Here is a 144,179-nt window from a genome sequence, read left to right on the forward strand (position 1 = left end):
AAACAGCATGACTAGCTTTTGTGAAAGGCCTGTTTGCATTTAAAAAGAAGGTATTTAATAACTTAATAGTATGCTAATTTTGTTAGTCAACTTTTCATCTTTTCAATCATTTTAAGTTAATCTCGATTTTTATCTGCCATACCTAACAATTTTAAGCATAGTAAGTTAAAGTTTCTCACCGTATTTGGAGGTTTACTTATTGAATTTTGTGTTTTTATTTTCTTTTTTTGTGTGTGTCATAACTACTCATTCTCATGATCCAGTTTCTATCAAATGTGTGTCTGGACATGAGCAGTGTGTCTTTATTTTCCTTCAAACTTTCCTTCCTAGGAAAAATCCTCAGCTTGGGCTTCTAGCACACTCACTGGCTCTCCAGCATTTCCATTCTGCTTTCCAAGTTGTCACTTGAACTTTTAGTTCAACAACATTTTTAACTTCCGGCATCCTTAATAATTTTAGTTATGCTTAGTTTAATATCCCGTTCTTTCTGCTTTTGATTAATCTAATTTTTCTGGAGTCTGTGCAAATGAATTCATTGAGACTTGTGCATTTCTTTCATAGTTTTGCTTTCATCCGATGTGGTGTGACTTTTTGTTATACATTCTCTGTATGTGTAACTTCTAACACCAAAGATTGATGTAGAATCATAGAAGTGCCCAGATAATGCATGCATCCTTGTCTGGCTGTTGGAGAGGTGTGGCAGCCCCCCAGGCTTGCCTCTGATCCAGGGTTTGGATTCCTGACTATCACACTGGAGCCTCTACTGGTGGACTAGCTTCCAGGGACACTGACTTTCCTTCTGTACGAGAGCTTTGTCTGCAACTGTCCCTCATTCACTTCCCTTCGCCTCTTGCTCCTCTCTCGGTTCAGTTCTCCAGGCCTCTTTGTTTATGTGTATTAAAAAGAAGTCCTTCCTTAGGCATCAGTCACCCACCTTCTGGCCCTATTTTCAGATCCTGCCTGGAACTAATTCCAAAAAGCCCATAGCTTTGTCCTTACACAGCATGAAACAGCCAGAATAGAGACCTCACCCACATGGTATGGAAAAGGAATGGATTAACAGTATACATACTGTAACAGTACAGACAGAAACCATATTTATTCTGAAGGTATAGAAATACAGAAATGTCCAGAACAACCACTAAGCTGATTATTTTCGAGGAATAGAATTTTGATATGAACTGATGAATTGGAAGTTTTAGATTTTGCCTTAACTCCCAATCTTAAAAAAAAAATTATTCTTATTTTCAGTTATGTTTAAATATATGAGGTAGGTGTGTGCACAGGTGAGTGTAGGTTACTATGGAGTCCAGAAGATGGCGCCAAATCTCCAGGAGATGGAGTCACAGGTGGTTGTGAGACTAAAGCTTCCTCCTGTCCTCATGTTTAGTTGAACTGGATTATCTAGAAAGAAGCAGCAGGTCCTGCTTCAGCAGGTCCAGGTCCAGATCCAGACAAAATTTCAAGAAGTAAAAGAGGAAGTGCTCTGCAGAAAGACCCCACGCAACCCAGGTGTCCCCTGCCTGTCGTTTTACTGTGTCCCTTTGTGTCCCATAAAAGCCCTTCACGTTCACTGAGCCTTTTCAAGATGGTTTGAGATGGAGAGATCACCTTCATCATCTTTAGGACTGTGCTTGAACAGTCTTTCCTTCTACCAACTTCTATCTCAGTTATTTGGTGGACCAGCAAGCAGTGTGGACCACGGGTTCTGTTAATACGTCCTCTCTGGCTAAGCCCACACTTCACCTTCTGTAGCGTGTCTTCTGCCTTGAAGGTTAGGGAGCTGCACACTACTGTGCCAGGTAAATGGCCCACTGGAGACTCTAGTGAGCCACTCTATCTGCTGGCCAACAGTCCCTCTGCCTCCTCTGGGGGCCTGAGAGCCAAACTTTCCTTTCTAACAGTTCTGTCCATGTCCCTGCTTCTGTCCACTTCTGTCTACATCTGCCTGGGTTTCATAGTTTTGAACGCATCAACAGCACTTCTTACTTTCCCTCAGCATCCCCATACCCTACGTAAAGAAGTCTGTCTGCGGCATGTGCTCAGACAGACTGCTTGACTAGGATACTAAAAATTAACCTTAAGTTGCTGACCAGTTGTTTCCCGCAAACTGACCTTCCCTGGGCAGTGCGTACATGTCCTTAGAATAATAAAAGAAAGATAAGTTATGGGATTGGTGCTGGACAAAGGATGGAGGGATCAGACTCTCACAAATTTTGACCCACACCCTTAGCATGAATACTTGCACTTACCAGAATACTGATGTTAGGTACTCATGCCCCCCCCCCCCCGTAGCTCATAGTCTTTCCGTGTTGGTCCCAGCCATGGATACATTTACCTGTGATTTATTGATGATAATCGCAGCAAAGCCATTTGTAATCAAACACTAAACAAAGACGCTCTCTCGCTGAGAGGGAGTGATAACGCACCATTTAGTAATTTTTGTGCGGATGGTAATTTGGAGAATGAATGATAATTTCTGAGCCTTGAAAAAGCGACGTTGACAATGCCTGGTTTTATTCACCTAGTGAATAAAAGACACCTTCCTCTCCATGTCCTGTGATAAATTTCTTTTATTAGGTCCACTTACGCGGGACTTTATCTTAATGGTCTCTCATATGGGATAGTTGTGCTTGAGCCATAAGGCTGTTTTTCATCACACCTTAAACACGGGCCTCTGAGGGAATAAATAGCAACTGTGGTGCTAAGGGTGCCCTAGGCAGCTCGGCTGCAAAACTTCAGCAGGGAACTCACAGAAGGAACGGGCCCCTGGATTCCTAGGAGGATGGTGAAGGTTCCCAGCTCCCTCACCATTTCTCTCTCCATTTTCCTGCCTCTGACCCCATCTCAGTGACCATAACGTGTCCTTCTTTCTCTTTGTCCCTGTTCATAATAAGTCTTCTCAAATACGCCTTTTCTGTGTTTATTTTATCAGTATCCCTCCTGGTGTGTACGGAAGTGGCTACACATCCAACAACAGAATTGATATTCTACCAGCCCCCTGCGTGGTGTTCTTTGTAACTCGCCCTGTCTTCACTCCCAGAAAAATGCTTGTAGGTAGTCAGAGAAACTCTGGGAGGAAAAGCATCTGCCAGCTCTAGACACTAGCAGGCACCCTCATGGTGGCCTCGGCGGGGATACACCACTGTTTTATTTCAGTTACATGCTGTGCATCCCATCGCATTCTAAAGTCTTGGGTGACAAAATCCTGAGTGCTTTCTTGGAGAGTCAGGATACCACTGAGTGATTTCCTCTGAGTACTGTTTCTGGCTGAGGCAGGCTGCCCCCAGGATGGCTTTCACAGGCCCAGGTTCTCCCTGTGGGCACCCTCCATCAGGTACGAAAGAACATGTATGGAATCCCATCCTTCTCGCATTCTATCTATCCCACAGGCCCTCAGTTCCTAACCTCTCCTTCAATCCTTCGCCTCCAATTGAGTCACAGCCCCCAGAAGGTGCCAGAAAAGTCCCTTTCCATTTCACCTGCCAAGTAGGAGGATGGGAGAGAAGAACAGAAGGAGGCTATTCAAGTGTGGCCAGTGACATCTCTACGACACCTTAAGCTGTTGAAAACCTGCCTCAGCCTATCTCCACATCACACCTAAGTCACCGAGGAACCCTTACCTCACTTCCACCGTCTGGCATGCAGTCCACATTTAATCTATACTATCTACTCTACCAAGACCTTTGCGCCCCGTATTTTACAAAGGCAGCATCCTTAGGATACAGCAACCATTACTATCATTCTCACTTTACTGGTGGAGGAAACGAAGCTGATGGTAACTGTATTAAGTAACCGGAGTCTCAAACTAGCCTGTGCCAGGGCAGGAATTTGAACCAAGGTCTTAAAACTTACAAAGCACTGCCTTCCTTTCTGCTGGCCCAATAGCAACAATCTGCACAGCCACACTCCGAGTTCCTATAAGAAGAAGTTAACACCCTGCCCTCCGAGTAAAGAGAGGAAGCATGCAGGAACTGACCCGTTGCTTCCCTTAATGCCGTGTCGTCGTGTGGCTATGAGGTAATGGTAGAGTACCCAGCACCCTCAGCGAGAAGCTGCTATCCGCTTCCCTCAGGAGATCAAGCATAAGCAAGCTAACTTCTGCTTCTCACCAAGACTTTCCTCCCTGGAGAAGAACTAGCTGTATCCCAGCTGTATTCTTCTGGATGTTGCTCCACCAAGGGGAAGCTGCCATCCACCTGCTCAAGGAGTCGCTGCTTCCCTCTTCCAAAGAGCAGACAGTCTGTGATAAAGAAAATGACGGGTGACACACAGCTGTTGTGGTCTACTAAAATCTACAGGGAACAAACTTCGAGAAGTTGGATAAAAGCCATCAGGAGAGGCAGGTGACAGCAGAAAGTCTCTAGTCCAACGAACAAAAGCAAACAGGAAGCTTTACGAAGAGGAAGTCCAAGATGACCAGAGTTTATCACGGAGGGATTGTTGGGATCTGGGGAGCCTCCCAGTGAGAGGGGAGTAGCCTAAACTGCTGAGCAGAGCACAGGAACCCTCGGAAAATCAGCACTGTACTTACAGAGACTTGAAAGAGGAAAAACTAGATCCCTATCTCTCACCCTGCATAAAAAAATCCACTCCAGACAAGACAAAGACCCTAATGCAAGACATGAATTCTGAAAAAGTAAGAGAGAGAGACTTCAAGATATAGACATGGTCAATGGTAGAAATGCAAACTAGTCCAATCGGTTTGGAAACCGAGGTGTGGAGGGTCCTCAAAAACTCATATGTAATCCCATCAGGTGCGGAGCTGTTCCTGGGCAGTTACCTGAAGGACAACATCACAAACATACAGGTACATTCATGTTTACTGCAATGATGTTCACACACATACAGACACAGACACACACACACACACACACACACACACACACACACACACACAAATAAATCACAATTAACTCTGTTCTAAAACAGAAGAATGGGTAAAGAAAAGATAATGAATGAGGCATGGGCCTCAAGTTGGACCTAGGTTGCCTCATCCAGATTTGATATGAGGATTTATGCCTAGCCTTATAGTAAATGTTTATGCCGTGTTCGGTTCATATCCCTGGGAGGCTGCATTTTTTTTTCTGAAGGAATAGGGAGAAGAGGCTCTGGAGGTGGGTGGAGGGAGGATGGGCATGGCTGGCGGGAGTGGGGGAGAAAAGACAATATATAGAATGGAATTCTTCTCAGCACAGAGAAGAACAAAGTTAAATGTATGACATCATGCGTGTTGATGTTATGAAGCAGATATGGAAGTGTCTAGTGGAACAAAGAGCAACAGGGAGTGAGGGGCGGGAAGAACTGCAGGATTCAAGGACAAGTATGGACACTATACACGTCTATGCCAATATCCTTGCGGACACGTTACCATGTACAAGGAATATAAACAACAGAAATTTTTATAAACTGAAGAAAACTAAGAACAATTAATCCTGTAGCTACCGCCACTTTCTGTGTATCTCTCCTGTGTCGTGGAGGGCCTGGATCAACCCTGTCTATGGTTTCGGAGGCAACAGACCGCAGGAGGGCAGGTCTGTCCCAGGGGCTCTCCAGTGGACAAAAGATTGTGATGTTGCTAGACCTTGACCAGTTCCTCATCCCACTCTTCCCAGTCTCTGGTTGTCACATTAACTATCCTGACCCCCAGCCTAGGACACCCTCAGATGGTGGGTCTCTTTCAGCAGCAAATGGACAAATTCTATCCTGTTTGGTCTGCTGTCCCTACTGTAGAACAGTCAGGTCACACTGGGTTTTCTTTCTTTCTTTTTTCTTTTTTCCCCCTGTAGTGCCGTGCTGAAGTACCAGTATGTTGAGCCCCAACTTTGGCTTCTACCTCTACCCCCTTGTCTGCTCCAAATCAGAGGTCAGTAGAAGGTCAGGGCTGATGCCAAAACACCATGATGCGCAAACACATCAGAGGTGGCATCCTCGTTCTTGCCATCAGAAACATGAATTCTTCTATCACACAAGAGCTCAGTGATCCTTTTGGAAGACGGCACAGAAAGAGTTTAAGATCTGGGATCAATTGATGACTATAATCAAACAGTGTTTTCTAGACACAGCAGGGCAGATGCACATGTAAACTCACAGCAGGCCAGACCAAATCCCAGCAGGCAGAGAGGAGCTGGGCATGGAGTCTCACCTGTTGCTAAGGAGCTATCAGCAACAGTTAGCTGCTGGAAGAGGAAGGGGTGGTTTTCTTTAAGACTGTAGCCCCCTAACAATTCCATCACACACATCCAATAATATTTGGGCAGCACAGTGTGTCACTGATGGGGAAAAGTAAAGGAACAAAGCTGGATGGGAAAGGAAGTGGGGAGAATATGGTGAATCTGGGAAGACTTGAGGGTGGGAGGGTGAATGTGATTAAAGCACGCGGTGTGAAATTCTCAAAGAACTATTAAAAATTTTTAAAAGAAATTGGTCCCTTGCCACATCTCCCAGCAGGATTTCGGGATCGCTACACACCTGCTTCCACGGTGTCTCCCAATTATCCTCTCACTGAATGACAGTTTGTGTGTGGTTACCCCCATTTTCATTCTGCCATTGTTTTTATAGAAAAGAACAATTATGTGTTTTTAGCTCACGGGTCCCTGAATGAAGAGGCGAGTTTTTAACCAGTTGGCAGAGCATAATCATTTGTTTTCACCTTGATTCTAGGAGCAGCCTTCAAACTCAGTGGCCATTGCATTAAATGCTCATCATACTTAATTGCCTCCTCCTCTATAAGATTTTACCCTATTATTTTGCCCATCAAAATCCACTATTTAGAATGGCAGTGATATTCATAATATTGATTGCTTAAGGTTTTAAAGTTATATGCTAAGAGTCTATGGTCAGAACACAGATTTGCTTATGATTGCCGGACAAAATATAGATGTTAGCAACCGTGGCAGTGAAAAAGAGAGAGTTGATGGAAGGAGGCAGAATTGGAAGCAAGTGTTTAAAAAAAAGTGTAGAGTTATTGTCCTTATGTTATCAAGTAGAAAATAAAACGATCGTGTCAAGTATCAGCAGATATGATGTGACATTTTATGTATATCATTTAAGAATCATTATTAAAAATAAGAATGAAACTAAAAATTATTGGGAGGTATAAAGGATGAAGTTGCATATGTGATTCAAATCTTTTATTCATAGTGAAAAATCTATATAGCTTATTTAAAGTATATTTATCAAGAAATCAAAGCATAAACGTTATTTAGAATTATAGCAGAAGGATTAAAGGAAGAAATTGTTGGGCAGTTCAAATATGGTGATTGGTATTAAAAATAAGAAGGTGGTGAGACAAGAGACTGATTCATCAGAAGTTTTTATGACCCATTGTAACCATTTCCATATGAATATATTTAATGTGAACCTAACAGCCACTTGTCAATTTTATGGGGAGTCTTTAAAAGTTTCTACTGGAGTAAACCAAACACACTTCAAGGGCACAGGCTCAAGTGCACATCTCACAACCAAGACATGGAGCCTTCCCATCTCTCTCCTAGAGACTTCCTGGGGTCCTACTTCAGCAAATAGCTCAAAGATTCTACTCTCAACTCCACTACCTCAGATTAGTCTCACTTGATCTGAAGATCACAGAACTGAAAACACACAGTGGGTGCTTTTAAATTCTCTGGGCATTTTAGTCCTGCTACAGCTATGAGATTAATCCATGTCCCATGCATAGCTGTAATCAGGAGGTATTCCACCCGACAGACCAGTGGTTCTCAACCTGTAGGTCATGACCCCAACAGGGGTCATATACCAGATATCCTGCATATCAGTATTTTCATTATGATTTATAAAAGTGGCAAAATTAGAGTTATGAAGTATCAACAAAATAATTTTCCAGTTGGGGTCACCATAACATGAGGAACTGTTTTTAAAAAGTCACAACATTAGGAAGATTGAAAAACTCAAGTGACAGCATATGCTAACAAGGATGTGGAGAAAGGGAAACACTCCTCCATTGCTGGTGGGAGTGCAAACTTGTACAACCACTTTGGAAATCAATCTGGCGCTTTCTCAGAAAACTGGGAATAGTGCTACCTCAAGACCCAGCCATACCACTCCTGGGCATATACCCAAAAGATGCTCCACCATACAGCAAAGGCATTTGCTCAACTATGTTCATAGCAGCTTTATAGTGTAATAGCCAGAATCTGGAAACAACCTAGATGCCCTTCAACCAGAGAATGGATAAAGAAACTGTGGTACATTTACACAATGGAATACTACTCAGTTATTAAAAACAAGGAAGTCATGAAATTTGCAGACAAGTGGATGGAACTTGAAAATATCCTGACTGAGGTAACCCAGACTCAGAAAGACACACATGTATGTACTTACTTAGAAGCAGAATTTAGCCATTTAGTATAGGATAATCATACTACACAGATCCAAAGAAGATAAGCTACAAGGAAGAACCAAAGGAGGATGCTTAAATCTCACTCAGAAGGGGAAATAGAATAGACAGAGGGAGTGGTTGAAAAGAGGGAACAAAGTAGGAGAGGGAGCACAGAGAGAAATAAGAGTAGAAGTAGGCTGGGTGTCGCCCGGAATTAACTGGTCTTGTTGTCAAAGAATCTTTAGAATAATAAAAACACCTTTAAATGCCATATTCTGTAGGTCTCCGAGGCTTTTGCAAACCTTATTTAACTATTTTACCTTATATATCTGTAGAATCATATCTATCTGTTAGACCTACTATATACATTCTTGTGATAAAATTAGACTTAGTATTTGATGGCCATGATTTGTTCAATTAACAATTAGCTTGTATTACTTAATTATCCTAAATAGGCAGCAGCACCACTGTCAAGGTATTGGAAATAAACCTTGTATTATAATTGAGTTGTAGGGTACAATACCTCATATTAGAGTATATATATATATACATATATATATACATATATATGTATATATGTAGTGTGTGTGAAGAATAATCTTAGATTTGAATTCAATACCAATGTATTAGAATTACATTTATTTTGCATCAATATACAAAATTCTATACCAGTTAATTAAAAATAACCTTATTTGTGATTAACAATTAAGGTCTTGATTTGAGGAGTAGATTTAATAATCTATCTTTTGTTCTATCCTCCCTCTATATTTCTATATCATCCTTTCTTTCTTTTCAGCTCCCATCTCCTTATCTACGAAAGAAAGATAAAGGAAAAGAGAGACATCCCTGCATCCAACTTAGTTTTCTCTCTGTATAAGACCAATAATAACTTATAACCAACTCCCGATGAAAATAAACATCTGTAGACCAAGAAAGCAAACAGGAACCTACACAACACCCCCTTAGAGGAAATGGGACATCGTTCTCTTAAGATTTCTTCAGGCTGATTTAGGGATAAAAATACCTTCCAAGACCTCCTGGCAAAAAAATTGGGGAAAATGGTAAAGCAAGCCAGAGATAGCAAAGAAGATGGTGAGCATCAAAGAACCTCCTTATGGAGTTGACTTCAAATGTAGCAAACCAGCCACTGGGCAAAAACTCCTCGTTTCTGCCACTGACAGAATTCTGACTAAAAATGGGCAAGTTTGGATGCAGGCAAAGTCAACAGCTGAACTCTGCCAAGACAGCGTAAGCAAGTCCTCAGTAGTTCCCGCCTCGCAAATATGTCTGTCAAATATATTGGGCCAGAAGGCTGAAGATGATGCTCCAATGTTACAGAGTGTTGGGTGACTGCTCAGGCAGTAAACTGTCTCAGTCATTTCATCATTTTGCAAGCTCCTAACCTGCACTTCTCGTTCACTCACGTAATTAAGTTTTATTCCTTCTCAAGTCTCTGATGGGGTTGAAGACGAGATAATTTAGTCTTACAATTAAGCTTAATTGGTTCGGGGTTAAGATGTTTTTAGATCAAGATAGATGTTTTAAGTTACTAGAGATGAGCTATAATAGATATTGATTTTCATTCAGAAATTTAGACCCAACAAGATAGGAAAGAGGTTTACTCCAGGTTTGCCAAAGACAAACGGCCAAATCACTATGAATGTAACACTTATATAATTCCTGATTGTCTTGTGGTTCTTCCTGCTGTGTGTAGTTTCTTTTATTCATGTGTAGTAATACAAATGTATATGTTTAAAAAAGAAACATAATAAAATAAATAAATAAATAGAGTAGAGGACGGAGGCCTGCAGAGAGAAGAGAAACTATGGGTGAGGGCATCTCTGCGACAAGCTGGAGACCTAAGTCAGAATAGGCCTCTGGGAGAAAATGATAGGACGCCAGCTGAGACTCCTAGTAGCAAGGGCCTGGAGACTGAAGGGGACACCCTCTGACAAGACTCCTATTGGAGGGGGCGGGGGGGCAGAGAACACCAACCCACGCACAAACCTTTGCTTCAAAACTTACTCTGCGTACAAGACATGCAGGGCTAAAGATACAACAGATAGAGCAGAGATTGAAGAAATGTGCCAAGCAATGCCTTGCCCAACCCAAGACCCACCTCACGGAAGAGAGCCAACCCCTGACATTACTAAAGATACTCTGCTATGCTTGCAGACTGGAGCCAATCACAGTTGTCCTCTGAGAGGCTCCTCCCAGCAGCAGTTCAAAACAGATGCTGAGACTCACAGCCAAACATTGGGCAAAGGATAGGGATCTAGTGGAAAGCGAGGGGAGGACCTAGACGTAACAAGCGCTCCACAGAAAGACCAACAGAGCCAACTAACCAGGGCCCAGAGGGGCCTGTGGGGTCTGAAGCACCAACCAAGGACCATGCATGGACTGGACCTAGATCCTCTACGTAGAGGTAGCCTGTGGGCAGCTCAGGCTTCATGTGGGTCCACTAGGAAGGGGAGCAGGGGCTGTCTCTGACATGGACTAGGTTGCCTGCATTTCTATCACTTCTCCCTGATGGGATTGCCTTGCCAGGCCATAGGGGAGGAGGGTGAACTCAGCCCTGATGCGACTTGATCAGCTGGGGGTGAGTGGGTAGAGCAGCTGTCCTTTGCTGAGAAATAGGGGAGAGGAAGGGGGAGGGAGGTTGGGACTGGGAGGAGAGGAGGGAGGGGGCTATGATTGGGATGTAAAATGAATAAATGAAAGAGAGGAAGGAAGGAAGGAAGGAAGGAAGGAAGGAAGGAAGGAAGGAAGGAAGGAAGGAAGAAAGCCACGCTATAGACCAAAACTCATTCTTCAGATTTGTTGACACCAAGCTCCCCATTTGGGAGCTAACGTGAATAAGGCACCTATGGCTCTCGTGTTAATCGAAGGACATCTACACACACTGGCAGGGTCTCCAAGAGTAAAGTGCTGAATTACAGGATGTGGCTGTATGTTCGTAGGTTCTGCCAATGTATCTTGCAACACAGAGATAAAGATCCCATGAGCAACGCATAAATGTTCCAGGCCTCGGCATCCTTGCAGCACTTACTTCCCACGGTCTGTGTCACCTTAGCCTTTCTAGTTTGAATAGTGCGGCGTCTCCCTGTGGCTTGAGCTGGCGTGCCTCTGATGACCAACACGGCTGAACGCTCTTTTATACGCTATTGTTATGGGCCACTCAGTTGTCCTCCTTTGTGAATTACCTGATCAATCTTTGTCCATTCAAAAACTTAGTTATCATGTCTTCTCTATATGTGTGTGCGCCATGTACACACACTATTTATGCACAATATTTTTTTTAATGTTCTCATTATATGTGGCAGTACCTCACTTCTACAATGCAGCTGATCTTTTTAGTTTTATAATGTCGCCCAGGCAACAGATGTTCCTGCTTTTATTGAAGTATTGCTTATCAAATCTATCTCATGATTCCTACTGTATCCTCTTTAGAAGATCTATCTCATGGTCATGAAGATGCCTTTAAGTTTGTCTTCTAAGAAGCATACTGCTGGATTGGAGAGATGCCTTGGTGGGTGGAGACACTTGCTCTAAGTCTGAGGAGTTTAGTTCAGTCCCAAGGACCAACATGGTAGAAGGAGGGAACAGGCTTCCAAAAATGTCTTCTGATCTCCTTCCATACACACATGCTATGGCATACACATGCACGTTCATGTACACACAGATGGATGAATAAATGATAAGCAAGCAAATACATAAATAAAATACCTGTCTTGCCCCCCTCCTCTCTCCCTCCCCAATTCTTTATTTTTCTTGATTTGTATTAGCGTGTATTACATACACAGAACAATGAGTTTCCTTTTGGATTTTTACAAAATGTGCCTTTACACAGCCTTCCTATGGCACAAATCCAAAGATAGGAGACAGACTCCAAGTGAAGGAAATTTCTGTCCTGGCTTGTCTGCAGCTGCCTGGGCAACCTCAGACAAGTATCCGATGGCTCCCCCTGAGCTGAGTTGCTAGTAAGAGTCAAAGGCACAGTAGGGCCCTACAGGAGCCAAATGTCCAGAGATACAAGGCTGAGTTTCCAGTGAGGGCAAGGCAGTGGCAGGGAGGTAGCTGGCTACGGGCAGTGGTGTCAACGGTGTGGATAGCAGGCGACACTGTGACCTTGATTGCCAATTCTTCAGATGTAGCTCTCCAGCCTTACTCCAAACTCTATGATCTACCCAATGTCTTTCCAATAAATTCCTTTTATTTTCTCAAGTGAGCCCAGATCTTATATGAAATCAAGAACTCTGATAGGAGTAACCAATTCAAAAAACCCCTGGATGCCACAGTCAGGAAAACTACTGTCCTTCAAATCTAGGAAGTTGCACATATCCTCCCTTAACCTGAGATGAGGCATTCCAATATATTTCCCTGAGCTTCCCTGGGACCTGAGGAGTCTAAGAGGTAGCCATTGGAGCTACGCCATCACCTCGGCACATCAGCCCAAGGGGGCCTAGCAGAATGTGAACAGATGTTCCACTTGGAAACAGCCCCAAAGTCTACCCAGTGTCCCATCCATCGCTGCTACCACTCACTGCATCTAGACCTCCTGAAGAGGAATCAGCAAAGTAAATTCCCTTCAATGATAAACTACATTTTAAGTTAGCAGAAAATCCCAAATGGTGTGGAAAGCATGCCCTAATTGGAAGAGCACTTTCAAACTTCACTCTGTGATAGAGTATTCCGAGCCACTGACGTCCCACAGGGGGCGGGAGGGAACCTGAGGGTATGAAGCAAACACCCCTAGATTGGGGCCTTCCTTTTTCTTTTGCTAAGAACTTGTCTGCAACCTGAGGCATTGTATAAGCAGAGGACATTGTTTACATATGGCTGTATTATTTTTCCTTCTCTCCTACATAAAGCCTTACCCTACGCTGACAGTTTCATAAGAAAAAGGTTTGAACCTCTTCTAGAGACACTTCCTTCTCTGATCTAGCAGCCACACCTTTCCTCTCATTCTCTCTCTCTCTCTCTCTCTCTCTCTCTCTCTCTCTCTCTCTCTCTCTCTCTCTCTGAGCGTGTGTCTTGTATCTCTCTGTCTGTCTGTCTCTCTCTCCTCTCTGTTTCTCTCTCTCTCCTCTATCCCCTTTCTCTCCTTATCCCTTTCTGTCGCTCCTTCCCTCCCTCCATCCCTTCCCTCTCCCTCTGCATTTAAAAAAAATTATTTATATATTCACCTTACATCCCATTCATATCCCCCTCCCTCCTCTTCTCCTGGGAAAGGAGACAACTGCCCTACCAACCCACCCAGGCCCATCCAGTCACATCAGGACTGCGCACATCCTCTTCCACTGAGGCCGAACAAAGCAGCCCAGCCAGGGCAAAGTAATCTAAAATCGGACACCCGAGTCCATGTCAGAGACAACCCTCGCTCCTCTTGCTAGGGGACCCACATGAAGACCAAGCTACATCAGTTACATATGTGTTGGGGCCTAGGGCCAGTCCATGCCTGCTCTTTGGTTGGTTCTTCAGTCTCTGTAAGCCCCATAGGCCTAGATTAGTTGACTCTGTTGGTCTTCTTGGGCCCTCTGGGTCCTTCCGTCTTTCCCCCTCTGCTCTTCCAGAAGACTCTGTGAGCTCCGCATAATGTTTGTCTCAGCATCTGTTTTGATCCATTGCTGGATCTCCCTCTGCAGTCTTATGTCATGGTGGATTCACAGATGTGAATCCCACAGGTGGTCCTGTTCTGTGTCACTGACTCATACCCTAACTTTTCTGGAACGAGAATCCATACTGTCCAGGATCGACTCTCAGGATTTGTCCCAGAAGAAATATTTGTTGAGCACATGAATCAAGAAGTAACTGGAGGGCTGCTCCAGCCCTCTGTGCTCAAACACCAGCACTAACTACGGTGCTCTCAGGACTTATCTTCCTAAACCGTGAGCTCATCTAGCGTGAAATGGTTCTTACTGAACAGGACCCTGGGACAACGTGAGGTGTGGTGAATAATCTGAGGCACAAAGCTGAACTGGCTGCTTCCTACTAGGTCACAAAGTCAGAAGATTAGACAGCATAGATTCAAATGAGTTTGATAAACTTGTGAAGCCTACATGCCTAACTATGATAGGGAGGTCCCAGGAAGGGAAAGAAATGGCCCAAGAAGAAGGAAGTGTTCAACACTGTCCAATGCTCTGAGAAGCGAACAGAGCCTGGAGAGAAGGCGTTGTGACTGACAAGGCTACACCTGGCATCGCTTATTAATGGACGGAAAATGAGAACAGAAATTCAATAAAAATAACCACATAGTTATAACTTCATAAAGCACAAAATGTTTTAAAATATATGTGTATTTATATACACAAGTATAATTCTTTAGTTGAATTGTCTAATCCAGTGGTAGAGCTATTTGTGAACAATACTTAATTCTTTTTAACCTAGCATGTACAAAAAATAAAAATAAAAAAAGATAAAATGCAGGTTCTGAAATCCAGGGGGCAGGAACCATGTCCTCTTCATCATAGTTTTCTGGACTTAGCATCATCCAAATGTCCAATATGTGAGAAATTAATAAATGAAAAATGATGATGGCTGAAGAGATGGCTCAGAACTTAGTAGAGGGTAGTGCTCAGGTGCTGTTCCCAGAACCTACATGGTAGCTCACATCTGTCTATAAATCAAGTTTCAGAGGATGTGGTACTTTCTTCTGATCTCCCCAGGCACCAGACATGCATATGAGGTGCACAGATACATGCAGGAAAGCATTCATACACATAAAAATTTTAAAAATAGAAATGAATGTCTCTTCGGAAACTAAATACATGCAGAACAAATAAAGGCATGAACAATGTCAGAGCAAGAGGCAAGGCTTGCGCTCACACATGGCTCACAATCTACGCGTAGCATGTACTGTCATCACTCTCACTTACTCAAAGATCAAGAACTATTTTGTAAGTTTTCTTAGGGTTCCCTAACTTGTTCCAGTGAATACAGTGTTTAATTTTTTTTTTCATTTTTGCCTCTAGATCCTTTTCCTTATTTCAGTAGACTACATTCAGTAGAGATTGTTTCCCCCAAATCTGGATTCTCTTTTGCTGTCTCTCAGGCTAAACTTTATTTTGTTTCCCACCTTTGATTGTAGGCCCCTACATATTCACAGTCACCTTTTTACCCATCAACGCATCTGTTTCGAAATACTTTCAAAATGCAGTAAGAGTAAACTAAGGGTCCTAGGAGCTGCAGTGGTGAGCTGTACTGAGTCACCTTCCCCGACCGTTGAGACAGGGAACACTCGTCTTCCTGTGCTGAGCACTTAAAAAGGAGAAGGCACAGAAGGGACATGAATCTGGTGGCAGGTCCCAAGAGAGGCCCATAAAGGGTCTCAGGTACTCTCCCGGTAACGATGTGTGTGAGGAAAGTGACAGGCGTCCTCTCTTGCTGAGATAGCAGTGCCCCCAGATCAGTACGAGGGCAACAGGAATTAACAGCCAAACGATAAAGAGCAGATCACCAAGGAATCCAGGTTTTGAAAAAAATAATCTCTAGGGAAGCCCATCTGTCGAAATATACTCAGTGGATCTATTTTTCTTATGAATAAATAATCCACTATATTTTATGCTAACCATATATACCATATCTGTAATCTTCAACCTGCCAGCCAAGCCTTGTCCAACAACATTCTTTTTATTGTTTGAGAGACACACATGCACCTAGTATATTTGAACCAAAATGCACCCCCATTCTCTTCTATCCAATTCCTCCATTATCCCCTACCACTTTTCCTTCCCAGCATCATGGGCTCTTTTTTAAACATCACCTGAATCCACTTATTTCTGCCTATATGTGCATGGGTGTAGGGCGACCTATTGGAGAATGAGTGTGTGAGTAACTATATCATGGATGAAAACTGACTTCCCTTCCCAGCAGGCCCTAATTACCAAAAACTCCTCAGTTACAGGCAGGATGTCATGGGTCCCTTCCCCTTCCACACTGGAATTTGGAGTGTGCTGATCTTGTGAAAGTTGTATGCGTACAGTCAGAGCTACTGTAAGTTTGTGCGTACAATGGTCCTGTCATGTCCAGTAAATACCATTTCATGGCTCTGGTTCTTACAGTCTTCCCCATTCCCTCTTCCACAGTAACCCCCTGAGCCTTAAGAGAGAGGATGTGTGATATATGGCCCATTTATAATTCAGCTCTACACACTATCTTAGTCTCTGCATTAATGCCTATCTACTGCAGAAAGACGTTTCCCCAATGAGAGATGAGAGATGCACCAATGAATGGGTGTGAAAATAAGAACTTATGGCACAGTTTCTTAGTGTCCATTTATCAGAGTAATGGTAATAGGTTCTCCCCTAGGGCCTATGACATAGACAGTCAGGGGATTTGGAAGCAGTTAACAGTACCAGGCATGAGTTCCACCTTGTAGGGCAGGTTTTAAATCCAAGCAGAAAATCGTTGGCTATTCCAATGAGACTCATGCAACTACTGTCCCAGTGGGCATATCTTGCAAGCCGGTCATTATAATATCTAACTTGGTTCATAGCTGGGTCAAGCTGTCCATTAACTTTTCTGGTCCAGTAGCATGTATAGAACCTTCTAGAACTATGAAAGTTAACTAGTAGGGATGAAGCTTCCAGATCAGAACCATTTTGATTTAACCATGTTCTATGACTCAAATATGAGTCATATATGTCTTCAATAATAGTCTTCCCACCAAGTTCTGGAGGGTAACCAAGACCAATGACAATAGCCTGTAATGTTCTAAGGTCCATAGGACCCCACTGACTAACTGTGAAAATAGGTAAGCCACACCTGACACTGGTTTGTTGGTTTGTTTGATAGCCTCTGTTCTCTGGGAGAGGCATTGTTCTGCCATTATAGGGTAACTACACATGCATGTAGCACATATGTTTGTGTGTGTGTGTGTGTGTGTGTGTGATGTGTACATGTATATGTAGCTTCTACAACAGTTGATTTTCATATGGCTTTTAAAAACACTTTTGGTATTTGTTATCCCTCTGTATATTCCATCCTCTGCCCTCTCATCCTCTGCCCTCTTCTCCTCCACCCCATTAAAACCTCCCTCCTCCATTAATTCTCTTTCCACTTCATACTATCTACAACAATAAGAGAATTTTTACTCCCTGTGATTTTACAATTCTCCATGATAAACATGTATAAAAATTATTAATAAAATACTTGAAAACAAAATGTAAGAACATAAAAGAAAAATTATTTGCCAAGATCAAGTTGGCTCCATTGAGAAATGGTTCAACACACATAAGTCAATAAATGTAATCCACCATATAGACAGACTCAAAGAAATCACATTATCATCTTATTAGAAGCAAAAAGTGCCTTTGGCAAAATCCAACATCTGTTTATTCTAAAAGTCCTAGAGAAGCTAGGGATACAGGGGAAATAGCTCAACATTATAAAGGTAATATACAATATGCCCACTGCCAACATCATGGTAAATGGAGAAAATATGATTTTCACTAAGTAGCATTTTCACTAAAATTACCAACAAGAGAAGGATGTCCACTCTCTCCATTCCAATACAGTGTTTGAAGTCTTAACTAGACCAATAATACAACTACAGTAGATCAAAGAAATACAAGAAAGGAATGGAGAAGGCAAAGTATCCTTCTTTGAAGATGATGTGATTCTATACATAAATGATTGTAAAAATACTACTGAAAACTTTTGGAGTTGGCTAAATGCATTCAGAAAAGTAGCATAATATAAAACTAACACATTAAAAATCAGTGTACCTATAAGCCAGTAACAAACATACTGAAAAAAGAGTCAAAGAAACAATTCATTCACAATAGCCTCAAAAATTATGTTGGAATGAATATACCTAGGGAAATAAAAGACTTACACAATGGAAATGTTAGTACATTGAAGAAAGAAATTGAAGCAGATACTAGAAACTGCAAAGATCTTACATGCTCATGGATTGGTAGGGTTTATATTGTGAAAATGGCCATCCTACCAAAAAACAACCTACAAACTCAATTCAATTTCCATTACCATCCCACAGCAGTTCTTCATATAAACTGAAAAACTAATATTAAATTTCAAATGGAAACACACACACACACACACACACACACACACACACACACACACACACAAACAAACACACCAGGGTAAACAGAACAATTCTAAACAATAAAAAATATTTCTGGAGGTATCATTATCCCAGATTTTAATTTATATTATAAAGTGCACACAAAGCATGGTACTGGCATAAAAATAGATGTGTTGATCAGGGGAATCGAACCAAGGACTCAGCTATAAAGCCAGACTCCTACAGCTGTAGCCAAACTTTTTGGCTACTTTATTGCATTCTTTTTCCTACCTCTCTACACTGCTCCTCTCCCTTTCAAACGCTCAACACTGGGTAGGAGAGAAAAAAGTTTGAGAGGAACAGATAATTGATATTGTTAGACTAGTTCCTTATGGTTAGGGGCATTGAGTTCCTTGGGGCAAGTTTGGATTGTCAGGATATCTCCAACCAGCAATATAGCAACCAGCAACCAGCAACCAGCAACCAGCAACCAGCAACCAGCAACCAGCAACCAGCAACAGCAGCAGGAACAGCAGAGACAACAGCAACTGCTTCCTGCCTCTCTCAAGGCTCTGGAATTATACAACCTCTGAAGAATGCCCAAAATTCCAAATGCAAACTATCTTTGACTAGAAAAAAAACCATGCCCCCTACTAGAGCAGGAGGCAAATCGTACTCAGCTCCTGTGGTCAATCTGAAGCAGCTCTATATCCCACACCTGTATTATTCATGTCCCTTGAAGCAGATACTAGAAACTGCAAAGATCTTACATGCTCATGGGTTGGTAGGGTTAATATTGTGAAAATGGCCATCCTACCAAAAAACAACCTACAAACTCAATTCAATTTGAGTTTCCAAGCACCTTGAACTCTAAGCGGCACGTCAGGGTCTCTCTCAAACCACTTCCATTAGAAGCACAAAAACTGAACGAGGGATCTCCCCTCACGCTCTTCAACCCCAAACTCTCCAAGTCATCCTTCGGCTTCTTACAACTTGCCTGGATTGAAATTTACCTTGCATACTCTCTGCATTTAAAGTCCCCCGCAAGTGCCAGGCATTCACCATGTTTTGGTCTTGTAGGTTGTCACAGGCAGCTACGTGTGGTAGTTTGAATTAAAAATGGCCTCTAGAAGCCCATAGGGAATAGCACTATGAAGAGGTGGGATCTTGTTGGAGGAAGTACATCCCTGGAGATGGGCTTTGAGCTTTCAGAAGCTCTAGCCAGGCCTAGTGCCTTTTCTCTTCCTTCTGATCCAGATGTCGAACTCTCAGCTACCTCATCAGCACCATGTCTGCCTGCGTGACACCATGCTTCCCGACATGATGACAAGGGATTAAAACTCCGAACTATAAGCCAGCCCCAATTAAATGCTTTCCTTTATAAGAATTGCCATGGTCTACCCAGATCTAGCCAATGGACAGGACATTCCCCACAGTTGAGTGGAGAGTGGGGTCTGACTTTCACACGAACTCCGGTGCCCCATATTTTATCACGTCCCCTGGATGGGGAGGCCTGGTGGCACTCAGAGGAAGGATAGCAGGCTACCAAGAAGAGACTTGATACCCTATGATCATATACAGGGGGAGGAAGTCCCCCTCAGTCACAGTCATAGGGGAGGGGAGTAGGGGGGAAATGGGAGGGAGGGAGGAATAGGAGGATACAAGGGATGGGATAACAATTGAGATGTAATATGAATAAATTAATAAAATATATTTTTTAAAAAAGAATTGCTGTGGTCATAGTGTCTCCTCACTGCAATGGAAACCCCCAACTCAGAGAGACAACAGTTTTAGTGTCTCTTAACAGTCCTAACAGAACACTCTTTCAATGGATCTCATTTCTCCACGTCTGTCATCCAGGTCAAAAGAAAATGTCTGGCTCTACCTCCTGAGTCTCTGTATCATTTCCAATCCTTTCCACTCAAAATAAGATGCCTGTTTCTCATAGGTAAGGAAGCACGCTCAGAGGCTTGTCCAAGACCGTTCCATCTACAATTAGTGGGTCTTGGATTCAAACCTGAAATTCCTAGCCCTTAAAGCCCACATCCTTCGCATTCAGCCTCAAAATGTTCTGGCTTACAGAATAAATCAATCAAAAAGCTTGGATTTTTTTTATTATTTTTCTCAAAATAAAAACTATTAAATATTCACCCAATTTGCTGCACAGAGCTGCTTTGAGTCCTATTGTTAGAGAGATATAGCACCCACAGTCAAACTGTCAAAACTGCTGGAATAAAAACAAACAAACAAAATACTATCTGCCAAGGAGTACAGCAGCAGATGAAGGGCTGTCATTTCTGTTCTTTTCACGGAGTCTGCGGGAGCAAGATATTGAGAATATTAACCTTCATCATGCAAGGCTCCATCTGAAAAGTTGCCTTGTTTTCACCTTGGGTTTCTGTCTCTGCCTCCCATAAACCTGTCTGATTATGTGTTGGGCTTTAGAAAGAAGCCTTCCCCCAGGAGCCAGGAAGTGATAACCATTTGGGTGTCTATTGCAGGGTTTGGGAAGGAGGAACATCTCATGAAAAAAAAACCAGTATTATCTTGTCCTACAAACTCAGTAGTCTGGCCACTCCACCACTATACTCTCCTTGTGCATTAATTCCAAACCACCCATCAAGAGTTGGCCTTTAGACTCCCCAATAAAACCAGATATCTTTCACTCCCAAATGGGTCTTATGTTGTCACTGTAAGTGAAGAGCACCCCAGAACTGCCTACATGATTTTCGGGGATTGGTTCAAAATAAAAAATGTAGGGCACTGTATCCCTAAAATGGCTCGGGATTCAAGATCCCAATAGCAGAGTGTTAAACTGACTGTGGGGTCCTGCGAGGTTTTAATAAAAGCTCTTTAGGTTCTGTATTGGAATTTATCGTTTTCTCACCAACGCTTACTGTGACCAACTTGAGAACAGAAAATGGTAATCAATGCTGAGTCCTGGTGATAACTCGAGCCATCTGTGAATAAGTGAATGAATAAATGAGCAAGAGCACGCCTGTCTTCTAGAGTTCTGACACTCCAAGTTTACTCTGCCTTCTGAGAAACAGACAGAGCAGAGCTGTCATTCCTGGAAGTTTGCTGAGGTAGGGGTGCCTATTAGCTGCACCCATAAAACTGCCTCTGGTGCTACTTGCCACTAGTCACTGTAGCCAGAAAGCCAATTTCTCAGCGGCCCCCATCTGCCCCCTTCCTGTCACTGTGTCCATTCTAACGCCCTAAGAAGCACACGGATCTGCTCCTTTCTTTCTGTCTTCATTGCCACTAATGAACCTCAAGCCTAAACCATTTTCCCTTGATGTATTAGAGAGAGCAAATAGACTGAGCTACAACAGAAGAGTAAACGATGCAGGGGCCAGACTGTGAAACCAGGCATGCCTCGTTGCAAACTTCAAGTCCTTAAGCTATGCTGATGTTTTCGATGCAGTTAAAGAATTTCCTAAAAGTATAAGTTGGGAGATCTTCTGCATACTTTTAGATGAAAGTCTTTTAAAAAATCAACTTTTGTTTTACTTTTAGGGGTGGGAAATGAGTGTATTGGTTACCATAACTAAAGAATCCAGAGAACAACTCTCTCTTCAACACAGCTAGACCCGGCAAGCCGAGTCTTGACTCTGCTGTCCTTCATTTGCTGGCCTCGTCTCTTCTGTGGCAAATGGCTCTGTAGGCAACAAGGGAAGAGGAAGTCTGTAGCCTCAACTCACAAGACCACAGGCTTGCTTTTCAGCTTTGCAGAAATGGAAGCGTTGATCTGACCTGACCAGAAACTGATGAGACTCAGAGAAGCCAGCATCTGACAAGGGCACGGCCTTCATGGAAACAACAGGATGCCATTGTGCTAATTTCCACCTAAGCAGCTCAGCTCAGTGCCTGTGGTCTTGAGGCACATGCCTGACAACAATCTGTGCGCCTCTTTGACTGAACAGTGTTTCCTTCAAGCTTCCCCACAGGGGTGAGCAGGCTTCCACATATTTTTGGCAGACCCAATCCTTAACAGTCTTCTAGATGGGTGATTGTTCCTTCCTTCTTTGAAGGGCAAAGTGAGCTTGAAGTGTCAGAGCTCTTTCTTCTCTTCTTCATTTGATGATTATAGAAAGCCAGGCGGAGCTGGTACCGGGACACAGAATTAATAAAGGCGAATTCTCTGCCCTCCAGGTTGTTTACAGTGTGTGCGTAGGGAATGTGATAATGACTGATGAAATAACAGTAAACTCCACTGAGCCGCCAAAAGTCTTGTCGAGTACAGGATGCAGTAGGGAACATCCAACAAGATCGGCCCTGGCCTGCTCTACACATTGCCATACTGAGTTCTGTGTCACCATACGTTCACTTGTCTGTTTCCTTTTGAGAATGAGAACTTTATAATGAAATAGTCTATGTCCCACTTTTATTGGGACCTCCAGCACTTAATACACAGTACACAAATTGTGTTCCATACATGCAGAAGAAATCTTTGCAACAGTTATGAGACGCTCACTAACACTGAATATCCACGGATGGATCTTCTGTCCAGAATAGTGTGTTCTTGGAAAGCCACCTGAGACTTCTCATGAATTTGACTGTTGTGGCAAAAGCCAAAAAGCTCCTCCTCCTTTCGTCTAGAATTGAGCCTGAGCAAGTAAACTCATTGCCTTCCCAACAATCGTACAGGCAGATGAGTCATTAGTGAGTCATGATGCTCTAATCAGAGTCATTTCCATACAAGAGTGTGTATTGAGTTTTTTTTTTCCCATTTGTAACATGTTTGAAATTCAGCCGCACTTGCACTTATTAATAGTCATTAGTGGGCTCTCGAAAACAAGCAGTCCTCTAGGTACAGAAGCCAAGCTATGAGCTTGTTTGAGATGTAAACAGGCTGTTCATGAATTTGCTAATTATAATTCCCTGTTTGGCCTTTGGCCAACAACCTTCATTCCCAGGAAGTAGCCACTGATAGAAATGTCATGTCATGTCATGCCATAATGAGTCCTGGCTGGCAGGTCACACCGTCGAGGATCTGAGGGTTTACAATCCAGAAGTCCTCAAACTTCTGTTCACTTATTTACATAACTGTTTTTTACTGATTCCTGCAAGGCTTGGGGGCAAGAGAAGTATGGATGTTGCACCCAGCTGCACAAGTCAAAATTGAATGCCACTATTCGATGTGCCCCTGAATATGGGCAATATGCCCCATAGGGCTGGGAGCAGCTGGGAAGGATATTCTGAGCAGAAGAAAAGTGAGATCCACTAGAGTATTACACTGAACATCAAAATATCCCAACTTCTAGAACTAGGGTGCTTGTACACAAACACCCACACTCTAGTATCTCTGGTGACGTAGGGCCCCTACACCATGAGTTCACCCTCCCCATCAACACTGCAAAAAAACACTTCCCGTCCTCACACCCTTGACACTTATCACTTGGTTTCCCTTGTGATAGTCTTTCTGGTGGAGGTGAAATGGAATCTCAAAGTGGCTTTAATTTCCAGGTCCTTGGTAGCTAAAAATGGCAACAACTTTTTAAAAAAAAAAAAAAAACAACATTGGCCGATCACTGGCACTTTTCTTTGAAAGACTTCTCCTTGAGTTCACTTTTTGGATTTGTTTGTGTGTTGTTTCCTCACTTTGTGGTTTTGAGGTCTTTGCATATTCTAAATATTAATCCTCTGTCTGATGTATAATTATCAAATAGTCTCTCCTCCCATTATATAGGCCTCTTCTCCACTTAACCATTTCTTTTTCCTGTGCATAAGGCCCCATTTATTGATTGTTGGCCGTGTTTCCCAACCAATGGCAGACCCGCTCAGGAAGTCCTTTCCTCTGCCTCTGTGTTAAAGTGTTTTCCTACTTTTCTTTTCAGTAGTTTGAGTTTCAGATTCTATGTCATGGCTTTTGATCCATTGGGAGTTGATTTTGTGTAAGGAGACTAGTAACTTACTGTCTTTTTTTTTTTTTTCAAAATGACCTTCCATACTAAATAAAAAATAGTGTTTGACAGTGTTTCTAAGTAGATGTAGAACATAGCAGACAGTAGACAAGCCCAGGAGAAGAGCTAGAGACTAGACAGTACCAAACACATCTATGGACAGAGTGAGCCACGGGACAACAATTTGTATCAGAATTATCAACTTAAGGATAATTGTCTCTTGAAATTATTTCTAATGGATTTATACTGAGTTATTAAGTGTGTGATTAAATATTGTTTATTTACTTATTCAGTTATGTATATGGGTGTTCTGTCTGTGTACCTCGTGCATACCTGGTGCCGGAGGAGGCCAGAGGAAGACATCAGACTCCCTGGGATGAGGCACAAATGGTTGTGAACCACCATGGGTGCCAGGAACTGAATCTGTATCTGTGGTACAGCAGCCACTGCTCTAAGCCATCTCTCTCGCCCCAAGTATGTGTTTATATCACCTTATTAATACACATGTTATTTGAAAGATTGATTCACTGTCAGGAACAGACAATGTCACATGCACACACTTAAAGCCTGGATTTAGTGGTGAGAAAGGTTCATTCGACAATACAAATCGACTAAATCCTCATTGCTTCTCTGCCCCACCTCCTTGTAGCCATCCTCTTTGGTTCTGTATGTCCATTCCTTCCCTGGTTTTTGGCTTTGTTTTCCTTTGAACTATATATTTCTATGCTGATTGTTAAGCATTTTTGCTAATAGATTGCTAATAGATTGTTTTCTTAACTGACTTTTCTCAAGATTCAGAATTCGGAGGAATATATGTATTTTTTTTTTCTAAGAAGTGCTGGCATCCCATGTGACAGAGTAGCTGAGCTTGAGTGTCTTCCGTCCCCTTGTTCTTTAGGGACATTTGGGACATGTAATGTCTAATGTGCCAGAAACCACAACAGTCTTGCATTCTCCCTTTTAAACTGAGGCCTAGGACTGGATACCATTAACAGCTTCACTTCATTTATAAAATCTGTTCGGCTTCTGACAGTATTTCTATACCCTTTCTGGGTTTGGGGGACAGTGGCCAGAGACATTTAAAAGGACACTAGAAGAGGAGCAACTAGTTTGGATGAGGTAACTTGGGATCATAGTCAAATATGGCCAGATCACGCTTAACCAATGGGAACTCACTCAAGGCTTTAAAGAAATGTGACCGTAGCAAGGAAAGGTGAGTCTGATGACTTGTGACGCAGAATCCGAGGCCCCTGGCAGGATGCAGGAGGTACAATGAAGCGTGCTGAAGGAGGGAGGAAGAGCGTAACACAAGTCACATGTGTGGACACTGCGGACAAAAAGATGGGTACCAGGTCTACTACCGAGGGCTCCTGTACACTTAGCCACTCCTTGGAGCGGAGTGCAAGATGCGGGTGGGGATGTGCTCTGAGGTTTTGAGTCATCCAGATTCCTCAAGAACAAGGACACCACATAAAGGGTGACAAAGACTGGCAGAGGCCCAAGAGGCCCACTCAGATGTGTGTGGGGGCTAACAGATAAGTAAGATGTTGCGGACGCCTTCCATACCACCGCCATCCTCTCTACCTTCGTATCTATCTTGGTATCTACCGCCCACACGATTGGAGGCGATCTTCGGTTCAAAGAAAACATCTTACATATGCAGTAAGTTAGAATGCTCCCCCAGTGCCGGGGGTGGCTCAGGCCTGGCTTTTGTATAAAACTTCAATAGCCGTGTTTCTCTCCGGAACACATCACTCAGTCTCCTCGCACAGCACACCTGCTCCCAGCCCTAAGCATAGCGCATCAATCATCCCCACCCCCCACAAGCCCTTCCCCAGCCCTCCCTGTCTACCCCACCTTCTCTCTGCCCTGAGCAATTCTGGTCCTCCTGCGCCCAAGCTGCAACTGCCCATTACCTGGGAGAGTTAATAAGAAATTCACCTTCCCTCCCCGGCACAAATGAATTCCAGGCAGTTCATTCTCACAGGAAATACATTTTTAAAATGGAAATTAAACAAAACAATTGCTAGCAAAGGTAATAATGGGTCGTCCCTGAATTCTGCCTCTGAGAGGAATATATTACCATTCCCAAGGCCACAGCAGCCTGAGAGAAGCCCCACTGGCCCCAAAGCTTGATGGCGCTTGGGACACACAAGCCTATGGCTCTGGCATCCAATGCCTGGTGCCCTATCAGGGTGTTGAACTGGTTTCAGGACCACATGGCTCCTGCATTTGCAGTTGAATTCTCCATGACCTGGAGGTGAGATGCCTTACGTCCCTAGATCTATTTCTAACACCAATAAAGACTTCGGGGACCATAACAGTGATTAAGAGACAGACTGGAAGTAGGTAGTCTCTTCCGTGCTCTACCTATGTGACCTTGGGCAAATTACTTAAACTCTCAAGGCTTTGGCTTCTTATCTGTTAAATAAGATTTTTTTGAAAAAAAAAAAACTTACCTCTTAGGATTACTGTGAAAGCAAATAAATTAATGCTTGCAAAGCCAGTGCCTCGCAGATCGTAAGTGCTCAATAAATGCCAGCTTTTATTATTATCCAATTTTTTAAAGGTCTCCAGGAGCAAAGGTGGATATTCTGCAACCTTAAACAGGCCCCACATCGTTCATTGTGTGTATTGTGTTACTATGTATGTTGTGTCTAAATGTTTAACGTGTTCTCTAAAAGGCATTTATATCCTTAAACCAAACTGACAGCTTTAAAAGTCTGAGTCAGGCGAGAAAGGCTTGTTGAACTTTTTAGGTGTCATTTGGCCAGGAAATTGAGATATTATTACAGGTGTTTGTGACACACACACACACACACACACACACACACACACACACACACACACCACACAGGTCAGATACTTTTCTTCTGCTGAAGAAAAAGACATAAGACCATGCCTATGAAAAGAGAAAATGCAAACAGTCAAGTAGCTACCAGGACTTAGAGACAACTGCACTCCACAACAATCAGGTAATGAGAGAATGTTAAAATTAAGAACAAAGACCCATATAAGGGACTTTCATTCAAAACACCAGTCTTAAAGATATTTTGATACCATGAGGGAAAGCTCCTTGTGGGTTAAACTTGCTTTTCTATTTAATACTGGCATAAAGAATTGGAGTTGATGTTTAGAAGATAGTTTCAAAGAAAAGATGACAATCTTGAAGTCTGGTGTGTGTGGAATTCCCGCTTGTGAGAGAACGTTACGCAACCAGTAAAAATGGTGTCAAGATTGTTGGCGGAGATGAGCATTCAACGTATGTGGAGGGCAGTGTACATTTACAATTCTGGTTTTATTAAGGAGTTTAGAGTTCTTTACTAAAGAACTCCGCCTTCATTTAATTTTGAGAATTGAATTCTGACAGTGGACAAAAAGAACACTGCAGTGACACTGAGAATATTTATCATTATGCTGCTCATAATAACTAAAAACTGTATCCAAGTCAGACAATGAACAGTGAAACCGTTTCGACGTGCTTGGGTCTCTGTAGATGCGTTTTATTGATGTTATTTGCTAAAGTTTTTTCTCCACTAATAATCTTTCTTCGTGCTTGACCTTGCTCAATCTACTGTCCATCAAGTGAGGTGCCATGTTGAACAGCAGTTAAGTGCTGGCTCTCTGGGGTCAGGGGGAAATGGGTTTAAAATCCTGCTGTTGCCATTGCGTTAAATGATTATGTACACCCGTGCTTCTTAATTTCCACATTTACAGTTTCCTCATCTACAAAATGGGACTGATGGCAATGTTTACCTAGTAATGTAGTCATGATGAAGGAATTTAAACAAATTACTCTTACATCAGTTATGTGCATTAGAGCCTAATATTTAGCATGATCTAATGAATATTAACAACTATCATCGTTATGCCCGCGTTTCCAGCATCGTCGCCACACCATGTACATTTGAGCCTCAAATCTCATGTGCCCCTTTAACACTTAGGCAGAGCACTCATGGACTCATTAGGAGTGACAGGAAGGCTGGAGCTGTAGCCCTCAAATGTAACCCCGTTTCTTCCTGGTTTACACTGCCGATTTGGAATGGGTGGCCCTGGCAAGCCGGGCAGCTTTGCGTCCCTCTGTCCCCAATACATTCCACGTTACAGACTCAACATTCTAAACACACGGGGCATTTTCTGTCCCAAATATCCAAGCCCGTCGTTTACAAACTAAAAGAAAGCGAAGGTTAGTAAGGAACCATTTGCTAAACTGAATTCTGGAACCGAGCACCCTTAGTGCAGTAAGTAACCCAACACTGAAGCCCTAGACAGAATTTGTGCTTCCGTCTAGCCCACATTGTGTTTAAATTTTTTTTTCCAAGTTGTTTGTCAACAATTGATTGGCAGGCGTCACACTGAAATTTCAGGTTTCTATAGTAGATAGTTGGCCACCCCACCCACATTCCCGAAGGCAAGGATCTTTGGAAGTTGGGTAGCAGCTGCCCCCTTCAGGTAGGGTATGGGACCATGGGATGCCATGGTCCACATCTCACCTGCTTCTCTTGTAATCTTACACTTACTTGCCTAGCCCGGAAGATGGTGGATTTTCTGACCCTGATCCAAACCATGTGTCTGGTGATACGAGTATCACCAGAGAGTATTTGCTGGGAATCTCTTAGGGTCCAGGAATGGTTTTTAAAGACAGAAGCAGCTTTGGCAGTAGCAATGGAAACGCTATTAGGTAAGCAGACGACTAGAGTGACGGTTTTTCTGGCGGCTGTTCGCAGGCTGTCTGTGTGGGCCCTCCCCGCCCCCCCCCCGCAACGTAGTAGTTCCGTGGGGCTGGCTAAAAGTCACAGAATTCTTGCGCTACTGTCCCTTGTCAGCAAAGTGCTGAGGCAACAAACTTAACGCCTCCGTCCAGTGCGAGCCTATCAGCCGTGGCTATTAAATCCCACAAAAGGGAGAAGAGGAGAAGTGAATAGAGCTGAACGAAAAAGCACTTTCCCCATTTGGATAGCTGTGCAGAACGGGAGCTTCTGGAGAATGCCGTGGAGTGTAATTGCTGGCCTGAAAGAAAAAGAAAAACTATAAAAGGAAAGTGGGGGGGGGAGGATTGATAATGAACAATTTATCCTCAGAGCTAACAGTTAATTAATTCTGAAAATATCTGTCAGGCTAATAGAAATGGGGGGGGGGGCTATGCCACATACACAATTAATAAAATAATAATAACAAAAAGGAAAGAAAAAGATTTTTTTAAAGGTGTTACTATCTTCTTACAGGCTGGGCCCTGGGCTTCCCAATGTCATTTTCAACACATTTTTCCCCCTCCGTCTCTTTTCAGAAATTGTTCTCATGAATGATTTATATATGTCTAGTTATCTGAAGTGATTTCTATGGACCCCGGCGCATTGCTGCATAATTGTTAATTTTAACGCCATAATAGCTTCAGATGGAGGAAGAGATTAGGCATTTATTGCACAATTAAATGAAACATACTTGAGAATCACAAAGGGTTCCGTAATTATTTCAGACCATTAATAAAATGGGCATTAAATTATATGGGACACAAAAGGGAAAGGAAATAGATTTTCATTACAGCAATAGAAGCCGAGAGTAGTAATAGATCCTCGTTGAATTATCTTTCTCTCTCTCTCTCTCTGAAATTAATTGTTGCCTAGCTTATTTCAAAGCAAAATAAAGGAGTGAAAAAAAAAGTGTTTTAAAGAACCGCTGATGAAAGGGCTTTGTTTGATGGGGACAATAGCCAGTGATACACTCCAAAAAACAAGGTAATCTTTGATTCTGGCTTCCTGCCTTTGCTTCCAACGACTTTCAAGGCAGCTCTTTCAGCAGCTTGGGGTTTCCCCTGCACCTATTCCAACTCCCAGCACAACTTGGAGATTCAAGAAAGGCAGGGGAAGGGAGGGGGAGTCACGGGAGGATACGTGAGTGGCTTCTCTCTCCAGCTGTTCCTCAGGGAGCAATCTGGATGGTTGAACACAAACTCATGGAGTTTGACAACAGTAAGACTTATCAGGCTTGGCCTTCCTGAGGGCGAATGAGGATGGAAGGTTCTCTCATTCACTCTCGCATTCAATGACTGTGCATGAGCTTCAAAATACTGTGTAGGCCCATTGTACAGATGACAAAACCAAGGCTTGGAACATTAAGAAATGCCCAAGGTTCTACAACAGCTAATCCGGGCACCGAGTTTTAGAAGACGAAGAAAATAACATTCCTTCTCTTGGAGCATTCCTGTTCTAGTAGAAGGAGATTGATACCAAGGGGGATTGGGAGTCAGTGAGGTGGCCCTGCAGGTGATGGTGTTTGCCACCAAGCCTGATGACCTGAGTTTTATTCCTTGGACCCACATGGTGAATAGAAAGAACCAACTTCCATAAGTTGTCTTCTGATCTCTGCCTGTGTGCTAATACACACACAGAGGGGGTGGGGGGGAACTAATGAAATAAAAATGTGAGCCGGGTGTGGTGGCGTATGCCTTTAATCCCAGCACTTGCGAGGCAGAGGCAAGTGGATCACTATGAGTTCAAGGCCAGCCTGGTCTACAAGGTGAGTCAAGGACAGCCAAGGCTACATAAAAACCCTGTCTCAAAAAACAAAAACAAAAACAAAACAAAACAAAACAAAAAATATGAAAAAAAGAAAAATGTAATAAAAAATTTTAAAAGATGCATGTTTCTTTTTTTTTAACTCTTGTGTCATGTCTGCCCAACAGAATTCAAGCCCATGTCCACCCCACCCTCCACCCACCCGACCCCCCATGACTAGCAAGACTTATCTTTGGTGGCTCAGGGACAAAAGGAAGCCAGGCTCCCTGGACAGCCTGATCTTCACTTTCAAGTCAAACTATATATGTGGCCAACTTGGCCACTGCATTAGACTAGAGAGAAAAAGAAGCTGAGAGCCTTCAACTTAATGCCACCACAGGCCACAAGCTTCCAAGAGGGTCCTGCTATCACCATCCCCTCAGGATGCAGGAGTCACTTGGTGTGCAGCCACCTCTGTGGCTGCCTACACCTGAAGTCTGGTATGAGTCAGAGTCTAGGACTCACACCAGACTTGTGTGTTTTGCCTCTACAACCCAGCATCGCAGGGTCTGCCCCAGGCTGTCCATGGATGATATTTTTACCACCACCCCAAAGTTTCAACAGCCACATCCCACTTCCAGGATCTTGTAACCCTGAACAAAAGCCACAATGTGCAGGCCCCATGACTCCATGGGGAAAATGGAAAGATCGCCAGGCCATCAGATCAGCAAAGAAACTCTAAGAAAGCAGAGTAGAAAGTGCAGTAGGAAACAGGCTAGAGGGAGCCTAGCAGTGGAGAGACCAGCATAGGTAGAGCAGAGGTTAGGGAGCCTTAGATAGCTCCCAAACCAGTCACATGTCAGACCACACATACAAGGGACCTAGTTAAGAATCTTAGAGTTGCAGACACAAGACATAAGTCACAGCTTAAGGATTTCTCTTAGTGACAAGATGAGCCTCTCATGCTTAGACTTCCCTTGACAATTCCTTCACAATTTGTGTTTTAGTAAGATATCTCTCTTCTCTATAAAAAAAAGATTGGTGTTCAAGAAAGTAATAAAAATTTTCCATATTTGTTTTTGGAGGCAGGGTCTCTCCATGTAGCCCTGGGTGTCCTGTAACTCTGTGTGGACCAAGCTGGTCTCGAACTCACAGTTATCCACCTCCATCTGCCTCTTAGGGTTGGGATTAAAGGCGTGTATCACTATACCTGATCCCAAGTGTAATGAATGAAGAAAGAAGCAGATAATATGAAAGCCTTCCAGACTCTAACAAATAAGTGAGGAGGCCAAAGAGAACAGAAGCTCTCACACAGCCGTAGCTGGCAGTGTTTGTGGAATCATGTAGAATAGTAGGATTAGCAAGAGATTGGATATGAACCAGTTTTAATTTTAAAAATGGCTTTAATTTACTAAAATTTTATATTCTGAAGGTTGGAAGTCACAAACTTTAAAATGATTTTTCTTTGCACCTCATACTTACACGATAATTCTATTGCTATTTAGCGTCAACAAAGGAATTGGTAATCAAGACATGGTTTGTTAAATGAAAAGGTCTAAATTTAAGGCCCTCCCTCTTGGCAGCCTTGCTGACTAGAAAGCTTCAGATACCCTGTCCTAACCTGAGTGGGGCCTGCTATGTGACAGTGCTTAAATGTGTAAATAGGGGGAAGTCCCTTCCAAAGACGAAATGAAGCACAAATTTTTTTAAAGTTCACAAAATAAAAATACGTGACATGGCAGAATGACTAATTAGTTTTATTTAGTCATTTAACGGTGTGTACATACATATAGCATCATGTTACATCTCATTAATTGGTACAGGTGTTGTTTTCCAGTTAAAGATAAAATTTGAGCATTAAAAAAATTAACTATGCAAGTGATAGCTATGAGAAGTATCTGGTGAAAACCAAAAGGCAAAAGTCAATCGAGGGACTCAAAGCCTGGGAGAGGAAACACAGAGAAACAGAAGTTATCTTAAGCACAAGAAAAATGAGGAAAATTGCCTGAAACGCACATCATAACAAATTCTCAAATGGCACCAGTGCGTTAAAATTGCCTACCTTCCAGAGAAATGAGCTGAAGAAGTCTACTGTGCTGTGGCTCTGTCCAGAAAACAAATACCAGCAACAACAACTGTTCTTGATCAACAGGAGTCTTTACCTTAGGCCTGCTTACACTTGCATTTATGATCTTCCTGAGCCCATGATATAATGTCTAGAAATCAAAGTAGCTCAAGATTAGCAAAACCCATGCCCCCAAATCAGAGGGAAGCACTCCTCCTTCAGAACACCTCCCCATATTTCAGAATAATTGATTCATCAGACCCCCATTCCTCAGGATTCCCCATCTCTCAGGACCCACCATGCCTAAAGATTCCCCATCTCTCAGGACTCACCATGCCTAAAGAGTCCCCATCTCTCAGGACTCACCATCCCTAAAGAGTCCCCATCTCTCAGGACTCACCATCCCTAAAGATTCCCCATCTCTCAGGACTCACCATCCCTAAAGAGTCCCCATCTCTCAGGACTCACCATCCCTAAAGAGTCCCCATCTCTCAGGACTCACCATCCCTAAAGATTCCCCATCTCTCAGGACTCACCATCCCTAAAGAGTCCCCATCTCTCAGGACTCACCATCCCTAAAGATTCCCCATCTCTCAGGACTCACCATCCCTAAAGATTCCCCATCTCTCAGGACTCACCATCCCTAAAGAGTCCCCATCTCTCAGGACTCACCATCCCTAAAGATTCCCCATCTCTCAGGACTCACCATCCCTAAAGAGTCCCCATCTCTCAGGACTCACCATCCCTAAAGATTCCCCATCTCTCAGGACTCACCATCCCTAAAGAGTCCCCATCTCTCAGGACTCACCATCCCTAAAGATTCCCCATCTCTCAGGACTCACCATCCCTAAAGAGTCCCCATCTCTCAGGACTCACCATCCCTAAAGATTCCCCATCTCTCAGGACTCACCATCCCTAAAGAGTCCCCATCTCTCAGGACTCACCATCCCTAAAGATTCCCCATCTCTCAGGACTCACCATCCCTAAAGAGTCCCCATCTCTCAGGACTCACCATCCCTAAAGATTCCCCATCTCTCAGGACTCACCATCCCTAAAGAGTCCCCATCTCTCAGGACTCACCATCCCTAAGGGCTCATCATTTGTCAGGACCCATTATCCCTCAGGACTCTTCATCTCTCTGGGCCCCACTGACTGAGTTGGACCAATGAAGTCACACACACACACACACACACACACACACACACACACACACACACACAGAAAAATTTAGAAACATCCCCAGACAACGAGCCATCACAGAAGGATCATCACAAGCCACAGCCTTAGACATCTTCCTATATGAAGTACTTTAGTTGTTGAAACTTTATGTACAGTTATAAAATATCCCCCTAGAGGGAATATCTTTAAAGAGAGACAGACATTTTACGGCCAGATAATAAAAAGTATTAAAAAAAATGATTTGATAACTGAATCAAGTAAAATTTACATTTTGTCCACATTAATACTATAAAACTTGACTGGGTTTTTTTTTTTTAAGATCAGAAACTACTGAAAGTAAAAATGAAAGGAAAGATGGATATAAAGAGATTAAGCAGAATACCACAAATAAAAAAAACAAAGAAGATAAAGCATGTACATGCAGGGATAAGAGTGTGATGGATAAAATGTGCTAATAAGCAACTGGAGATGCTAACAAGCTAGCCTATGCGTGAACTGTTCAAATCTCCCTTGAAGACAGAACTACAGCAAGGTATGCAGATAACTGACCTAATCCACCTTCAGAGCTCCAAACGCTGACTCAGGACCAGCTCTCCTGCAAATGGCTCAGAATTAATAACCTACCACTACAGACGTGCTGGGCCTGGGCAGCTCCTTCCAGCACAGAGCTCTTACATCACCAAAAGTAATTTACAGATTCAGTACAAGCTCCACAATGTTAATGATGTTTGTTCTTCACGGAATTAGAAAATATTCTTCAAACATATACAAAAATATAAAAGAGCTTGAATATCTAAAACAGTTCTTAGCAGAAAGAGCAATGCTGGGCAAAGCTTGATCTCAAATTATATTGCAGAAGCCACAGTAAATGAAGCAGTATGGTGTTGGCATGGTTGTGCAGGCTGGTGAAATAAAATAGAATACTCATAAAGAGACGTACAGTTTTATCCATCGAATTTTTCAAAACTGTCATAAGCATACATTGGGGTAAATACCGTTTCTTCAGCAAGCGGTTCTGAGAAATTTTATTCTCACATGAAGAAGAATGAGATATATATCTTTTAGCATGCACCAAAATCAATTTAAAGTTAATCAAAGACTTTAACATATGAAAATGTAGAAGTTCTAGAGAAAAGCATTATAAAACATTTTAAAGTATAGACACAGTCAAAGATACTTTGAACAGGACTTCAATACACAGAAAATAATTCTAAGATTTGACAAATAGGACTGGGTAAAATTAGGATGGTTGTGAACAGAAAAAGAAATAGTCATGAAAGCAACAAGTCCATCTTCGGCATGTATAGAAATCTTTACTGGCTATACATTAGAAGGGGATTGGAAACAGAGATATATAAGTAACTAAAAAAAATTAAAATCAGAAAAATCATCTTTTTTAATAAATGAGTTAAATGAACTGAATCTATCTCAAAAGAAGAAATAAGAGTAACTAATTAATATTTTAAAATGTTTTCAATATCCTTAGTCATCAGGGAAATGCAAATTAAAACTACTTTGAGATTCAATCTCACCCTACAAATAGTACATGTGGACTAGAATGTGAAGTAAGAAGAATGTAAAATTGTGAAGCCATTATGAAAAGCAGTGTGGAAATGTCTCAGAGACCTGAAAATAGGGCACATAATACACACCCACTCCCTGAATCAGAGGCCACATCCCTGTTGACTTATGGCACCAGACAAAACCCTACCCACTCCCTAGGTCAGAACCACACCCCACTAGCCCTAGCACCCCAACGTCCTCCCTGCCATCTCACACAGAGCACACACTACTTGACTGAACTGGATCAGCATGGTGACACCAGTACTCAGTGTCACCACAAGTGATCCCAAGTATCACCTAGCCAGTTTTAAAGCAGGTAGGCTGAAGTAACAGCAAGCATGGACCCAACTATGTAGTCAATACAAGTGAGACAGAAGCTCATGTTAAAAGTCTCAGACAGTCAACTAACTCCAGATGTGCAACTCGCAACACAAAAACACAAGCAGGGGGGGCGGGGAAGAGGAGGAGAGATAGAGAACTCATCTATGCATTATTATTCCCATAGTAGTGATAACCAATGAAAGCGTTTAGTAGAAATGTAACAAAAAAATAATTAAAAAGATCTCTCTCTCTCTCTCTCTCTCTCTCTCTCTCTCTCTCTCTCTCTCTCTCTCTCTCCCCCCCCCGTGTGTGTGTGTGTGTGTGTGTGTGTGTGTGTGTGTAGAATTCAAAGAGGACAGGAATTAAATGTAATGGGGTAAGAGATTGCCCAGAGGGTAAAAGGGTTTGCCACTAATCCAGATGACCTGAGTTTAATTCCCAGGGCCCACATGGTAAAAGGAGAGAACTGATCCCACATGTGTCCTCTAACCTTCATACATACCCACATATATGCACAAAGAAGAAAAGACAGAAAGATTATGAAAATGTCTAGATGGTTTTAAAGAGCATAAAAACCAGCTTCCAAGAGAATGCAAACAACAGAACAAGGTAAAGTCAATTCTGAATATGAAATTAGAATTCATTACAGAGACAAGAATACTAAGGAAAACGCAAACTGAAATGAAAATTTCAATAAGCTCAATTAAACAGCACAGGTGGAAAGCCTAAACAAGGAAAGGAATCATGTAGACACCAGAATGCCAGGTCTATGAAGAAAAGTAGAGGAATAACTTAAAAGCCCACAAGATGGAATATGGCAGATCTTTGAAACACCATGGCCAAATCCACAAATCACTGGGATAGAAGAATTTCATATCAAAGGCATAGAAAATATTTTCAATAAAATCATAATTTCCCAAACACAGGGAAAGGCATGGCCCCAATTACAAGAGGAATGTAGGACATCCAATACACAGGACAAGAAAAGAAGGCCCCCACATTGTATTATAGTTCAAACACTAAAAACATAAAATAAAAGTGTATTTAAAGCTTCAAGAGAACAATTAATTTTTTGATAGAAACTTTAAAAGCCAAAGGATTTGTAATGATATTTCTAATGTTCTGAAATACTGCAGATACCAATTCAAACTAAAATACTTAGAAAACTGTCATAGTTAGAAGGAAAAAGAAAGCTTTCCATAATAAAGCCAGGACAAAAAAAAATTTATGATCATTAAGTCATCCCTACAGAGGACACTAGAAAGAGTACTCAAACTGAAGAGAAGAGTGAGCATAGCTAAGAGGCTATAGGGGGAAATCTAAAGAACCAAAGAATCAAATACAAAATAAACAAAAAGGAGGAATTGATACATACCTTTAATAATATACACTAAGTATTCATGGTCTTAATTCTCTAATTAAAAGACACAGATTCTCCTGCTGGATTTAAAAACTGGATCCAGCTGCCCACTGCTCCAAGGCACAGGCAGGCAAGAGACATCCAGGGGCTCACCCATCACCTCACAGAGCATGCCCCCTTCTGATGAGCAGGTGTCTGGTGGACAGATGGAAGAGAAGGAGACTTAGGGAAGCAGAACTGGAGACATGAGGGTAGTGAGAAACAGCCTGATGTGAGGGGCCTGCACTGCTCCGTGAAGCCATGGTGATGTGCAGCCCATGCTGCCATTGAGGGCCATGCCGGGGTCCATGGCCTTATAGCAGCAGGGGTCTATGTCCCTAAGGCTGTGCCCTATGCTACCACCAAAGGCCATGCAGACCTTCATAGTCTGGGCTGCTGCTTGAAACCATGTTGATGCCCAAGGGCCACACTAAGCTGGCCTTGTTCCTCACCACCCACTGCATGGTGTTGCCAGTGGTAACGCGGGCACAGGAGAGTTGCCACGGCCCTTCTCCTGGGCAGCTTGAAAGAGGTGGCCGTGGTGCCATGGGCCCAGGAAAGCTGGTGGGCTGACCAACTATCACCTAAGCCCAGATCCGGGTCTTTGAGTTGTCCCAACCCAACACCTACTCCATCTATAAGCTGCTGGAGCACATGAAGGGGCCTGTCCTGCAGACTCAAAGCTCAGGATCTCCATGACTCAGGGCTGTTGTGGAAGTTTTGGGTTATATGTAAACATGGTTTTGTTTTAATCCCAGGTGTGGGATATGGGGGCTGCTCCAGGTTGTCCACAGCTGGTGACTGCCTCATGAGAAGGCGTGTGATCTTTGTCATCTGGGATCTGCCTCATGCCTGAGCGTGGTCTTTGCCAGTGGGAATAAATAAGTGCCAGGCCCAGAGAGAGACTGGGGGCTCTGAAGAGGAAGAAGGATGCTGGTGCTTCCCCCTGCGGCTCCTGGTTGCTGCTGATGCAGTTTAACAAGAAGAAGTTGGAGATGCCCTGAAGCAGGGATTGGACTTTCACCTCATGACCCTAAACAACAGGAAGTAGCTAAGGAAAACTATGCCACTTCTTCCCACTGATCTTCTTTCCCCCCTACCTGGTGTTGGGGTGTTATAAGGGATTGGAGTGGAGAATGGAGAAAGAGATTTAAGAAACCTAAAATAAAAATAGATTTTAAAAGTATACCAACCCCGGAGATTCCAAGATGGCGTCGACCAGTAGGCACCATAGCTGATCTTCTCCGAGGAGACCAGGGACTTGAATGGAACCACAGACTACTGGATTTTGAGAACTGTAGGTGAGTGGGGCCCCAAACTCCGCAGACCACCAGGGGGTCCAACCCCGGGACAAGCGACAGCCCCGAGGGCTAAACGCACTCCCCAAACTCTGAAAAGGAATCCACAATCAAGCTGTAGCCAGCACAAAAAACCCAAATTCGCCATTTGGGGAGGAGATTTTCCGGAGCCCCAAGCCTGAGGAGTCTCAGCGAATAGGGTGAAACTACCATTGATCCTCTACATCCACACCACGCCAAACTGCGGAGGGCTCCTGCCTAACCCGGGTGGAAACACAGGTGGCGAGTCTCACCAAAAACAACTAGAAATGGCGTATAACTCACGGACCGCGGCCGCGTCCTGCGCTCAAGCTGAAGCCAGACACAAAGGATTGACCCTGCAAGCTGGGGCAGTTAGGAACCGGCGTGGTCTGCTCCCACACCCCAGTGGGTCCGCCCACGGTATAGGGAGCCGAGGGTCACGCTTGCAGGGACTAACTACTGCCCTAAAGGGAACTGGCAGTAATCCGGCAGGAGATTCATGCCAGCGGTCTGAACCGCCTTTGGCGCCAGCTGCGTGGCCCGGCTGCCGGCAATCCCCAAACAACTGAACTAACTGGGTCCATCTCTGTGGGCCCGCGACAGATCTACCCAGGTTATCGGGAGCCGTGGGTCTTACTGGCAGGGAATAACTGCTGCCCTAAGGCAACGGACTCTACCTTTCTCTAGCAGAAAGGGAAAATACAGGAGATTTGTCGCCAGCCGAGGGGACGAGCTGCTGGCTCTGACTGGGCTTTCCCCGAACAACAGACCTAGCAGGGGGCATTCTTGCGCACCCTCCTTAGGACCGCCCACGTTATCCGGAGCTGTGGGCCTTGCCGGCAGGGAATAACTGCTGCCTTAAAGCGTCTGGGAGCGGTCTAAGTGGCTTATGTCGCCAGCCACGGGGACGATCTGCTGGCTCTGACTGGGCTCTCCCTAGCTGTATCCCACAATATAGGGAGCTGTGGCTCATGCGTGCAGGGTATAACTGCTAATTTATAGCAAGCTGGGAGTGGCCTGGCATACAGGGGCGTGGAAACTGCTACCTCCTCAATCACTGCCAGTGGTCTGAAACCGTATGGTTACAGGCACAGATCCTGTAATCTCCAACAGGCAGATCCTAGCTGTGTCAGCTCCTGCAGACCCAGCAAGAACTCCCAAATTCATGGGAAAGGCTGGACGCTCCTACAGAGTGTAGAGGCAGAGCTAAAAGACAGCTACAACCCAGAAGATCTGATCCACCTGGGGTCTTGGCTACAAAGCAACAGGAAAGGCAGACAGCTGGGATCAACCTACACAACCAGAGAGCTTGTGTGCTGACCTTACTCTAGATCCCAATACTGCTGACTTGAGATACAGCAGTAAGGGGAAAAGGCCCAAACAGAAACCTACTTCGCATGACTCAGCCTGGAGCCTAAGGTGTTGAGAAAAATCTACAGGAGTAGAATCTGAATCACCAGCCTGGTCCAGGGAAGTACTCCCTGTTCCCCACAGGTAAGGGCACCCTACCTATAATCAGACATCAACTATCCACTCCCAAACAGGGAAGGTCACTACAAACCACCTCCCAACATTAGAGTCACCAAAATGACAAGGGGACAACGAAAGAATGCTAACAAAAACCAAAACAGGATGGCATCTCCAGATCCCAGCAATCCTAATGAAAACAACCTGGAGAACCCAACAGCAATGGATATACATGAAAACCACTTCAAATCCTTAGTAGGTAAGATGATATTGGAAGAAACAAATAAATTTTGTAAACAAATGCAGGAGGAAGCAAACAAGAGGGCTGATGACTTAAAAGAGTCATATAAAGAGGCATTTGAAGAATTTCAGAAAAACACAAATAACCAGATGAAGGAAATTATTAAAACAGTTCAAGACCTGAAGATAAAAATGGAAGATATCATAAAAGAACGTACGGAAGAAAAACGTGATCGAGAAGCATCAGAAAAGAAAGCAAACATCTCAGAGGTGGCCTTATCTAACAGATTGCAAGAAATGGAAGAACGAATATCAGGACTTGAAGATACAATCGCACAATTGGAAACAATCATCCAGGATAATGCTAAATCTGAAAAGTTCCTGACACAAAGCGTTCATGAAATAAAAGACAACATGAAAAGACGAAACTTGAGAATAATAGGGATAGAGGAAAGAGAAGGCAACCGACTCCACAGCCCAGAAAATATCTTTAACCGAATAATAGAAGAAAATTTCCCCAATTTGAAGAAGGAGATGCATACGAACATACAAGAGGCCTACAGAACACCAAATAGAATAGACCCAAAAAGAAAATCTTCCCGCCACATAATAATAACAACACAAAATATACAGAACAAGGAAAAAATATTAAAAGCGGCAAGAGAAAAAGGACGAGTAACATATGAAGGCAAACCTATCAGAATCACTCCTGACTTCTCAGCAGAGACCATGAAAGCCAGAAGGGCCTGGACAGAGGTTCTGCAAACGCTAAGAGAACACAGATACCAGGCAAGACTACTATATCCAGCAAAATTATCAATAACCATTGGAGGTGAAGACAAGATATTCCATGACAAAAACAAATTCACACAGTACCTAGCAACAAATCTGGCTTTACAGAAGTTACTAGAAGGAAAACTCCACCCCAATGGGTCAAACTACAACCAAAAATACATAAGAAATAAATAACTACACCATTGCAAAATCACAACCTCACAAAAACTCGATTGTTACAAATACCAAAAATGAAGGGACTTACCAATCACTGGTCATTAATATCTCTCAACATTAATGGTCTCAACTCTCCAATAAAAAGACACAGACTAACAGAGTGGATGCATAAACACGACCCAACATTCTTCTGCATTCAAGAAACACATCTCAACCACAAGGACAGACATTGCCTCAGAGTAAAAGGTTGGGGAAAAATATTCCAAGCAAATGGTCACAAGAAACAAGCTGGGGTAGCTATTCTAATATCTAATAAAATAGACTTTCAACCAAAATTAGTCAAAAGAGACAAGGATGGTCACTTCATACTTGTCAAAGGTAAAGTCAACCAGGAAGACATCACGATTTTGAACATCTATGCTCCGAATACAAGGGCTCCGACATTTGTAAAAGAGTTATTAACAAAGCTTGCCCCATTCATCGATACCCACACATTAATAGTGGGAGACTTCAACACCCCACTTTCACTCAAGGATAGGACTTTGATTTCAAAACTAAGCCGGGAAATAACTTCATTAACCAATGTCATGAATGAAATGGATCTAACAGATATCTACAGAACTTTCCACCCAAACGCAAAGGAGTATACCTTTTTCTCAGCACCCCATGGAACGTTCTCTAAAATTGATCACATAGTTGGTCACGAAGCAAACCTCAACAGATACAAAAAGATTGAAATAATACCTTGTATCTTATCAGATCACCATGGTCTAAGGCTGGACTTCAACAACAATAGAAATAACAAAAAGCATACCAACACGTGGAAACTAAACAACTTTCTACTTAATGACACATGGGTCACGGAAGAAATAAGGGAAGAAATAAAAGACTTCCTGAAATTCAATGAAAATGATGGAACAACATACCCAAATTTGTGGGACACATTGAAAGCAGTGCTAAGAGGAAAATTCATAGCACTAAGTGCCTTTAAAAAGAAAATGGAATCATCCCACATAAACAACCTAACAACACATCTGGAAGCCCTAGAAAAAAAAGAAGCAGAAACACCCAAGAGGAGTAGACGCCTGGAAATAATCAAACTCAGGGCTGAAATCAATAAATTAGAAACAAAGAGAACAATCCAAAGAATCAACAAAACCAAGAGCTGGTTCTTTGAGAAAATTAACAAGATAGACAAACCGTTAGCCAATCTAACTAAAAGACAAAGAAAAGCTATCCAAATTAACAAAATCAGAAATGAAAAGGGAGACATAACAACAGACACTGAAGAAATACAAAGAATCGTAAGGACCTATTTCAAAGACATTTATGCCACAAAATTTGAAAATTTAAGGGAAATGGACAAATTTCTCGACCGATTCCATTTACCAAAATTGAACCAAGACCAGATAAAAAAATTAAATAGCCCTATTTCGCCTATAGAAATAGAAGCAACCATTGATAGTCTTCCAACCAAAAAAAGCCCAGGGCCAGATGGTTTCAGCGCAGAATTCTACCAGTCCTTCAAAGAGGAGCTAATACCGATACTATTCAAGCTATTCCGAAAGATAGAAATGGACGGAATATTACCAAACTCCTTCTATGAGGCCACAGTCACATTGATACCTAAACCCCACAAAGACCCAACAAAAAAAGAGAATTTCAGACCAATTTCTCTTATGAACATTGATGCAAAAATACTCAACAAAATACTCGCAAAGCGAATACAACAGCATATCAAAGACATCATTCACCATGACCAGGTAGGCTTCATTCCAGAAATGCAGGGATGGTTTAACATACGGAAATCCATCAATGTAATCCACCATATAAACAAACTGAAAGAGAAAAACCATATGATCATCTCTTTAGATGCAGAAAAAGCATTTGACAAAATCCAACACCCATTTATGTTTAAAGTTCTGGAGAGATCGGGAATACAAGGCACTTTTCTAAACACAATAAAGGCTATATACAGCAAACCAATAGCCAACATTAAATTAAATGGAGAGATACTCAAGGAAATCCCTCTAAAATCAGGGACCAGACAAGGCTGCCCACTTTCCCCATATCTCTTTAATATAGTTCTTGAAGTTCTAGCCAGAGCAATAAGACATCAAAAGGAGATCAAGGGGATCCAAATGGGAAAGGAAGAAGTAAAATTATCCCTATTTGCAGATGATATGATAGTGTATATAAGTGACCCCCAAAATTCCACCAGAGAACTCCTACAGCTGATAAACACCTTCAGCAAATTGGCAGGATACAAAATAAACTCAAAAAAGTCAGTAGCTTTCCTATATACAAATGACAAACAGGCAGAGGAAGAAATTAGAAAAATTACTCCCTTCACGATAGCCACAAGCAATATAAAATATCTAGGAATAACCCTAACCAAGCAAGTGAAGGATTTATTTGAAAAAAACTTTAAACCTCTGAAGAAAGAGATTGAAAATGACATCAGAAGATGGCGGGATCTACCTTGTTCGTGGATTGGAAGAATCAACATAGTAAAAATGGCCATCTTACCAAAAGCAATTTACAGATTCAATGCAATCCCTATCAGAATACCTACTAAATATTTTGAAGATATTGAAAGAACAATTCTCAACTTCATATGGAGAAACAAAAAGCCCAGAATAGCAAAATCAATCCTATACAATAAAAGATCCGCTGGAGGAATCTCCATACCTGATCTCAAGTTGTACTATAGAGCAACAGTAATTAAAACAGCATGGTACTGGCACAGCAATAGGCTAGTGGATCAATGGAATCGAACTGAAGACCCAGAGATGAATCCACACACGTTTGCTCACCTGATTTTCGACAAAGAAGCCAAATCCATTCAATGGAAAAACGACAGCATCTTCAACAAATGGTGCTGGTCTAACTGGATGTCTACATGTAGAAAAATGAAATTAGACCCATATTTGTCACCATGCACAAAACTCAAGTCCAAGTGGATTAAAGACCTCAACCTAAAACCACAGACATTAACCCAATTAGAGGAAAAAGTGGGGAAGAGTCTGGAACTCATAGGCACAGGAGACAACTTCCTGAACAGAACACCAACAGCCCAGGCCTTAACATCAACAATTAATAAATGGGACCTCATGAGGCTGAGAAGCTTCTGTAAGGCAGGTGACACTGTCAAGAGAACAAAGCGACAGCCTACAGACTGGGAAAAGATCTTCACCGACTCTTCATCTGACAAAGGTCTAATATCCAAAATATATAAAGAACTTAAGAAATTAAACACCACCAAACCAAATAACCCAATAGAGAAATGGGGCGCAGAGCTAAACAGAGAATTCTCAACAGAGGAATATCAAATGGCTGAGAAACACTTAAAGAAATGCTCGACCTCCTTAGTCATCAGAGAAATGCAAATCAAAACGACACTGAGATTCCATCTTACACCCATCAGAATGGCTAAGATCAATAACTCAACTGACACCTCATGCTGGCGAGGGTGTGGAGAAAGAGGAACACTCCTGCATTGCTGGTGGGAATGCAAACTAGTACAACCACTTTGGAAAGCTATCTGGTGCTTTCTCAGAAAAATGGGAATAGGGCTTCCTCAAGACCCAGCTATTCCACTCCTTGGAATATACCCAGAGGATGTACTACTACACAACAGGGACATATGCTCAACCATGTTCATAGCTGCCTTATTCATAATAGCCAGAACTTGGAAACAACCTACGTGTCCCTCTATAGAAGAATGGATAAAGAAACTGTGGTACATTTACACTATGGAATACTACTCAGCTATTAAAAACAAGGAATTTCCAAAATTTGTGGACAAATGGATTGAACTAGAAATTGTCATAATGAGTGAGTTCACACAGAAGCAAAAAGAGCTAAATGGTATATACTCACTTATATCGAGACACTAGTCCAAGGTGTACGTCCCCATGAAAAACTGTACCTACCAGAATAGTGGGTAAGAGGGGAGGACATCCTATTGAAACTTTAGGTGTGAGAAGCCTGGGAGAAAGAGGAAATGGAAGGACCCAGTGGGTCCTGGAAAACTACAGGCGAGTCTGGGCCCTGGGGCCCTCCGCAAACTGTGGCAACAGCCAAGGAAAAAATAGGCAGTAAAAACCTTGAACCCCTACCCGGACTAGCCGATGGACATTCTCCACTGTTGAGTGGAGAAGGAGATCTAACTTTCACACAAACTCTGGTGCCCCATATTTGAACATGTCCCTTGGACGGAGATGCCTGGTGGCACTCAGAGGAAAGATAATAGGTCACCAAGGAGAGACTTGATACCGTATGAGCATATTCAGGGGGAGGAGGTCCCCCTCAGACACAGACTTAGGGGAGGGGAGGGGAGTAGGGGGGAAGTGGGAGGAAGGGAGGAGTGGGAGGATACATGGGATGGGCTAACAACTGAGATGTAATATGTATAAATTAATAAAAATGTATTTAAAAAAAATAAAAATAAAAAAAAAATAAAAGTATACCAACCCCGGGCAATTGCAGGATATCTAAAGGAGTCCTGATGAGGATCCAGTATTGATGGTACAGCAAAAGGCAGAGGCTTCAAACCAGACAAATGATTGACTGCAGTAAACACTTGCAAGTAAAGCTATTTGGGCAAAAGGTATACCGTGTGACGCACCATAACATAGTGCGATTTCTATGGAGAGATGGTTTTTATTTTTTTATTTTTCATTTTCTTGGGGGTGATATTACAGAGGTGGAGGGTAGATATGGAAGGACTGGGAAATAGTTCGTGGTGTGAAATTATCAAAGAATCTATTTAAAAATATGGTTAAAAAAAAAAAGAAAAAGAAAGCCAGATACAGAAGGATGGAGTGAGAAGAGGGATAACTAAAATTAACAATGATTTTCTTAAATACCTAAATACATTAGTTGTATTGGATTTACCCTATACAGAGGATTATGCTCCCCTGAAAAACCATAGGTTGTCAAAATAAATAAATAAATAAGCCCAGTGCCAGGTATAGGACACCTCCCACTTGAGTTTTTTGTTGCCCACTAGATCTAATAATAAGACTTTATTGCTGTGACCACACACATTGGTCGCGGGACATAAAAAAAAAAAAAAAAAAGTAAACCCAGGCCTGGTCAGAAAGCTTTCTTCCTATTGGCTAGCTTTCACCGTACCAGAGGTTTTCTGTGCACTACTGTGGGTGGTAGAATTATGATATTCTTACACAGCAGTGAAACTTGTAAATTACAACAATGACCCGGCGTGGCAAGGTGTGCCTACGAGTGCAATAGTGACACAAATGTCATGGGGGTAACTAACTGCTTTTATGTAATCAGCTTTAAGTCCTGTCTGGTCCACAGAATGCGACACACGCCTGGAACTGTCAATCTGGACAAACCTAGTAGCTGTGTTTCTCACAGGCCTCAGGGGTAAGTTTACTGCTATGATTCTGCTAGATGGACATAAAAACCAAACTAACCTCCTCCAAGTTTCTGTTTCTTCGCACATAGATTAGTGCTCCTCTCGGGCCTCACCAGAGAAGCCTCTGTGTGCAGGGGGCTACAGTTCACTCAGAAACACACAGGTGGTCAAAGTGTACAGAGTAAATGTGAATGGATAGTTCAGCCACCCCCAAGGCTCGGAGTCCGTCACAGAAGGGAAAGAAAGATTGTAAGGTTATAACGGTCAGAGAGGACCGTAGTGAAGCAGTTCTAGACAGGACATCACTGCACTTGTGGACTCACTGCGGTTGTGGTTACTGCATAAGATCTGTGTAAGACCAAGCCAGTCGGCATGCTAGCACCACGGGAGGTGTGCATGAGTTCCCATTTCTGAGTAACTATAGACGTCTAGTGCCTTATAGGAAAGAGAGAATTGCTTTTTCTTTCAGCGTGTGGCTCCTGGTAGGTGGATGGCCCCACTCCTGAAAGTATATGAGCAGCCCAAATTGGAATTAGTTATTAAAACAAAACAGGGCACAAAGCTACAGGGTTTGGTGGGTAGAGTCTGGGAGGAGTCGGGTTGGGAGGTTTGGTGCCCGTGCTACCACGGTACCGAGTCGAGGGCGAGGGACTGCGGATTTTACTAATACACACACACACACACACACACACACACACACACACAGACACGCACGCGCACACACACACAATAACACAGCGGGTCCTTCGTGCTAAGAGAGCAGCAGCTGCGGCAGCGGCTTATTCTTCTTCTCCTGGAGTTCCAAAGAGCCTTCTTATAGGCAGCCAAACAGGAATCCTCCTCCCAGGTGAAATCCCTCAAGAGGTGATCGCACACAGGAGGAAAAGTCTCGAGGAAGGGAGGGGCGCGTTCTCAGAGCAGTTAACACGACTAGCTAACCAAGATAAACACAGACGTGGAAGCTGCTAGAAACAGGACATGAAACAGCATGACAGGCAGGCAGCCCAGTCAGGCCTGGTTCCTACAGGGAGGTTGGAAGGGAAGATGAAGCCTAAACACCCCAAATAAAGTACAGTTTTTTAAAAAGAGCACTACACTCCTGCCTACAAGTATAACAGAATATCATTAGAAATCATTTTATCATCTTATTTATTTGTTTGGTTTGGTTTGCGGGGTGTGTTTGGTGCTATCCAGGGTCTCTGGGCTATCTGGCCTCTGCTTCCTGGCCCTTCAGGCAGTGTCAGGAGGCATTACCCCCCCTGGCATGGGTCTCAAGCTGTCCCAGTCATTGGTTGGTCAGTCCCACAAGTTCTGTGTCACCTTTACGCCAGCACACCTCATAGGCAAGACAAACTGTAGGCTGTAGGCTTTGTGGCAGGGCGTAATTCTAATAGTTCTGCCTTTATATGTTGCATGCTTTTTCCCCTCGCAGCTTTTAGCATTCTTTCTGTGTCCTTTACATTTAGTGTTTTGATTATTATGTGGCAAGGGGACACATTTCTTTTCACATCTCATCTATTTGCTGTTCTGTAAGCTTCTTGCAGCTTTATAGGCATCTCCTCTTTAGGTTAGGAAATTTTTCTTTTATGATTTTGTTGAAAATATTTTCTGGACATTTGAGCTGGGACTCTTCTCCTTCTTCTATTCCTGTTATTCTTAAGTTTGGCTTTTTTCATAGTATCCCAGGTTTCCTGAATATTTTGTATCAGGAACTTTTTACATTTAACATTTTCTTTAACCGATTTATCAATTTCTTCTAGCATATCCTCTACCCCTGAGATTCTTCCGTCTATTGTATTGTCAGTGATGTTTGCACACGTTGTTCCTGTTCCCTTACCTAAATTTTTTATTTCCAGAATTCCCTCAGTTTGTGTCTTCTTTATTGCTTCTATTTCCAGTCAGATTTGAACTGTTTAATTTGTTTCCTTCAACCATTTGTTTGTTTGTTCGTTTGTTTGTTTTTTTCTCTTGGCTTTCTTTAATTAAGGGATGTATTCATTTCCTCCAATTGTTTGTTCTTGTCTTCCTTAATTTCTTTAAGAGATCTATTCATTTCCTCTTTACGGGTTTCCATAACCTTCATAAAGTTGGTTTTAAGGTATTTTTCTTGTGCTTCTGTTGTGTTGAAATATTCAGGGGTTGCTGTAGTACAATAGCTGGGTTGTGGTGGTGACACTGCCCTGGCTGTTGTTGATTGTATTCTTGCTCTGGCCTCTGGGCATCTGAGTTTGGGGTAATTACAGTTCTAGGTACCAAACTTCTTTGGTTGTCTTTCTTGGATGGGTGTTTTATTCCTCAGTTTCTGTTTCCTTTCTGGTCTTCTGGTATCTGTGTGGCTTGGGCTTCTCAAAGCCTGTGTGGTCTATGGTAAAACAGGGAGTCTTGGCCCCAGTTGGGAGCTGGGGTTTAGCGAATAGGCAGGTGGGGGCCTGGGGATAGGGTGAGAGAAGACTGAGAGAGTTGGGGAGTTTGGCAGCTGGGCAGCCCACCAGACCTCTCACAGTCTGTGTGATCTCGGGTAGAGTGGGAAATCTCTACCCCAATTGGAGGCTGGGGCACAGCAAGTAGGAGGAGGCCAGTTTTTGCTGCTTCAGTCTCATTGCTAATTATAAAATCTAGGTAGGTTAATTGTAACTCACTAGCTCAATCTTGGTAGGTTTTCTGTGTTTAGAAATACTTGCATTTCTTCTAGATTTTTGCACTCTATTTTAATGTGTGCTCTAAAATATTATTTAGTTATTATTTAGATCTCTTCATTACCTGTAGTGATACCACCTTTTTTACCTCCAATTTTATTAATTTGTGTCTTATTTCTCTTTGTTTTTATTAGTTTGATTAAGGATTTGTCAGTCTGTTCAAAGAGCAAACTCTCCATTTATTCTTTGTATTGTTCTTTGGGTTTCTATTTTGTTCATCTCTACCCTAATTTTAATTATTTCTTTGCATTTACTAATTTGTAGTTTGAATTATTTTTACTTTTCTATGATTTTGGGGTACATCAATGTTATTTATTTGATATCTCATTTTGGTATAGTTCTTCATAATTATGAGATTTCTTAGAACAGATTTTTTTTCTGTATCAAAGAGGTTCTGATAAACTGTAATTTTATTTTCCTTTGCGTCTAGGAACTTTTAGTATTACCCACCTAATTTATTCAATGACCTACTGACCAGCTAGCAGTATATTGGTGCTGGAGTCACTTTTATAGTCTCTTTTAGTGTTGATTTATAGTTATATTTCAGTATTATCTGATAAAGTGAGGGCAATCATTTCAATTTTTAAAAATATTTAAGACATACTTTCTAGCTTAAATATAATCTATTTTGGAAAAGGTTCTATAGGCTGACTAGAAGAATATGTATTTTGTAGCTACTAGATGTAATACTTTACAGCTATCTAAGTCTACTTGACCTATATTTGCAGTTTAACTCTGTTAAATCAGAAGCTAAAATGTCTCCCATAAGCTCCTGTTTTGAGTGCTTAGTCTTTGGGTGATAGTGCTATTTGACAGGTTCTGGGGGGGCTGGGGAAGTGAGGAAGAGTCAATGTGGGGAGATTGCTGGAGATGGTTACGCATCCATTGCCACTGTGAGTTGCTCCCTGAACCTCTTGGTCTGCCGTGATGTGGACATATTCTGTTTCACATTTCTACAGAGCTCTGTGAACCAAGTGGCCACCCTTCCAGACCACAGTGTACTAGAGGCCTCTAAAACCTGAGCCAAAATGACCCTTTCTTTCCTTAAGTTGTTTCTGTTGGGTATTATAGTCAGAGTGAAGCAAAAGTAACCAACACATTACCCCTAAATATGTGGAACTAACATTGGAGCCGCTTCTTATAGTATGGAACTACACAACAATATTTTTCACTTATCCCCATATGTGGCCATTATTAACTTATTTAACTATATATGCTATAAATGCAATAATAATTTTCTCTAAGTAGTTGCATATTTTGATTTACTCTATTTAATAATTATTACATGTAAAATTATATACAGACCTATATTGTATAACATATATATTTATATAGACTTCATACGAGTAAAACATATATAATTATAACAAATTTCATAATATATACATATGCCAAATGCAGTTGTACCCTCTCATACATTTTTTCTTCATTATTTTCTACAGATTTGGTATCACTGCCTTCAGCTTGAAGAATATTCATTCATGTATCTAATAGGACAGGCTTTCTGGTAAGTCATTCTTTGAGTGTTTGTTTATAAGGAAACATCCTCACTTTACTCACAGTTTGAAAGGATGGTGTCATGGGATGCCGTCTTTGGTTGACAGGAATTTTCCTTCTTGTTCTCTGACCTGTCATTCTAATGTCATCTTGCTGCCACTGTCCCTGATGAGAATCCAGCTCTCTCTATTATGTCATTGTTCTCTTTCAAGAATGTGTCATTTATTTTTACTGTCAGGCAATTTTTCTTTTATCTTTGTAGTCTAATTGTGATGTACCAAGGCATAGTTTTATTTTATTACTTTTTTTTTTTTAGTAGTTCGCTGGGACTGGTTTTCTTTGTACATCTTGCTGACCATGAGCGGCTTATGCGTATAAAATGTTATTTTTTAATTAAATGTGGAGATGTTTTACATAATTTTTGTCTTCTTCTCCTCTTTCCCTATGGGACTGCAATGACATGCATTGAAACTCTTCATATTATTCCATCATCTCTAGAACTCTGTTTACTTTTCCTTAATAACTTTTACTCTCATCTTAAGAATATTTAACTTAAATTTACTTGTCTCCAACTTCACTGATTGTTTTTTCTTTTCCACTTCCAGTTTTTCCTGTTGAATCCATCTGTTATATTTCTCATTTTCGTAGCTCTGTTTTCAGCTAAGTTATTTGAATATGAAGTGTCCCTAAAAAGTCCAGAGGAAGCAGATAAAGTCCTGAGTGACTGTGTAATATTGACATGAACATAGCTCTATCAAGGACCCCTAGTGCCTCAAACCATGAGAATAGCAAGAACTCTCCCAGGCCAGGCTCAAGGGAATGTCAAATTCGTCCCCTAGTCCAAGTAAAAAATGTTGATGAGTGGTTGATCTTTAGCTAAAACCAGTGTGTGAATTTAAAGCATCAACTGCGGTTTCCTCGTCCCTAATGTTGACATTGAATACAGATACTATCAGCACAGCTCCCCCTCCCAGATGAGTACAGACTGTTCTCCTACCTAGTCCTCTTTCCCAGATTAGCTAACCTGAGTTTCCAGAATGCTGTTGGTGTATTTTGGTCAGAACACACCCCTTACCCAGTCCCAGGATTTCCGTATGTGTGTCTGCCACATCTCCATCCCCTGTTGGCCCAGTTAGGTCAGTCTCTAAGCTTTGAAGGTCATGGCAAAGGCCCATGTGCTGAGGGTTTGGTTCCCAGCTAGTGGTACTGTTGAAAGATGATGGAGCCATGAGGTCACTGTGTCCAACGGAGTAATCTAAGGAAAAGACGTGCGGTCAGTTCTGAGTGAGCACGTATGTATGTGCCTGTGTGGGAAGGCATGTGCAGGCATCTGTTTGTACAGCAGTGTGCACGGAGATCCAAGTCACTTCTCTCCTTTCACCATGTGAGTCCCAGAGACTGAATTTAAGATCGCCAGGCTTGGCAACAAGTGCTCCTACCCTGGTCGCCATCTCCCCAGAGTATGCTCATTTTTAGATTTGCTCGGCAACCCTGATATTTAAGCAATGGGTCTAAAAGGTAATTGATGGACCGAAGAGGAACTGGGGATAGACTCCGTAGAGGCAGTGGGACTGCTGAGGCAACCGCCCACTTTCCTTCCCACAGGCACCTCATCTTGCTATAGTCAGCCTCCGCCGCACTTTTTTTCCAGTTCTATCATTGGTCCCTGGAAACATTTGCACAAAATTCGGACTGTGTCCAACTCCCTCATTAGTTAACTAGGAAATTCCTAATAGATGCATTATCGTCCAGAAGTGCTATTGTCTTCCTGGCAACTCTCATCCAGTTGTAGATCAATTCTACTTCTTTAGGTGTCTGAAACAGTCCCCTGGCGACTCTACCCCATCCATCAAATGTCATCATGAAGCCCTGATGATAAAGACCTATAGTCTCTATGTCACTAGCCAAAAGAATCCTTCCGCTCAATTCTGTGTGGACTTCCCTTCATAGCTTCTTCCTTTGAGAATCTCTTTCATGGGTTCCCAGAGACCTGCTCCACTAAGGGAGATGGTACACGCAGGGAAGGATTCGTCAGCCAGAAATCTTTGCAGTTCTCAGGAATCTGAAAATGGAGACCTGTCACTTTAACAGATATATGCCTGCGCACACAAAAACCAGCACATTGAAAGAGAGAGTAGGGTCAGTGTAGATTTGCACAATCTTTATGGGTGTGTAATTCTTTTTGCACTGGTAATTTCAAGTTGTGGAAATATCCAAACCAAAAAGAGATATCATCTTCTTCTTTTAAAAATCCCATTATTAAATAACAATGATGGACCAGAGCCTGGGACATGTTTGTTTTTAAATAGAAGTCATAACTTACAACCAAGGAGGAATGCTTAGGTAAATATTTGAATGATCCTGGGTTGAAGACTGGAGAAGAAAGTTTGAAAGAGGAGAGTCGTACTGTTGAAGGGTAAAGTTGTAGAGACTGGAGATAGAGAAGCAGATAGACACAGGCAATGATAGAATTATAGAGGGACTAGGACTTTTATGAAAAGAGAGATGATTCTGTGTCTTCCCCAGCTCATGATGGTAGGGAGCCCTGCCTCAGCCAATGTTAGTGCTTGGTCCAAGAAGGAAGAACTCCATGTGCAGTTGCTAGATGAAGGAATATATTAGGTAGGCTACTCATGTCATTTAGGAGGAAAAAAGAAATCAAGTCACACTGGAAGAGAGAGTCAGAAATTGCTGCATTGTTTCTCCAGGACAACACACTAGGTTGCTGGGATCTGAATTAGAAAGGACAGATGCCTTTGTTCAATATGCATTCATACTGTTCACATTTTCTCTGTGCATATATTTTACGTGAATCTAGTAAATAATAACTCATGAAGACTCAGTGTGAGATCCTGCATTTTTATCTCAGATTAATTTTCTAAACTTAGATGAGATAGGCCAAGACCCCTGCCCCCCCTTTCACCTACTCCCTTGCCTCAGTAGACTCAGACACACTCGTAACCTTGGCAATATCTTTTCTAGCCATCTCCGCAGAAGCTTTTTTGTGGGTTTTTGTTTGCTTGCTTGCTTGTTTGCTTTTGTATTTGATTTCAATGACCACACAGCCACTGTCATGGAGCTCTGATGATAAAATGTCCCCCTCCTTTGTCCCCTAGGCCAGCTTTCCAGTTTCCTGAATCCCACCCTCAGCATTCTTGGTCCTGTCTGCCGTTTTGCAAAAACTCACTGTCCGTCAGACGTCCATCCAGCGGCTGCTCTGAAGTGGTGAACTGTGATGTGAAGGCAAACTAAATAAAGTTTGACTTACCCCAACGTGTGTGTGATACAAGTGTATATGAACATGTGTGTGGGGTGCACCACACCCTTGGTTGTGCACAGGGAGGTCTGAAAGTGGGGCAGGTTTCTTCCTCTGTTGCTCTCTGCCTTATTTTTAGGGTCTCTTAATGAACCCGGGAGCTCACCCGATTGACTAAGCTTGTGAGACAGGAAGCCCCGCCCCACCGCCCCTCCCACTGTCTCATTCCCTCACTCTACCCCAGATATCCTCTCTACCTCCAAGGACTGGAATTACAGGCACAAGCTGCCACCGCCAGCCATGCTGGATACCTGAACTCCTGACCTCCAGCTTGTGCAGCCAGCGCTTTACCACCAAGCCGTCGGCTCCCCCCTCACCCTTATCTTCGGAGTTTTAAGGATCCAAACAATTATCGATCTTTAGATTAGAATATACTTTATCCTGGTCTTTTAGCTCAGGTTCCATTTGTCAAGAAGGAGAATCCCACTGAACCTTTCAAATAATTTATTTCTCTTCCAAGTCGTTTTTAGGAGTCTTTGTTCCTAGTATTTTACTTTTATGACAATATAATTTGACCTAAGCCTTCTCTTTCCTATACTACAGTAATGCCACCCACATTTAAACCTGGACATTTACACCTCAAAGTTTTTAATTATTTCATCATTTCTCTGGTTATTTCCTTACGCCCATTTTTTTTTCTATTCTCCTTCAAGCAAGAACATTCTTAGGATATTTCTAATATACTGAAGATAGACCTAACTTTCTAATTTTTAAAAAGTGCTTTATCTTCTTTAAAAATATTTTCTTCTCTATTCTCTAACCTTTCACCCGTTTGTGCTCTCATACCTTCCCAAACTCCTAGTGAATTTTTATTTCTGTGTCAAATTTTAACCACTAAGAACTTTCCCCCCTGTGTTAATGCTTAATTTTTGTTATTTTTCTGTTCTTTTGTATCTCCCTAAGAATATCTAGCCATATGACTTTATTGTTTTAATCCTATTTCAGTTTCTCTTGAGCCGGTGTGCATTGAGTGTCCTTTGCTGCTCCCCCCCCCCTTTTGTTTTGGTCTTCATGTTTCACATGGGTCGTATTTCTTCTGTGTTGGGTAAGTTTTATCTACATTCTCCGAGTCAAGAGTGAGGCACTAAAAAGTGGAAGCCCTGTGTGTATGGCAGAACTCCCATTTTTCAATGCCTCTGAATCTTTTTTCTTTCTTTCTTTCTTTCTTTCTTTCTTTCTTTCTTTCTTTTTTTAATAAAGAAAGGTTATTCTAAAATCTCTTGGCTGCCAGTGTTCTTGAAGCTGGTGTCAGAAGTTTAGTGCCTCAGCGACCGACACACTTCTCCCTGCCCTATCATCACTTGCCTCATGTCCCAGCATCCAGAGCCCTGATGTTTCCGTTTCCTGTCAATGTGGGTCCAAAAAAATTAGAGCTTCTAATTTCTTAAAGATCTAGATCTATTTTAAAATCTAGCAGCATCCCTCCCTCAGAATCCAAATTCTTGGAGTCCCCAGTGTCCCGTAGAGTGATCAGAATCACTTGCCGCCATTGAGACCTTTTTCCCCACTGAGTCAGTTACCAGTTGTGTATGTACTTTTCAGACTTCCAGTTCGGGTCCAGCAGCTTACTGTGCCACCTTTGTCTTTATGCCAATTTGCACCCCTTAACTGTCACACCATTGCAGGATACTTGACCCTACTGTGGACCCCCAGATTGTGAACTGTAAAAACCTATTTTCTAGTTGTGGAGTGGCTCAGCCCCTAGAAGACATCTTTAATCCAAGAACTTTTTCTCATTTATAAACAGGTGGTTATGGTGTGGCTCAGCCTTAACACACACCTTTACTCCAAGAGCTTTCTGTACACAGGATTAAATAAAGTTAACCCTAGGGCAAGAGGCGGAGCAAGTAGCCAGCTGACAGGATTAAACAGAAAGGCAGGACGTTGAGAGAAGGGCGTTTAAGACAGCGTGGAGAGGAAGAAAGAGCTTTTGACTTTTTCCTCTGAGATGTGAGCTGAGTAGGAAGGTCAGCTGGGTGCTTTCTCTGCCTCTCTGAGCTAGTAGGCTTCACCTCAGCATCGAGCTCCTTAGACTTTATTAGTAAAACTGAACAATTTGGGGTTTTCTGTTTTATAGCAGCATCGCACAGCATTCCTGAAGCTCCTCTGTCTTTTGAGTCACACACAGATTCCCTGTGCATGTCGGGTGTACCAAGTACCTCTTCTCCAAAGTGCACCCGCCTTTTCTCCAGGCCTACCTCCAACTTTTACCTTTCTGCACCCTAGCTTCTGCCTTAATCCTTTGTGCTCTATTCTAAACCTACCTGGTCCATTTTTCAAGGGAGGCCCTAATTGATTTTTTTTTTTGATTGCCAAAAACAGTGAATTTTCTTTTACTACAATGCCTTCAATAAATTTGAGTTTTCCACAGTAGAATAAAAGCAATGTGTCAAAGATATCTTCTTGAGGGGACTTTCTAATCAGAAGGAAGCCACAGTCTAGTGTTTCTGCTAGAGGCATGCATGTGCAGGCACACGCATGTGTGCACATGCACGCACGTGCACAAACACACACACACACACACACACACACACACACACACACACACCAGGAAAGCAAGTGCAAGGGAAAATAAATTTTTGTGGGACCAAAGTCTCAAACAAACCATTCACACTATCAGCTGTTTAACCCTTGCTTGGAGTTTTTCAGCTGTCCTCCTCCGAAAATATCAAATGAAGCGGAGAGTCTGGGTACACAGCTAACACCTAAGTCCATGTGCGCAGCTAATGGGGGATCCATATGCCTCTCACAGGGAGCCCATGGGAACTGACCTAAGATGCTCAGCCCTGAGAAGAGGTTCCTCAGTGCTAAGTCAATGTGGGCTGAGTCAGAGGTACTGAGCTCAGCTGTGTCCTTGTGACTCACTCCCCAGGCCAAGTGACCCATCACTCGTCCAGAGCGAACTCTTCCTGGCCAGTCCGAGTGGCCTACAGTGCAGAATAACTGGACAGTAGGCGAAGCACAAAAACTAATTCTCCAACATTGAAGCAAGAATAGCAGCAGTTAATTCTGTAAGTGAGACTGAGTAGACATAGTTAAAGGAATGCGAGCTATAGGAACAAATTAGGAAGGAGGCCAGCAAGATGGCTCAGTCACTTAGTGGGTAAAGCCTTAGTGGGTAAAGACCTTTCACAAAAGATGACAACCTCCGTTCAATGCCTGAAACTTACACGGAGGGAAGGAAAGAATCAGCTCCCCAAAAATGTTGTCCTCTGATACCTCTCTTCCACCCCCAAACACAAAAAAGTAAATGAGAAGGGGAAAAAAATCAGAAAATATTTTCTAAAGCTAGACTTAAGGTCTCAACTAAGACTGTGTTGGCACGGCACTGAAAACACGGCCCGTCAACTTCTTCAAATATTTGTATCCACGGGGAATTTCATTTTTCTAAGTCAAGCCTGGCACGTGTGAGGCTCTCACGGTCTCTGATCCCTGCCCTCTCTGAGTTTGCCACTGACCTCTGGGTAAGCTTGCCCTCTGTGTGTCTACCACTCAACAGCACAAGGGCAAAGTTCAAAGAAACCAGGTGACACTCTGAGAAACATTGCCTTCCAAGATGGGTTCTCCATTTTGCACCTATTTTTTTTCCCCTTGGAAGAACATGTCGGTGGGAAAAAAAAAATCACAAGAGAGAGGGGCAAATGCCAGAGAATAGTGAGGAAGGCATGGGTCTTTTTGTTGTTACAGCCATGCAATAAACAACCCTCTCGAAGGGACTTCAAGTATATAACACAGATTCTAAAGAAAAGACTTTTCAAACAAAAAAAAATGTCCAAGGTTTTCAGCCTGGCTGTTAAAAGGGTGAGTTGTCTGGGCTTTCTGTCATTATTTAGATGTGGTTGTTAACAGAGTCCCTGATTTAATGCCTCTGCCTGTGTGTCGCTGAATCTGGTGGCTTGGATATAATTCTTATCACCTTCTTTAGGACTTTAGGGATCGTCTCAAGGACCTGAGTGCCACAAAGCTACCTCAAGCCCTCCCTTGAGGGAGAGGAGGATGACTCTCAAGCAGCTATGCAGATGAGTAATAGCCACCTCGCTAGCTACCAAGTGGATGTGAAGGGTTGAGGCAGGCAGCTCCTCCTGTAGCGGAAGTATTGTCAGGTGTCAAGCCAGAATCTTGAGTGTCAATGGCTATCGCTTACCAACGTTGTGAAAACTGATTTGTAAGGCATTGGAGGTGGGATGCACACCGCTCCCTTACGTCCCACAGTTCTGAGCTTTACAATGCCTACTGTTTCCCAGGAAATCGTTTGAGTGTTTTACTACCACTTTGAACTCTAGACTAACTCTGCCTACAAGTACTGCTTTGCCATGGTGGAAATGGCCATGTTTGCCCAATTAAGTAGTCTCGACCCACATGAGGCTACATGAAAGTAACAAGAGTTAAGACTATGTTCCCAGTTGTGCTAGCCCTATGTCCAGTGCTGGATACCTACATGGAGCAAGTGACCACTTTACTGGACTCTGGAGAGACAGAATGTTTTTTATTGTCACTATTAGACAGCATTCTTCATCAAAGCCATCAAAAGTACTTTAAAAATTCCAATAATACATCATTTTATCTAAAAAAAAAACTTCCAATGTTAATTATAACTTTTTCAAATGTGTTTGTTTGTATGTACGCACGTACATATGTATGTATGTGTGTGTGTGTGTATGTATGTATGTATGTATGTATGTATGTATGTATGTATGATGGGCCAGGAACCTGAAACAGGGACAAGATGGGCACATTTGTAGGACTTGCTTTCCAAGTCTGGTAGTCTCATAGGCTTGAATTTATTTTCTTTCCTTAATCTCATTCTTCCTTTTCTCACCTCCCACCATATTTAATTCATAGGAGTACACCATTTTTCCCCAGATTCCTTTCCTGTGTAGTAGAGTTAATCCCTGTTTCCACTGTCCCCAAGTTGTTCAGTTGTTCAAATCATTCTCAAATTCTCTCTCTCTCCCTCTCTCTCTCCCTCCCTCCCTCCCTCTCTCTCTCCCTCTCTCTCTCCCTCCCTTCCTCTCTCTCTCTCTCTCTCTCTCTTTCTCTGTGTCTCCCCATTCTCTCTCTTCCCCTTCCCCTCCTCCCCTCCCCCTTCCCTCCCTCCCCCTCTCCCCCCTCTCTCCCTTCTTCCTTACCTCCCTCCCTCCCCCTCCCTCTCCCCCTCTCCCTCCTCTCTCCCTTCTTCCTTACCTCCCTCCCTCCCCCTCCCTCTCCCGCTCTCCCTCCCTTCTTCCTTACCTTCCTCCCTCCCCACCTGCTACCTTCATTCATTTCGGCCCATGAGTTTTGAAGGTTGACATAAATGTTGGCTACTTTCTTTCTCATAATCTTCTCTAGTTGACCTCAAAGGTCTCTTCCACATACACATACACAGAGGCTGGTGCAGGTGCGTAAGCATGCCCCTCAGAGCACAGAGTGGCAGTTATTCTAAACACTGTTCTTCTAGATCTTGCTAATTCCTGTTGACAACTATTTGCTAAGTGCGGAGCATGTTTTAAGCCGTATTTTTGGATCAAGCAAAGTCCCAGTCATTGCAAAGCTTATAGTGTAGCAAGGGAAACACGGTAAAGAAATTTATCTGCCAAGAGGTAAAATATGTAAGTTATACAGTGCAAGTGGATCTGTAACGTGCTTTTTTCCCCACTTTACTGTAGATTAAGGTCATCTCTCCTTGTCCATACATACTGACAGCAGTGGTTTCTGTAACCTCCATGGAGACCTAAAACAACAGGCGGCAGTATCCTTGTCCTCGCTCCATCATGCCCCTTTCTGGCAGAAAGCTCAGGGTCTGTCTTTGACACTACACACAATTGCTTGGCTTTCCTTTGACCCCATGTTGCATCTTGAGCCACTTGTAAAGCATAAATATTTGTTTTCCTACCCAAGCCATGGTCCTTGGGGGATTCAGTTGTCAGCAAGCCTTGTATTTTCTGTCCTCAATTCCTAACACACATCAATCAGCCACTACCCAAAGGGACCATATAATGACTTAGATTATTTTCTAGACACATCCAAGCAACCCACACTCCTCATGTCTCTATCTCAGATGTCCAGTATGTGCTCAAACCTTTCTCTTTCCCTTCCCCCTTCTCACCCCCAGTAATACTTCCTGGGGACAATCTAATTTCCCTTGTAAGATAAATGATGCTCCTAATGGTTTAGAAGTTAAATCAAAGACCTATAATAGGCTTTCTTTGTTCTTCATAAATGACAAGCCATTAGAGGTTATAACCTAGAACTCACTATCCTGAGCTTCAGGTGACTCAAACTCCATGATACAAACATTTACTCCTCAGTCAGACTGAGTCAAATTCTTATGAGGGGCTCCACAACCTCCAACTCTGTGACCCACGCCATCAATCAGCCACTACCCAAAGGGGCCACATAATGACTTGTATTACTCTATATAATGACTGTATCGATTACTTTTTTGTTGCTGTGATAAGACAATAGCACCAGAAGCAACCTACAGAAGAGACTTCACTTTGGTTGATGGCTCCAGAAGGCAAACTCATCATTGCAGGGGAACCATGACAGCAGATGGCTAGAGCAGGGAGCCAAGCGATCACATCTTTATCCACTAGCAGGCAACAGAAATAGTGAACTAAAAATGAAGAGGAGCTACAAACTCTCAAAACCCAAGCCAACCCACCCCCAGTGATGTACTTCCTCCAGTAAGGCTGTACCCCTAAACCTCTCCAAACACTGCCAGCATCTGGGGGCCCAACATTCAAATATATAAGACTATGGGAGACAGTTCTCATTCAGATCAAACCATGGTTTCCTGGACACAGTGGACCACCTCACTATCTTTATCATTGTGGTTTATCATTGAGGTTCTGTTTATGTCTCTTCATTTTGTTTTGTTTTATAGCTGTATAGCCAATCATGGCTCTCCATTGCCACAATAAAAGACTCCTCTGTCACCCACTATGCCCAACACTGGCCCCACACAACCATTGATGTATTTTTTATCTCTATAGACTTTCTTCTTCTGAATATTTCATATAAATGGAACCATAGGATATATGATCCTTTGTCCTACTTTCTTTTCCTTAGCATAATGCCTTTGAGGTTCATCTATCCATGAGTTCATCAGAACTCTATTCTTTATTATTGATAAAAATGGATTATTTCCAGATTGGGGCTTTTGAGAGTAATGCTGCATCCATGTCTTTATGTGAGCATATACTAGGTCGAATCATTATTTCTACCTGTTTTCTTGTAGTAAGATAATATTTCTGCAGTCCTTGCATGCAACCTTCTACTGTGGGCAGAATGCACTCTCTGGTTCATCAGAGTTAAGCTTGGCCATGTGTATTATTTAAACCAATAGGTTATCAACAAATGGTGGTAGGAAATTTTGGAGATGAAGTCTTGGGTGGCATGACAGATTTTCCTAAGATGGTCAAGTCATCTCTTTTGACTTCATTTATTTTAATTCTTGATGCCTCTGTCAACCAAGTTAAGAATTCTCATTTATTCACACATAAATTTCTCTGAGTAAGACTGTACTTTGTGTGTGTGTGTGGGTGGGTGGGTGGGTGTGCATGTGTAGGTGGGTGTGTGTTCAAAGTTCTTGGATGTTTTTGAGGCTTTCGCCTTTAATCCATTCTTCTTCTTTTATCTGAAATTTCCTTTTCTAAAACTACACCTATAACATCCTGTGACCCTGTAGACAAGTAATTTCAATAGCAGAAGAAAAAAAACTCAAGGCTGTGTTTCCATTGCTTGTTTGAGACTTCCAAAGATTCATAAATCCTGAAGTAAGTTTACCTTTACAAAAATTGAGTCAGTAAAGAGAAGAGTTCAAATTCAATTTACCTCTAGCTATAGTTATTTTTGGAATAAGGTTATGTTTATGTTAAGATTCAAATAAATCATAACTACAACAAAATATGTTAAGATTCACCTTTTTGAACTAAGAAGGAAAAATCATGTGGTTAATTTCATTTTTAAGGCAATCTCTACTACTCATTTCCACTTCTGTATTTTCAAATTTTGTTCTTTTATCCATTCAAATATATTTATTGACACATATTGTGAATTATATATTAGAAAAATGGAGCTGGAGAGATGGCTCAGAGGTTAAGAGCTTTAACTGTTCTTCCAGAGGTCCTGAGTTCAATTCCCAGCTACATGGTGGCTCACAACCATCTGTAATGTGATCTGATGCCCTCTTCTGGCCTGCAAGCATACATGCAGGCATAATACATAAATAAATGAATAAATCTTAAAAAAAAAAAAATCTAACAACTCCAAACTCCAGCAACTTCTCAGCAATACTTAGTTCCAAAGATAATTCCACATTTAACCAAGAAGAGACTAGATACCCTATGAGCATATACAGGGGGAGATAATCCCCCTCAGGAATAAGGGGAAAAGAGGAGGGAGGGAAGAATGGGAGGATACAAGGGATGGGATAACCATTGAGATGTAACAAGAATAAATTAATAAAGGAAAAAATGTGGAAAAAAAGAAAAATGGAATTCAAATAATATCTGGGGAATCTGAGTTGCTTAAGGAACAAGAATACAAACAGTATGATGACAGCATGACTTCTTGAACTTAAAGCCTGGAATAGTTTCACAGGGTCTCATTTATAATTGTTGATTTTAGATCCTGAGTTATTGACATTCTGTTCAAGGAGTCTCCTGTGCCAATGAGCTTAAGGCTCTTCCCCGCCTTTTTTTCTAACCGATTTGTTTGTCTAGTTTTATGTTGAGGACTTTAATCCACTTGGACTTAAGTTTTGTGATAAGTAAGGGTTTTTTTTTTTTTTTTTTTGCATTTTTCTACACATAAACATCCAGTTAAACCAGCACCATTTGATGAAGATGGTGGGGTTTTTTTTCCATTGTATGGTTTTGGCTTCTTTGTCAAAAATCAAGTGTCCGTAGGTGTGTGGGCTTAGTTGTGGGTCTTTGATTCCACTGATGCACCTATCTGTTTCTAGGCCAGTACCATGGAGGTTTTTTTTTTTATTACTGTTGCTCTATAGTACAGCTTGAGATTAGGGATGGAGATTCCTCCAGAAGATCTTTTATTGCATGGGATTGTCTTAGCTATTTAAGGTTTTTTGTCTTTCCATATGAAGTTGAGAATTGTTCATTCAAGGAATTGTGCTGGCATTTCGTTGGGAATTGCACTGAATCTGTAGATTGCTTTTGGTAAGATGGCCACTTTTACTATGTTAATCCTCCCGATCCATGAGCACGTGAGGTCTTTCCATCTTCTGATATCTTCTTCAATTTCTTTCTTCAAAGACTTGAAGTTTTTTTCATATAAGTCTTTCACTTGCTTGGTTAGAGTTACACTAAGATACTTTATGTTTTCTGTGGTTATTGTGAAGGGTGTTGTATCCCTAATTTCTGTCTCAGCCTGTTTGTCGTTTGTATAAAGGAAGGCTACTGATTTTTTTAGTTGACTTTTGTATCCAGCCACTTTGCTGAAGGTGTTTTTTTTTTCAGCTGTAGGAGTTCCTTAGTAGTTGTCCCTCAACCAAAGATGGATACATTCACACAGTGGAACACTACTCAGCTATTAAAGACAAGGAAATCTTGAAATTTGCAGACAAATAGAAGGACCTAGAAATGATCATCCTCAGTAGGAAACCCAGACCCAGAAAGGCACACATGGTATATACACGTATAAGTGGATATTAGCCACATAATACAGGATAACCTCACTACAGTACACAGACCTAAAGAAGCTAAATAACAAGGACGGCCCTAAGGAGAATGCTTAATTCTCATTCAGAAGGGCAAATATAATAGATACTGGAAGCAGTTGAAGAGAAGGGACAGGACAGGACCCAACGTAGAGGTCCTCTGAAAGACTCCACCGAGTGGGGGATTGAAGCAGATGCTGAGACTCACAACCAAACTTCGGGGTGGAGCACAGAGAGTCTTATCAAAGCGTTGGGTGATAGAAGGACCAGCAGGGGTCAGGAGCTCCACTAGGAGACCAATGGAGCAAACAAATCCAGGCCAGGGTAGTGGGGGTGGGGGGGGAGGTGGAAGGGATGGTGGAGAGGTGGGGGATGGGGGTGGAAGAGGGTTGGTGGATGGGGGACAGGGGGTAGGAGGGTGCTGCAGAGATGGTGGGCCAACCAAGTATCACGCAAGATGGGGACCTAGACCCTCTGCTCAGATGTAGTAGGTCGGCAGCACAGTCTCTTTGTGAGTCCCATAATACGGAGAGTAGGGGCTTCCTCTGACATAGAGTCTGGTGTCCACTTGTTTGTCGCTTCCCCCTGGCAGGACAGACTTGCCAGGCCACAGAAAAAGAAGATGTAGGCAGTCCAGATGAGACTTGATAGGCTGAGGTCAGATGATAGGGGTAGAAGGCTCCCCCTTTCTGAGGACTAGGGGAAGAGGATGAAGAAGAGAAGGTAGGACCTGGAGGTGAGGAGGGAGAGGGCTACAGTCAGGATGTGAAGTGAACAAATTAAAAATAAAAATCATTTTAAAAACCTAAAAACACCTGGAATATAAAATTGACATTAATATTTTAATCGATAAATTAATAAATATATCCTCAATAAATTAATTAAATAATAATAATCAACCATTTTTAATAATAAATCAATAATTTGTTGGTGAATTAATAGCTTATCGTTAATTGATTAATAAATACTTTATTAGGGAGATAATAAATAAGCTAAATATTTATTGTGAATGCATATGCAATTTAAGTGTTCTTTATTTTTTTTAAAGATTTATTTATTTGTTTATTATCATGTATACAGTGCTCTGCTTGCATGTACTCCTGCAAGCCAGAAGAGGGTGCCATATCACATTACAGATGGTTATGAGCCACCCTGTGGTTGCTGGGAATTGAACTCAGGACCTTTGGAAGAGCAGGCGGCGCTCTTAACCACTGAGCCATCTCTCTAGCCCCAAGTGTTCTTACTTTAAAGACAAGAAATGTGGAAATATTAAGCACTTAGGAATACATTGGGTGAAATCAAACCCAAGTAATAATGACTTAAATAAAAAGAAACTTGCTTTTCTCATATGAAAATATGAGATTTCTGGAAGAAAAATGATAGGCAAACAATTTCATGTCCTACATTTTTGTGGTCTTTTTTTTTCTTTTTTTCTTCCTTGTAGCTTCAATCATAACATACCTGCTTATGATATATTCAGTATACACCCAAGACAAAAAAGAAAAAGGAAAGGAACATGTTCTGGCCATTTCTGAACCTTTTACTGGAGAAAAATGAGATTTTTTTTTGTCATACTCAATGCTCTAGGTTTATTAAATCATTTAGACTCGTTGTCTCCTACAAGTATCTTCTCTTAAAAGTTCTTTTGGTGAGAATATGTGGTAGCAGAATATTGAAGTTTAATAAGCGTGAACATTTACATAACTGAAGTATAATGGGCTGGGTATAAAAATGAACTTGGCATTATTTCTAATCAAGGTTTCATATATCCATTGTCTTTTGTGTTTAGTGTTGTTAAATTTAAGTCTGGTGTCATCCAGATATTGCTCCACTGTAGTTAGTCTGCCTGTTACACTTTAAATTTCTTTTTTTTTTTCCCCTTGATGTTCTGATGTATAATTAAGATATGTCTCAGTCTGAGTTCACTATTATTTACCTTGTTCTGAACTTGGTGGTTCTATAAATCTAAAGGTTTCTAAACTTTCCATAGTTTTAGAAGTTTTCCTTTAATTTTTTTCAAATATCGTCTCTCTTGTATATCTTTATTTTTTTTTTTCTGGAATTCATAGGAATATTTGAAGCTCTTTGTTTCTATTTCTCATTATTTTTTCAGTTTTGTTAATAGCCAAATTGAAATGCTCTTGGCTAAGAAAATCAAACATATACAGATTGTCTGTGAACAAATGCAATATGGTGTGTACAAAATTTTTTTTAAAAAAAAGCACGTTTTTGCAGAAAGTTGAGACTGTCTTAAATATTTGCTTGATGTTTGGATATTCTGGAACAGACTAGAATAGGAAGCTTGCACAGATTGCTCATGGTTTTTCCACTGGCAGCTTCACGCACGATGAGCATGAGACACTCACCTGCTCTTGGTGGCTGCTGCTTTTCTGTTCATTCCCCCACTTCCATGTGCAAGGATTCCTTGTTGACTTCTTATCTGTTTGTACAATATCCTGACAGACTCCCTCAGCTCAGCTGCTCAGCTCATGACTTACTTTCCAACCAGTTCAATGTACTAATCACAGCACAATCGGAGGGTTCTTAATTTCAATAGCTACATTCCAATGCTGGTGTTTGTTGTCAGCCAAGATCTTAACCTAGTATGAGAACCAGAGTGCTCTGGTTTTTTTTTTTTCCCCCAATGTGGACATAAGTTATTGAAGTGCATGTGTCCCAGTAGAGAGTAGTTTAGCTCCCAAAGCAACTATCTCAAAAGATTCATGAGGAAGGCATGCAGCTTTTATGACTTAGCCTTGAGAATAGCATCAGGCAACTCCTGCCATGGCCCTAAAAGTACACAAACCTAAGAGTGGGACTATACATTCAACCTCTTAGTGGAAAAAAAAAAATATCAAAGTCATGCCATAAGAGGGAGTTGACATAGGGGCTGGAACCGAGGACACTTAGTAAAATACAGTTTGTCTTATTCTATCTTTCTTTTGACAGTAGCCTTCCTAAGACTCCTAGCTGCTTTAGTGTCCCTCCCAATGGGGCAGTCTCACGGCAGGGGTGGTCCCTTCCCCCCCAACCCCACTTCCCATCCCCCACCCCCCCACCCCCCACCCCCCCCCACCCCCCCCCGCGCCAGCAGCCAGTGCAGCAGCACAGTGGCCTCCAGTTACTGCTCTGGCTCCTGCTCTGGTTTTTTTCCCCTTTAGAAGGTTTTTCAGTGCCCAGTAAATACACAGCCTTCTTTGTTGTTTTAAAGTTTGGCCATGTATTTCTTTTTATTATCATTTTGGTGCTTGGCATATGACTGGAAGGTTTTAGTGTCTCCTCGACCCGTCATACTGAACATAATTTCCCCCAGCCTAGAACTTTTACTGTCCACATTTTGCAGTTAAAGAATCCGAGGCTTTAGAAAGGTGAAGTGACTTCCTAAAGCTTGAGAAATTGAAACCAGTTGACTCCAAAGTTATAGGTCTCTACTCCGGCTCTCTTAGCAGCTCTTGCCCGTGTCCCCAATATTCCTAGGAATAAATGAGGCAGATTTCATCAGCCACACATATAAATCAACTTCCACTCCCTTGTAATCAAATCTCATATATGAGGAATTTTAGTATCATCAATAGATATGGCTTATGAAACTTTTGATATCTCGAATCTTGCAGCTTCTTATCCTATCATTTCAAAAGATATATGTCACCATTTTAGATGGAGAATTCTTTACAAGGAAAGAAATATGATTGTATAACTTGTAACTGGTACTTAATAGGCAGAAGAACTATACATTAACTTTCAAATAATATTGTATAATAACCTAAAAAATGCGTGCTTAAAAGAGCAACAATTAAGCTTACTGTAAACTTCTCTTTCAATATGTTTTTTTAAATAGTTTTTGAAATATGTCGTTCAAAGGAGTCTGTGACCTTTATTTAAGCTGGTGTGCACAGGCAGGCCTCAAGGAACTGAACCATCACCCCTACCCTGAAATAGGGAGCCTCACTTTATCGTCGTTCTTTATGGAGTAGTAACTTGCCTACACTGTGCTGATTTAATGAAAATTTATTTCAAATTTATGTAGAGGATCCTCATTGGACATTGCTTCACTACCACCTCCTCCCAGTGAACATTTGGCCCTCTCTCCCTCTGGATTTCAGTGTCTTACAACTGAACCTGAAACTCTTGATCAAGCTCTCAGTGTGCTCCAAGGCAACACTGATACTCCTATATGTGGCACAGTATGACTGCAGAAAGATCACATGAAAAAAATCATGAGAATAGTTAAAAATGCATGGAGCTAACATAAAATTGTTAACCTAGTTATATTTCCAAGTACATTAAAACTTTTTAAAAAATAACTAACATTTTCTGATTTATCAAAACCAAAGATATGTTTACGTTTAAAGACAGGAGACAATCTAATGTTATACTTTAGTTTGTACTCTTTTACAGACAAATAGAATATATGCATTTACAATTAATTTTAAAAAGACATATTTGGAAACAAGCAAGAAAAGATATGTGGGAGGGCTTGGAAGGAGGAAAGAGAAGAACGAAATGATACAATTATATATATTTTTCTTTTGGTGTTTCAAGACAGGGTTTCTCTGTGTCGCCTTGGCTGTCCTGGAACTAGCTCTGTAGAACAGGCTGGTCTTAAACTCACCTGCCTCAGCCTCCCATGTACTGCAAGTAAAGGCATGTGCCACCATGGCGCAGCTGCAACTATAACATTAAAATGAAATATTACATGTACTTATCACAAACATGTTTGGAAATATGTATACATTGAAGAAGAGAGAAAGCAAGTACGTGAACATAAGCATCACTTCACAGTTGTTGTTTTGGGTTATAAGATCGTGGAAAACTGGTAGCAACTTTGACAAACGTCAAGACTCTGCTAGGCTCTTGTCAGAGGGCTGAAGCTGCAGTCGGTTGGTAGAGCTCCTGTGTAGCACGTGACAAGCTCTGGCCTCGCTCCAGCACCTCACCATCTGCAGTGAAGAGGGAAGAGCTTACGTTCATCTTTCCATACTGTTCCAAGTAAATGGGAAATGAGCACAGAGTATTGAAGAGTTGAAGATAAGAGGGAGCTTTGGCCAAGGCTCCTGTCACACACCTGTAATTCTAGCTCTGGGGAGGTGAAGGCAGGAGATCAGAAGCTCAAGGTCACCCTCAGCTACGTAGTGAGCTTGAGCTTGGCTACTGAAAACACGTATCCTTTGACTTACCTCTTCCCAACCTCCCCTGTCCCAGCAACCTCTAGCTATGCTCTGCGACTGGGAGTTCAAATTTTGGTCAGGTTTCATATGCAAGTATGATCCTGTTGTGTTTGTATTTCCATACCTAGTTACATCTAACATAATACTCCCCCGTGTCCACCCGTGTTGTCATGAATGATTATGGGATGTACATACGCGTGGGTGTGTTCATGTGCATTGTGTTCCCTCAGCAACACCATCCCATCTCTTTTGAGACAGGATCTTACATTGGCTTAGAGGTCATAGGCTAGATTGGCAGTGGCAGGAATCCTCCTGTCTCTGTCTCTCCAGCACTATGATTACAAGCCCATGTCGTCACATGTCCAACACAAGAGTTTGACTTACTCATCAGTTGATGGATGTGCAAGTTGATTCTCTGTCTTGCTGGTGGCCCCAGCAGCCTCCAGAGTGGCACTATGGGGACAGTCTTAAGGTATCCTCTGATGGGCAGGCACCGTGCAGTATGTGGCAGTACCAGGCCTCCTACAGTTTGTCCAGGAAGTTGTCCAGTGCCAGGATACCCTCCTTCAGGCCTTTGCACTTGCAGGTCTCAGCCACAACTTGGCTGGGGAGGCTCCTTTTGTTAAATGGGTCCCCAGGCAGGATCTGTCACTCTGGAGGCTGCTGGGGCCACCCTGCCATCGCTCAGCACTAACACTTGATGCCAACTCTGTTTATTTTGGAATTACAAGGCAGCAGGATGATTCCTACTAGTGGGCTGGACTGGCAGGACATGGGGCAGGTGGGACATGGCTCTTTATCATTTTCAGAGGGAAACACACAGTTGTCCAAAAGTCTAAATAAATGCATCCAGAGGTTTATGGGGACCATGACCTTGTGGAGTTCCCCCAAGAGGCAGGTGCCTCCTGAAGGCAGGGAGCCAGCATTAGCCTGCCTGTGCAAGCCATTGGAGTAATAAACTCTATTGTGGTTGACCTAAGAAGAAAGAAAGAAAGAAAGAAAGAAAGAAAGAAAGAAAGAAAGAAGAAAAAAAGAAGAATAAAAGTGGGGCTGGAGAGATAGTTCAACTCCCAGCACCTACATCAGGTGGCTCAGAACTTCCTGTAACTCCAGCTGTAGGTTGGGAGGGAGATCCTACTCCCTCTTATGGCATCCACCATCACCAACACAAACACACACGCGTGCGCGCGCGCATACACACACACACACACACACGCACACGCACATGGCATATACACGTAAATAATAAAATAAATATTCATTAAAAATTTTGGCCCAGCACCCAGGAGGCAGAGGCAGGCCAGCCTGATCTACAGAGCAAGTTCTAAGACAGCCATGGCTACACAGAAAAATCCCATCTTGAAAAACAATATTTGTTTTTTGTTTTTTGATTTTGGTTGGTTGGTTGGTTGGTTTTCTCCGAGACAGGGTTTCTCTGTGTAGCCTTTGCTGTCCTTGACTCACATTGTAGACCAGGCTGATCTCGATCTTATAGAGATTCTCCTGTCTCTGCTTCCCAAGTACTGGGATTATTCTTAAATGTGTGTGTGTGTGTGTGTGTGTGTGTGTGTGTGTGTGTGTGATTTGAAGGGTTTGGTTTGGTTGGATGATTTTATTACTTTGTGGCATTTATTTATTTTATCACATCACAAATCACGGATTGTGTCACAGTTGTAAGTGGTTAAATTTTACACCTCCAAAAAAATTTTTTTTACATCTCCTTAGAAAACCTTAGCACTATGGAGTGACCGTGGCATCCTGTGGAGGACTTCCATCTTTGGTTGTGGTGGTTAGAGTTTTGATTTTTTTGTGTGTGTGTTTTGTTTTTTTTGTTTTTTTGTAGTCCTATACTGTTATGAGTTGAGTAGTTATACAATTAATCAAGAATCCATTTATTTATCCCACAAGCCTATTATTAAGGTTTGGGAACAGGCTCACTTGTGTTTGTCCACATAGTTAAGGATTCCAACAGTAGTCACAAAATCGCCAAAGCAAGGGGGCATTGGGCTTCAAATGTGTTCTAGAATCACCACCATTCCTAATATCAATAGGTCACAGGACTCTATGATGGGATGTGTCTTGAGAACCTGTATCTGGCCGTGAACAGAGGTTGAGATTAGATTGGAGCAGAACAGGTTTATTTCTTGAGCTAAGAGTGGAGTTGGCATTTTCCAGGCATGCGGCTGCATGTGAAAGGGCTGCATGCTTGGAAGTAAAGATGTGGCCTTTGTTACACAGACAAGACAAAACAAATACACATTAAATAAGCAAAATAATAATTCTCACTACACCTTTTAAGCGAATTTCTACTTTACTAACATGATTTGAAAAGTCATGGTTTATATATGTGTGTGTATGTGTGTGTGTGTGTGTGTGTATAAAGGCAGATTTGTGGATGTTATGCTGTCAATATATGTTCAACTTCAAATTTTATGATAGCCAGCCAAAATCAGTTTAGATAACTCCATTTATTTTTCTCACACAACAGAAATGCCTGCGGCAGGTGAGTCCAACAAGATTGGCCCAATGGTTTGCTGCTGTGAGGCTTCTAGATCAGCTTCGAAGTGATTCCCCCTTATTATCTCTGATGGTCACAAATTGGCCACTGTTGTTCCACTAAAGGAGTAAAGGGGAGTGGATGGGGGAGGGAAGGGAAGAGAGAACGCCCCAGCCGCTCTCTAGCCTGACTTTTCTTCATGTAGAACCTAAGACAAAGCATTCCACACAGGCGGATGTAACAGAATAAAAGCTCTGGGGCATGATCAATGAAACAGAAAGGGAAGCAAAGCCAGTTACAGAACGCATTGCTGATGTGGCCAATACTGTAGGATACTAGTGTCCCATCCCCTGGGACTTTCAGAGGTGCTGCATGAAAAGCCTGTACATTTCACTCAGGGCAGAGGGGAATTGTCACCTCAGACCAGGCAGCAGGCAGCAGTCAAGGTGTCTCAGAAGCGATGCTCCCCACAGCCCCAGCTTATGCCTGAAGAAGTGCCGACTCTGGCGGCCACAGCCTTCCGAGGCTGAGGATTCAGAGAAGCCACAGGCAGGAGTGAGAAGCACAGCTCTGGGCCCCTTGGAGGCCTCCTCACACAGCCCACCCCACCCCACACACACACTGGCACAGGCTTACACAGAGACGGTTGCCTTGCGAGAGGGGGCGCTGAAGACTTGAGGTGATGTGTGAGAGACAGCAATAAAATGTCATTATTCCAGGAGAGGACTGCTTCCGAAGCCTTCAGTTAGAGGTTCTCTTATGAAGTCTCCTGGTCTCATTTCCACAGCCAGGTGACATGTTCACCCACGGATGCCAAGGAGCCTATGTTTGCTACTTACAGATTACGGTGTAAGCAACGCGTAAGAATAAGACCGTATCCCCCTTCATCAGTGTAAGGAGTGTCTTAGCTATTTTCTGGTCGCTTTGGGAAAACTGTCTGATAGCACATTTTAAATGGAGGATTCTGTCTTGGCCCTAGCCTGGGTTCTTTGGGGCATTCCCCTTTGCCAACAGCTCAATTAGATGTGACCTATTCCAGGCTTCATTTGGTGACAAGAGGTAGCCAGTTGAGACTCTTGTCTCCTCCAGTATTTGGTGATTTTATTTAGCCCACCATCATATATGGACATATTTTAAGAAACTTCTACTGTACTAGGTTTCCATGCTATGCTTCGAATGGCCCTTAATTTTAATTAAGGTCCTCTTAGTATTCCCTTACTTATCCCCGTCTCCCTTCCCCCTCCCTACTTGATCTTCCTATCCAGCCTTCACCATCCATTCATAACTTATCTATTCTATTTCCCTTTCCTAACAAAATCTATCTGTACGCTTTAGTCCTTTACTCTCTACCTGCCCTCTGTCTTTCCATCGATTGCAGCTTGGTTATCATTGACTTAATAGTCAATATCCACATATAAGTGAATACATACCGTATTTATTTTTTCTGCATCTGGGATACCTTACTCAGTATGATTTTTTTTTCTAGTTCCATCCATTTACCGGAAAACTTCATAATGTCATCTTTTTAACAGCTGAGTAACAATCGGCTGTGTACATTTACCACATTTTTAAATCCATTCTTCTGTTGGCAGACATTTAGGCTAAGGCTGCTCTCCACAAACTGACAGCAGGGGCCCATTGCTGAAGACAACACCAACAGCACTCGGTGAACGTGGGACGCCAAGCTGGTGACTACATAGACCCTTCACCCCTACACTCTAGTGTCTTTGGTGCAGGAAGGTACTCTGCATGCCACCAAAAGAGAAACATAAACACCAAGCCAACCACAAACCCTCTGATCCAATGGTTATCCTGCCTGCAAGATATGCTAGGCACAAAAGCTTGTGGGATAGACAAAGCTTGTGGGATAGACAAAGCTTGTGGGATAGACAAAGCTTGTGTGAGTAACCAACCAATAGCTCATCTCATTTCAGGCCCATTTCACAAGATGCAACCTATACCTAAGACTGCTTTGGTACCCAAGCTACAAAATGTTTGGGGTATTACCTAGCTGCTTAGACAAAGACTGAAATTGCTTAAGTGTGATATGGGTCTGAATATCCACATTAAATATGTATAGTGTCAGGGAAAGTATTAGAAGTCTCTGGGAAGGAAGAGAACAAGGAAATAGCAATTCTTTACCTTGTGTTTTCTTTGTCCCAAGGCAAGTGTGTTGCCTGAATGGTGTTCCCTTTTTATCATCATTTCAACCTCCTGGGAAGGCATCACTTTCTCCATGTTATGACCTCAGAAACTAATATTGACTCTTCCTAGCACGACTATTCCCCTGAGTGACTGTCCCTGCATTTCAGGATGCTGTCCCTTCCCTCCCTGTCACAGGTGTCCTTAGGTCCTTTCCTACTTTCTAGGCACTTGGTCGCAATAGCTGTTCATTTAGGCAGCAACAAAAAGCAAGTGCCTAAAAGTGAAAGATTCATGATTAAAGGACATTTTTGTCCAAAGAGGTTTTTCTGTCCCCGGAGTCAAGGTTAGACCTAGGGAAGTAAAGGGAGGAGGAGGAGGAGGTGGAAGAGGAGGAGGAGGAGGAGGAGGAAGTGGACAAATGAGACACTTGGGAAGGTGGTGACAGTCAATTATATCTGGGGGGAAATTGTTGAGCAACCAGTGCTAGGAGCAAGTTAAACTGTGTCAGGTCCCTTTCCAGCCCTCTCATCTGCTAAAAAAAAAAAACATAAGCTAACATCCAGGTGCCTGGGGAAGGGCATCCCCATGAGGAACATGGTCTATAACAACCGTGCTTTCTGGTTCAGAGGAGGGAGTTTATTCAGCACGTACCAAGCAAAAGTAAGAGTGAAATCAAGAACAAAAGAGACAGAAGCGACAGCTCAACAGGAAACCATTGTCGGACCAGGCACTTAAAACGTCCAGCAGGAATGAGTAGGGAGCCCCTGCCAAAGAGCAGTGTGCTGGCTTTCCTGACCGAGAGATGCACAGGCAACATCTCTTCTCTGTGGATGAGCTTCCAACTTTCCATCCTAACTGCAGGCGTGGCACAGCATGTGAAGCGACAGCAGCCTAGGTTGGAAATGGCTCATCTTTGATCTTGTCTCAAGGGCACAGTGTTTTCAAACTTGTACTTGTTTGTGGTTTTCATTTCCCACTGTCGGAGTGAGTTAAGGGTTCAGTTTGCCCCTGGATGGGGGAGCTTTTGGAGGACATTTTGAATGAACATGCTGGAGTCTGGAAGCAAAGTGGCCTAATCACTCCCAGTCCAGTTTCAACAAGCTTAAAGAGCACGTGACAATAATGCACATCACAGGGGAGGGAGGGGAGGTCAGGCGCATAGAAATAAAAGTCCTTCATCCAACCAAAGGGACACCGGCAAAAACAGCTGGACATTGCTCTGTGAGCAGAGCAAGCAACGGACGCCTTGCCCATGTAAAAAACAAACAAACAAACAAACAACAACAACAATAAAACAATATCCTCACAGTAAACAATGTGAACAAAAGAGTGTTGAGTCTGGTTTTGAAATAGACATCCGGCCATTGCAGAATGGCTAGCAATGAAGCATAGGTATCACGTGATAAATGCCTTGGATAAGAAAGCAGCAAGGGCGAGGATGTGGGGAGAGAGGAACACTCCTTCATTGCTGGTGGGAATGCAGACTAGTACAGCCACTTTGGAAATCTATCTGGTGCTATCTCAGAAAAATGGGAATAGGGCTTCCTCAAGATCCAGCTATTCCACTCCTTGGAATATGCCCAGAAGATGCTCCAGCACACAACAAGAAAATTTGCTCAACCATGTTCATAGCAGCCTTATTCATAATAGCCAGAACATGGAAACAGCCTAAGTGTCCATCAATAGAAGAATGGATAAAGAAACTGTGGTACATATACACTATGGAATACTATTAAAAACAAGGAATTCCCGAAATTTGTGGATAAATGGATTGAACTAGAAATGATCATAATGAGTGAGTTAACCCAGAAGCAGAAAGACTCAAATGGTATATACTCACTTATATCTGCACATTAGCCCAAGGGGCATGTCCCATGAAAGCCTTCAAGTACCAGGAAACTGGGACAGTAGGGAGGACATCCTATTGGGACTCAAGATGAGACAAGCATGGGAGAATGGCAAAGTAGAAGGATCCAGAGGGTCCTCGAAACCTACAAGTAGAACATTATGATAGGCAGATTTGGGCCCAGGGGTCTCGCTCAAACTAAGGCACCAGCCAAGGACAATACAGGCAGTAAACTTTAAACCCCTACCCAGACCTAGCCAATGGTCAGAACATTCTCCACAGTAGAGTGGAGAGTGGGATATGACTTTCTCACGTACCCTGGTGCCTCATATTTGACCATTTTCCCTGGAGGGGGGGACCTGGTGGCACTCAGAGGAAGGACAGCAGGTTACCAAGAAGAGACTTGATACCCTATGAGCATATACAGGGGGAGGGAATCCCCCTCAGGAACAGTCATAGGGGAGGGGAATAAGGGGAAAATGGGAGGGAGGGAGGAATGGGAGGATACAAGGGATGGGATAACCATTGAGATGTAACAAGAACAAATTAATAAAATATATATATATATATATATATATATATATATATATATATATATATATATATATATCTTGGGAAAAAAAGAAAGAAAGCAGCAAGGAGGATAAGTAAGTGGCAACTAAAAATGATTAAATATGGCTTATGGTTGGCAACATATAAAGGGGGGGAAGGGAAGGATGACTGTCGCTACAGACTGGGACACAGAAGGAAAAAGCATGGAGATGCAGTGTGGAAGCAAAGCAACTTGCGCTTCGCATGGAAGGATTAAAAAGCCATGTTCAGTCCTCTATCTGGAAGTACCCTCTGTGCGCAGAAACAAGGCTGCAGTTAGGAAAAGAGTTTGGAGCAGAAGACAAACCTTGGGCAATGCAGAAGACATCCACTGAGCTACCAGCCTCAAGCCCCTGAGGAGTGTTTGATGCGAAGAACAGCATTTTGAGGAGGAAGTAGAGGATTTTCAACTAGGAAAGCCCAACTGCCTTTGCCAGTTCACAAGAGGAGGAGAGACTGGATGCCGGACACTGGGGCTGGAGGTGCAGGGACGACACAAAAGCAAGGGCTTTCCATTTGAGCTGTCTGGAGCTGTACCTGCCATTTCACCATCATCACAGGGACCACTGTAGCTCCTGAGATGCAAATTTCAAGGAATTGTTTTAAAAGGAGAAGGGGACCACGGGATGATGGCTTGCAGAACTAGCTTAGTCCGCTTTTGCCCCAAATAAGATAAACCAGCATCTCTCTGTATGGTAAAACCTCCATGGGAGATATGTTAAATCCTAAGGAGCCCATGACCTAGAACAAGAAAAAGGAGTGATGCAGTGGTAGAGATGAGGGTGGAGGAAAGTTGGCCAAGTTTGGGTGTGAAAAGCCTAACAGAGATCTGCCAGTGGGACGGCTGGATTCTAGGGCATGTTCCTTGTAGCCACAGGAAAGGGTGTGCAGGCAGAACAAGCAAGAGGAAAGACTGCTGAGCAGCTCCAGGGAGCCCAAAGGACTGCCAACAGCAGCAGGATTGTGTCAGTCCTGCAGCCCCAGGAGAGAAGAGGGAGATACAGCCCCCCACCCCACTGGAGATCACATGTTTCTCTAGAAGCTGTAAAGGCTGGAGCAGTACCTGCTGTCCCAGCATCACCATGGGAAGGAACTAAACACAGGCCACTCCTATTCCTTCTAGTTTGCTGTTTATACAGGAAGCAGATGCCAACCCAAATAAACTGCTCAGTAAAAATAATTACAATTTTACTATGCTCCAAGTATGTGAAGATACAGTGTGGCGGAGCAGAAAATCCATAAAAAGAAGATCCAGATGTGCATACCAAAGGGGCTTCCGCTTTCACACGTGCCAAGTAAAGCCATGGTTGTATAAACTCAGCTAAGTCCAACACCAGGCAAAGAAAAAACCTTGGGTAATAAAGATGGAAGGTCGGCTTCATTATCACAGGAGTTGGCCTTGCCCAAAAAGAAAACCCCGGGAAGTTCTTAGGTGGCGTGAAAAACGTGTTCTCTCGCACAAAAGGATGTTTTGAAGTTTGGCTCAGAAACTGGTTGATTTGGTGACTCTAGATGCTCCCCCTTTTGCCATTGCTCCCCCCCCCCTCTCATCTCATTGACATGATCTCTCTCCCCCCCAGGAGTGGTGACAACATGCTGACAAGAACACCCTCAAATGGGACAATTGGTTATGATCTTCTTACGTACATCTGTTGCATGGAGAAAACCCTCCCAAAAGCCCCGGTCCTGAGCAGAGCTCCCTTTAGCCAGAACAGATCACCTGCCTGATTTCAAAGTAATGTCAGGTATTAGGGTCATCAAGGAGCTCCAGGAAGTGGGGGGGGGGGGGGAATCAATACCAAATAATAAGGAAATATGAAGGAAATGGATTGACTGTGCATTACTTTGTGTTAGTAAGTGTACTGGCTAGTTTTCCGTCAATTTGGCACAAGTTAGAGACATCAGAGAGGAAGGAGCCTCAGCTGAGGAAATGCCTCCATGAGATCCAGCTGTGAGGCATTTTCTCAACTAGTGACTGGTTTTGGAGGGCCCAGCCCGGTCCTGGGTCCTGGACCGGTGGTCCTGGCTTCTCTAAGTAGGCATAGCAAGCCAAGGAAAGCACCCCTCCGTGGCCTCTGCATCCGTCCCTGCCCCCAGATTCCTGCCCTGTTTGAGTTCCTGTCCTGACTTCCTTCAGTGATGGACACCGACGTGGAAGTGTAAGCCTAATAAATGCTTCCCTCCCCAACTTGCTTTTCGGTCGTGGTTGTTTCACTGCAGCAATAGAAACCCTGAGAAAGTAAGAATCATAAAGAGATGGGAATTTTATGCCATACACTGGAACCACAAAAGAACTGCCAGGGATTTAACCTGCTTACTCAACTCAAAACCATCTTTCCATGTAGAGTACCTTTGACCTCCTTTTTACACATCTTTCGAGGAGTATTTCAGTCTTACGCTGTGGTGGAGCAGGCTTAAGTTGCAATCCTGGCCACAGGCATGCGCATGCATAAGAGACTGAGCCGTTCTAGGGCGACGTCTTTCTAGCAGCATTTTGCGTCTACTATAAAAGTTCATTTTTAAAAAAACTTTTCATTGTACGTGCAATGAAGTAGGAGGGTTGAGATTACCCCCTATATTATAATCCACGAAACATGAAAGGGCTGCCCTGATTTGCAGCCCAGGCTAATCACTACTAAACTTATCCTACAGATTCCGTGTCACGCACAGGTGAATGTGAGAATCAATCCATTCTTGTGTCCTAAGTAACAAACCTAAAAATCGTGGTAGCCAAAAGGTGCAAAGATACAGCTGGCTAAAAACTATAACAGCTGCCAAAATAAGTCCTCATCAGCAGACCAGACTCCTCTTCTTGGGGGGGAAAAACGGGTAAGAATTTGGGAAGGTTTATCAATATAAACATTGTATCAACAGCACATCTTGCTCCTAATAAGTAAGGACAGCTAAAACTAAGTTGTTTCATTTTCTTCTCGTCTCCACTTTTATTAGTATCAGACTCTCTGGGTGTCATATATCTCACTTGGAATTTTTCTCTTTATACTCTAATGTGCTATTTTGGTTCCTACCTGGCATGTTGTCCTTTATTCTGGAATCCATGAACCATCCATCTCCATCGGAGTCTGGTTTACCTCACCATTTGCCTTTGCCCAATTTCTGTGTCCTTTCCCTCGTCTTTCCAGTCCCCCACCTGAAATGCTTCCTCCCCTCCTTCAGTCTAAATGATCTTCCTCTGTTTTCATAAAGAAAGAGGGTCTAGGCCCCTGCTGGTAGAAGCCTTCTGTGAGGTCTCTCCTCGGCTGCCTGTCTAGCTTAGGTACCGCCCACTCCCACAGAGGGTCCTACAACCGTCCAACCAGGACGGACAGAGCGCAACTACAGCGGAGTGAAGCCCTGACCCCCTGCTCTCTTGACCAGTACCTTTTAGACCCATCCTGCCTGTCCATTTTCCTTATCTTCAGACAGGAAAAAAATGGCAGCTCTTCCTTCCCGGGCTTGTTACAGATTAAGTAAAGCAACACGTACACAGTATCTACACACACGTCAGTGGAACGCGGTGAGCAGACGGAGGTTAGAACTGCAGCTGGTACCTACTATGGTGTCTTGTAAATTGTTCTCAAATTTCAGTCTTGCCTCATTAATCCAACTTAAATCCCTGTGGACAAGGCCAGTATAGTCAGATCCCTCCCTTTCCGTCACCTCCTGGTAGGCTCTCTCCAGGTAGACAGACAGGCATAGCTGGCTTGGATCAAAGTTAAACTTGTGCCCAGGTCCGAGCTCACATTCTCTCCAATAACCTCCAGGGGACACCAGGTCCTCCAGGCCTGTAAGCAGGCTTCATTAGACACAGCTGGTCTCCGTAACTTTAGGAGAGGGGTCAGCTGTGAAAGGGTTTGCCAGGCTTGAATTCAGATGCCTGGAGCCCTTGGGAAAGCCAGGCACCTCTGCAGCCCCTCTTTTGTTTCCCCTACCTCCTCACTTTAGATTTCTGTGAGACAAAGTCCTTCAAGAGCGAGTGCGCCAGGAGAGCAAAGCCCTCATGGATTACTGTTGTAATTAAGAGCGGATTGTTTACACAGAGCAGCTTTTTACCCATAATCCCACCGTTCATGGTTTCAGTCGCCTATAGTCATTCATGCTCCAAAGGTATTGAATGGAAACTTGTAGAACTATAAGTTCTTCAGTTTTGAGCTGCAACTCATTAGGAGTATTACGGTAAAATCTGAATCCATCCAACTACATGGAGAGTTCCTTTGTCCAGAGTATCTCCACTGTATGTGTGACTCACCCCTCAGCCACTTATCTTCTTCCTCTTCTCCTCCCTCTCTTCCTCTCCTCTTCTTTTTCAAGGCAGGGTTTCTCTGTGTATATCCCTGGCTGTCCTGGAACTCAGAGATGCACTTGCCTCTGTCTCCCATGTGCTTAGAATTAAGGATGTATTCCACCATGCATGCCTGGCAGGAATACTCTTAATTAATAGATTTACCTAATAAATGACTGTTTTACTGTTTTATTAATGGATTTTTCCACTTTAGTATTATTTATCATTGCTATCTTACTGTACTAATTCTCAAATCAAGCTCTACCATAGGTATGTGTATGAAGGAAACATAAATATATGCAGAATTTAGCCTAATTCTCAGTTTCCAGTATCCATTGAGAGATCTTGGAGCGTGTTCCCCTTGAGAATAAGGGGAGACCACTAAAAACCTAAGTTTGACTGTCTGTCTGTCTGTCTGTCTGTCATCTATCTATCTCTATCTTTTTTTTCTCTCTTGACGCCTTTCTCTTCTCCCCCTGCCCCACTCTTTATGTTGCCAGTGCCTTGTCCTGACTTCACAAGAGGGCCCTCTATAGATGCCAGCATCTTGAGATTAGGCTTCCAGCCTCCAGAACTGTGAGGAATACATTTTGGCTAACTACAAGTTTCCCAGTCATCAGCACGTTGTTATAGCAATGCCTGACAGGCTAAGACACCGGAAAACTTGTGGAGAACTGTGGGAGACACTGTGGGCAGAATCAGCAACCGAAAGCCAAGTGGAAAAGAAGCCAGTGATAGAAAGTACAAGAAGAAAAACAGTTAGAAAAAAAAATACAGTGCCCAACTAAGAATACGTGCAAAGGTGTAACGACATTAGCTTTTGTTAATTCAAAAATAAATACCACCCTAGGACGCGTAAGGAGGGCTGATGGCAGCAAGAAGATGAGGTGGAGGGAAGTCAGAGGACTAAGTGGAGTTTCCTGCGTAGTTTTCCAAGTGCTGCCTCTGATCATGTCGGGAAGAGGTAGCACCAGCAAGCAAGACTCTTATGTAGCTTGTACCTACAAAGCTCCCCGAGGTGCTTCTCCAGTTTAGGAGTGTGGTAGGCAGCACCCAGTAGATCCACAGTGGCCCCTCCTTCTGATACTAACACCTTTTCCACGTTGTTCCAGGATTTCTTGATGTGCACACAGTCATTTGTCCTCTCCCACTGGTGGACAGGGATCCTCTTTTGTTTACGCTGAGTCACCACATAGTCGTGCATGGAAGGGAAAAGCCTCCTGGCAACAGCCAGCCACAACAATAGGCGTAGACATTCCAGCTCAGTCAAGATCCATGGATGACTATAAGTGGGCAACACTGGTCTTTTCCTCATCAGAGACCCTGAGTCAGACTTTTCCAGCAAAGTGGCCCCTGAATTCCTCAGCCTCATATGAGGCAACAAGTTTCTGTTGCTTAAAAAAAAAATCACTAAGATCTGGAGTAATTGCCACAAAGCAATATATAATGAATTCAGGGACTGGAAGGCAATTGGTTTGCTATCTTCTGTTATCCCCATTTTGTAGATTTGAAAGGTGAGGCCAAAAGAGTTTAGGAATTTGCCTAGGGTCTCACAATAACATTGGCAACCTTAGGATTTGAACAGTAGCTTTTCAGTCTTTCTGTTTAGCCATCAGCTCACTCTGCAAATATTTTAATGACGTTTTTTAATCAAAAAAGTTATTAAGCATTCAGAACAATTAAAAATGAGGTTAATAATAATAACAATAATAATAGTATTAATAATGCAGGAACGTGGTATAAATATTATGAACACAGTACCCTTTAGAACTCTCCTGCTATCCCCAGCTGCTCAGGCTGAGGGCTGAGGCAGGTACTACAAAGAGGTGAGTTGTTGTTCCAATTCTGACTTAGGCTTGTTGCCAGAGTTTGTTTTTTTATTCTCTGCAGTGAATAATCTGTGATAAAAACTGGCAAAAGAACGTGTGCTCCAATGGCTTAGCCAACTGCCTTAGAGAAACAGAGCCTTGAAGAGTATTGTCTGCGATAAAAAGCCAGTCAAGGGCTCCGTCCTAAGGAAGGTGCGGCTAGAGGGCTAAGCCCAAGAGACACCTGAGTGCAGCAGCACCCGAAGCAGAGGCACCCTATGCAGATGCTCTTTGGCCTCTTGTCCTTAGAAACAAGAAGTACGATCTGAGGAGACACACAGTAGGCAACGTGCTTGCTGCGTGCACACAGGCTGACATGCACGAAGCTGTGTTTGGGCAATTCTAACTAAATTTCCCCAGACGGGACCAACTTCAAGGTCCCAGGCTCATCTCAGAGAAGTAGAATTCTACTCACTGGGCAGTCAGGAAAGACCACTGGTACACGGTGCCCATGAACTGCGTCTTTGGGTAATCATGAATAGCTATGAGGATCCCGTCCGTACCTTAATTCTCGGTTTTGAGAGGCAAAGGATCATAAGGGAAGCACAGAACATTTGGCCAGGCCTCCTTCCCTTCAGACAATGGGTACCCAGATTCCTTCTGCTGCTTGCCAAGCTTCAACCTCACTGGTTCCTTACAAACCCCAGGGGTCCCTGAGCTGCATTCTCCAAGCAGTGCCTTTTCCAGCCCCTCTCATCTGGTATGAGCCCTACCTAGCCTGTGCCTTCTTTCTTCACAGGTCGCTTCTTCCTTGATTTTAGGACCCTAACAACTCAGTGTGAACTTTCCCAGCCCCCTCCACTCCTTCCCTTCACCCATTCACTTTTCAGCACATTAAGTCCAAGGGCAGGAGTCTAGCTCAGTCTGCCTAATAGCCAAAGACCTGGGTTTCACACCTCCCCCCACCCACCCCTCACCACTGGAGAAAGAATGACGTTTTTATTGAACAGATTCTACAAGGCCAGCATTGTGCTAAGGCGGCAGTTCTCAACCCGTGGGCCCTGACCCTGTTAGATGCTGCACAGCAGCTATTCACACTGCCATCTATAATGGTAGCAAAATTACAGTTACAAAGTAGCAACAAAATAATGTTATGGTTCGCAGCCTCAGGAAGGTTAAGGACCAATGAAAGGCTGGCTTCTTAGAAAGTCATCCAGCCGGGCGGGCATGGTGGCGCACGCCTTTAATCCCAGCACTCGGGAGGCAGAGGCAGGCGGATAGCTGTGAGTTCGAGGCCAGCCTGGTCTACAAAGCGAGTCCAGAACAGCCAAGGCTACATAGAGAAACCCTGTCTCGAAAAAAAAAGAAAGTCATCCAGCTCTGATAGTTAGTCGGCATATCTGCAGCAAAAGGCTAGGAAACCCCGAGGACAAGGCACAGGAGAAGTGGTGCACCACTTGGCTGTAGAGCCAAGATCCACCCCACCCCACCCCACCTCCACCCTCAGGAACCAGACTCTTGTTTAGTGAGTGTTCTCTGTCAGGCTGCACTGATCTCCATAGGGAAAGGACCTTTGTAGATCTTGTTCACCGTTGAAGCCTGGGGAAAATGCCTGGCATATAGTGGTGCTCAAATAAATGCTCCTTGAATGAAAAGTGGATGTGAGTTAAAAGCCCTTCTCCTGCTCTTACCCTTCCATTTCCCCAGAGATGTGTGTAGACAGACACACCTTAGCGAAGTTGCACCCAGACAGTGATCCCTGCTCATAAATGGGCTCAGAACACTATGGAGCATCAAAAGATCTCCTTACTGGGTATGATGGTTTAAATAGGAAATGTCCTCCTGTCCCTATAAGCTCTCGTATTTGAGCATTTGGTCCCAGTTGTGGAACTGTTGGAGGGAGATTGTGAAGATTGTGAAGGCTGCAGGCTTGCCTGGAGAAACTACTCCACTTCCATATTTCTCTCTCTCTCTCTCTCTCTCTCTCTCTCTCTCTCTCTCTCCCCCTCCTCTGCTTCTTGTGGGCAATTAACTATGACACCTCTTAGCGTTAGGCATCTTACACAGCAACAGAGAAGTAACTGGGACACGGGGCATGCTCTGGTGTTGAGACAAGCCCTTCAGCTTAGACCCAGTGTCATCTTGGGTCTGAGAGCACAGGGAATCCTATAAAACTTCAAGATATGTGAATGAACTGGACTGAGTTCTGAAGAGAGGAGCCCACTTATGGGAAGGTACCCCCCGTTATTAGAACTGGAGCCCTGGGTCCTTCTGCAGACTCTGAATTTTAAGATAGAGAAGGTGAGACTTGGAGGAAAGAGTGCCAAGGGTTTTATTTTGATAAGATGACTTAAAACTTATGATTTGGCCAAAGTTCGTCATTTTCAGTCAGCAGTTTAGCATCTCCGATGTTTTTGTCTCTAAACACCGATTTGCCTCTACATTTGTAAAAGATCCCACATAACAGACCCAACAGCAGAGATGGCACCCAGCCAGTGCTACCGATAGTTTTGTTTGGTTTTGTTTGTTTGTTTGTTTTTGTTTTTCGAGACAGGGTTTCTCTGTGTGCCCTTGGCTGTCTTGGATTCACTTAGTAGATCAGGCTGGCCTCGAACTCACAGCGATCCGCCAGCCTCTGCCTCCCAAATGCTGGGATTAAAGGCGTGCGCCGCCGCCACCACCACCAACCCCCTCCCCCGCCCCGGCCCCGATTTTTCTTGTAGGTTCTTCAAAAACGAATCCCGCTGTGAGTTGCGAACTCAGCTCTGCTCTTTCCCAGCACCGCTAGGACTAGGACGCGATTTGTGCATTTTCCTCTTTGCGCTCAGCGGTTCTCAGTCCTTATGCCTGGGAGCAGTTAATTGAGCTCACCTGTCTCGCGCGCAGGCGGTGAGAAGCCAGCAGAGGCCGGAGAGGAGAACAGAGCCCAAGGGAGAACGGGGGGGGGGGGCCGTGGGGGCGGGGGGGGGCAGAGATGTCGGCCTGGAAGGATGAGACCCTACATGGTTGCCTTTGAAATTTCGTGTCCACTACTGCTACTGGGAAACGACCCATCAAGAAAGTTTCCCTCGGCCCTGGGCAAGAAAAAACAAAACAAAACAAAACTCCCAAATTTCTCTGAACTCTAAGATCCTGGCGCATTGAGATGATAAGTATACAGCTTCCGCCCTACAAAAGCCCCGGTACCACAGGAATCCCCCAGGACCTACGGAAGGCTGCTTGACAGAGAAGTCTCTGTGTACAGGAATCCTAGCTCTAGCTGGGGGGGGGGGGGGGGGAGGGGGGGGGAGGCCCTCTGAAGATGACAGCCTGGAGGCCAGATTCCTGGAGTGTGCAAAGGAGTTGGTCCAAAGCCCTTCCTTAGGGCAACGGAGGCCCAGGAGAGTGCTGGAGCCTGCACCTGGCCAGGAGGCAAGCGGAAGGCTACTGAGGAGAGAGGATTGGCTCTTGACTTCAGAGAGCTCTTTGATAACTTAGACATCAGCTGGACCACTCAGGGTTTCCCAGTCAGGCAAAGGCTGGTGGTGTGCCAAGTCCACTCTCGGGGATGGGAGGGTACAGGGGTCTGAGACGGGCATCTCTGTCCCTAGAGATTAGAGTGACAGCTTGAGGACAGAGTTTCAGACCTCAGGAAAACAGAAGTTGTGTTTAGGTCACCTGTCTGGCTGTGTCCCTGATTGCTGGTTCTGTCCGCCCTGGAGATGAACCCCGGCCTGAGGATGAAGTCTAGGCTTCAGGGGGTGATGGTGGGGGGTGGAGGTGGGGGGTGGATGGTGGGGGGGGGGTGGAGGTGGAGGGAGGACGGCAGTGCAGTAGTCATACAACTGGAGGATCACCACAACTCCTGAACTCCCCCTACCCTTCCAACTAAGGGGTCTTGAGTAAACGTAATGCTCCCACCAGTCTGCACCCATATGCTAAGTCCTCTTCTGGCAGTGGCTAGCTCTTGAATTGTGGCTAGCTCTTGGGTCCCATCTTAGGGCTGGACTTGAGAGGATTGAAGAAGAGAACCATCTACAAGAGGAGAAAGAAGAACTGGGAAGGATTTAAAGAGAGCACTCCCCAGTCCCAAACTGCGCCCTCCCCACCCCCCACCCCGCCCCAACTAGATAGACTGGTGCAGAAGCCAGCTGAGGATAGAAGGGTGTGAGACGCTGGGTCAGATCCCGCGTTAAGCAGCCTCCTAAAAGTTGTATTGCATTAGGCTCCACCTCTAACTGTGTGGCTGGTGAGTCCTCACTCTGCAAACATGGTTAGTTCTCTTCCCAAAGCAGCTACCAGTCACCTGGTCGATTTTGAATCTGAATCTCAGGTTCGGGCAAGTCCTGAGGTAGCGGCAAGTGAGATCCAAGAAGGAATTGGCATCTAAAACCTTGACATTTTCCCGGAAGTGGGCTGGAAAGTACTGTCTGCCCGCCGCGCCCCTCCCCCCCCCCCCGAAACTCTGTGAAGGTTGTGTGTGAGGAAGGTCTGGGAGGAAGAGAAAGGCGAGGCGGAAGCTGGCAGTTGCAGGGCAGAGACTGGTGAGGTGAGGACACAGCTAAGGAGGAACACAAAGGTTGTGCATCTGCGGTCCCACAGTGAGGTGGCCTCTCTTTCCGGCTAGAGGTAGCAGTTTTCTCAGGGAAGCAGGGCCTCCACCTGAGTCTACAGGAATCCAGACCAAGATCAGTTCTCCCCGAGATTATTCCTAATCTGTAAAATGGGAACACCACCCAGCACTGTGAAGAGCAGCCTTAACACTGAGGAAGCCCCAACATTTGCAATCATAGGAAGCGGAAGTAGGTTTTCTCCTGAAACACAGTACATTACATTTTAAAAAAAGAAGAAGAAAAAAAAGAAGACCCTCCCTTGCTGCCTCCTCGCTTGCTGCCTACCTCCCCCAACCCGCTGCCGACTGTGCTGTGTGCATTTCTGGCCTGTCCTCCCGGGAAAGGCTAGTGCAAAAGCCAATAAGCCTGGAACACACTCGGGTCCTTCAGGACCCGGGACAATGGTTTCCATTTAATAAATATTTCCCCCAAGGGCATTTCACATTGGCCAGGCAATTATTCAAAGGAAACAGGCTCGCAGGTTGGCTAGGCGGCGGGTTATTTCGTCCTCTTTACCCGAAGAAAGCTCATCTGACTCAAAAAAAAAAAAAAAAAAAAAGAACCCCATCCTCGTTGGGTGGGAAAAGGCACCCTGGGAAAAATCGACCATAGTTGAGAGAGTACAGCCTGACAGCCTGAGTACAGCTCGCGGGCTGAGAGCCGCAAAGGCAGACTAGGAAATGCCCCGTCTTCCTTCCCTCGACCTTCTCAGTTTGGACTGTTAAGGAAAGCTGGGAGTCTTAAGTCACCTGATAGTAATGACAAATAAATAAGAATCAGAATGGAGTCCTGCTCACAGCACTCAGTCCCCAAAGTGAAGAGTCCTAGTGTCAAGGGCCCCCAAAGCGAAGATTTAAGTGTTAAGGACTCGTCAATCAGGACCCAAAACCTCTGCAACGCCCTCCCGCCAGAAGCATCCTGGCCTCAGGCCCCGAGCGATTTTGACCCCCTGGGGCCCAGAACTGCTCAGTAGTGCATCCTAGGGCACAGGTGGTGGCGCCGCCTAAAGCCGACTAGGGAAAAAGATACCAAAGCACTGCAGAGGTCCTGGCGAGAAAAGTTTATTTTGCTTTTTGCTCTGAGTTTGATATATTCTTTTCCTCTCCCAAGGATCTTTAACAAGTTGTGTGTAGGGAGGTCTGGGGGGCGGGGTGCTATCTTCTCACTTGGTGACGAGGCTGTCCTATTTATCTGTGTAAGCTCTGGGCTTGCCGCCCTTGCTGACAGCTCCCTGGATCTTGGTATTAGAAACACCAGTTCTCTTTTGAACTGGGGAAGAAAACGGGGGCACGAAGACTTTTAAATTTTGACAGTGCCAGAGACAACGTGAAGCCCGAGCCCCAAGTCCTGAGCTAGCTGCTCAGTTCGTTGGCGGTCTCTCTGTCCCCCCCCCCCCATACCTCTCCCCGCCCCCATCAGGGTTGCTCCCTGTTTCTACTACTCTGGAGTTGGCAGGTGCGCCCCCTCGCCTTCCCTGCTGCTGATTGGCGCCCAGGTTGGGGAGTCGCCGCCCCGCGCTTATGTCAGAGTGCGTGCGGTCCCGGCCCACCTCGCCTTTGAACTTCGCCGCTTTTGGCTGCAGTTCACCAGCCTCCCTGCATTCTCAGCCAGGTGCAGTGCTAGGCAAAGCAGCGCCGGGAAAGCCACGGGAGGAGGGGGGGAGAGCCACGGCCAGAGAAGCCAGGGGGAAAACGGGAAGGAGAGAAGGCGAAGGTGAAGAGAGAGAGAAGGAGGAGCCTCCTGCCCTCGCCAGAAAATTACCTAGCCACTTAATCCCAAGACTCTGGTACTTGGGCCCCAATCTCTGGTACCCAGAGACTCCAGGCCGGAAGCCCTCTCATTCCCGCTGCCCTTTCTGCCCTTCGGCCCCCTCGGGGCTGCCTGGGTGCTGGGACTGGCATGATCAGTTGAAAACTTTGCAGGGTCAGCTCTTCTCTGTGATTTCCCCTCTGTGCCTCCGAGACGAGGGGAGCTCAGAGTCCTGGGCTCAGGACGGACAGAAAGACAGCCTGCCAACCTCGCCCAGCCTCGCCCGCAGAGCCCCTGCATTCCCCGCCCCCGCCCGCCTCGCCGGGACCATGTCCAAACCTTCAGACCACATCAAGCGGCCCATGAATGCCTTCATGGTATGGTCCCGGGGCCAGAGGCGCAAGATGGCCCAGGAAAACCCCAAGATGCACAACTCGGAAATCAGCAAACGCCTAGGCGCGGAATGGAAGCTCCTGTCCGAGGCAGAGAAGCGGCCTTACATCGACGAAGCCAAAAGGCTGCGAGCCCAGCACATGAAGGAGCACCCCGACTACAAGTACCGGCCACGGCGTAAGCCCAAGAACCTGCTAAAGAAGGACAGGTATGTCTTCCCCCTGCCCTACCTGGGCGACACGGACCCGCTCAAGGCGGCCGGCCTGCCCGTGGGGGCTTCCGACGGCCTCCTGAGCGCGCCCGAGAAAGCCCGGGCCTTCTTGCCGCCGGCCTCGGCGCCTTACTCCCTGCTGGACCCTGCGCAATTTAGCTCCAGTGCCATCCAGAAGATGGGTGAAGTGCCCCACACCTTGGCCACCAGCGCGCTACCCTACGCGTCCACCCTGGGCTATCAGAACGGCGCCTTCGGCAGTCTCAGCTGCCCCAGCCAGCACACGCACACGCACCCGTCCCCCACCAACCCGGGCTACGTGGTGCCCTGTAACTGTACTGCCTGGTCGGCCTCCACCCTGCAGCCCCCTGTCGCCTACATCCTCTTCCCAGGCATGACCAAGACTGGCATAGACCCTTATTCGTCAGCCCACGCTACGGCCATGTAACCCCCCAGCTTGGCCCGGACTTGAAGGGTTGGTGTGGAAGCAGAGATACGAATCCTTTCCTTTGCACCTAGTCTGGCCCACAGATGCCTCTGGGTCCGGCCTGCCGCTGCCCCTTGCCCACCCCAGACGCTGCCTCTCTCTTTCTCTCTTCCAGGGGGGAAGGGAGGGGCCGTCATCCTGGACCTAAGGCACAGACTCGTGCCGTGCCGGAAATTTCCAAACATTAAGACAGCTACACATTTGGCCCTTTCCCGACTCTCCCAAAGCAATCTCCAACTGAATCCCCTTTGGACAAAAAAATAGGCAGCTTTGCTTTATTTACACCCCAACTCCCCTCTCCTTGGACAGGCTTTGGACTCGGAACTCCCAGATCCTGGTACTATATCTAGAATATGCGTATATATATTTTTCCTTTCCCACTGAAGAAAAGAGCTGAGTCTCGGTACCGCGCCGTTAGGCACAGCTAGGTACCATTTGCTCCTCCTGTGTGTGGGGAGAAAGGCTTAAAAGTTTAAAACTTCAGGAAGGGAAACCTTTCTGTTTAAAAACCATACTATGGTCGTGTTTGCTTCGATAAAAAGAAAACAAAAAGGACCCACATGGCTTTTCACTTTGTGTAACGCAGTATTCCTAGACTCCTAAGTTTACTTTTAGACAGAATGTCAGGTTACGAAGTCAGGAAGTAGAAAGTGGACAAAAAAAACTTAAAATAATAATAATAAAACTCCTACATGGTCATAAATGTTTTTGACGATGTCTTGGAAATGTACCTAGAAGGATTTTTCTTCCTCTGTTCATTTGTTGAACAAAGACGTTTTGAATAAAGACAATCTGTCATGGAGAAAAGTAACCTTTGATGTGTATAAAATCAAGTCAGGAGGCTTAGTACAAGGAGCCAGAGACTTCCTCTAGGCTGAGAGTATCTGGAAGGGCTGAAGCAGGGAAGGCTGGAGGTGGCCCTGCCCTGGCAGAACCTGGTGGCCTGTGGTCTCTAGAGGGGCCTTGAGCCTGGGATCTGTCTGGACTGTGCCCCATGACCAGAGTTTTGCTATTAGAGGCTTGACAAAGGTTATCAATCCCAGGGCGTCGTACCTTCCCCCACAATCTTCATAAAGCGGGTTGGGGCAAACCACTTCCAGCAGTGGACTAAGTAAGACAAAGATGGAACCTCTCTTGAGTTCTGGGTGGGTTGGAAGTCGCAGTCTCGGAGGGAACAAGTTGCACTGTTGGAGCGGTCTGCACTGCTACTGGTACCAAAGTTCAGGGCATGGGGTGAGAAAGGTATAATTGATTTTTGTTTTTTTAATTTGCTATCAGGCTCCCTGAGAATCTAGGACCCCAGGCTAAGTTCCTAAGTTAATTTTTTAAATTGATGGATAATGACTTCTCTTTTTGGGGGGAGAAGGAGGGAATCCCGTTATGGGATTAAGATTGGTGGAAAAAGAGAGAAAATAGGCAGTGTTGGAGTACCTCAGGTTAAAACACACTTAAAAAAAAAAAAAAGCAGACTGGCCCTTCTCTTCCCCGGCTTGAGTGCTTGCTTGAGAGTGCCTAGGCTTTCCTGAAGCCATCCAGAGCAAAGTCCCGTTCAGAGTTTGTTGTCTAAATCGGAAAGTGCTTCTCTCAACTGCCACTCTTTTTTTTTTTTTTTTTTTTTTTCTTCTTTTGGTAGGCTGTGTGCTTTCCCCCTCACCCTTGGCTTTGCTATGGTGCCTGGAAGAGATGGGGCACCCTCGGGCTCAAGGCCTTTCAGTTGCTGTTGAGGGATTTGTGAGCTTCCCCCCCCCCCTTACCCCTCACCCCCCATTCGGTAGCCCTTGGTGGGAAAGAAACATTGTCAGCAGACACCAAAGGCAAAACCACCGGATTAGCATATTGTCCGCAAAACAATTAGAAGTGTTTGAGGTGCTGTTTGGAGCCTATTCATCCGAGCCTCTTTGTCAAGGGGGGATTTTCATTATTAAAAAAAATAAGTTAGCAGTTGTCCATCTGGCTGAGCTGAATAGCAAAGTGATTCGTGTTGTATATGCTTTTCTCATTAAGAGCTCTTTTGAGACCAATGTTAGAATTAAATGGTATTACACAATTAACATACAAGGCCGCTGAATAGGACGGGACGCCTATAAATAATAGATAGATAAATAAATGAACGTTCAGGCTAAGGTAAACAAAGGCGGGCTTGGGGGAGGTGTGGAAGAGGCCAGGCCGGCTGAGCCACGCTTACTTAGCATCACAAAACCCTCTTACAAATCGAGACAATTAGGAAGTGACGAGCCTCTGGTGGCCGTCGGGTCTAGGGACTCTGGGTGCTTAGGGAAGGCCCCTCCTCCCGCCCCCTAGGAAGCCCAGGAGGCCTAGGACGCGGGCTTTGCTTGCGTTGTTTGATCTAACCCCAACTGACAGTCCTGTCAGCCTCTCTGCTCTCCTTCATAGCTCAGTGTCCCTCAACGTCTCCGATGATGAAGCTTACAGGGGTCTGGTGTCTCCCCGCAGAACCCAGCGCAGGAGAGCTCGGGAAGGCAAAACAGCCTGGGGAGTAACCTAGGCGCATGGCCCCACTAAAGTGCCCAGCTGACTATCGGGTGAGGTTATATTGTAAAGGGGTACCCGGAAAGTTTGATAGGAGAATGCCTCCGGCCGCAGAAGAAGCTAAAACAAATAATAAACAGTCCCCCCCCCAAAAAAAATTAGGTTCTATCCAGACTGCGTCCGGCCTTGGGACTCTCCAGAAAACAGGAGTGCGCTGGCACCGAGAGGAGCCTGGTGGTCGCCTAACCTTTTTCCAGCGCACAAAGCGGGAGCCAGAATCCCGCGGCAAGCCACACACCAGGCTCCAAACATTTCTTCGCTGGGCACTTTTGCTTTCTTCGTAGACTGCCTGCCCTCCTTCGACCTGGACCCAACCTGGCCTCCAATGCCTGCGGCAGTTTTCTAAGCCCCGGCTGAGGGCCGCGGAGCGTGCACTGTAGAGGTGCGCGGCCACAACTCGCCCCAACAGCCCAAATCCTGCTTGTCACGCTGCTAACAGGGGTCCGATTACAGACTTTAAAGTCTGGGGCAGACAAGAAGGAATCCCCTGGGGAGGTGTGTGTGTGTGTGTGTGTGTGTGTGTGTGTGTGTGTGTGTGTGTGTGTAGGGGGCGGGTGGGGTGGAAGCAGTCTCTGTCAAACCTGTTTGCTCACAACTGTCTTTTTCTTTCAAGAAAAGCATTAAAGCAAACCTGTAGGGAGAGGAGCGCCCCGCCTGCCCAGAGTACAGGACAACTGCTTCCCCCCGCGCCACGCAGCAAAGGGCAGAGTGGAGTTCCCTGCCATTCACTTTGCGGGTCCGCAGAGCCAGAACTCTGGCTGCGTGCGGTGGTCCGTCCCTCCCCCCCCCCAACTTTGTAGGAGTGTCTGCCACCTGCTCTGCACGAGGGAGGAGTCGCGCAACCGGGGAGAGCTGCTTCTTCCTGAACCTGCGCAGCGAGATCCTCCCTCCCGCAGAAGCGACGGGGAGTCTTGGGTCTCTCCGCTGCAGGTGCCACTGCTTCTGGGAAGCCTTGTCCCAAAACCCATCCTTTCTGCCTTGCCCGCGCAGCTCCTCTGCTCTCGTTTCCAAGGACTTGGGAGGGCTGAGTAGTGTGCGATTCGAGGGCAACTGGAGGCGCCGGCTGGTTGGGATTTTCGCTAGGTCTTCACTCTTAACGTTTTGCGGCGGTCTGTCTCAGACTTTTGAGAGATTTGGCACATCGCCTTATTTTAGCTTCTGACCTCCTTTACAAAACGTCGGGTGTGTGTGTGTGTGGGAGTTGTTGTTTGTTTCTCGTTTCCTTGCACTTGGGTCCTACTCTCCAAATTTTCTTCCCTTCCAGTTTCCTGGCCTTCGTAGTTAAGGGTTAATATTTTTTACAGCGTCTAACTCTACCAATGGAGAAGGCCAGCTACTGAGTTGAGATCCCACTGAACTGAGGGTGACTGACATCTGAGACTCCTTAAGGTTTCGCATTTTGAAGCCAAAGCCAACTAACCTCCAGGGAATCTTTACTGGTCTAAGGTAGGGCGGTCATTCGGTCTAGGTCGAGTTTAGGGACTCTCGCTGCATCGGACCACCTGCACAAGCTCCTCTTGGCCCGACAGGTTCTCTAGAGAGGTACTGGGCTGCCAGAGCCCTGAAAATTTGGCAAGCAGTGGCGCCAGCTCTGCCTTGGCGGATTACTGTTCCCTGCTGCCCCTTTCAGGTTTCAGGCTCTTCACCGTGGTCCAAGTGGACAATGAATTTCAAGTCATTTAAATTCACATATGGAGTAATTCACAAGATTCGTGTTAAGAATTCTCAACTCTGTTTGCTGGATGGGTCGTGCGTTGGAGAAAGGGGAGTGAATGGAATGTCTTTTACAGTTTGGTGTCTTAAGTGCGATGCTGGAGCTTTCGACCCGACGGTGGGAGAGTGCTTGCTTGACCTCCCGGCCTCCCTCGAACCCCAACCCCGAGTCTCCTGTGTGCTAGGACCCTCAGTGGGAATGCTGCTTGGACTGACGGCTTGGGTGGTGCTTCTTAGCCCCAAACCAAGCTCTTTGACTTTTGGGCCGAGAAATTCAGAAAAGAATGAAGTTGAGACAGGCAAGGGGGCGCTAGAAATCCAGTGGAGTGGACAAGGAACAGGTCGGACACACACACACACACACACACACACACACACACACACACACACACACACACACACACCGGTGGACCCCAACTGTTTGCCTGCGGGACTCCCGAACCCTGCCAGGGTGTTAAAATGAGAATTTAGCTGCGTTTGCCCTGGGAAGAGGTCTGAATGCAAGAAAAAAAAAAGGGAGGGGTTCGCTGCTGGGCTAGCCCAGCCCCAATCCCAGCAAGAGGTCTTGTCCACCCAAAGGCTCCATCCGGGGACTCCCTAAAATGGCAAGGGCCGCAAACCCAGGGCAACCCTGGGCCACCTTCCCAGAGTGTCCATCCGCTTCTCTCCGAGTATTCCCGACGCCCCTACCCTCAAATCTCCAATGTCTCCGTGCAGGTTAGGGGAAGGAGCCAAAAGCCGGGCTGGGCAAGGTGACAGAAGTGCCCGAGTTTTCTCTTTAGTCCTAAGTGTCTTGCGCGGTTTCCAAGTTTTAATAACCCATCTGGAAAAGGCGATTCCAGACTCCCCGGTGCAATCGTTTCAAGGACGCAGTGGCAGTTGTGCAAAACTGTGCCAGGCTGCAGGTGCAGGTGGCTAGAGAGGCCACACTCAACCTCAGTCCTAGAGACTCTCGCAATTTCCAGGCCCCTGCGCCGCCGCCTGCCGCTCCCGGTGGCTAGCTCATGCTTTGGAGGGGGCGGGGGGAGGTAGTGCACTTCTGAACCCTGGGACCCTTGGCTCTAATGTTACTGGTGGGAACTGAGGAAAGCGGGTGAGAGACGCTGGGGAGGCTGCCGGTCTGCCTAGAAGTTAGAACACTCAACCGGTGCAGCTCCCGACTTCCATGGCACAGCCAGGCCGGGGACGTGGAGGAAGAGAGAAGGGAGGGAGCGGGCGGCCCAGGCGCTCGCTGCGGGTCCCCCTTCTCTGGCACCCCCCGTGGCGCGGCGAGTCAATGGGATTTGCACACTCGAGGTGTAACAGCATTACTGTGTTAATTAGCATTTCCATTTCACGTCCAGATTGTTTACTTATCTGCGGGAAACATATGTCGGGAGAAGTTCACATTCCGGATTCTGCTCCGCTGCCCAAGGTGCAATTCTGGGGAGGCGATGAGGGGGAGGGGAGGGCTTCAGATTTTTTTTTATTACACCCTCTAGCCTTATCTGCCGCTGTAAATTGAGGATCCTCCATTGAGCGGCATATGGAGATTATATACTTTTTTGAATATCGTTTCCCAAAGCCTGCAGATTTTCACTTTGAAATGAAACAATCCTCCACCGCTCCCCCCCAAGGGCCAAGCGCTTCCTGCGCTGTCCAGCGCGGCCATGGGGACCCTTCCGACGGATCCTCGAGCACCCATCCACCCAAGGCCGCGGCCAGTGCTCTGCAGAGCCGCCTTTCTCCAGACCTAAAGTAATCTCCAAGAACCCCCCCCCCCACACACACACCGTTTGAACCCCAAGACAGCGTCCCACCGCTGCTTTCCCGAACCTCACCCCGGGACTTGTATGCGCTTTGCAGCTTGTGAGTTTCCGGATACCCGCATAGACGCGAGTTCATTTCTGCCCCGTTTCCTGCGCTCTAACCCTGCAGCAGGCGGGACCGAGATGCACACATCTGTGCACAGCAGCTGCCTGCTGCATCTCCAAGTTCTCAGGCGCCTGGGTCTTGAGACAGCCCAGCGACTTTGCTTTCTTTGTTTGGAGGGCAGTAGAGATGGTAGAGCCTGTGTCCTGCTAGGGACCACTTACTGTGAACCTTGAAGGGAAATTCTGCATAGTAGGCAGCACCCGCTTCTCTACTCTCAGGCAAGCTGGGCAGAACCTAGGAGTGAGGACGAAATCCCATCTCTTATCTCTTCCGAGACTCCTTTCAGCTTGAGATCAGAGACCGGAGCATAAAAAGAGAGAGAGTTGTTGCTTTTTTAATTTAATATAACAAGCCACCCGTTAAGGTCATTTATATGCTTAATTTAGTGATAAAAGTCGGCATGCAGAATCACAGGACTTGCGCCTCTGTTTTTTGAATGCATTTCTCTACAGGAATTGGGAAATCAGTCAAATAATATGTTTGCTTTTTCCTCAGCCGCTGCTTTGTCTGGAGCACTATCCTAATAGCCATACTTTTGTTATGTAATTTGTTTGCTCTTTAAGAGATCATAAAGAAGAAATGTGTGTCCTGTGCGGTTTCCTTCATCTTGTCTGGGGTCAGTTTGCAGAACCAAATACACCACACACCCTACATGCCTACCTTCAAAAGCCAAAAATCCGAAATTTCTTTCAAATAGCCGTTTTGGGTTTTGTTGTTGTTGTTTTTTTTTTTTTTGTTTTTTGTTTTTCCTGAGCCCAAATGTCCCATGGAAAACAAATTGCAATATTCCATCAGAACAAAGAAGTGGACCAGAGAAATACAATTAAGGCAGAAAAGTGAGAAAATGGGGACATAAACAGACTCTTTCCCACTAAGTATTGTTTTGGAATTTCTTTCTTTCTTTCTTTCTTTTCCAAGACCTCTAAGAAAATTGTGAGGTGTCACCTCTATCTTCTGGGTCTATCTGTAATTGAATCTAGGTCACTATTCTAAAGCAGGGAAAGCTCCTTCCTACTTTTCTGCATCAGGCTGAAATTTGGGGGAGGGACAAGGGTCTTGCAATTTCATTTAAAATGTAATGGTGGATGAGCTGATAAGCAAATGGGGAAAGGGAGTCTGCTAAAAGAAAAAAAAAGGCATGGTTTTAATATGCTCCAGATGGGGGCAAAATGATTTACATGAGAGTTTATTTCCTCTTTGCTGATATGAAAGAATTACAGATACAAAACCCACTGATCTATAGAATAAAAAAAGAAAAGAAATGTTATTTTCCTGTAAAGGTGTCAGTTCATTTATATTCATTTAACCATCCATCCATCAATTCACTTTCTCACCCCTTGCACATTCTCTCTGGCTCTGTTAGACCTTCCCCTACCAATACACTCTGCTAGAATATACAATGAAGTTTTCTTTCTTTAAAATAATATTAGAATGCGGTGAAGTAGGTAAACAGAAAAAGAGAGAAAGTGTTGCTGCTGTTGAATATTCCTGCTAATTTAACATTATGTTTCTATGGCAAAAAAAAAAAATGTTAACCATGGTCACGTGTCATTATTATTGCAGTTTGAGTACGTGCAGCTTGCCTGTGGCTAGGGTCACGTGGCAGAGAACATGCAATATTTTCCACAAAATACGCACACAAAAGAAATATATTTAGCAGGTGAAAAAATCTTCCTGTAAAATGACAAATTCAGCAACACTCGAATCCTTCTGTGCAGTCATAACATAATTAGAACTGCTGTCTATATTAGTATGAACAAGTTTACAGTGCCTGAGGGGCTTGTTTGGATAAAAAAGTATAAGCAGCATCAATTTGTATGTGTGTTCAAGTTGTCATGATCACCTAAGTGCATATTAAAGTCTGTGTTTATTTAAAAAGAAATTAGAGTTGTCATCTGAGGATCACCCAGGGGGTAGAGATTAAAGAAGGATAGTTTTTTTTTTTCCTCTTTTAAAATAAAATAGTCACACCCGGCTTGACTTTCTCTATGATCTCCCCAAACAGCAGAGTCACATATTGTTGTCCCTTGCTTTGGTGGTATCCAAATGAAAGACGGGACATCCCCAGATCCCAAGCAAGGACAGGACAATGCCAGCACCTAGTGGGAATTTTCACACGTAAATTGCTTGACAGTTGATTGCTAGATAGTTCCCTCGAGTGACATTTTTTTCCTAAACTGAAGTCTAATCCTTTCATTTCTTTCTTATTTATTCCTTCTTCCCTCTACCCTTGTTTATTTTTCCTTCAGAGAGCGCGAATGCTGCTGATTGATCAGATGGGTTCAATGCTGGTCGTCATAAAAACCCAGCATCCCTCTTTGCTGGGTTTCTGTCTTATTCTGCTCTCTTGGGTTGTGGCAATGTGTTTTCTCCCCAACCTAAGTTTCAATAAAATAAAAGGAATAACAGGTATCATCAAAAGTCGGCTTTGTGTTTAGGGTCACCTCACACCCTAACTGCTTTCGATCCAAATCAGCCAGAGGAGAGGGCACCTTGAAGACACTGTAGAATTGCTTCTTACTATGATTTTACCTCTTGGGCACTTAACTATATGAGAAAACAATGCCTATAGGAAATATCCACGTGCTCTGGAATATCTTTGAGAACTAAACGAACAAGAATTGAGCTGAAGACCCAAAGTTGTCGAGTCTCTTGAAAAAGTGAGCTGAACTTCTTTCTCTCTTTTTAAATAGAGTTTCGGTTTGTAGAAAGTTACATGCGTGTTTAAGTGTATCATGCTGGGAACTCATGTGACCAGAAACTTGCTGTAAATACAGATGACACCCTGTCTACTGCCAGGAAGATCCAGGTGACATCTAGGGTTCAGCAAAGTGGAACAACTACAGCAGTGTTCGTGGCCAGCCTGCTCACCATGCAGGACTAAGATCGGATGGAGGTGGACCTGCACCAAAGTGAAAAGCCTTACCTCCTGAAAGATGGTCAGAGATGCTTAGTCCTTCTGCGAAAGCTTGTTCTACAATAAACCGATGAAATAGATGATACGGAGGGTGGGTTTGGATGTTTTGTATTCTGGAGAGAGATTTCAGTGGCAAAACAGAACCTAAGCCTTGTGCCTAGGTCTCTCTGCAGAGGCAGCATACTTCTACAGGCAGCCCCTTCTGCTGGGGTTCCTGGCTGGCCAAGAACCTCCACATTTTGGAGAATATTCTTTTGCCCTTCCACATCAATTTCTATAGGACATTCTATGGAAACTCCCCCCCCACCCTCCCCGCGCACTCACGTGTGTGTGTGTGTGTGTGTGTGTGTGTGTGTGTGTGTGTGTGTGTATCCTCCAGTGTACAAGGTGATGGGTATCTAAAGTCATCATACCCACTGAAAGAAGGTATCCTCATCTTATACAGAGACAACTTGAACGAAAACAGGTAAATTTTACTTGTAATAAACCACTGTTGCAATGAAAATTCCTGTTATGTTTTCAGCCTTTAGAGGATGCTCAAAAGTAAGATAAACTCAGAAAGAAAAAAAAAGTGTTTAAAAATTTGAGACACATACACACATATGTACACAAAAATCTTAATTATTAATCAGCCTTCAGTCCCCTACCAATGCCATCCAGGGCACTTACTTTTTGTCCTGATAAGAGAGAGCAGTGGTGAAATCTCTGAAAGCAACCCATGGAACTTAAAAACAGGTGACCCAAGACATGTTTAGAATAGCCCAGAAGACTCCAGAAGCCCAGGAAAGGTGTTGCCTCGCACAGAAGCTGAAGGCTGAGTAAGTACCAAACCTCAGACCATCTGTTCACTGGAATTCTTGGCTTAGATGGAGAGGAAATGGCAAGAAAGTTCTATGTTGCTCCAGGAGCATTGACTCTGCCTGGATAAGCAGGAAAAGCAGTCCATTGGCTGCAAAGGGGTAATATTTTGATCTTTTTGGACTGAGAGAAAACTAACATCAACAAGATTCATCTCAGATAATCCTTTATTTAAGGTTACTTTCCTTTTCCACTAAAATGTGTTTTAGGACTATGCTTTAACTGGATGCATTGCTTTCCAGGACTTGGAAGACTTGCCTCCTTCCCTCAGGGAGATATAATCTGCAATAAGATAGACCCACATGGTTGGTTAGCTGGATAGTAACTAAGGATTCTGTACAAAGTAGTTTTGGGGATGCCATAAAGGTTCCATCTTTGTTCGGTTCTCCCCCAAAGCACCATGGGGTAGGTACTGATGGTGTCTTTATTTTAAATGTAAGGAGCCTGAGGCACAGGCACTAACTGACCCACCTAAGAGCTCATGTCACTCAGAGTGGAAGCTGCTTGTCCCAAGCTCGCTGACTGCTCCCTACAGTCTATCAACCTAAAGGCCTCACTGTGTGTAGGCAAAGGAGAAGGCAGAGAATGCATGGGATTCACAAGTGAGGAGAGAGGGAGAAAGGGGAAGGGAGAAAGAAGGAAGGCCAGAAACCCCTTCCCTCGCTCAAGCTGCTGAGCAGAAAATGAGAAATCTCAACCAATCAGCATCCACCATCACTGAGCTCTCCTACCGGTTGGGTCCACATTGCTTCAGCTTTGTAACCACAGATACCACAGGCAGCTTCTAAGTCCCTGAAGACACAGCGTGATAACAGGATACCTAGGTTGGTCGGTGAGTGGCCACAGACTTCTACAGAGCCAACCAGAACAGCCACTGACTCCTCCCAGGCCAGTTTCATGATGATGCTCACTTCAGAGGGGCCGCCTTGTAGGGCAGCCTAGCAAGTAAAGGTGAAGTGTGTTAGGAAAGAGAGCAGGAATACCCCCAGGTGCCCTGTGTGTCAGATTTAGTAAACCTGTTAACCATAGAATTCCCCCAGGTTCTCAGGCAGACTCTTTGAATCTGTCCAGCCACTGTATGTATGTTAACCTTCAGATGAGAACAGCGTTCTTGCTTTTCCTGTCCCCCAATCCCCGAGGTCTTCCTTACAAACCATGGCAAGCCAATGGACTGCACACTTCCTTGCCCACAACAGTTTCCACGTGGTCCCCCTTTCTGGAAGGATCAACGCTCACCATCAATAAAAGAAGGGAGTCTATCACACACAGTATTTCTGTTTAAGGTACTATCCATCAGAACACTCAGGTACCTCTCACTCACTTTGGGCTCAACTGGTCGGGAACATTGTTTGTGTGCGCTCCTAGTTTCAGACTCACACCCTTGACTGGAGTACAGACGAACTCCTAAGAAGTCACATGGAAATCGTATGTGTTGAGTCCACGGAGAACTGAGGATCAGGAACCCATGAGCAAGACTGGATAATTTTTTGTCATAATTTTTAAGGGGGATTGGATACATTCCCACTCTAACATTTTTTCTATCTGTGAACTGCAATTGATGACATGATTCCTTGTGTTGGCTGCTGTCTTCTGCCTAAGGACTTCAGAGATGTAGACAGCTGTGTTGGGCAGGTCTCCCACTGGCATTGTCAGGAGACCCTGGTGGAGGTCAGGGGTGCAGAGAAAAGGGGTGCCCAGTACAGCCATGGAAGAGATAGCCCAACTGTGGTCCTGGCCATCAGGGCTGGCCAAGTTTGCTGCTGTGATATTATTTACTTAGACTTTCCTTTACATTGACTAGTTTTCTTTTTTACTTTTACCTCCTCCTAAGCTTTTTGGTGGATTTTTACGATATTGCTTGAAACGTTTAAATGTCCCATTAAGCAACCACGGTTATCAACTATCTCAAATAACATTGGAAATGACTGATCTAAGTCCTCACTTTACTACTGAGGAAAATAATGAACAATGAGACCAGTTAGTGACTTGTACGGAGTCACACAGCTTCTCAACAAGCAGAGCTGGGCAAGTACCTATGTCATCTGAGGGGGCAGCGCCCGTCTCTTCTGTCATTTCACGTTGTGCAAACTTTAACATATCTCTAAAGGAACTGGGCCTGCAGAAGAGTCAGAGCCACAGGAAACGATGTAGGGAAGACAGCCCTGAGATTCTGGAGCTGCCCACCGTCTTAAAAGGTAAGATGGGAAGAAAAGGGAAGGCCACCGTCACAAACAGTTCTGTTGTGGGCAATTCTCTGGTGGCCAGAAATGTCATCTCCTCAGTCAGAAGCATCCAAGCATCACACACAGCCCCAAATGCCATCTGACTATGGACAATTTTTTTTTTAATTTGAGAGGTGTTGTGGCTTTCAAGAGCTGATTTTTTTTTTTTAATCCACAGCCTTTTAAGGTCTGTGGTTGTTTCCGAATCCCATCATCTGGCGACTGTGTCTCCGAGCACATATTCAAACAGCCTAAGGTGCAAGGAGGAATAAGTGTCACTGGCACAAGTGGCTCTCATAGACAGAAAGACATTCTATAAAGTCCTTGTTTCCAGGCTGGTGCTAGCTTGTCTTGTCTAGAGTCCCAGCTGATTCTAGAAGCTCTCACTCTGTGTTTTTAAAGTCAGCCAAATGTCTCATGCAGAGCTACTTTGTAGCTCTCGCCTTCCCAAGCTGCTCCACAAAAGGCTGGACAGGGTTAGCCTGCCTTCCTGTTAGCTCTGCCCCCTCACCACACAGCTGTCTCCCTCAACAGACGCTCTACTCAGTTTTATGTCAAACCCACACAAGCTAAGTTCCTCTGGGGAAAGGGAACCTCAATTGAGAAAAAATGTCTCCATCAGATTGGCATGGTGGCAAATCAGTGGGGGCATCGTCCTGATTAATGGTTGACTTTGGAGGGCTCACTCCACTGCGGGTGATGCTCCCCTGGACAGGTATGCCTGACAGAGCAAGTGGAAGCGAGTGGAGTCAGTAAGCAGCACCCCTCAGTGGCCTCTGCTGTGGTTCCTGCCTCCAGGTTCCTGTCCTGAGACCCTTCGTGATGGACTGTGACCTGTAAGGTGAAATAAGCCCTTTTCCCTAGGGTTGCTTTTGGCTGTGGTGTTTATCGTAGCAATAGAAAGCAAACAAGGACAACAGACACTTGTTTTCCAGGAGAAGCCTGGAACTCTGAGAAATCAAATGGCTTTGCCTACAACCACAAAGCCAATATGAAGAGCGCGTGAAACCTAGATCTTTTCCATTTTAGGTTGGAGGTTTGCCACGACATGTCACCACTATAAAGCAGGGCCTGTTGCCTTTCTTTATGTCACACACAAATTTCTCCAGTAATTCATGGAGACTCTGCTGCTTTGCATTGGCCCCGTTTTTCTCACTCTTTCGAAAGAGCAGGTTCGCATTTGGCTAATCTGGCATGTTAAGAGTCAAACCCTCTACGACCACCGAGTCCTAGAGCTGCTGCAGCTCCAACTCATTCATTGCTTAACATCTCTTGCACTACATTTTTCATCTGCACAAAGGAAATAGAAAAAGCCCAGTGCTTCAGCGTAGCCCTGAGAACCTCAGAGGATCGTTTTGACATTTGAAAGATTTGACAACTAGAAAGTGCCATGTCACACAAATAGTGTTAGCTATGGTTTTCAGTTACCTATTTCCTTTCGCTCTCTTTGGTTTTGTTTTGTAACAGCCTTGGCTGTCCTGCAACTCGTGATGTAGACCAGGCTGGCCTCGAACTCACAGAGATCTACTTGCCTCTGCCTCCCAAGTTCCGGGATTGAAAGTGTGCACCACCATACCGGCCTTTCCTTCTGTTATCTCTTTGATATCTCTTTGATATCAAGACCAGCTTTCTTTTTTTTTTTTCTTCTTTTTCTTTTTTAATTTTATTTCATTAATTTATTCATATTACATCTCAATGGTTATCCCCTCCCTTGTATCCTCCCATTCCTCCCTCCCTCCCTCCCATTTTCCCCTCCCCTATGTCTGTGACTGAGGGGGATCTCCTCCCCCTGTATATGATCATAGGGTATCAAGTCTCTTCTTGGTAGCCTGCTATCCTTCCTCTGAGTGCCACCAGGTCTCCCCAAGGACCAGCTTTCTTATGGTAAATGGGAGGGTCACCTCGGAGCCTGTTCTATCCCCCTCTTCAAAGTGACATCATGTGTTTTAAAGTGATAGGACGCCAGCAGCATTTCTCCCCTCTCGTGTGGCTTTAGTTTACCCACCATTTCATAGGCTTCCCTGTCCTCCCCTCCTGTTCCCTTCCTTTCTCTTCCCTCTTCTCTTTCCTTTAGTGTTTTCTCCCCTCCGCCTCTCTCATACTTTGTTAGGTTGATGGATCTTCTGTCCTTCCATTGTATGGGGAAGAAGCTTTCAGACCTCGGAAGCCGAGAGTGGGTTGTGGCAACAAGTTTCTTCAGCCTAAGGCTAAAGAAGGCATCACTTGTTTCCTTCTGTTCCCTGCTTAGGCATCTTGACCTCGCACTCACCACATCTTCCTCTGTCCTGTGACTCCAAATCCCTTTTCCCAGAACCAGAACCTCTGAAAAGCCCTCGCGTCTGTTGTCTGTCACTCTGCAATCTGGCCATCCCATCCTTCATCTCCCTGTTCCTTTTTCTGTTGCATTCTCCCTCTCTTTCCCTAATTCCTAGGTACCTTCAGGAAGAATGAAGTCAGCCCTTAAAAACAATCATCTCCCCTTTAGCAATGGGAATGATTGTGAGTCCTACTTAACTTAGCCACGTCCAGATTTCTGCCACTCACTGCTGGTGTGACTGTGGGCTACCGACTCCACATCTCCCGGGGTCAGTTTACCAGTCAGTTAGGAGGGGGATTAAAATGACAATCCCAATGCTTAGCCACAGATGTATTGTGAGGATTAATGTGATAGCATACACACACATCCTGGTGCCTGGCACAGGTAAGAAGCCTGCCATGTAACAATCATCCCAGGTTCTTGCCCAGGTACAACAGAGTGGCCGGCCCTCTGCATTCAAATTTTTCTCTTTGTCCCTCTCATGATATTCAATCAGGAAGATTCTGTACATTTATGAATTCAGTTGTCTGCTCATTGTCTGCACCACCTTGATTCGTTTTCATAAGCCCTCTCCATCTCTGCATAGCTCCGCTTACAAGTCAGAATCCTGAACAGAGGACGGGAGATCGGTCTCCACCCTCAGGGTTGACCTAAATAGAGTAAGGGAGAACTTGTAAGAAGTTACTGTATTTTAAAGTTGGGGTCTGTGAACCGGGGGTTTCAGACATTAAGAGCTCAAAGAAATCGTCGGGAGTTTTGAGGTGAGCCTCAGATTTTCAGATTAAAAGAAAATCGAAGGCTGCGGAAGCATAATGCCACCACTAAGGTCATACAGGGTGACTGTGACCTTAGAGCATGGCCTGGGTCCTTGTACCCATGGGAGCTACCTTCACTCAGTTGCTGGAGCACTGGGGTGGGGGGGGTGGGGGAACATGGAATTTCTAGCTTACTGCCTTGGGTACTTTTCTGGTAGCGAATGGTTTTGATTTTGTGCCTGAACACATTGGAGGCCGCTGTTGGAATGGCCGATGGGCTCTTATGACAGATGAGCAAATGTAAAATTGTAAATAATAAGATCACCAGTAGCAGTAAAAAAAAAAACAAGTGCCTATGTATTGATTGCTCGTTCTGTTCCAGGGCCTTCCCTGTCATCATCTTTCTACACTCACCCTAGCTCTTTCGGGTAGATGCTAGTGTACCCCGAGAAAGTCAGGGACCAGGAAGCTTATGAAGAAGTCTGCCACCATGCCAACAGGCCCTGGTTGATACTGAGTTCTCTGCATCTTCAGATAGCTTTGCTTTGCCCTGGGCCACGCTGCCAAGTTCATGCAAAGACCTGGCTTCCTAAAAAAAGAAAAAGAAGTTCTGAGTGTGTGAATAAAAGGAGCAGGTGGAGATGATGACGACGACGTTTGGAAGCAATACAAGAAGCCTCCTGGAAAGGGTGAGTCTGTGGAGAGTGGGGGGGGGAGGGGAAGAGGGGGGAGGGGGAGGCAAAGTAGGTTATGGCAATCAAAAACACATTGACAAACAATTCTTTCTATGACTTCACTCCAAGATATTTTTAAATTGATTTATTATTTATGTATACAGTGCTCTGCCTGCATGTACACCTGCAGGCCAGTAGAGGGCATCAGATCACATTATAAATGGTTGTGAGCCACCATGGGGTTGCTGGGAATTGAACTCAGGACCTCTGAAAGAGCAGTCAGTGCCCTTAATCTCTGAGCCATCTCTCCAGCCCCACTCCAAGCTTTAAAGAAAGATTTTGCTGGGTTTTTTTTAACTTTATTTGAGGATTTCATAGGTGAGTATACTGTCTTTACGCCATTTCCACGCCTTCCTTTCACCCATCCGACTTCTCCAGTGTCACCACCATTCCCTCTTGCAGTTATGATCCCTTCTTCTATAATTATTTTTTGGTTGTGTGTGTGTGTGTGTGTGTGTGTGTGTGTGTGTGTGTGTGTGTGTGTTTGAGGACCCTGTCTTTGAGGAAACAGCCTTTCCCCTATTGCTCACGTGAGGAAATAAGGCACAAGACCACGGAGCACAGTCACAGGGCAGAGCTGAGATTTGAATCTAGGTCTAGGGTTCTGAGAGCTTATGTGCCTTCTGTCACTTTGACTGATTATACTAGCTGGGGCCTCCAGACCTCCTGAGGAGGCTTACCTGTGCCCCAGCTTAATACCCACACATCCATCCAGCCTCCACCCCTGCCCCAGTCACTCACCACCAGCGGCGACCCCACTGTCTTGCTCTGTCCACTGTGTCCCTATCTCAAACCCTGTCCCTATTTTTCACTCAGGCCCCATAATAGGGTGGGTGACTTCTGCTTTAAACTCAACTATTCCCACCCTCCTAGGCAAACTCCATAGGCCCTTGGAAATAGAGCAGGTCAGTCCATGGTTCTCTACGTGGGCTACCACACTTGTGTGGCCACACCAGGTTATAAATAGTGCCCGGATGCTGTGACTTGCAGTCAGAGGCTGCCGTTCTCTCATGCTTGTTCATACATAGGCATTGTTAGAGGAAGCTTAGAGCTCTTGTCTTCTTCCAGACCCAGGGACAGTGGAAGACCATGGTGAATCTGGGAACCTAGGCATCATGTTAGAGCCCTGGGCCTCAGACTGTGTGTGTACATGAGCAGGGGCTGTGAACGTGTTAGCAATGGCAATCTTAGCTAGCTCCCTCCACCCAAAATCAACCAGAAACCCTGAGGGCAGGGCCCAGCAACCTGAGTTTCAATAAGCTTCCGGGTGATTCCGAAACATCGAAGTTTGACATCCTACAGATCTAGCCCAGAGCTTCTCAGTGTACACAACCATCATCAGAATATGCCCGCCAGGGTTATCAAATCAAATACAGATATACAGCGCAGGGACTGCCTACACTAGCAAAAGTATGTTCTGGAATTCAAGTTTAACCGGCTGTCCTGTCGTAGATATAAACTACGTAAAGTGAAGCGTTTCATTCCGTACGTCCAGAGTGAGGCAAGATTCTGAAGTTTGAACAAAACTCCCAAGTGAAGGTTTGACAAAGTTAAACTGAGCTGATAGTAAGAGTTTAGAGGGCTCCTCCTCCTCCTCCTTCTTCCTCCCCCAACAGAGCTGCTCCTCTTCCTCCTCTTCCTCCATCTCCTCCTCCTCCTCCTCCTCTTGTCCAGTGGGACTTGAACCTAGGACTTGATGCATGCCAGGCAAGCTCCCTTCCACTGACCTACATCTGTAACCCTGTAACCATTTCTTAAATACAGATTCCCAGATCTTCCCTCAGCCGACGACGAATCAGATTTGCCACAGGAGGCACTGGCGTAGGATTCGTGTGCTGAGTCACCGACATCTCATCTCCCAGCTTGGGGGAGACACTCTGTCAGTCTGGGGCGTACATATCTATTTGACCACGCATACAGAAGAAATGAGGACGAGGTGAGTTTGCTAAGGGTACAGAAGAGAGGAGGCGCTGTGGGGTAAATGGCCACCTTGCAGGAGGAATGAAGACCCAGGAAGCAGAAAGCTTGGAGCATCTGTGGGAAGAACCAAAAGTCGAGGCTCCTCCCCTCTCAACGACATCTAAGGACAATCAGCATCTATGTGTGCAGACCATTCATAGATACCTTTATTATATTATATACCCTTTTATATTGAGACCTCTAGGGGAGGAGGAGATAATGGGGGAGGGGGAGTGAGGAGGAGATGGAGGAGGAGGAAGAAGAAAAGGAGGATTTATTCTCAAAAAAAAAAAAAAAAAAGACTGAAGCTATCCTCTCCCTGGAAGGACAGATTAAATGAACACACAAACAAAGCCCTCCAAAACAAAGCTCAAGTGCTGAGTAACTTGTATGTGTGGTAATGTCAATAACTGAACACAGGTCTTGCCCCTCCCCCACCCCCCCCAACCCTCTCTCACAGCATCATGTCTTTTTGTTGATGTTCATTTTTTTCATGGAGATGCTAAGGCACGGTGGAGGCCTGGAGAAACATGGCCGCCGGCTTGGACCATGATAACACATATCCTGTCTTCAGGGCCTCTGCCTTCATCACTTTCCCTCTCCACTCCACCACACGATGCCCAGAACACAACCTGCACTGACAGTTGCCTCAGTGGCATACAGTGTCTTCAAAAATTGAGCTCCTGATGGTGCACACTTTGAGAGAAGACCTCCGCCTTCCACTTCATTAGCTTCATTACCTTCCTTTTTTTTCTTTTTCTTTTTTTTTTTTTTTCTGCAGCCAGATTAGTCATGTACTTGTTCTTGATGTCCATTTCTCCCTTTGATCTTCCAGAGCAGCCACTTCAGTTTTAGATTTCCACCTGGACGTGACGAAATTCCAAGCATGTTCTCACCTCCGTCCCAGGTTTCAAGGTGTATTATCTTTTAAAGAATTCTCGCTGTCTGAGGAAATGATACTGGGCGGGGCAGGCGAGTCGTGCCAGGGAGTCAGGGGCCCCAGCCTCACGGTAGGTAAGACGTTAGAATTTCAAACTCTAAATCCTATTGATTCTCAGGCGCTTTTGATCCTTTTAGCGCTTGTCAGGAGGCTTGAGTTTGCGTACTTTGCAGGGTAGGGAGTGCTGATTGGCTTGGGTTTTTTTTTTATGACCTGTTTGTGTCGTTTAATAAGGAAGAAAAGCAGAGCCTGGCTGCTGAGGTTCCTGGAGAGGCGTTTACCATCCGCTTTGCCCCAAAGCCTCAGCAGTGGTTTGGGTTCGAGAAAAGTGAGTGAATCAGATCTTCAGCCGCGGATACATTTTGTTTTGCCTGTAAAGGCAAGCTCCTGGTTGTCCTCCTTGGAGTCCACAAGCGAAAGGAATAGTTGAGGGACACGCGGCTCCTTTCAAGGCCAGGGAAAGGAGAGAAAAGTCATATTTCCTGAGTGTTTAGGTGGTGTGCTCGGCATTTAACTCTCCTAATCCTCTCAATAGCTTTAGGTGTAGATCTCAATTATCCCCATTTTACAGATTAGAGAGTCTACCCTCAGAGGTCAAGAAACATGGCACAAGTTCAAACAGCCAGAAAATGACAAGCCCTGGGATAAGAACTCAAGTTTCATTTCAAAGCCACTGTGTTTTCATGCTGTGTCGGCTGAAGACTTTCTTAATGCACCCAGGAGAGTCAGAAATGTGTTTGATTTCGTGGTCTTGTTTCTGGAGTTTTCAGTGAATGGAGGATGTGAGTCCTTAAAAGCACTGCTAAGTAAGGAGGAAATATAATTAGATTAGTGAGCTAGTTCCCGGGCCTGAAACAGCCCAGGGGATGTCAGAAGCAAGGAGAGCGGCTGCTTAATAAGTGATTTTCCACGGCAAATGAGCGAAGTGCTAAACTGCTACCTGACCTCGTACAGAGAAAGAGACGCCAGACGGCACACGCTTGAAAGAAAACAAGAGTATATTTGTTAAGTATATGTAAATATACTTAAAACTTAAATACATATGTTATCTTAGGGCGAAGAGAACAAAAATACAAACATGCTTATGGAAAAGTGAATAAACTTGCACGCCACTAAATATAACTCCCCCCCCCCCCCAGGACAGGAACCTGAACTTACAAGGTTAAAAAGCTGGGCAAGCTCCCGAGAGAGGACATTGGCGAGGTATACAGCACACGTGATTAGGACAGAAAATGTCTTAAGAAGCAAACCACCCAGCTCCTACAAACCAGCGCCCAAAGACAGAAAGCCTACTAGACAAATGGGCCAGCACACCCAGGATAAACAAACTGAGAAGCTGTTAGACTCCGCAGGCATGTAACAGCCAAACACCATGATTGGAAAAAAAAAAAAAAAAGTGGAGTTAAATACTGTTGTCAGTGAGTAAGAAGAGTGTGTGCCCAAGGGAGACGTTCGTATACTGCTGGTACCAGTGTGGGTGGCTCCATCCGGCCATGATAACGCCATGTTGGTGGTAGCAGGGTGGCACTGACAATGTGCATACCCACTCAAACACACAAAAGAAACTCCCAGGAGGTGCAGAGCCAGCCCCCCTGGGCATCTGCAGTGTCATGGAGCTGTGCCCTCAGGAGGGCTCTGTGTTCGACTAACGGTTCTCCTTTCATTGCCTTGAAATTCGTAGCAATTGTATTTCTGAACTAGGCACAGCTACAGTGCACATTTGAGGGGGATTCTGCTGATTGCTGTCCAGGCCCAATTCCGCACTCACGAACCACCCCACACACACAAAAAATCCTGTGGCGATACAAGCAAAGCATGGCCAGCCTTCCAGTGAGTAGCTGGAAGTCAGCCGCGCTGAGAAGCCACAATTTCCATTTGAAGTAGAACTTGTGTCAAGCACAGATGAGAGAGAGAGAGAGAGAGAGAGAGAGAGAGAGAGAGAGAGAGAGCGCGCAGTGGGCAGAAATCATGGACGACCCAGAAACTGTGATGCGGCCTTTCTGCTTAGGATACACGTCTGCATTGCTCAATATAGTTGCTGAAAATGATGGCTGAGAGGAAAAGGGAAACGCAGGCAAGCCTCGCTCCTTGCTCGTTCTTTCAGTTCTTGCTGTCCTCAGTGAGCTGAGGTAGGCTGGAGGTAGGCTGGCCAGGAATCAAGAGGCGAATAAAACCCATTCCCACCATCCTGACTAGTAGCCGGCTCTCAAGGGAGCTCTCCGGGCAAAGGCTGTGGGTCTCGCGGATTCTGCGTAGGACTTAAATACCCCTTTGTGGGGTATTTAAAACAGATACTACATAGTGTCACTGTGAAAGGTAGAGGTCCAGATGGTTTCATCTTTAATTTCCCTTAGAAGAATATTAGGAAAAATAAAAGACCATGGCAAATCAAGAAAGGAAGAGCTTCAACTTCGGTCCCTTCAACAGCATGTTTCTGTGGTTTTACGTCGACATGGTGCCCCAAAGCTTCCTTTTCTACAAAGCCTATAAATCTCACCGTTGGCCTGTGTGGTGCATGGAAACATGGGTGGGAATGCTTGTGTGAACACAAATGTAAAAAGTGAATCAATCTGATGTCCCGGGATGGGGGCACAGACAGACTGTGACACAGACACAGCTCAGGGTTCTGTGTTTGCACAGCAGTATCAAACAGAAGAAAAAAAATATTAACTTCCGTGAGCAGAGATCACAAAGGACATTGAGAAATAATTCAAGCAAGAGAACTTTCTATGAGGTATTAGGGCACCTACCTAATTCCATAAAATTCCCCCAAACACACACACACACACACACATACACACATATGTACATGTGTATGTATATACATGAACATACACACACACACATACACACATATGTACATGTGTATGTATATACATGAACATACACACACACATACACACATATGTACATGTGTATGTATATACATGAACACACACACATACACACATATGTACATGTGTATGTATATACATGAACACACACACACATACACACATATGTACATGTGTATGTATATACATGAACATACACACACACACATACACACATATGTACATGTGTATGTATATACATGAACACACACACACACATCACACTTGAGCCTTGATTTGACTTAGGAGGGAGAAAGAGAATTACACTAGGAAGAAGAAAGTTGTGAATTTTAAGTTAATTTAAAACACTTTGATCACTTAAAAGTTTGACAATATGGACCAGCAAAGTGGCTCAACAGGTACAGGCACTTGCCACCAGGCCTGAGGACCCGAATTCAACCCCTGAAACCCACATGATGGAAGAAAAAAAAAAACCTGACTCCTCCAAGTTGTTTTCTGACCTCCGTGTGTGCATCACGGTACTTGAACTCCCAAACAATAAGTGAGTGAACGAGTAAATAAATAAATGTAAATTTCAGCTGACAAAAATATTAGCTTACAGAAAATGTTTAGTGATGAATATTTTGGGTTTGCCTGCTCTTTTATAGTTCTCTTTAAGTTTTAGTATTTAAAAAAAAAAGCCTCCTAATTTCAATGACATAGGCTATCTAGCCATCCATTGTAAACATAATGTCTAAACCGCAAAGAATCAATTGATGAGAATGCAGCGTGAGCGCTCTCTCCAACATGTTTCTTTGCGCTAGGTTCTGACGCATGGTTCTACCTATTTGTCAATGGGAGGAGATAGCAGAGGGGCCTGGAGTCATCTCAGTGTTCATGATCGGAGACCACGCACAAAGCTTTGACTGATTACCTGGCTGGCACAGAAAGGTGCATTCTGCATCTAGTTTCCAGAGTAGTGGTTTTTTGGTTTTTTTTTTCTTTCTCTTTTTCTTTTCTTTTCTTTTCTTTTTTTTTTTTTACTCTTTAGAGTTAATTTCTTTCTTTCTTTCTTTCTTTCTTTCTTTCTTTCTTTCTTTTTTTTTTATGCTCATGACTTTTATATCCCAGATTTGCTAATAAGAAATCGGTCTTTTGGAATCTTCCAGCACCTTCTAAAGGATGGCTACATTCTTGGCTTCGGAATGCTCGCAACCCAGTGGTGAATTACTGATCCACATAGTCCCTCAGGCCTGGCTCTCCCACAGCTGGCTCAGCTCTTTAAACTCAGAAGGCTCGGGTTCCAATTCATTGACCCCCCAAGCACAATATAAGATGGAAATTATTTTGGCTGCTGAGGCAGGATGTAACCCATTCATGTATAAAATCATTGCCAAAAAGGAGAGGAAGTTAATCTAGGAAAGCAATGCCTGTGTTCGGTTTTGTTATTAATTCGCTTCCTTTTTTCTAGATGCTGGCTTCAACGCTGGGAGTTTGTCTGCCACTTGAGACCTGACTCTCTCCGGGGATGACATGGCGATGGCAAAGGGCCCTGGAAGGTGACCTCAGGCTCCACCTGTCTTCCGCCCCCACTGCTAGCCTCCTTCCTGGCCTCTCTTGTGAGCAAAGCGTGCACAGGTAAGTGACAGGGGACTTGATGGGTTTTTAATTGAAATGACTCTGCATTCACAGGCTGTACGCCATCACTTTTCTACTCAGCCTCAGAGCTTGCAAATATTAAACATGATCCGCATCAAAAGTACAACTCAAAATGTAAGTCTCTCTCATGCTCAAAGAGGAAGGAGAAAGGCTCTGAATAGAAGCTATAGGTGGCATCGGGAATTATTCTAATAACTGGCCAGCAATTCCCCCTTCATCCAAATTGGTTACAAAGATAGAATTAATCCTTTCCGGGTAATGTATAATATTTATTCAGACTAGAAGAGGAAATTCACAAAACGCTTTTTTTGGATGGTGTTGGCTGGCAACCACAATTGGCTAGAACCTTTCTTCACTCGGAGGAAGTGGCTGTGGGGACGCCAGTTCCACTAGTAAATAAAGTTGGGTCTCAAGGTGAAAGTCATTACCCCAAGGGAGCTTGCTGAGTCAGGGCTGCCTCTCAGCACTGCTCTCATCTTCCCGCACTCTCATTTGACTCTGGCGATGCGTGGTTAAGAATCAGGAACGTTATCGGCTTACATTAAAACGGTATCTGCACTGAAATCAATATGCAATTAACTATCAGCTAGGTAGGTTCCCGGAGAAAAGACCTGACCTTCCCTATCCCAACCTAACCCTACCTAACTCCACACTGCCCCCCCCCCACACACCCCAAGCTCCAGAGAAGCTTAAACACCTCTTCCTAAACCATTAATATTCATCATTGGAACATACGGTATGGCTTCCATTTCAATCAATTTGCCTCACTAATTGTGCCTGATTGGCACTGACAAACTAGCAGCAGTCTATGTGGATGGCAAAGGGAAGAGATAAGGAGATGGTTAGTGGCAAGGAGAGGAAGGGGGAAGTCAAAGTTTATCCTACATAATCCGTGCAGTTGAATCTGGAAAGGGGAGAGCTGGTCCTCCTTTCATCTCCCACAGCATCTTTTAGCCTGCAAATTCAAATCAGTGCCAGGCAACGGGAGGAGGCCAGAGGGTGCAGCCCTGGCTCTTTGTTCAAATCTTTCCGCTTTCACTCAAGGACACAGAGACTTGGCAGACCCTGTGGCCCGGCACCCAGAAGTCACATGCACAGTCATGGAGATTCAACGTGGAGAATCACCTCTGCGGGGATGCAAAGGTATGCTGCCTGCGCACACAGAGGCCGGATGCAGGGTTTGCCTCAGAGAAGACTGCCCCAAGTCTGCAGCTGCTACTGGACACGCTGGACATTCAGCCCGGTTTGACAGAAGCCCTGCAACTAAGCCTGGAGTAGCCCTGGCCCAGCAGCACAGAGACTGGCCCTTCCCCTACAAGCCACACAGCGAGGCCGCCGGTGGTGCGCCTCCCTACTGTTTGTGTTTCACGTTTCACCCAGCAGCTGGATATACTTTTAATTAACAATGACTAAAGCATTTGCCTTCTTCTCTATCTCTTCAGAATTATAGGCAGCACTGCAAAGACTGTTGTGTGTGGCTCTCTCTTACTAGGGGCACCTGATAAATTACTTTACTTCAAGGAATGGTACACATAAGGAGGTTTTGTGCATGGCTTCTCCTTGTTTAACTGTTCTCCACATCAGTTCTCGTTAACGTTCTCAATAACTTGAAGTCTGGGTATATTTTAGAGTCCTTTACATTTTGTTTTCCGGGGTTTTTAAAGGGAGAGTGTCCTAGTTGGCAATGTCAACAATAAATGCTGTTATCTTTAATTTGTTTAGTCTAATGTTACACATTTGTTTTTTAAAAAAAAAAACCTTCTGTGGTGTTTTCCAGTGTCATGTCACCTAGCTAAGTGCCCTGTGGGAGCTTGAGAAGATGCTTCCGGTTTTCCCTGGTAACCCATGGTTCCCAATCAAGGAGATTGGGATCCTAAGAGAAAATCAGGGCGCCTATTGTGGGAAACACAGCCAATGTGGTCTGATTTGAGACTGTTGGAAACTACCTGAAGATATCAGGAGTGGAACACTAGGGGACTAGAGGAATTCAAAATAAGCAGGAAGTATCGTCAAGTTTTCAAATAGGGAAAACACACACACACACACCTGCACGCACGTGTACGTGCACACACACACACACACACCACGCACACATGCACACATGCACACCCATGCACACCCATGCACAAAACTCTCTCCTCTGTCTCTGTCTGTCTGTCTGTCTGTCTGTCTGTCTGTCTCTCTCTCTCTCCCCTCCCCCTTTGCTCCCTTAAATACTGAAAGTACATCCATAAATATAATTAGAACGTGTTATATGCCTGCATAAAATTGGAACAAGGCCCATTATTTATCATTCATAATGCCCTAAAATATTTCAAGACATAAATTACAAGTATAATGAAGTGTGGGAACCCACGCCAAATTCTGCCATGTCAGAAATCCTGTGCTTAGGCTGTATGCTGTGACCTTCGAGTTGCTGACCTTTACCTCACCATGAGGTCTTGTGTTCTAGGCTATCCTTGGACTATTTACCTTTGAAAGAAGTAGAGAAGTCTCAACTTGGAACCACCCAGAGGATCTAGGAAGTTCTTACAAGGAACTACTCAGAGAACTAGGAAGTTCTACAGGGAGCGATTTAGGCTACTGCATTCTTGCCTGGGGGCTAGGGTGAGTGAGATAAGAATAGATCCTATTGACCTTGCCCTATATATGTTCCTGTTACTCGGCAATAAAGTGAATCTTGATCAGAAAAAAAAAAAAAAAAGAAAGTACATCCAGAGCATATAAACCAAGGATATTGAGAAGACATTAAAAAGCTATGACTGTAATTCAGTGACTGAGTGCTTTTGCAAACACACACACACACACACACACACACACACACACACACACACACACCACAGCACAGAACCGTTCATCTCCAGTGGTACTATAAGTTGATGCTAACATCTAACAGCACACATAAGTATGTTAAAACTTAAGGAAGGAAAAGAGATCTGTTTAGAGTGTGTGTGTGTGTGTGTGTGTGTTCTAATTTAGTCTTTTTTAAAAATATTCTAATCATTAAAGTCTTTTGACTCAGAAAACATGCCTTGTGTTCCTCCTGAAAATTCCATTTTAAAAAAAATCCTTGATTTCACCTCTATTTCTTAGTAAATGGTAAGACAACCCATTAAAAAAACTTAATTAAGAAGCAAAAGGGCTCAAAATTTTTCCTTCTTTAAATGTGACCAGTCCCTGTATGTACACAGTTTTAGTGTTTCTGCAAACCCAGTTCTTGACATCTGACCCAGATTTCTACTTCCCAAGGTTCCTGAATTTATTTCACTGCCCTCCGCATTCTGAGACTTGACATTTTTTGTGCTTCATCAACATTTAAAATTCTCCCCCAGACTCCTCAAAACGCTCAGACTGCCCCAGCCAGCCCAGGAAAGAGCAGGGCCCCATTAGCATCCCGGGGAAACGCTGCCACCTAGTGGTCATGACGAATGTTGTGACGTCATCACCGAGCGGTGTTGCGTTTTTTCCAACTCCAGGCACAAAGGAGATTTTTGTCTCTTCCGCTCTTTGAATTCTAGGTACATAGGGTTCCCAAGTATCTAAAGATGCCAAAAAGGCCTGAAGTAAACAGTTTATAGCCCCTACTAATCACATCTCTGAGCTTTTAAATAAACCAAGACTTACGTGAGAGTTGAAAAATTAATAATATTAAATACGACGGACCAAATAGAAGAATGTTGCTAGCAGAAAAGATATGTTGTTCTAATGTATGGTGTGAGAACTTATGTCTTTGTCACTTGGCATACCTTGGTAAAATGGCTCACTGGGAAGGCGAGCACCAGACATAACGTTATAGCTCTATGCTCTGCCTTTTAAAATAATATTATCAGTCTCTCCTGTGAAAACTAACATCCTCTTCAAATGTTGTGGAAATAAATGTCTCCCATTGATTGAATCATGGATTTAAAGTTAGAGATAGAGGATGCAGAATTTAGTAATGTAAGAAAATCCAAAAGTATTGTGTGTGTGTGTGTGTAGGGGGTACTTGAATTGACACCAAAATACCGGAGGTAGTAAAATTGCTTTTCTTGTGATAAAATTATCTTTTACAAGCAGCTTGAAAACTTTCTCTTTGGAGATCCTTATTTTAAGGACTAGAAAAACCTGTCCCTGTCATGTGACCAGTGTTAGAAAACAACATTAGATAGTGTGTCCCGAGTGTGAATTTTCCACTAGCAAAGCTCTATTTTGAAATGTAAACAACTCTCCTTAGTATACACTTGTAAAAAGAAAAATACACAGACAGTCCACAAAAATGTATCATGTCCACATAACTAGGTATCAGACATTAATTGTGTGCTGGTGTTTTAACTCTGCTCCACCGTAGTGATGCACACATCCAACAAAGGACACATTAATACGAGGTGGGAACTCAGGGAGAAAGAAGTAATTACTGGCTCCACGTGGAGGCCTAAGACTTTGTAAAAAGTAGGTGGACCACCAGAAAAACATAATGGGGCATAAGAGAAATAAGGACCATGCAGGCCCTTCCTCAATGCCCCCACTAAATTGCATTTGTCAGGAACAAACATTGCATTTACAAGCCAGAATTAACCTAAAACAAAAATGAGTCTTCTTGTTGTTGTTGTTATTGTTTTTGTTTTGTTTGAGACAGGGTTTCTCTGTGTAGCCTTGACTGTCCTGGACTCACTTTGTAGACCAGGCTGGCCTCGAACTCACAGAGATCTGCCTGCCTCCAGGGTGCTGGGATTAAAGTTATGCACTGCCACCACCACCCGCCAAAAACAATCTTTATAAAGTATATCCTGGGGAATATTAAGTACTTAATTGCCCCCAGTAGAACTAAACCTTTGATTAATGAGTGTGACGACCACCTTGAAACAGTATTGGACACCCTGTCATCAAAGAAAAAAATCAAATTATGCTCCACTGATGGCACTTTATGGGTACACAGTGAAGTCACATATTACAGAATGATACTTGACAAATTGAAAGTGACCAGGGTAGCCTTATCCAGGCAGAAATTTCACATGGGTACAGCTCCTTTTTTCTAATAATAATCTACTATCATTATGAATACCAAGAATACTGGGCCCCTTCTCCCTGCCCAGCCCTGCCCAGCTCCATATTTATGGGGAATCACCTAGATTCAAAGTTGTCTGCACTTAGCAGGGTAGCAAAGCCCTGAAGCCGCTTGGTAAGGCTCATGTTCTGGTTTGCGTCACATCCTTCCAATTCCTGTCACGGAATATATTATATTTACACACACAAAAAAAATTATTAACACTTTCAAGTAAAAACTCCGTTATTTCCAAATATATGTTCAGTGACAAGCAGGCTGATTTTGAGGAAATTGTTTAATCGTATTAAGGTCTGACATATTTATAATCTAATAGCACAGAGAGCAGCCAGTGCTCACTCCACGTGGGGTGCCATTGCACAGTGGCCAAGTGACCCACGTGAGGTCGTGTGGCCAAGCAGTGTCTAGAAAGGACTCCAGGCTCGATGGGTAAAGAGGCGCGAAGGTGTCTGCTTAGGCGCCTCCTCCCCTCTCACTCTCCAGCTGTGCCTGAAGGGTGGATAGGTTCTGGTTAGACTCTGACTAAGCCCCTGTTTGCTACCTAGCTCTCCATCGGTGTTCACAAAGGCCGATCCTGCGTTGCAAAGAGCATGGGACAGATCTAGTTTTCTTTCATATTTTCATCTAAACTTTTCAGGTAAGTGCTCTCGCTCTCTCATTATTCGTTTCTCATCTTCCCCTCCCTTTCTTCTTTCCCTCTCGCTCCTTTTATCTTCCACTTGAAATAAGCCCTTCCTATACTTTACTGCTTAAAATTTAAACTCAAATTTTGAGACTTTTTTTTTTTAAACTTGCATCAAATAGTAATTGAAGGGCAGGGTGTTGTGGCAGGCTGTGGTCAGAGGGAGCTGAGAGCCAGCTGGAGACCAGGGAAAGAGGGACACTTTCCTGGTACATCATCATGTGGTGTGGACAGCAGTTGATACCCGTCCCTGGAGACAAGGCAGCACTGAAAGGCTCAACGGAATAAAGTCTAGGTAAAGAGCTGCGACAGTGTCCGGCACAAAGTAATTGCTCAGTAAATGCTATGGCTAAGTAGAATTCCTAGGAGGAAAACTGTGATCTCTCCTGTTCCCATCAAAAGGCGATCGGCTTAGAGGTGAGAGAGATTGCTAGGAGATGCCCTCCACGGTCTCTGAGGCAGGCTTGACCAGAGCCCTGTAATTCTTAATGCACCGTGGGCCAAACCCTGTATGAAATTAAAGCGTCTAAGAGAGTTATTTGTAAAGTCTCCCTTGAGTCTTAGAGAGAAATAAATTAGAAGAAATTGTGACTAATGCTAAGCAGTCTGGGAGTAATAAAAATACTATCTTGTTACAGCACGGCATGTCTGTTTCTTTGGATCTTGCTCCTGCTGACTGTTAAATTAAGTGTTAGTGACAAAAACAAAAACATGTACTTCTGTTCCAAGAAAAGAAAACTAAGGAAGGTCTTGAAATCAATAAACGGCCTACACTTCTTGACAGGGTAGTTTATCTTTGGGAAGTTAAACATCAGGTAGGGACGATATTTTCCTTTCGAAGCTTTGGATTGGTTGCTGTGTTAGTGAAGTGACTGCCGCTCAAGCCGTGGGAAAGCCGAGACTGTTACCACCGTGAGGCAGCAAAGCTTGTCCAGTCAACAGACTTGTTCCAGAGCCCTGGAGAAACAGCAGAGGAAGAGGAGAGAAGGGCGTCAACAGGAGCCTGACCACAGGCGGCTCTCCTTCTTCCCTGCTCCTCTTGCACCCCAGTTGTTTCCTGAGCACCTGCTGCGTGCCTGTCAGTGGGGAACATGGGGTGGAGCAGGACACATGTTCCTGAACTCATGTTTACTTACAGCCTTATTATTCAGAACAGCATGCAAACGAGTTTGAAATCAAACTCTGCAAAGAAGTGCCTGGAAATCTGCACGTAAGTGAAAGCAGGAAACATAACTCCCCTCCCCCAAACACACATCACTCTTTTTTTTTTGGTTTTGGTTTTGGTTTTGGTTTTTGAGACAGGGTTTCCCTGTGTACCCTTGGCTGTCCTGGACTTGCTTTGTAGACCAGGCTGGTCTTGAACTCACAGCGATCCGTCTTCCTCTGCCTCCCGAGTGCTGGGATTAAAGGCGTGTGCCACCACCGCCCGGCCTCACACATCACTCTTAATGCTCTTTTGAGAACTGACATGACAGCTTTTCTGAAACCACAGCAACCAACTCTTCAATGCTGGGAGGGAAACAGGTCAGTTCTAGGAAACAGAGGAAGATAGGAAAGCCTAGAGAAGAAGGTTCTGGAAAGGATGTGCTTTGAAGAGAGGCTAGAGAGGTGGACAGCCATCTGGACCCTCGTGGCCTTGGAGTAGTGCAGTGGTGGTAGAAATGGAGCAAATTGGAGGGGTGAGAATTATGTAAATATAGTACAGACAAATGAAGTCCTTGTTTATACTCGGGAGTAAGTATATATGTGCATACATATACACACAATAACAATTAGTGAAAAAGGAGGCCATAAATTTGAAAGAGAGCAAGGAGGGTATATATATATATATATACCCTCCCTCCAAAGCCTCCCACATATAATGGAAGAAATAAATGTTGTAATTATATTATAATCTCAAAAATAAAGAAAAGTTTTAAAATGCCAAAACCTAGAGTTAGGCTATAAAATTAAGACTGTAGCTGAATTTAAAAAGTGACATCAGCAGTTGGACGCAGTGGTGCATGCCTGTAATCCCAGCACTCGGGAAGCAGAAGCAGGTAGATCTCTGTGAGTTCAAGGCCAACCTGGTCTACCAAGTGAGTCCAGGACAGTCAAGGCTACACAGAGAAACCCTGTCTCGGAAAAAAAAAAAAAGTTGGCACTGAAAAGAATGAACACAAAGAAATAGTTTGTGTTCATCCTCTTCACTTCCAACTTTTAGATATTGTATCAAGAAAATAAATAAGAAGAAAATATTAAGTGAGAGAAAAGAAGTGGGGTGAACTGGTTTAGATCTGAGGGATGTTTACAAGATAATGTGGCAGCACTTGGTGAGGAGTTAACCAACCAAGGATGGGGACAGAGGAGCCAGAATTGTCTCCTTGGTCCTGGTGTGTTGGATAGATGACAATAGCTCTCTCTCTCTCTCTCTGGAGAGGAAACACTGAAGAAAGAAAAGGGTTGGGCTCAAAGAGGTTAAAAAAAATACCTCAGGTTTAGCTTATACAATGTGGCTATTGGAGCCTGTTTAAATACCCCCAAACACACCGAGAAGAGAGGCTTGAACACAAAGGACTCTCAGAAATATCTATTGACATAAGAGGTAAAAAGTCAAACCAGCGAAGACACATGTGTGGCTGGAGGTCCCACCCTGTGAACCACTGGACTCTGAGTAGTTAGAAAATATAGATGCTAAGGAGACTGTCTTGGAAGGAGAAAGAAGGAGGAGATCTCAGCAGATTTCCTCCTGCCCTGAGAGCCTGTTAACATCCCCTAGAGCATTAGTCATGAGTCCTGTCAATCATGTGTCTCCTAACTGAAGGTGAGTCTATAAAAACCAACCTCACCCATGTCCCAATCAACCTCCTTAGGCATAAACTACAAGCTGTCCTGGGGCAAGCGTTCACCATGGAACCAGATAGATGATAGCAGCAAATTATGGCTCTTAGATTAAAAATCTATTTGTCTGGGTGTGAAATAGATAGACACCTACTGGGAGGGGGCAATTCATTTCTCAGAGCTGAGATAAAAGACCCCTAGGGCAGAATTTCTCATATTGGTACCTCACACCTTAGGTTGGTTTCTATAGATACCCCTCCCCCTTTAGGTAGAGGGCATATGATTGACAGGACTCATGCCTCCTGGGCCGATGGGATCCACATCAGTGAAAACCTCCAAGAAGACAGGCAGCATTCCTGTTGCAGTACAACTGTATTGACAGCCCAGGAAATATCACCCTGTCTCACCACATCAATGACTCCATGTTATATGCTAGCTACGCATGCCTCAGAAGCAGCAAGGACTCTGAGTCATTTAGATCTGGCATCTTCACCACAGATCTCAGGATCAGCTGCAGACCTATTGTAAGTGAGTTCCACACTGATTGCTCCTGTCCACCTCTTTGAGCAACACTACTTGGTAGGAAAGGCTTGACGGGGAATAACCAACTTGGCATCGGTCCTGCAGGTGATAGTGCTTTATGGAACTTTAACATAGTACCCATGCATGCCAGAGGCATGAACTTTTCTCTGAAGGAGGAAAGGAGTGGATGCTATCAGACAGTGGGGAGAGTATGCCCAATACTTTCCATTTGACCTCCTACTTTCTCTCTCTCTACCTTCTTTATCCTCATGGGAACCCGAACAATGCCAGTCCTGCCACACACCCCCACCCCTGGATGCCCAGTTCATCCTCTGAAACCTATGGCAAAAAGAACCTTGAAGATGCCGGTAAATTCAGGATTTTTTTGAGATGGGGGATTATCCTGGACTATACCAGAAAATTCTAACCATCATCACCACGTGGGAACCAAGGAAAAAGCAGCTGAATAGAGAAGAGACACAGTCCTGGCTTTGAAGATGGAGGAAGGGGCTGTGAGCCAAGAAGGGAAACTAACATAGCTTCAGACTCCAGCAAAGGCTAGGAAGCTGCTTGGTTTTAAAGTCTCAAAGGGAGCATGCTTTTCCCCACTCCTTGATTTTAGTTATGTAAAACCCACTTCAAACCTTTGGCCCCCACAATGGTAAGAGCAACATTTCTGTTGCTTGGCCCACTGAGGGAAACTGTTACTATTATGGTTTGAATAGGAGGTCAATTCAAATGTATCCTACTCATAGAGACTCTGCTTTCTGCTTCTTGCTCTGATACAGCATGCCCCAAGCCAAGGAGGAAATGTTGAACTGGCCTTCCCCAGCACTATGGATTTACATACTTCTGCACTGTACTGGACCCAGTTTGTATCATCTTGCACTAGCCAATGGCGTCCTTGGTGATACCTTCAAAGCATCCACACCAGGACATTTTACACCATCACTCCTCCTCCGCCGCCTCCCAGTGACTTGTTAAATATTTACAAAAAGCCCTCTGAGTAAAGGCGATGGGTAGAGAAAGAGACGATTATTATTAAATAAAGGGCAATTATTAAAAATCCTAAATCATAACATTCAATTAGGCTGATAAATTCCAGTGATGAGGGAAGTAATGAACTGGAAGATACAATAAGGTTTAAATCAGTGTCGTGAGAGTAGAGAAAATGTCACCTGCTACTTACACTCAAAGACAGGAAGAAGAGATCCCCTGCGGTTTAAGATCTGTCTTAAAGCAATCTAGAAAGGCAAAAGTCAAACAGGATTTAGGTGTGGTTGCCTCATGAGATCTGTGGAGGGAGATACGGGGTTCCTAAGAACCTGGTGGTGGTATTTCCTACCCGTGATAGGCGCCTGGGTGTTTATTTTATTATAATCCTTTAAATATCAGCTTTGGTTTAAAGGCTTGTGTACCTCAGTTTGATAGTCCTAAAGTTGGCTTTCAAAGACTCTAAGCTGACGTGAAGACCCCAGTGTTTTTTTGAGGATGAATGACATGAAATGGCTAAGAGTGTTGGCTTTAGAATCAAAATCAAGGCCCAGCCCCAAGTCTTACATGATGTTGGATAAGACAAACTAGCTGTAGTTTCGTTGATGTTTATTGAGCACTTGTCATATTGTGTACACCAGCTTACACCCCGGAAATGCAACAATGTAGGAGACTAGCAGGCTACAATCCCAGGTTTGGTTTACTGTTGCCATGGAACGTATGCTGTGGCTTTTATGAACCCAAGCTTTACTAAGAACATGACACTTGTGAAGATTAAATGAGTTAATTATGTAGCAATTAGCCCAGGGTATGGGGCTTGGTTAATGCTCTGTCAATGGCAGCTACTTTATAATTAACATGTGTGAGAAGCAAGATGATTCTTCATTATGAGGCAAACCTGGGAAATGAGATGTTCCATGTAATTGAATTTTTATAGAATCAATTTACTTATTGTCTAGGGGTTTTTAAATTATGATTTAATGTTCAGATAGCTATTAAGTATGTAAATTTTACATAAATATTTATGTAAATATATATTTATGTTACCAGCACGCAAATCAAGATAGAGACCATGTTAAGACAATACAGAAACATCTAGAACATTTTGATTTCGGACATTTTTTATTGTCAGATTTCAAGGAAATTTGGCGTGCCGTTTTGTCTTGATGCATCTTGTCAACAGGTGGTATCACTTTCTCTCTGCTCCCTTCTGCTTTTTCCTCCTGTCTCTTTATTAGATACACAAACAGAACAGGAGGTACTCTTTTTAAAAAAATGTAACTATTATTATTGTGTGTGTGTGTGTGGTATATGTGTGTGGAAGCATGCACCATGGCATGCACACTAAGTCTGTTGTCTCCTTCCGCCTTTCCGTGAGTCCCAGGAGCCGAGCTCAGGTCGCAAGGCTTCGGTGGCGAGTTCCTGTATCTATTTAGCTATCCCATCAGCAGATTTTTGGTTGAGCTTACCATTATTTTTCTAGCTAACACCAGACCTTTTCTCTAAGGTCCAATTTTTTAATCCGGTTTTTAATCTGCTGTACAAACATAGATAAGTTGTAAATAAGTACCTGTTTGTAAAACAAAAGCATAAATCTGTGGAATATAATAGAGGACCCAGAAATAGCCTCCCACAGCAACTGCCTCACTTATTTTCAACCACGTTGACAGAAACACACAGTGGAGGCAAAAACAACCTCTTTAACAATTGCCACTGATAAACTATACCTACTTGTAGAATAATGAAATTCAATCTCCCTCCTCTTCCCCTCCCTCACTCTCTCTCTCTCTCTCTCTGCACAAAAAACAATTGACAGTGGATCAAAGACATGAAAGTAAGACATGAAACTTTGAAACTCACAGAGGAAAACAGATAAAATACTTCAAGATAAAAAAAATAGGCAGAGACTTTGGGGGGGAGCCCAACAGTATAGGAAATCATCTTAAGCACTGACAAGTAGAATTAGATGAAATCAAAAGCTTTGGCAAGCAATGGCTGCCCTGAGGAGAAAAAAAGAAAGAAAGAAAGAGAAAAATAGCTGCCAATCACACATTAGATAGGGGATTAATAGCTAGAATACACAAAGAACTCCAAAACTTAAACACCCAAGACAAATTATGCAAATAGTAGATAGGCCAGTTACTTCTAAAGTAGAAACATAAATAGCCAATAAACATTTGGGGGAAATCCAACATTCCTACCTACCAGAGAAATGAAAGCAAAACTGATTTTAGATTCCATCTTATCATCACCAGAATGTCCATCAAACGGTAGGCTCAGTGGTTAAGAGCACTGGTTGCTCTTCAGAGGACCCAGGTTCAAATTGCCTGCACCATCCTGACAGTTACAACCATCTGTGATTCGAATCCCAGGAGATCCAACCTCCTCTTCTGGCCTCTGAAGGTACCATGTGCATTCATGGTGCACAGAAATACATGTAGGCAAAACATCCATAAATAAAGTGACAATAACGCTGGTGAGAATTTGAGGAAAGAGGAAGCTTTATTCATTGATAGTGGAAAGATAAGTTGGTTCAGCCTCTTTGAAAATCAGTGTGGAGGTCAAAGAAAATGTAAATAGAATCATCTATGACCCATCTACGCCATTTCCAGCTCAACTTTGCACTACCCACTATAACTAAGAAACAGAACTAGCCCATACGCCAATCAGCAGATGAACAGATAAAGAAAATGTGCTGCCTATGAGTGATGGAGTACTACTCAGTCATGAAGAAAAACAAAACTCTAATAACATCTGCAGGAAAATGGATCAACTGAAGCTCATTATGCTAAATGAGATAGGAGTCTCATATGTAGACTCTAGACTTAAGCGGGTGTGCTTGCGTGTGAGAGGTGGGGGAAGGAAGGGAGGAGAGAGGAAGGTAAAAAGAAGAAAGGAATGGAATGTGGGTGAAATGAAAGCCGAATAGGGAGAGAAAACTATGTGGGAGAAAGCAGGCACTGGCAAGAAGAGCATGGGAGGAGTGAGAGAGGGCAGCATGGAAAGTGATGAATATGAACAAAATAAAGTGGCAAGTATGTGTGAAAATGACCTGATGAACCATTTGCCTTGTATGCTACCTTAAAACAAAACAAAACAAAACTGCTTGTTAAAAGAACAATTACATTGTTAAGGCTCACTAAAGCCCAGCGACACACCTTTTTAGTGGCAAGAGCCTAGGACGACTGCTTGGGAAACTGAGGTGCATTCTGTGTGTTGTTTTTAGTGGGTTTTTGCTGCGCGCTCGCTCCCTTTGAACCCGAAGTACCATGTTTTAAGTATTGACCCACTTATCCTTGGGAGGTGTCTTCTTATGCATGAGAACTGAAGCTCGTGCAGAGGAGCTGGCCTCACGCTAAGGCGGCATTTCTACCACCCTCCTCAGCCAGGTACAACTACCTCCCTACAACGGGGGAGATGCTCCAAAATAGCTCTCCAGTCTCGACTCACTTCCTTTTGCTGGGTCATGGATCTTTCCAGACTTTGGGTCCCACTAGGAACTGAGTTACTCAGAAGGAATAGATGCCCTGTGTGTGTCACCCAAATTCATGGGTAAGGGACAGCTGCTCTTATGTAGTCCCGAAAGTACTTTGTGGAAACTTAGCCCTGCAGTGTATTTGCTACTTAAGCAAAAACGAAAGAATAAAAAATTGTTGCGACTGGGCCTGGATGGAAATGTATGGCTCATTTACACACTCACTCACTCACAAACTCACTCACTCACACACTCACTCACTCACTCATTCTCTTAAGGCTTGCTGTGTGGGGTGCACTACACCTAGAGCGCCTCTTAACTCTCAAAACACCCGGGTCACTCCTTCATGTCATCTTTGGATGGATGTGCTGTCGTGGCTTGGATTCATTTATTTTCTTTTGAAGGCCCATCATCCTTGCGCACTATGGACCCAGTTTAATCTTGGCTTTAAAATAAGCTCATTTTCTTCCCTCCCCATTTACGGAGGGGGACTCTCCACAGAGGCGAGGTGGTGTTGCTGGGTGAGCTGAGGAGGAGAGACTGCCTGAGATGGCGTTTCTCTCCTCTGCACACTCTGAGAGTCCCACTTGGACTCCAGAGTCCCATTGAGAGCATGACAGCAGTGTTCCTGTGCAATTCTAATGCTGGCTTTAGCAGCCTAAGAGCTTTTTAATGCATAGCATTACGGCAAGTGGGTCCTATTCTCTCAGACTCTGAATGGCTGTCTGGAGGGGCGTAATTCCCAGCTCGGCCTCCAAGCACAGTTATTTACAAGCTCGGTTACACGCTCACGTCAGCTGTGGTGAGAGCCGGGATGGAGATGGGCTGAGTTTTAAGCAATTTGGCAAGTCTTTATTCCCTGCATAATCATCCTGGTGCCTCAGCCGCGCTCTCACCTCCCACCCCACCCCTCAGCTGCACCCCCACCCCCACCTGCGCGTCTGCTCATATATGTTAAGGTGCATCTGGAAAATTGGGGAGACTAGCTGCAGAAGGAGTATTCTTTCTTTCTCCCCCGCTTGCTCTGCGATTGCCTCACTGGCCTCTTAGTTGTGCCTTGCAACTCTACTCAAATTAAAACCCTCAGCCCAAATCTGCACCCTGGGACTATCTACCAACTCTCTGTCTGTCTCCTTGTTAGTATGCCTGTCTGTCTATCTGCCCATCCATCCATCCGTCCATCCATCCATCCATCTACCCATCCATCGTCTGTCTGTCCATCCATCTATCCATCTCATCCTCTCTAAAATGTGCTGAGTCTGTAAAGTACACCTCCTGTTCTATTCCTGTCTCTTCCTTCCATCCTTTCCCCGTCCCACATCGGTTCAATAAGTCAACTCCTTGATAAAAGCAAAAATCAGATCTCAAAACTACTGTGATGAGCCGGGCATGAAGGTGCACACTCAAGAGCTGAGAGGAGACAGGAGCAAGGAGATCACAAGTTCAAGGTCAGCCTGGGCTTTAGCTACACAGGTGACCCCATCCTAAAACATGCACACAACAAACAAGCCAACTTCTCTGACACTGACTTCTCATGAAATGTTAATTAAAATCTAATTCCTTTTAAGACGCAGGGTAGGATTTGGCTTGGGCCTCCAAGCTCCCTTCCCTGTATTTGTTATGAGGCAGGCACACTGGTCTCCTGGCTGTCACTCAGATACCTTTACCTAACACAGGGGTTTGATGACGGTTCTGTTAGCTGTCCTCCTCCCACAGCCCTGCCCTGCGGTACTTAAGTCTAGGCTCAAGCCTCATAAGGGGCTCTCCTTCCTCTTCCCTACTCTCAAACTCGTTATCTTTTTACCGTGGCGCATGGGGGATGCTCAGGCGCGCTCTGGGAGGGAACTTTCTAAGTGTTAGCGAGTACACGCTCTACTCTTTCTGTTCTCTATTGCAGCTCTGCTGGACAAGGCTGCTGTCTCCGTTATCTTATGCGCCGTGAAGCTGGAACAGTAATGATTTATTTTCTTCTCATTTTTTTCTCCTTACCTATGTTTTTTTTCCAATCCCACTTACATAACATCCCACACAGAACATATCGGTTCATCTTTAAGGCAGTGTGTCAGAATTTGTGGGTCACAGCTCCTTTGGGGAGGGGGAGGTTGTCTCATATCAGATAGCCTGCATACCAGATATTTACATTATAGTAGCAAAATTACAGTTATGAAGTGGCAAGGAGATACTTATCTGGATGGGGGTCACCACCACATGAGGTGTGTTAAAGGGCGCAGGGCAGCGTCAGGAAGGCTGCGAACCTCCGCTTTTATGTGCTTGAAAACCTAGAGTAAAGCAGCATCCTTACCCACCTCTTCCCCCTGTCACTTCCTTCTCCCACGTTAGCTGGTTAGTTTGGAATTTACCCCGCAACACTTCTAAATAACACCTCACCATCGCTAATTTATGATATTTTCAGTTTGGGAAATTGTTGGCTTTCCTCTACCAAAAATAATAATAATAAAAAAAAAAATAAGTGAAAATTTATTGGGCTTTGTCTATGAGAGATGGGGTCTCTTTTCTACCTCACAGCCGACCATGTGAGTGTTCCTTTCACACCCTGAGCCGTCCACTCAAGCAAGTCTTCATTTGGGTTGAATTAATATTCCATTTCAAATGATTACGACTATTTAAATACAACTACAGCTCAGCCGTGCAGCGAAGTAACTGACCTCCAAGCTAGAGACCAGGCACTCCTTCCTGTTCAATCTCCATCCGGCAGAGAGCTGGGGATCCCTCCTGCAATTCTGGGGCCTGGGTGCAGCTTGAAGAGTTCTTCTGTGGAAAACAGAGATGGAAAATTCTGTTCAGGGCTCCCTGTGTCTCAGGGATGTCTCAGTCTTCTCACTGAGGTCTGGGAAATCAGGTCTCCCTGAGGACACCATCTGATTGTCAGTCTCACTTTATCTGTACAACAGAACCACCGTGCAGCCCGGCCTCTCTGGCAGCTCTCTCCCCTGAGGCCGACCGAGGTGCCAAATGACATTGACAGCTAGTTTTCAAGAGCTTCAGCTTTTAGGACATTGTTTTTACAGAAGGTTCCGGAGTTGAGAATACACGTTCTAAGGCAGTAGTTCCCCACCTTCCTAACGCTGCCACCTTTTAATCCAGCTCCTCGTGTTGTGGTAACCCCCAACCATGAAATTATCTTGTTGCTACTTTATAACTGCAATTTTGCTACTGTTGTGAGTTGTAATGTAAACATCTGATAATCAGGATAGCTGGTGTGTGGTCCCAAAGAGCTTGCAACTCACAGATTTAGAACTATTGTTCTGCAGGAGCTAAAGAAGGGCCATTTGGACCCTACTGGAGTTCAGCACAATTAACTGTAGGAAAGCTCTTTCCCCATGCATTGCATTATGGATTAAATTTTGTCCTCTCCCCTGCCAGATTCTTGTAAATATAAATGCACACATTTGTGTATGCGCGCGCACAAACACACACACACACACACACACACACACACACACACACACACACACACACACATACACACATCCCTGTATTGAAGACAGGACCTTTATAGAAATAATTAGGTTAAAATTATAAGGATATGATCTTGTGGTCTCCAGGTCTTGGTTCTGTAAGACTGGTCTCCTTAAAAATAGTCCCTGGGGGTCCTCTATACAGAAAAACAGAGACGTTGGCATAGACATATGCACCCAAGCAGAAAAGCCCGGGGGAGGGTAGCTCTCCCATGCCTTTGTTTGAACATGTACTTTCTAGAACTGAAAATAGGATGTTCCTACTTGCAAGAGTCCCCCCCACCCCCACCCCAGGCATGAGACTTTTCTATGGCAGCCCTGCTTGATCCACATGCCTGGTGATGTCCACCACATGTTGAAGACGAGAATGGCTCACTCTGATGGGCAGCAGCAAATATTCTGTCAAGTACTTTGGTTCCAAAATCTCCCGGACAGGCCAGCCCTTCGGGGTACATACCTAAGGGGGTGGGGTATGTGCTCGCATGCTGAGTGGAATTTAGAGTTCCTTTCTCACTGGCCTGTGTGTGCTCAGCAGCTTCTACAGAGGGGAGAGTATTTCACTTTTAAAACTCATCTTGATTCCTCAGGATTTACATGCTGGGTCACCGGGAGTTGAAGGAAAACAGAATTTGTATGGACTCAATGCCTCCACCCAGCTTGGGATTTACAGCGTTATAAAAGCTTTTCATGGTCTTTGTAAAGTTTTAAAACTGTTAAATTTTAAGTTTAACAACTCGGGTTGTGGGTTGATAGAGACACCCTGTAGGGACTCTCATAATGAGCAATGAATTTTCTCCTGCAAATGGAAAGGAGTTCATTCTGCTAGGTCCCGATTCGGCTTTTCTAAGGAAGCCATTTTTCATTTGTCAGAGGATTTGAATTTTTTTTTTTTAAATTGTCTGCAGTTATGTAGCGTAGGTGTCTTAATCATAAATAAATTGGCTCCCGAATGTCATTTACATATTGTTTCTTTCATGCCTCAGCCCGAGTTGTTTTTTGTTGTTATTGGCTTTATTCTTTTTATCAGTGCAATGCATGCACGTGTACTCTAAAATTACATTTTATCAGAAAGGAAACAATGGCCCTCCGTCCCGCCCTTCCCAGCCCCACGCCCGTTCCCCTGATGCCAGCACTTTTAACATCTCTCAGGTTTTTCTTCTGGTTGCTTCTACATTGCCAGATAATTCGCTTCTACTATTATTTCCTGATTTATCCACTGTCGACATTATCTATCGATTACGGTGTTAAGATGAATGAATACTTAACTCTCTCAGCCTGTCCCCTCCTCACCTGTCCACATCCTCCTAATATAGTTATTTCACCATCTTTGTTAAATCAATAATCGGTAGTTTACATCGTTGTGACACACTAAGTGGGGCCTCTGCAAGCGGAAGCAATCCACATGACTGCTTTCTCTCCCTTGGACAGCGTCTGGTTCGATATGGTGTCTGACTGTCTCCCTCAACTCCTGCTGTCCCTCTGTTACCAGCACACTCAGGCCTTGTCTCTAGTGACCTATGAAGCTGGGCACGGCGATGCGTGCCTTTAATCTCAGCACGCGGGAGGCAGAGGTCTCTGTGAGTTCAAGGCCAACCTAGTCTACAAAATGAGTTCCAGGACTGCCAGGCCTGTTACACAGAGAAACCCTGTCGTGAAAAACCAGGGAGGAGAGCAGGTTGTTATGGGAGTGATCAACTGCCTTCTGCTTGGATCTGAGACCTATCACCCGGCAAGGAATCCACACCCAGCTCTGTAAGCCTACTCACAGACTTGCAGCTGGGGAGTTCACAGGCCCTAAGAGAGACCTGCTATTGTGGTTCTGCGAAATGCCTTCTAAATACTTGCGTTTCTATGTGTAGATCTGTGCTGCTGTCGGGTTTGACCAAAAGCTTGCTTCTGCAGTGGGTGGCAGTTACTACAGAGACTCAGAAATGGTCACCGTCTTGAGAGTAAGTGACCAACCATTTAAACCACTCACCCCAAGGCTCAGGGAACACCACAGAAGAAAGGACAAGAAGTATATGAGCTGAGGGATATGGGGGATGGTTTGGTAGGTAAACGGCTTGTGATGCAAGTGTGAGGGCCTGAGTTCAGATCCCTCCAAATTCACTTAAACCCTGGCTCAGTAACAAGGGTCTGTCACCCCAGCACTCCTGTGGTGAGGCCGGAGGTGGAGGCAGGAGAATTCATAGAGTCTCAGAGCCCAGCTAGCCTGGTAATGTGCAGCAATGCACAGCGAGAGAACCTGTCCCATATAGATGGAAGGCGGGGACTGATACCTGAAGTTATCCTTTGATACACACACACACACACACACACACACACACACACACACACACACACACGGAATAGAGGGAGGGAGGGAGGAGGAAAGGCAGAGGGAGACAGAGACAGAGACAGAGAGAGGGAGGTATGATTTAAAAAAAAAAAAAGGTTGTAAGAGCTTGAGGAATGGGATTCCTGTGGTGGCAAACTGTCACGCAGGGTCATAGTCATAAGCTCACTGCAGCTGTTACTTCCTATACAAAGATCTGCACAAGCCTGGGCCCGTGGACATCCTGTCCCGCAGTAGGAAGGAGGCTCTTAAGGCCTCACCTCTCCCTAAGTGCTTGTAGACGGTGAACAGTTGCTGGAGGAGAGGGAGGCATTTCTTCAGCGATGTAGCCACCGGGACGTTGCCCACACTCCTGCCATTAACTCCTCACCCAACGCTCAGGTAGGCAACCATAATTAAACTCAGCGGGTCAGCCTCTCACAGAGTCCTAAGAATAGAAAGGAACATGGACAATGTTCATTCACATGAACAAAAATGTCACGAACCCGTTACTACTACAGAGTCAAGATAGGCTGGTTAAAAAAAAAAGAAAATTAAAGGTTACAAAAATTGTTCATAGTTTCAGTGCGCCTTTTGTCTAAATATTTTTTAAGTAAATGTGGTGGGAGCGGGGTGGGACATGGGAGGCAAGCAAGCACACCGCAGCATCTCCCCCTCACAGCTGACCCTGCTCTGAAGGGTTAAAGACCCTGTCTTTCTCAGCCATGAGAGCCTTCGCTGCCTCCCAGAGTGCAGGGCTGCTGGGAGGTGTGAGCGATCTGACCCTCCCTCTTTGGGAAGATTCCGTTCTCCTTCTCCTCTGGAAACTTAGAAGATCTTTCTCCCTTCATCCCCAGGCTTCTGAGTTTTCATGGTGACGGGTCTCCAGACCTTTCAGGAGGAGCTACTATTTGATGCTTATCAGTTGATTTTCAACGGAAGTCTCTGCACTTCTGCTTCCACTCCGAGACATTTTCTTCCTTCCTTCCTTCCTTTCTTCCTTCCTTCCTTCCTTTCTTTCTTTCCTTTGTTAGTTTTTGTTTTGGTTTGGTTTTCTTTTAGATTATTTATTAGTTTTCTGAGTGATCTATCTGCATTTCCACCTGCATGCCAGAAGAGGGCATCAGACTAGGATTGAACTCAGGACCTCTGGTGCTCTTAACCACTGAGCCATCTCTCCAGCCCAAAACATTTGCTTGAGTTTATGGAATAATTTTTATCTCCTTTCTTCTCTGATGATTCCTTTTCAGAACAACCAAGAGCCAGATGTCGACTGCCTGGGTAGCTCAGACTCTCTGTTTCTTCTTTTCAATCTCACCGTCTTTTCCCCCTTCCTTACAGGAACTTTGTCTATATGATCATTTCTCATCTGTTTGTTGTTGTTTTTTCATTTTTATTTTGGTAATGATATCTTCAAAGTCACTCAGAGTGCACCTTTGCTTTCTTAGGGGCCTTTATATTGAGGGTTATCCTCCCTTAGTATTTTGAGGATGGCAATTAAAAACCAATTAGGATGCTAATTTGTTTTAGGTTATGGCTTTCTTTTCCCATTCCCTGAGTTTCTTCCCTTATTTAGAGTTCTCAGCCTTTTCCCTGCCTGCATTGCTTCATCACTCCTCCCGGGACCTGCGTCAAACACTTGGTGAGGCTCGGTCCATGCTTATGTGGCTACAGATGGCTCTATAGAATGTCAGTAGGGAAGGGCTTGATACCTGACGGATGATCCTTGGATGACCAGAGTTCTGAGGACCTCCCTCAGAGTCAACGCACAGGCCATCCAGACAGAAGCCTCTGGTGCTTGCAGGGTGGTAGATATGTGATCTCTGGCGTTCTTCAAATAAGGTAGCAAGTGACAGTGGCTGAGCTTGGCTAGTCCGAGCTCATCTTTTAGTGAATTCCCTATCTTCAGCTCCATGTCTTACCTTTTAAGTGGCACCTCGGGTCTCTCCTCCAGAGCCCCGGAGGGATCTTGGCTTGCTATCTGCCTCTCTGTTCAATGAAAACTTCACACTGTGCCTTCTTTATCTTTTTTATTTCCAACATCTAATAATGTGCCCAAGCTTCTTGTCGCTGACATCTTCTCTATCTGTCTCTTTGTCTTTGTGTGTTCATATAGCACATTCCTTAGGGGAGTCTTAGGAAGGCAAGCATGCGACTCTCTACCTTAAATCGTCTACCTTTAACCAAGATTGTTGAATCGTTCATGGTGTCAAGACTACACCATAGGAGCAGGAGCAATGACTCAGGCAGTAAAGCGCTTGCCTTATGAGTATAAAGAAACTGAGTTAGATTCCAGGGGGAATAAACCTGGGAGCAATGGCATTCATTTGTACTGCTAGTGCTGGGGTCATGGAGACAGGCCGGTCCCTGGGCTCTCTGGCGAGCCTGCCTGGCACACACACAGCAAGCTCCAGACCACTGGGAGACTGCGTCTCAAAAACACATGGTGGGTGGCTCCAGGGGAATGACATCCAGGGTTGACCTCTGGCTTCTACACTCATATGTATGTGCACGCATGTGAGCTAACACACACAGAAATACAGAAATATTATAATCCTACTATCTCCATGTGTGTGAAATGCCATGGGGGAATTTATAGAGGCAGAGAGACAGTTGCTAGGCGACAGGAATGGATGCTCCGTTGGTTTAGCACTTCCCTTTAGAGTTATGGAAACATTCTGGAACTTGAGTAGTGGGCTTGCACAGCACTGCCACACTTCTGCCTGTTCGCCCTGAACCACACACTTTAAAACTGCGAAAATATAAAGTTGTTATCATGCATACTTTATCACAAACAAGACACGCCTATCCAGTGTAAATCACAGGCACAGAGAACTTACAAGGTCCTCACAAAGGCATGTTTGTTTCAAACTATCGCCCTTGCAGGGTCCTTGTGTCCAGACTTTGTGAAAACATGCTCTGCGTGGGAATTAAAGATGGAGGCTTCCCCATTAATATTTTTTTTAAAAAACCCTCAACTCAGGAGTAGTGTACTCTTGATTCTGAGTGTTCTTCCCACGCATCCCCTTAGTAGCTAACATCTGGTGCCACTTGTCTGTCCTGAAGCTCCCCCAATAGGTGTGTTCTTGTTCCTGTGTAAATAAACACACAGTGTGAGTTCAAGTTGAAAATATCAGAACCGCTTGTTGTCTGGCAAAGAGCCTGTCATCTTTAAATTTCTTCTCTGCCCTGTGTTTGGAAAACATGGTACACAGCTGTTAACAACAAATAAACAAACAAATAAATAAATATATGGTCATGGTGTCTCAAAACAGCAATAGAAGTGTGACTAAGGCAAATCTTTCTCAAGCTCTCTTTACCATTTTGGGTCCTCTGATTATTGCACTGTTCACAATTTTTTTTTTAAATAAATGAGTCCATAAAACTTCTTGAGTAGCAACTATCATGAGACCCCAGTTTTTCTTACAAGAGCATATTTATACACGATGCCGACAAAATAGAGTTGTCGAGAGGAGGAGGGAACCTGGTGCAGCTATGGTTTTGACAGACATGGGACAACAGTTTGGTGGACTTCACTACAACCAGGGCCCTAACAGAATATAGTTTCTCCTGACACAGCCATCTACCCAGCTTCTCACAGCCTGTTCACCCGACAGAGCTGGCTCCATGGTCCTATGATGGAATCTCTGGCCCAGCTTCCCTCCAGTCTCTGGGATGCTGTGTCTTGTACATCTCCTGCATAGCTCACTAGGTCTCCTGAGTGTCTCCACTAATGATGGAAGAACATCCTAGAAGCATTTTGTGAACTCTCATGGTTGATAACTGTAATATAAATTATTGATCATCTATACTTAACTCTGAAAAGAAATGAACCGTCTTAACAGTCTAGGGAAATATTTCAGTATTAAAGTGCTTGCCAAGCAGGCATGAGGATCTGAGTTTAATCCCTAGAACCCATACAAAAAGGTCTAGTGAAGTGTACTTTGAGTCCCAGCACTGGAGAGGCAGACAGAGGAGAAGCCCTGAGTCTCTCTAGCAAGCCGGCCTAGCTGAGCTGGTACGGACCACAGGTGAACCTATTATCAATCACAAGTAACTGAGAAAACTCAGGCTTGATTTTTTTTTTTACTGATAGAAGAGTGTCCTCCACTTCAAGGGAAGTGGATATCTCAGCCCAGCTGATTCAACACTCAGCTCTTTAACAAAAATTGCAAACCTCCTCTCTGTTTCTTTCTTTTTCTTTCGCTGTCTATCTCTCTGTCTCTCCCTCTCTCTCTGTCTCTCTGTCTCTCTCTGTCTCTCTGTCTGTCTGTCTGTCTGTCTGTCTCTCTCTCTCTCTCTCTCTCTCTCTCTCTCTCTCTCTCTCTCTCTCACACACACACACACACATACATACACACACACACACACATAAACACAAACACATATACACACAACATCAGGCTCCTGTCTTTTTTTTCTTTTTTTAACTTTTTATTGGTTCTCGGTGAGTTTCACATCATGTTCCTTCATATCCTCCCTTTGTACTTGAAACCTCCTCCCAAAATGAACACACACACGCAAACAAATAAACAACAGCAAAAAACATGGGAAACATCTCATCATAGCAACTGCCCATGTGTTCCACAGTATACCCCTCTATCCACACATCACAATGAGACATTGGTCTGGCTCAAGACCTTTGGCTTCTGTGACACCATCAATATTGAATCCTCACCAGGACTCCTCCCAGTTATCCTTGCTCTGAGTTGGCCCAGTGCAAAACCTGTATTATCTGCAAATGGTTGGGATGAATGAAAGGGCCAGTTCTGCTGGTCCAAAGCTGCAGGATATCCTTGACAGGACGCCCCCACCCTGCTCTCCCAAATACTGTGATTGGTGAGGGACAGTGACAACTCTCCCTCTCTCATGCTATCTCATAGCCGATAAGGGGCTGGGTCAGCGCTCCCATATTTACACCCACCAGGGCCAGCTTCACTGTGCTGCCTGGGAGAGGGACAGAACCCGCTTTCCTCCAGTGAAAGGTGGGGTCAGCTCTCCAGAATACTGAAGCTGGCGAGGGGTGGGGCTAGTTCTTCACAGCCCCTGGACATCCATGTGTTCCCTGGCAGCTGCCCGGACCAGGGATGTCCTCATGTTCTCTAGAGGTAAAACACGCCACAGACATCGACACCAAGCCCTGTCACTGCATAGCTATGGACTCAGACACGGCCCTCAGTGGTGGCTCAGGCTAGGACCTCAGGTGGCCGGGCTGGCCACTCACAACCGGCTACTTCTCTCAACCCTCCAATTTCCGTCTCTCTTCATAATGCTCAAGCTGCTCCACTTCTCTTTCTCTCACATCTATCCATCATGTACTCATACATTGTGGTGGCTCCTGCTGCTAGCTGGCCACATGGCCGACGGGACCCCGGGTGACATCCTCAGGCAAGCAGGTGTCTATGGCTCTCTTGTGCTGTGTGCTGGAGGGCAGGTCTTCGGGTGGCATGGCTGGTCTGCAGGTCTCTGTCTGTCTTTCTTCTCACCTGCTGCACTGTAGGGTGGTAGGCAGGGCTCCACGCTGCAGAACAAAGGGCAGGTCTGTGGGCATTTTCCCTGTCCACACCACATGGCATGGTGGAATGCAGGTCTCTGTCTATCTTCCTCCTGTTGCACTATGCTGTCTGGATTTGATTTCATGTGATTTGTATGTGTCCTAGGCATGAAACAGCTTTGGTCACCACACCAGGTATTAAGCTAGGATGAACAGAAGACTATGACCTGCTCTGCCCCTGACTGATATAAGAACACCACCACCGGCCAGGCGTGGTGGCGCATGCCTTTAATCCCAGCACTCGGGAGGCAGAGGCAGGCGGATCGCTGTGAGTTCGAGGCCAGCCTGGTCTACAAAGCGAGTCCAGGATGGCCAAGGCTACACAGAGAAACCCTGTCTTGAAAAAAAAAAGAAAAGAAAAGAAAAGAACACCACCACCAACAAGGTGTCTCTTCGCCCATTGCTGGGGGGACAGGCTCCTGTTTCCTAAGCATGTTACTTCTAACCCAACCATCCACCTCTCTTCTTCACCCCAGTATGGGCTTTTATTTCCCAATGATCTATTCTTCCAAAATCATTTTCCTAAGTGCTAGAAAAATAACCATTGAACTCTACTAAATAGAGTCAAAAAATTTATAAATGAATCATTCTATGGATGGTTGATAAATCCTAAATAAAACAGTAGAATATAATAACTTTTTAAATGATCAAGCCATGAAAAATGTAGAATTATTTCAGGAATGATAGAATTGAAGGATTAAAAAAAAACTTCTCATATAATTCACTGTAATTAGTAAGATGAATGACAAAAGGTAATATGATCACCTTGATGGATGCAAAGAAAGCATTGGGTAAAATGCAATATGAATCACAAAAGCAATTATTCCTAAGATAAAAATTGATGGAAATGTCTTTAACTTGATTAATGTGCAAACATGTTAGCATTACATATGCAAATGTGTGCATATAGGTGAATGCTGATATATAAGTGTATGCATAAACACACACTTCACACACTTCAAAATCCAACATTCTGTTTAATGTCAAAACACTAGAAGATTTTCATTGTAATGGATGGGATAGCATTGCTTTTGGGCTCCATGATTGTACATGTGAAAGATCCACGTTAGTCAACGGAAAAGTGGAAGGAACACTAGGTGACATTAGGAAGATAAATAACTGCAACAATAATATTAAAAGCAATTTGCCTCTACTCAAATAATAATGAGCTAGGAAACATAATACAAATGAAAATATTCCATTAAGTATTAGAATCATTTTTTGTTTCATCCCTTCAAAAAACTTTGAAATTAATGTGAAATCAAAGATGAGGAAATCTCACTATGCATTTCTAAAGAAATAAACAAAATGCTTAATAAATAGAAAGTAACACTTTCTTGTTTAGTGGGAGAAATTAATGAATAAAGTTAACCTTTCCTAAGCAGATGTTTACATTTAATGTCATTCCTACCAAAATGCTTGTGACATTTTTATTCAACAAAATTATACTTAAGTTTACTTACAAAATTATTAAGTACAAAATCTTGTGGAAAGCTGAGGGTTATTCACCCATTATACATCTGAAGATATAGTCAAACTATCATCATTAGAACCTACATCAGACTAGAGCAGAGAATTCACACACACACACACACACACACACACACACACACACACACACACACACACACAAAACCACCAGAGTCTATAGGTGTGAGAATGGAAGCAAGCCAAGGCACTATTAATTTAATAGAAGCTGCATGCAAATTGGACATGAGGTCATTTTATTCCCTTATAGAACACAAGCACCTGACACTTGTACTATGCAATTTACCAAACCTTCGTGTCTATTATAATATCGATTCTATCTCCTTTCTCCTCAGATCACAACCTCTTTTTCTACCACTTTCTCCTCACAGCAGGTGGAGTACTTCAGGGCAGGCTTCCCCAGCCTTTCTCCATAGCATGCCACATACACAAGATGGTAGTGTGTGTATGAGATAGCAAGGAAATGAGATGAGGTAGCTTTTAAGGTAAAGGAGCCCCCAGGGTGGACAGGGCACCAGGCCAGTGGCCAACATTGCCTTGTGCTTCTAGCTGCTCCAGTGTACTGGCCACAGGAGCCTCCTTTCTAGCATCCTGGCAGCTAGGGACAGTTTACAGGAGGAACTTCTTGTCCTGGTGGATTCTGGGTTAGGGATGGAGATAGGGTGGGGACCAAGGAGCAGTTAAAGAGATCTTCCTCTTATACCAGCAGCTCCAGTCCTCAGGGACAGATGCCAGCTGTGTTACCTCCCAGCAACTCAGAGGCATAGGCACTTGTTGCACTGTCAGGTCCCTTCTGAAGATGCGTGGAGTCTGCCAGCACAGGACGCTAGAAAGTAGCAAGCATGGGGACAGACACCAGTGGGATCCTGGCTCTGTCACTCGCTGGTTGTGTCACCTTAAATGCATCACTTTTAAGGGTGACCTCAGCAATGATACCCAATTTCCAGCTAGCTTGGAAGACTGGGGAAGGGAGGAAAGAAAAATGTGTTGTTTTTTACGTCTTGGTAAGGAAAGAAGTTTGAATTCAAAGTGACTGTTCATTTGCTTACACCAGGAGCTGGCTGGCAACTCAGTTGTCTTAACACTTTACTCACCCGTGCAAGTCCCTCAGTTCCTCAGCCCAAACAACAAAGTATGTGCAAACTATCAATCAAATTCCAGTGCTGCCATGTTGCTTCGTCCTGCCGTATCTGTCTCTACTGCCGAAATACCTAAATGCCTGATGTTTAAAGATCACTGATGCCTTAAGCTCCTTTAGTCCACACAAGATTTCTCTCTACCCATTTCTTCCTATGTTTTCTTTCTCCTACACCTCCCCTACTCCCCTGTACCCCTAATTAGAGGGATAGAATGTGAAATGCAGAAGGAGCAGAAGCAACACAAGGTGTTCCCTTCGCCCTCTTAAATGTAGCAGCCGTCATACATGACATGCTGACTTTACTCGGCTTTCTGTTTTTCATGGACCAGGCGGTATCCTTGGTTGGACCTCGGTTTGAATCTAAAATCTAGAGCAGAGCACTTCAAGTCCTGTGTTGAACCTAACTACCAGCAGCAAGAAGAACACAGCAAGCTCTTAGTCGTGGAGTCCAGACAACTCTCCAGGACAGCTGTGCTATATGGGTAATCCCAAAACCTGTACTGTAGCCACCCTGCAACCCAGTCCCCTCATCTCTAGAGTGCAAGGGGGCTCATCTGTATTCATCGTGCAGGCACACCATGTGATAACACCCAGGGTTCTCACAGCTCTTTACCAAGTCAGTTTGGAAGCTAGGTCACATCTCTTAACAGACAGACCATTGGCCAGAGTGCAAGGCATGATGTGATATAATTTCTGAGGGTTGGGAAAGGTGTAAGTGGACTATCAGACACTGGCAGCACTGATGGGAGATTTGTGGGCTGCGGGTGCCAACAGAGGCCCTCTGTCTTTATTCGCAACATGTCTGAGTAGTGTGGATGTGGATAACTTTTGTCAGGGCTGTTGAGTGCCCACTCTCACCCAGGCTGCATGCTAGACATGTGGAGGGACCAGCCATCTGCTGCAGCTTCATACAAGATGCTGTTTATTTGGGGAGCAAATCACGTTTATAATTGATTGGATTCCCAGGCTCCTGGAGCTTCCATTTCCTCCTGTGATGTGAAATGAGATGCTCTCAGATCCTGACCCTGGGCTACCATGGAAACACTGACAACTTCTGGCCACCAGGCATCATGGTAGCGGGCAGTGCTGCCCTGAGCTCAACAGCTGTGTCAGCGGCTGGGTGAAAACGACATCTCAACAGCTAGGAAAGCCAGGCGGGCAAGCTGGTCACCACCAGACAGGCCCCTCTCACTGGTTGGACCTTCGTGTTTGTCTTCGGAGCACTTCCTGGACTAGGAGAACCAGAGTCGCTGGGAAGCTGGATACACATGCAGATCCCCAGACCGCTGCAAGCCCTCCATGTTCAGAAACTATGGGTGGGCCTCGGCGATCTCTGCTTTACTTAGTCCTTGGGGTGTCACTAGCAGACCTTGAAGTGAGAGAATTAGTGGTTGTGTGGAGTAGACAGCACTTTTCTGACTCCTGGGTTTCATGCCTGCTCAGAAGAGCCCCTTGCTGCAGCTTTGAGAAGGTAAGAGGAGATGCAAGGCATGTGCAGGTTTGAGTCTTCAACTGTGTGCTTTAACGCCAAGAGATTTCAAGGACAAACTATCCTGGTTGTTTGGATTGCTACATTTTGAAAGAGTCAGGCCTTGGTCACACCCATCTACCTCTCTCCAGCACCCCCCCAAAACCCCCCACCTCCCTTCCAACCTCACATCCTCCTTTTGCTGTTGCCATTAATAACCTCCGAGTCCAAGGCATGCCACCCTGACTCACATGGATGCGGGGGGCCATCCACTGCATGGGCAACCTGCCAGAGGCCACAGGAGAGTCACTCTACACCGGAAGTTTTTGAGCAGTCCTGTTCTCAGCCCAACCTTAGAAACCTATTCCATTAACTCAGGCAGAGCCTCAGACCCTCACAGCATTGCATTCCAGTGTTCTCCTGGGGACTTCAGTGGCACCCAGGTTGAAGACCATTGTCCTGATGGTTAAGTGGGAGAAATAATAACTCCCTCCTCCTGGGTGTTGGCCCCCACACTTCTAACAAGGGTGCGCCTGGGTGGGAGCCACCAAAGGTTATATACATGCCTTCTAAAATAGCCACGGGAAAGCATCACTAAAGACTACAGAAAGTCCTGAGTTCTGCTCTCCTTACTGCCAACTCCTACAGTTTACCATAAAATCCAACCTATGTTGCTGCTTTGCATGGGGCTAGCATTCAGGCTTTCCCCCTATCTGGGTAGGACAAATTTCTTGAAGATCTGAAGGAGCATCAAATTAATATTAATATCAAATCAAGCCCCCTCAGTCAGAGTCACTCTGGTGTGACCAGTTCCATCTCCAGCGCATGCCATCTCCGAACTCAGCATATTAATGCTGCACTGACCCTCCTAACCCTATCTGTACAATCGGCCAGGTACCATGAATAATAAAATAGACTTAGGACCAGAAAAGAACAGCTTACCAGCACCTGGGATGAGGGTATGGGCCAACCTCTGCTCTGGCCTGGCCATTCCCAGCAAGTTTGGTAGATTTAGATCCTCCCCGCCCCCAGGGATGAATGCAGAGGTCATCAGAGAGTCCAATAAGTTGTGTCATTATAATAATCAGATACTTTTTGTGCATTCACTCAGCACACATGTGCACACACATACACAATGCAGGAAGGATTATTGTGACCCACCCTTGAAGACGTTAAGGGCCCCACTAGATGATGGACAGTGCAACTGGACACAACTCTTCCCTCAGATCACTGCCTAAGGGAGCTTTCAGCAACTTGCACTCACGTCTCTTTTTTTGTTTCTTTCCTGAGGAGCTTTCTTTTTCTTTTCTTTTCTTCTTTTTTGCTGAGACAGGGTTTCTCTATGCTATCTTGGCTGTCCTGGACTCTCTTTGTAGACCAGGCTGGCTTCGAACTCACAGCAATCCACCTGCCTCTGCCTCCCAAGGGCTGGGATTAAAGGCGTGGGTTTTCTTTAAAGAGTATGGCTCAAGAAAACCAAGATTTTCCTTTGCTTCTTTCTCTTGGGGGAAGTCTGCATTCAGACTCTTCCTCTGTGGCCAGGCACAGTAGCACATGCCTGTCATCTCAGTGCTCTAGATTGAGAAAAAAGAGGGTTGTGTGTTCTAGGCTAGCCTGGGTTGTATAACAAGATTGTTCCTCAAAACAGAAACACCGCCCTATGTGATGAGGCAAGCTGTCTAACCTTTTTTGCGTTGTCAGTTCGCTCATCTGTAAAGAAGTAAAACCATTAGAGTCTGTCTCATGAGCTCATTGCTCCGATTAAGATGTGTGTGGTGTGGACCGGATTCAGTCACCGCTTAAGGAAAGTCATTGCTTATCCGCAGTCATCTCGGAGATGATCCTAAAGATCCCAGGGCTGTGGAGGTGCTGAGGTCACAGGTGCCAGCAGGACGCATGGACCTATCAGAATACAGTGACAGGACTCAGCCTTGCACTGCGTAGGAACGCATTATAGAGATCTCCCATCCACACAGCCCTGTGTTACAGACCACAGCAAGGCTGGGGTGCCTGCGGAGGACGGCTTCTCCTCCTGTCTCCTCCTGACTTCCACGTTCCCACGCTCTTATGTTGCCCAGAAAGCAGGCGATATTATTTCTCTCATTCCAGCCTTGGCACAAAGCATGGCCTAAGACTACAGCTGCAGTGAGCTCCCAAGCATCCTCGCCCAACAGTGGACGACTCCCCCACCCCTCATCCAGCTTGTTTATCTCCCAAGCCTCTCCTTCCCCTCTGGAAAACCCAGCACTCAAATCTTGCC

General features: G+C 44.3%; 1 protein-coding gene across 1 annotated transcript; it reads left to right on the forward strand.

The window, feature by feature from the left end:
• Positions 1-88,767: 88,767 nt before the first annotated feature.
• SOX14 (SRY-box transcription factor 14) lies at positions 88,768-90,377 on the forward strand. The gene has a single exon (XM_084752804.1). It carries the CDS (start codon positions 88,833-88,835, stop codon positions 89,553-89,555), a length of 723 nt encoding a protein of 240 aa, XP_084608930.1. The 5' UTR covers positions 88,768-88,832; the 3' UTR covers positions 89,556-90,377.
• Positions 90,378-144,179: the final 53,802 nt, after the last annotated feature.

This window comes from Acomys minous (genome assembly GCF_964271855.1).
Source record: "Acomys minous genome assembly, chromosome: 13".
Taxonomy (NCBI): Eukaryota; Metazoa; Chordata; class Mammalia; order Rodentia; family Muridae; genus Acomys; species Acomys minous.

What these genes read in the sequence shown, in the direction of transcription:
- SOX14 (XM_084752804.1), top strand. Translation starts at nt 88,833, where the DNA reads ATGTCCAAACCTTCAGACCACATCAAGCGGCCCATGAATGCCTTCATG.